We start from the raw sequence: 134014 nt of genomic DNA, 5'->3' as shown, positions 1-134014 counted from the left end.
TTTTTTTTGAGACGGAGTCTCGCTCTGCTGCCCAGGCTGGAGTGCAACGGCGTTATCTCAGCTCACTGCAACGTCTGCTTCCCGGGTTCAAGCGATTTTCCTGCCTCAGCCTCCCGAGTAGCTGGAATTACAGGTGCCCGCCACCACGCCGGGCTAATTTTTGTATTTGTAGTAGAGATGGGGTTTCACCATATTGGTCAGGCTGGTCTCAAACTTGTGACCTCCAGTGCTCCTCCCACCTCGGCCTCCTAAAGAGCTGAGATGACAGGTGTGAGCCGCCACACGCAGCCAGCTAAGCATTTTTCTGTGTGCCTGGACCATGTTACCCACTTTGAGCCTCCTTTTCTTCAACCATAAAGTGAGACATAATGATATTAGCACCTCAAGGCAATTGGAAAGGGTCTCACAAAAACACCTAACCTCGGTTCCTCCCATTCTTTTAGAGGGCATTTCCCTTTGACCCATCTTTCCAGTAAGACCTCCAGTAACTTGCCAGTTTATCCCACTGTCTGGTCTAAACATGTGTATCCATGTCAGAGTTCTTTATTCCTAGCTTGTGAAAGCTGCGTTCTTGTGAGGATTACATGGAAATGTCTGCCGTACACTAAGGGCTCAGGGAAAAAAATGACACCACCATGGTGGAAGAAAGAGGTCAGGGCTTACATGTCAGAAGACCTGGGTTTGGACCTCAGCTCTGAGATTCAGCAGCTCTGCGGCTGTTATCAAGTGACCTCTCTGAACTTCATTTCACTTGACTAAACAGGGATGGCAATATCTATGTCACAGGGCTTGTTGGAAGGGTTATAATAAAATCATATGATGAAAACATGCTGGGTGCAGTGGCTCACGCCTGTAATTCCAGCACTTTGGGAGGCCAAGGCAGGCAGATCACTTGAGGTCAGGAGTTCAAGACCAGCCTGGCCAATATGGTGAAATCCCCGTCTCTATCAAAAATACAAAAATTAGCCTAGTATGTTGGTGCGCACCTGTAATCCCAACTTTTTGTGAGGCTGAGGCAGGAGAATCACTTGAACCCAGCAGGTAGAGGTTACAGTGAGTAGAGATCCCACCACTGCACTCCAACCTGGGCAACAGAGCAAGACTCTGTCTCAAAAAAGAAAAAACTGTATGAGTCAAAACATGACTCTGCTCTTGCTTCCCGTCAATCTTCGCATACTCAGAAAAGCAACTGAGCAGTTTACCTGCACCTGCTGGCCCTGGCCTTACACAGTCCTATGAGATGTGTGTTCCTACCACTGTTCTTGAGATCAGGGAGCACAGGGAGGATAACTCGCTTGCCCTAGGTCTCACAGTGACAAGGGGGTCAAATTAGGAAGCATGGCCAAGCAGCCCGACTTCAATGTACTTACCCTGACAGTTCTACACAGCTCCAACGCACAATGGGTGTTTGCTGGATTTTTACTGAATGAAGTAATGGGTGGATGTGCCCGTGCGTGGATGGGTCCTGAGAGGACCAGTCCTGGGTCTTGGGGTGGTGTCATTGCATTCTTATATAACAGCAAGGGCAAGCTCTTTCATCCAGGTCCCAGCTGCACCCAAAGGACAGTTAGATAGTGAGGTAAAGGTTTCTTAAAAAACAAATGGAGGCTGGGCACGGCGGCTCACACCTGTCATCTCAGCACTTTGGGAGGCTGAGGCTGGTGGATCACTTGAGGTCAGAAGTCAGACCAGCCTGGGCAACATGGCGAGAGTTTGCCTCAAAAAAATAAAAAAGAAAAAAAAGAAAAATTAGCAGGTCTTGGTGGTGGTAGCACACACCTGTGGTCCCAGCTACTTGGGAGGCTGAAGTGGGAGGATCACCTGAGCCTGAGGAATTTGAGGCTACAGTGAGCCATGATTGCAACACTGCACTCCAGCCTGGACAACAGAGACTCTATCTCAAAAACAAGTAAACAAACAAAAACCTAATGGTGGTAATAAATTAAGCATAAGAATAGATATATGTATAAGTTTGCTAGGGCTGCCATAACAAACGCCACAGACTACAACAACAGAGATTGTTTTTTCTCACAGTTCTAAGGGCTAGAAGTCTAAGATCAAGGTAGCAGGTTTTGGGTGGGCACAGTGGCTCACACCTGTAATCCCAGCACTTTGGGAGGCCTAGATGAGCAGATTGCCTGAGGTCAGGAGTTCAAGACTAGCCTGGTCAACATTGTGAAACCCTGTCTTTACTAAAAATACAAAATTAGCTTGGCAAGTTGGCACATGCCAGTAATCTCAGCTACTAGGGAGGCTGAGGTAGGAGAACTGCTTGAAGCGGGGAGGCAGAGGCTGCAGTGAGCTAAGATCCCACCACTCCAGCCTGGTGTGTTCGAGACTGCAGTGAGCTATGATTGTAACACTGCACTCCAGCCTGGACAACAGAGTAAGACTTCATCTCAAAAGAACAAAAACAAACAACAGACAAACAAAACAAGGTATCAGGTTGTTTGGAAGATCAAGGTAGCAGGTTTGATTTCTTCTATTTTTTCTTTTGAGATGGAGTTTCGCTCTTGTTGCCCAGTCTGGAGTGCAATGGTGTGATCTTGGATCACTACAGCCTCCACCTCCCGGGTTCAAGTGATTCTTCTGCCTCAGTCTCCCTAGTAGCTGGGATTACAGGCATGTGCCACCACGCCTGGCTAATTTTATATTTTTAGTAGAGATGGGGTTTCTCCATGTTGGTCAGGGTGGTCTTGAACTCCCGACCTCAGGTGATCCACCCACCTGGGCTTCCCAAAGTGTTGGGATTACAGGCATGAGCCACTGTGCCCGGCCCTGATTTCTTCTTGCTGTGTCTTCATACAGTCTTTCTCTGTGTGCTCACATCCTTGGTGTCTCTTGGTGTGTCTAAATTTCCTCTTTTTTTATTTTTAAATTTTATTTATTTATTTAAGAGACAAGGTCTCACTCTGTTGCCCAGGCTGGAGTGCAGTGGTGCAATCATAGCTCACTGCAGTCTCAAACGCCTGGCTCAAGTGATCTTCCTGCCTCAGCCTTCTGAGTAGCTAGGACTACAGGCAAAAGCCACTGTGCCCGGTCAAATTTCCTCTTCTTACAAGACACCAGTTATACTGGATCAGGAACCAACCTAATGGCCTCATTTTATTTTAATCACCTTTTTTAATGACCCTATCTCCAAATACAGTCACATTCTGCTGTATAGGGGTTTAAGGCTTCAATGCATGAATTTTACAGAACAGGCCAGGCGTGGTGGCTCACGCCTGTAATCCCAGCACTTTTGGAGGCCGAGTGGGGTGGATCACTTGAGGTCAGGAGTTCGAGACCAGCCTGACCACTACGGTGAATCCCTGACTCTAAAAAAATAAATAAAAAATAAAATTAAAAAAAAAAAGAATTTTACAGAACACAAATCAGCCCGTAACAATATCATTAAGTCACAATGAGCTAAGTGAAGACACTTTGGCTGCAGGTAACAGAATATCTGCACCTCCAAAGATGTGCGTTTATCACAGACATTAAGCCATCAGGAGGTGGCGTACTGGGTGACTCGGAAGCTGGTTTGGTGAGGGCTTCCACACTTCCAGACTCAGAAGCTCGGGTTCTAATCCTCGGTTTGTTCAGTTCTGGTTATGAATGATTGACATGGCCCCAGAAATTATGTCCTCACATAGAGAAGTGCAAAAGCAGGAAGACAAGACAGGGACAGAGGAGGAGTTTTCCTTGTACACCTTTCATTTTAATTATTTTTGTGTTTGTTTTTGAGACAGAGACTCTTTCTGTTGCCAGGCTGGAGCGCAATGGCGCACTCTCTGTTCACTGCAACCTCTGCCTCCCAGGTTCAAGCGAGTCTCCTGCCTCCACCTCCTGAGTAGCTGGGATAAGGTGTGCACTACCATGCCTGGCTAATTTCTTTTTTTTTTTTTTTTTTGTATTTTTACTAGAGATGGGGTTTCATCATGCTGGCCAGGATGGTCTTGATCTCTTGACCTTGTGATCCACCCATCTCGACCTCCCAAAGTGCTGGGATTACAAGTGTGGACCACCGTGCCTGGCCTTGTACACCTTTCATTTTATGATGGAGGGAAATCTTTGCCGGCATTCTCTGAACAGATTTTTCTCTCGTGCCTCGTTGGCTGAATCGAACCGTGTCACATGACCACCCCATCCCAATCCCCAGCAAAGAGGAACAGGAGAGCTTTAATTTCCTCAGATCAACCTGGAGTCTCCCCTGAGGTGGCATCAATGCCACCTGGATCTTGTCAGAGTTCTATTAGCAAGGAAAAATGAGGGAATGGCCTGGGATAGGCAACTGACAGTGTCCAGTGCAGGCAATGAATTCAACACTTCTCACTGTCACCAAGGCTGGAGTGCAATGGTGCAGTCTCAGCTCACTGCAGCCTCAACCTCTTAGGCTCTGGTGATCCTCCCACCTCAGCCTCCTGAGTAGCTGGGACCATAGGCCTGTGCCACCACTCTGGGCTCATTTTTTTTTGTATTTTGTAGAGATGGTGTTTTGCCATATTGCCCAGGCAATTGGGCAGTTGGTTTCAAACTCCTGAGCTCAAGCGATCCACCCGCCTGTGGCCTCCCAAAGTGTTGAGATTACAGGCATGAGCTGCTGCACCCAACTCATTCAACACTTATTGACTGAGCACCTACTATGTGCTGGAAATGTAGCAGTGAACAAAACAAATCTGTGCCTTTTTGGAACTGACACCTACTACATGCCAAGTTCTGAGGGACTAGAGGTGATTAATGAGACCCAGTCCCTGCCTTTATTGGCTCCCATGATGTTCTTGTTGTTTGGAGGCTGAGTCTGGACATGTATTTCCCAAAGGGGAAGGGGTCTCATGGTGTTTTGCAGGGCTGCCTTCATGTTGAAAACGCATAGACACGAAGCAGCAGCTGCTCTTCCCCTCAAAAGCTCCGGCATTGCTCTGAACCCAGGGATGCCTGACCCTTGTGTTCTGTTGCCTTCCCCAGTACAGGGAGAACGGGATGAGGGGCTGGTTCCAGTAGTTGCTGTCTCCTGGCCTGCTCTCCTCCAGCCTCTGATCTGTGCTCTTCACTGGATGCTTGGATGTGCTGGGTACTGTGCTAAGTGTTCGAGCAGCAGTCTTTCTTTTAATCCCTGCACATCCCTACAAGGACATCACTAGCAATCTTATTTTTACAGCATCAGAGATGTGAAGTAACTTGATGTAGGTCAACAGCCGATCAGTACATGTTCTTCCCCACGATACTGTAATGCTTCCCATCTTTCAGAGCTACTAGCTAGGGAAGAGCTAGGAGAGCAAAGGTGAGTGTTTCATAGACAATTTCTATAATGCTTTCACTGCCTTAAAATGGGACTGACAGCTGACCAGTGCATGCGAGAATAGGGGCAATGGCAATGGCAATGTGAGGGAAAAGGCACATCTTGTGAGAGTTTTGGTTATTTATTTATTTAGAGACAGAGTCTCACTCTGTCGCCAGGCTGGAGTGCAGTGGCACGATCTCGGCTCACTGCAACCTCCTCCTCCTGGGTTCAAGCGATTCTCCTGCCTCAGCCTCCCAGGTGGCTGGGATTACAGGCGCACATCACCACACCCAGCTAATTTTTATATTTTTGGTAGAGATGGTGTTTCACCACGTTGGCCAAGATGGTCTCGATCTCTTGACCTCGTGATCCACCTACCTCAGCCTCCCAAAGTGCTGGGATTACAGGTGTGAGCTACTGCACCTGGCAAGTTTTGGTTATTTATTGCTGTGTAACAACCCACTCCAAAATGTAGTGGCTTAAAACAACAATCATTCATACGATCTTTCAGTTCTGCAGGTTGAATGAACTCAGTTGGGTGGTTCTTCTGCTTTCATTGATCAGGGTGCCTTACATGGTTGCTGGAAGTTGACTAGGATGTTATGGGGGCTGGGCCTTGGCCTCTGTTTCCCTCTGTGAGATCTTCCCAGCACAGTAGCCAAACTTTTTATAACACATAGCATTAAAGGCCTCCCAAAGGTGAGTGACCTAAGAGAGAGGAAGCAGAAGTTGCCAATACCTTTTAAGGCTGCACCAGAACTGGCATAGTTTAGTTTCCACTGCCTTCTGTTGGTTAGAGCCAATCATAGGGCCGGCAAAAGTTCAGTGAGGAGGAACCACTCAAGGCTGTGAATATAGGGTCTGGGCTATATGGTCCCTTTTAGGTCTTATTTCGAAACTAGCTACCCCTGCAGACTTATTTGTATTTGGGCTTCAGTTCTTCCACTTATAAACTAAATGTCTGAACCACATAATCTCAGACCCTCAGTTTTCTAATCTCTAAAATGGAAATTATAATATCTGCCTCATTGGGTGGCTACAAAGTTTAAACAATGTAAAACTGTGTATGTCACAGTGCTTTAAATACAGTAGGCACTCAGAGCATTTATCCCCCTTTCTTTTCTTGGGAAAGACAGAAAAACTGGAACAGCCAGCCAGTATAATTTTAAGCAGTTACAGCCAGGCGTGGTGGCTCACGCCTGTAATCCTAGCACTTTGGGAGGCCTAGGTGCGTGGATCACCTGAGGTCAGGAATTCAAGACCAGCCTGGCCATCATGGTGAAACCCCATCTTAAAAAAAAAAATTTAAGCAGTTACTTGTGTGCAGTTGAAAAATAGACACCAATGGCATAGGAACGTCGGGGTTTAAGTTTCCTTCGGCCTGGCTGTGAAGCCATGTACACACAAAGTAATAACTGGCTGCCTAGAATAACTGCTGTACAAGAGGCACAGATAGGAAGTATCATAGGAGTTCTGAGGAAGGAAAGCTTGGTGAGGCTGGGCAAGATTAGGAAAAAAGGCTTCCTGGAGGAGGGTGTGCACAGCTGAGCCCTTGAGAGTGGGAAGTATTTGGATGGGGAAGCAGGACGGGGTGGCTTCTCCAGGCAGAAGGACCATGGTCATTTATTGAGAGCTTTGTATATGCTAGACCCTCTTCTAAGCCTTTTCCCATATGAATCCATGTCCTCCTCACAACAATCCTGAGTTTAGATGTTTTTGCCCCATTTTACACATTAGGAAAGTGAGGCACACAGAAGTGAAGGAACTTGCTCAGGATCCCAGATCTGGGCTTTGAATCACGGTAGCCTGGCTCTAGAATCTGTACTTGAAGCTCTTTTCATTTCTACTACCTGGAGCTGGTAAGTGGTTTAGAGATTGCATTGTGCAGTGTTTGCAAGAATTTGGCTGTCATACTGCAGGCAATAGCATCCTAAGAGGAGATGCTCAATGAAGCTATTCATGTGACAGCTTAGCTGCGCTGTTCAACACAGTAGCCGCTAAGCACACTCAGCCATTGAACTACACGCTAATTGCAATGAAGTTAAATTTAAAAGTGAGTTCCTCATTCACAGTAGCAGCAATTCAAGGGCTCTGTGTTCCTGTGTGGTTGGTAGTTCTTACACTGGACAGTGCAGTCGCAGAACGTTTCCATGATGACAGAAAGTTCCATTGACACTGCTGAGTTAGCAGAACTGCTAAGTTGGCATTTATCAGTGACCAAGGGAGGTTGAGGCAGTTTTATGACTGCATGGAAAGCCAGTTGAGAGGGTGCAATGTCAGGGAAGCTCATGGCTGACAACGGTAAAAATGTAAATTAGTCCATGGTTCCATTCATTCATCTGTTCCATAAATATGGAACACAGCATCCTTGGCAACAGAGGAAAGCATGAGAAATCGCATGAGGCTGGAGGAGCGTGGTGGAGAGGGGACATCACAGAAATACCAATGCTTGCTTCAGGACCTGAAGGATTGCTAGGCATTGGCCACGTGGTGAAAATGAGAAGAGCGTTCCTACTAGCGGAATCGCTTGTGCACAGACTCAAGACATTACATGGGGTGGCCGCCACATAAATTGCTCTGGATTGTGGGAGGAAGAGGTGTGCACTGTTTATGGTTGTGGCAGGAGAGAAGCAAGAAAGGTGAGCAGAAGAGAGAGGGAGGGAGGGAGCAGGTAAACTGCAAACAGACTTGGGGGAGTGGAGGTGAGAGTTGCTGACAGGAAACCTGGAAGAAAACTAGAGCATAGAGGGACAAGGTCTGTATTGCATGGAGGCCTTGGGAAGAAAAACAGAACAAGGAGGTCTGCACTGCATGGAGGCCTTTACCTACAGGCCTCTCCTGGCATGGGTGTTGGGTTGGAGATCTCCTGGCTTCCTTACGAGGCACACATGTTTGCACAAGTTGACAGTGCTGCCTTCAGTAGCAATCCAGAGATGGCAGAATTGGGTTTCCACTGGGAAGGTGAAAGGCTGGGTATAGAATCACACAGTCAGCCCTTGGGAGGCTCTAAGATACTCTCAGAGGAAGTAGAATGCCTTTACCTCCTTTTGGGGACAGGAAGAACATGTACTTCAGGGCTTGAGAAGGAAGACAGTTCTCACAGAGTGTGCCCCTTCTCTTCACTTTGTACACAGCGAATCTTCGAATCCTTGCACAGGTACTGTTTGGCAGGAACTATTATTATCCCCACCTTATGGGTGAAGCAGCTGAGGCTTGGTGAGGTCAGAGATCATGCAATGTGTAGTGGGTGTGGGAGATTTGAGCATGGGGTCCTCTTCCTTCAGTGATTTTGGGAAGGGGCAGTGAAGAGGTGTCTCTCCTTCCCTAAGGCCACTTGTCCCGCAGGACGGTGGAGTCTATAGAACAGTCATCAGGTTAAGAAATATTTGAGTTCACAAAGTTTTCATGCTATTAAAAACACAACAGCCTTATTTTGCAATTCTCTATCTCCAATTACAAAGTGATTACCTAAAACTAGTTAATATTTCCCTTTTGGAGATAATGTTATCATATTTAAATTACTTTGCAATTTTCCAATTAAGTTCACTTTTAAATGGTGCCTCTAATTAGCCAGGGTGATACATTGACCGGATAACACTGAGATCTTTGAAATCTTAGATAGCAGAGTCCGTGATGACAGCCAAAGTCCCCACAAAGGTGGCAGCTGCTGTACCCACAAAGGGAGAACAGCATGGGGAGCCAGACAGCCTCCCTCAGGCTCCTAGAGGAAAAAATCTGCTGGGTATGGTGGCTCATGCCTGTAATCCCAGCACTCTGGGAGGCCGAGGCGGGCAGATCACCTGAGGTCAGGAGTTTGAGACCAGCCTGGACATGGTAAAACCCTGTATCTACTAAAAATACAAAAATTAGCTGGGTGTGGTGGTGGGGGCCTGTAATCCCAGCTACTGGGGAGGCTGAGGTAGGAGAATTGCTTGAACCCAGGAGGCGGAGGTTGCAGTGAGCCGAGATCATGTCATTGCACTCCAGCCTGGGCCACAATAGCGAAACTCCGTCTCAAAAAACAAAAACAAAAACTTCGCCACTAAACAAAAGACCATAAATTATGCCATCAACATTTAAGAAGTTTCATTAATTACATTCTACGGAGCAGATGAGACTAGAGTAATGTGGCGTATTAGAGACAGAAAACTGGGCTGGGCACGGTGGTGCGTGCCTGTAGTCCCAGCTACTCGGGAGGCTGAGGCTGGAGGATCACTTAAGTCCAGGAGTTCTGGGCTGTAATGTGCTATGCCGATCGGGAGTCTGCACTAAGTTTGGCATCAATATGGTGGCCTCCTGAGAGTGAGGGACCACCAGGTTGCTTAAGGAGGGGTGAACTGGCCCAGGTTGGAAACAGAGCAGGTCAAAACTCCCGCGCTGATAAGTAGTGGGATGGTATCTGTGAATAGCCACTGCACTCCAGCCTGGGCAACATAGCAAGACCCCTTCTCTTAAAAAGAAAAGAAAAGAAAAGAGGCCAGGTGCGGTCGGTGGCTCACGCTTATAATCCCAGCACTTTGGGAGGCCGAGGTGGGTGGATCACGAGGTCAAGAGATCGAGACCATCCTGGTCAACATGGTGAAACCCCTTCTCTACTAAAAATACAAAAATTAGCTGGGCATGGTGGTGCACACCTGTAGTCCCAGCTACTTGGGAGGCTGAGGCAGGAGAATTGCTTGAACCTAGGAGGCGGAGGTTGCGGTGAGCCAAGATCACGCCACTGCACTCCAGCCTAGGTAACAAGAGCAAAACTCTGTCTCAAAAAAAAGAAAGAAAGAAAGAAAATGAGACAGAAAACTGGAGAATCATATCTCCTGACCTCAATGAGTTCAAAGTCTAACAAGGGAGATAAGAAGGCAGAAAACAATTATAAGTGCTACAATTTATATAACACTAACATGCCACGTGTAGGAGGAAGAACTGATAAGATTGAAACACAGAGGGCATTGCTGATAAATACATAAAGACATCAAAATAAGTTATCCTGATGCCTGAGCTGGAAAACCAAATTTCCACCATGTATGTAATTAGGGTCCAATCAAGGATGCCTGACAAAAATTCAATTTAAAAAATAACTATCAAGACTGGGTGAGTGACTCAGACCTTTAATCCCAGCACTCTGTGAGGCTGATGCAAGAGGATAGCTTGAGCCCAGGAGTTCAAGACCAGCCTGGGCAATATAGCGAGACTCCCATCTCTACAAAAATTATGTGGGGCCGGGCACGGTGGCTCAGGCCTGTAATCCCAGCACTTTGGGAGGCTGAGGCAGGCGGATCACAAGGTCAAGAGATCGAGACCATCCTGGTCAACATGGTGAAACCCCGTCTCTACTAAAAATACAAAAAATCAGCTGGGCACGGTGGCACGCACCTGTAGTCCCAGCTGCTTGGGAGGCTGAGGCAAGAAAATCGCTTGAACGTGGGAGGCAGAGGTTGCAGTGAGCCAAGATCGTGCCACTGCACTCCAGCCTGGCAACAGAATAAGACTTCGTCTCAAAAAAAAAAAAAAAAAAAAAAAAAAAAACCTGAGTCCAGGTGTGGTGGCTGACGCCTGTAATCCCAACAGTTTGGGAGGTGAAAGTAGATGGATCACCTGAGGCCAGGTGTTTGACATCATCCTGGCCAACATGGTGAAACCTCGCCTCCATAAAAAATACAAAAATTAGTCAAGCGTGGTGGTGTGCACCTATAGTCCCAGCTACTTAGAAGTTTGAGTCAGAGAATTATTTGAACCTGGTAGTCAGAGGTCGCAGTGAGCCAAGATTGTGCCACTACACTCCAGCCTGGGCGACAGAGTGAGACTGTCTCAAAAAAAAAAAAATTAGCTGGGCATGGTGACACACGCCCGTAGTCCCTGCTACTTGGGAGGAGGAGGTGAGAGGATTGCTTGAGCCCAGGAGTTTGAGGCTGCAGTGAGCTGTGATTGTACCACTGCACTCCATGTTTGCCCTTGGCAACAGAGCAAAACCCTATCTCAAAACAAAACAGAACAGAAAACAGAACTATCAGGTTAGAGTGTGACCTATAGTTTTGATATTTCTACCACCTAAATAATCTTTCAGATTGGTCTACTCTCCTGCAGTCCCCAGCCACTGTGATTATTTTATTTTATGTTATTTTATTTTTTGAGATGGAGTCTTCCTCTGTCACCCAGGCTGGACTGCAGTAGCGTGATCTCGGCTTACCGCAAACTTTGCTTCCTGGATTCAAGCGATTCTCTTGCCTCAGCCTCCCAAGAAGCTGAAACTACAGGCGCCTGCCACCACTGGGACTGGCTAATTTTTGTGTTTTTAGTAGAGATGGGGTTTCACCATATTGGCCAGGCTGGTCTCGAACTCCTGACCTCATGATCCACCTGTCTCGGCCTCCCAAAGTGCTGAGATTACAGGCGTGAGCCACCGAGCCTGGCCTATTTTTATTTTTTTTCAGATGGAGTCTCATACTGTCACCCAGGCTGGAGTACAGTGGCATGATCTTGGCTCACTGAAGCTTCTGCCATCCAGATTCAAGCGATTCTCCTTCCTCAGCCTCCTGAGTAGCTGGGATTACAGGCACCTGCCACCATGTCCAGCTAATTTTTATATTTTTAGGAAAGAAGGGGTTTCACCATCTTGGTTAGGCTGGTCTTGAACTCCTGACCTCATTCATGATCCACCTGCCTTGGCCTCCCAAAGTGCTGAGATTATAGGCGTGAACCACTGCACATGGCCCTTTTTTTTTAAATTAAATTTAATTTTTTATTATTTTGCTTTGTTTTATTTCTTTTTTCTTTTTTTATTATATCTATCCATCTGTTTGTGTATCTGTCTATGTATCTATCTATCTGTCTGTGTCTATCGATCTGTCTCCTATTGATTCTATTTCTCTAGAGAAGCCTAAGACAGATTTGAACCTAGGAAATAACAGCAGAGGAATTGGGACGTAAGCTAAGGGAGGAGAGAAGACGTTAGCAATACATTCTCAAGCCTATTGCCATCATAAGCCACTGAAACGCTGGCTGGGGATATTTGGGAGCTGGTGGGAACACACTGCAGAGTTATCTTCATGAGTTACGGTATTGATTCACCAATTCTGCTCAACCAAGGTTGAGAGTTTCTCCTGAGAGATGCTAACTTCCAGGCACTTCCGTCCTGTCCCACATATGCAGAGGAAGGCAGAGCCACAGGTGCCTGCATGGCAGGGGTGAGGGTTTGGGTGAGCGCTCACAGTGTCTGCTACAATCCTCAAAAGGTTACTCAGCCCAGGCTAAAGCATGCATCCAAGAAGGTGTTGATAGTTGTGTTGACTAGAATAGCAAAGTGAAACAAATGAGAAACATGACTAAACTCCACATGACGTGTCTAGCAAGATGGGAATAATTTAGCAAGTGTCCATTCAATAAAAGGAGGCTCTGCCACCATCATGTCAATTTCAAAGCCCATGAGCAACATGGAAAAGCCTTCCTATCTAATGCTAAGTAAGTAATGCTTATGAACCAATCACAGACACTACAATTGTGCTTGGTTGAACACCTGTCTTCAAGGGAACAAGGTGTATAAAGGAACCCTGAAGAAATGAAAACGTGTTAGGGTAATGGGACCATGAGAATTCTTTTGCTATATCCTCTTTATGATCTAAAGGAGGACCAAAATTAAATATGATTGCTAAGGACACCAATTCCCAGAGAGAAACACACTCCCCCTTCCCCTGCCAGGGCTTCCGGGATTCACTCCCAAATAGACTCCTTGAGGCTGGGCATGAAGGCTGACACCTGTAATCCCAGGACTTTGAGAGACCAAGGCGGGCACATCACTTGAGGCCAGGAGTTCGACACCAGCCTGGCTAACATGGTGAAACGCCATCTTTATTAAAAATACAAAAATTAGCCACATGTGGGGGCACGCACCTATAATCCCAGCTACTCAGGAGGCTGAGGCAGGAAAATTGCTTGTACCTGGGAGGCAGAGGCTGTAATGAGCCAAGATGGCTACACTGCAATCCAGCCTGGCCACAGAGTGAGACTCTCTCTAAAAAAAAAAAAAAAAAAAAAAAAAACCCAAAACAAAACCCAAATAGACTCCTTGCTTTTAATCTTGCTCTCAGTTGGCTTCTGGGGGCCCCAAAGCAAGATGGGAATATTCTCCGGACTGGAATGTCTGGGCCACAGTGTGTAATGATCTTTATGGTTCTCTTTACGGGTTCAATGCCTTGTTGAAACCAAACCTGCTTTCTTTCTGTTTTCATGTTGCTGATTCCACTTGGAGGCTCAGACAGCTAGCTGGATCAGACCCTTGGAAATATTCTCACAGTGTCCAGCCATGTCCTGACTACTTTGTTTTCTTTTTCTTTTCTTTTTTTTGTGACACAGTCTTGCTCTGTCACCAGGCTGGAGTGCAGTGGCGTGATCTTGGCTTACTGCAACCTCCTCCTCCCAGGTTCAAGTGATTCTCCTGCCTCAGCCTCCTGAGTAGCTGAGACTACAGGTGCGCACCACCAAGCTCAGCTAATTTTTGTATTTTTAGTAGATACGCCCAGCTAATTTTTGTATTTTTAGGGTTTCACCATGTTGGCCAGGATGGTCTTGATCTCGTGACCTTGTGATCTGCCTGCCTCTGTCTCCCAAAGTGCTGAGATTACGCGTGTGAGCCCCGCGGCCGGCCATCCTGACTACTTTCAGTGGCGCTTCATGCACACAGAGGTTAAGGGACACTGGAAGCTGACATCACCAAGAAGAACTCTGTGCCCAGAAGTCTGCAGTTTATCAGAATGTAAAGAATGTGAACATGGAATTTAGCCTGCAGATTTGCATTTGTTATCAAATGTCCTCAAGCAAGTTCCATTAAGGACATAAATTAAGCCTTTACCCTTTACATTATCACTGTTGTGACTTTCCACATAGTTTTCTAAGGAAAGTTATTAGAAGGTTGACCTCTAGAGATAACAGGCCTGTTCTGTCCAGCCTGTATTCCAGCCTGAGTCAGCAGTGACCCTGCATCCCATCCTGGGCCCTAGCCCTTCCCCATTCTCTGTCTGGCAGGGTCACTCCAGAAGGATTGCAATCATTTCTAGGAAAAAGAGGCAACAGGGTAATCCAGGGACCTGGGAGATGGGGCCAGGCTGCCAAATGTTCCTTGAGTCTTATTATGAGCCAGACATAGGATAGACAGAAATTAAGGGATGCCCGTTCCCTAAGAAATTCACAGAGTAAATTGTCTATCAACTGATGATAAACTATCAAATGTCTATCAACTGATGATAAACTGTGGTTTATTCATAGGACGGATATAATTCAGCCATAAAAAGGAATGAAGTACATGCTACAATGTGGATGAACCTTGAAAACATTATGCTAAGTGAAAGCCCAACACAAAAGGCGACATATTATGTAACTCCATTTAGCTGAAACGTTCAGAATAGGCAAATCCATAGAGAAAGAAAATAGATTAGGGATACAAAAATTAGCTGGGCGTGGTGGCATGTGCCTGTAATCCCCAGCTACTCAGGAGGCTGAGGCTTGAGATTCACTTGAACTGAGGAGGTGGAGGTTGCAGTCGGCCGAGATCAAGCCACCGCACTCCAGCCTGGGTGACAGAGCAAGACTCCATCTCAAAAAAAAAAAAAGAGTAAAAGATGCCAGGGGATAGAGGAGGAGCAATGGGGAGAAAGAAAGGTGACTTATGTCAGAGAAAGTTAACAACTTAAATATCAGACAACTGCATTCTCTAACATCTCTGGCTGGAGGAATTACATACCTGACTGCTTTTCTGAACACTCCAGCGTCTCACCATATTGCAAGGCTCCCTCTGTAATCTCAGATTACTAATTTCTTTCTTTCTTTCTTTCTTTCCTTCTTTTTGAGACGTAGTCTCCCTCTGTCGCCCAGGCTGGAGTGCAGTGGCTCGATCTTGACTCACTGCAACCTCCCCTCCCAGGTTCAAGCGATTCTCGTGCCTCAGCCTCCCGAGAAGCTGGGATTACAGGCACCTGCCACCATGCCCAGGGAATTTTTTGTATTTTTAGTAGAGACAGGTGGCCTCTAAATTCACCAATTTAGCCAGGTGGTCTTGATTTCCTGACCTCGTGATCCACCCGCCTCGGCCTCCCAAAGTGCTGGAATTGCAGGTGTGAGCCATTGCGCCTCCTGACCTCGTGATCCGCCCGCCTCGGCCTCCCAAAGTGCTGGAATTGCAGGTGTGAGCCATTGCGCCTCCTGACCTCGTGATCCGCCCGCCTCGGCCTCCCAAAGTGCTGGAATTGCAGGTGTGAGCCATTGCGCCTCCTGACCTCGTGATCCGCCCGCCTCGGCCTCCCAAAGTGCTGGAATTGCAGGTGTGAGCCATTGCGCCTGACACTGATTACTAATTTCTTATACAGACCACATCATCCAGCTCTGGGCTTTGATTTTTTTTGTTTTTCTTTTGAGACAGAGTCTCGTTCTCTTGCCCAGGCTGGAGTGAAGTGGCATGATCTCGGCTCACTGCCACCTTCGCTTCCTGGGTTCAAGTGATTCTCCAGCCTCAGCCTCCCGAGTAGCTGGGATCACAAGTGCATGCCATCACATCCAACTAATTTTTTGTATTTTTAGTAGAGACGGGGTTTCACCATGCTGGTCAGGCTGGTCTCAAACTTCTGACCCCAAGTGATCCGCCTGCCTTGGCCTCCCAAAGTTCTGGGATTACAGGCATGAGCCACCTTACCTGGCCCGGGCTTTGATTGAATAAAAGCCCTGATTTTATAAATCAGGCCCTGTGTTTCCTCAGTCCTAACCCAGATGACCTATATTTTCCTAAAGAAGGAGTTCTCGTCTCAAGAGGAACTCTGGTGCTAGCATTTAAAGTAATTTTTCTCATCATTAAAGTAACAATAATTTGGTCAAATTTAACTAATTTTTAAAGTTACCATGAACAATACACATTATTCAGTCAAGCAAAGAGCTAAAGTGAGACTATATTAGTCTAATAAAATCCTTTATTCAACATTTACTCAATAAAGTTTTACTGAGTGCCTCCTATAAAACAAAGAATAGGCTGGGCGTGGTGGCTCACACCTGTAATCTCAGCACTTCGGGAAGCTGAGGTAGGCAGATCCTTTGAGGACAGAGGTTCAAGCCCAGCCTGGTCAACAAGGTGAAATGCCATCTCTACTAAAAATAAAAAAATTCACTAGGTGTGGTGGCAGATGACTGTAAGCTCAGCTACTTGGGAGGCTGAGGCAGGAGAATCGCTTGAACCTGGGAGGCAGAGGCTGCAGTGAGCCAAGATCTCACCACTGCACTCCAGCCTGGGCAACAGAGTGAGACTCGGTCTCAAAGAAACAAAAACAAAAACAAGGAAAAAAGATCAGCCTCGGCAACACAGTGAGATGTCGTCTCTAAAAAAAAACAAACATTATTTTTGACTTTAGTTTTGAATAGTCAATGCATTCACATGGTACAAAATAGAAAAGTTGGCCGGGTGTGGTGGCTCATGCTTGTAATCGCAGGACTTTGGGAGGTTGAGGGGTAGATTGCTAGAGCCCAGGAGTTTGAGATCAGCCTTGGCAACATGAAAGCCCCATCTCTACTAAAAATACAAAAAGCAGCTGGGTGTGGTGGCACCCATGCCCATAGTCCCAGCTACTTGGGAGACTGAGGCAGGAGGATTACTTGAGCCCAGGAGCTGGAGCTTGCAGTGAGCCATGATCAGGCCACTGCACACCAGCCTGGACAGCAGAGCAAGACCCCATCTTGAAACAAACAAACAAATGAATAAAAAAATAGAAAAGCTACAGCAAAATAAAACTCTCTCTCTCTTCCCTGTCTCCTAGTTACCCAATCTCTGTCCCAGAAGAGATCTCTATTGCTGGTTTCTTGTATTTTTTTCTTTTTTTTGACGAAGTCTCACTCTGTTGCCCAGACTGGAGTGCAGTGGTGCAATCTCAGCTCACAGCAACCTCCGTCCCCTGGGTTCAAGTGATTCTCTTGCCTCAGCCTCCTGAGTAGCTGGGATTACAACCGCCCACCACCACGCCCAGCTAATTTTAGTAGTCTTGTTGTTGCCTTGAGACAGGGTCTCACTCTGTTGCTCAGGCTGGAGTGCTGTGGTGGGATTTCAGCTCATTACAACCTCTGCCTCCCGGGTTCAAGCAATTCTCCTGCCTCAGCCCCCCAAGTAGCTGGGATTACAGGCACTCACCACCATGCCTGGAAAATTTTGTATTTTTAATAGAGACGGGGTTTCACCATGTTGGTCAGGCTGGTCTCAAACTCCTAACCTTGTGATCAGCCCGCCTCGGCCTCCCAAAGTGCTGGGATTACAGGTGTGAGCCACCGCGCCTGGCCTAATTGTAGTATTTTTAGTAGAGACAGGGTTTTGCCATGTTGGCCAGGCTGGTCTCGAACTCCTGACCTGCCAAGGCAGGTGGATTGCCTGAGCTCAGGAATTCAAGACCATCCTACGCAACATGGTGAAACCCTATCTCTACTAAAATACAAAAAATTAGCTGGGCGTGGTGGTTTACAGCTGTAGTTCCAGCTACCCAGGAGGCTGCATCAGGAGAATTGCTTGAACCCAGGAGGCGGAGGTGGCAGTGAGCTGAGATTGCACCATTCTACTCCAGCCTGGGCAACAAAGCAAGACTCTCTGTCTCAAAATAAACAAACAAGCGAAACCCAAAAATCTCAGAGATCCTTCCAAATTTGTAGAGGAAGAATTAGTTCATTTTGAAAGTGGTTATAGATGATATCCCATGTTTTGTGAGCCCGTTTCCTATCAATGGATATTTAAGTTGTTTCCAATTTTTCCTTCTTATCAAATTCTGCCAAGAATAATCTTATTATATTACATTTCACACACGTATGGATTTACCTGTTGGTATAATTCCGAGAAGTGCAATTACTACATTATAGAGTTTGTGCTTTTAAAATTTTGATCGATATTATCACATTGCCCAAAATAGAGGTTGTACCAATTTACCATCAGCAAGCGGGGAGAGAGCCTGTTTACCCACATTTGGGGGGATGTGTTTGGAAATACTTTTGGAGGCCAGACCATACAAAGCCTTGTATACAAAGCTGGGAAATTTGAACTTGACCCATGAACCATGGAAACCCATGGAAGGGTGTTCGTCGTGGATAAGGAAGATTGTTTCTGAGCTTTGAAAGAAAGCTTATTTTCATGATGACATCCAATAAATTGTTTAGGGGATTTTTATTCTCCGACAGGCATGAGTAATGAATAACGTGATGAATCAGAGAAGGAACCAAATATCCATTAGGATTTCAGCCATGCTGGGGAGAGGATGGGTATCATTTGCGCACAGCTGACACTTGAATCAATGGGCTGGGATATGAGAGCCGCTTGGTTTCTTTACCATCTTCCTGCCTTCCTGCCATATTCTAACCTTCCTGCCTTTTTTCTTTTATCATACCCTTCCCACATGCTGATGGCTTTGTAGGAAACATATAGTCCTCAGGGTAATGACATAAAACCAACAGCAAGGACTTTTTATCCGCTGCTAACGGTTGACTGAAAGATAAGCAGACAGGTAATAGAGCAACTTTATCTTTCCCTGGAAGACCATTTGACAAATTAATAAATAGGCTTTGGAGCAGGCATTGAACAAAGAGCTGGGTGACACAAAACACAGACACTGTCAAGCTGAGTCTTTGTTTCTTCAACAAAAGGTAGTTGCCATTATTTGATGGAAAGACGGAAGGGAAGATGGATGATGATGGGTGGACGTGAGGGCACCCACATATGAAAGTCCCAAGAGCGAGCTGCATCCAGAGGCCCCAGCAGTGGTTCAAGCATGAGTGCAGTGAGCTTGCTACTCCTGGTGCTTGCTCTGAGGTTTAGGGCCGCCGCTGCCGAGCCAGAGGAGGGCAGCTTCTGCTCTAAGAGCCAGGTGGCCTTCAGAGATGCTTGCTACGAATTTGTGCCACTCAGACGCACCTTCCACGATGCCCAGAGCTGGTGCGAGGGGCAAGGAGGCCATTTGGTCTTCATTCACGATGAAGGCACCCAGCAGTTTCTGCAGAAGCACATCTCCCAGGACAGGGAATGGTGGATCGGACTCACATGGAATTTGGCACGGAATGGAACCACGGAAGGTAGGCGCTGTGATCGCTGTGTTTTACGAGACATGTGTGCTTGCAATTCTTGCCATCACTTCTCACCCAAAGTAACATGGAACAAATGAGTATGTCTTAATTCTCACGGTATGGATACCCTTCCCTTTGGTTGTTTGTGGATTAAATAAAACAATTCGTGTCTAATGCCTAGCACAGAATCTGGCACATGACTGACACTCTAGAAATGTTCACTTCTTTGCATGTTGCTAATAATAATACTCTGACTGCTTCGATTCTTGCTAGAATAGTGCCAGGCACTATCCTGAGTGCTTCACGGTCATTCTCATGTTGAATTCTTACAATCACAAATGAGAAAAATTATTATATCCCCATTTTACAGTCTCAGAAAATAATGACTAAGTTTTGCTTTTTTTTTTTTTTTTTTTTTTTTTTTTGAGACAGAGTCTTACTCTGTTACCAGGCTGGAGTGCAGTGGCTTGATCTGGGCTCACTGCAACCTCCGCCTCCCGGGTTCAAGCGAGTCTCCTGCCTCAGCCTCCTGAATAGCTGGGACTATAGGCACATTCCACCACACCCAGCTGAGTTTTTTTGTAATTTTTTTTTAGTAGAGATGGGGTTTCACTGTGTTGGCCAGGCTGGGACTAAGCTGTTTTTCCTCAAAGTGTCCCACCTGTCTTTCCCCACTTGCTGTGAGATTAAAGCAGGCCAAGCGCTTAGCATAGCTCCATTCACGGTCTGATTTTAATGGTCCTGAAAGTCTTAGTTTTCCTCTATTCTCTGAGGGCTCTTTTCCCGAGCCCAGTGGAGTGAGGTGAGCCCTTCTCTATGAGCCGGCAGGGCTCTGTTCTCACTTCCAAGGCAGTGCTTTCAGTGTGGCTTAAATGGCTTACTTGTCTGTCTCCCTCTTAGACTACAAGCCCTTCAAGGAAACAACTGTACTCTGGCCATTTTTGTTTCCCAGTGCCTAGACACAGTTGAGAATGGACAAGGAGACTAGGCGCAGTGGTTCACGCCTGTAATCCCAGCACTTTGGGAGGCCAAGGTGGGCAGATCACTTGAGGTCAGAAGTTCGAGACCAGACAGACCAACATGGTGAAACCTCGTCTGTACTAAACACACAAAAAGTAGCTGGGCGTGGTGGCACACACCTGTAATCCCAGCAACTTAGGAGGCTGAGACAGGAGAATTGCTAGAACCCAGGAGACAGAGGTTGCAGTGAGCCAAGATCATGCCATTGCACTCCAGCCTGGGCAACAGAGAGAGATACTGTCTCAAAAAAAAAAAAAAAAAGAGAGAGAGAGAACAGACAAGAAAACATTGGCATTTAAGCCTCACACGGATCCCACTAGGTAAGCATGGCTACTCTCCTTTCACAGAGGAGGAAAATGAAGTCTAGAGAGAAACAACGTACTCAACATGACAGTGATGCCCAGCAGGGACTCCACCAGTCAGAGCGACACTAAGCCTGGCTTTGCTGGGCACCTTGGTACCCAGAGGTTCTCTTTGCCCATGCAGAAGCTACTGGGTTTGAGAAATAAGTCATGGTCTGAGCCGAACATCCACAGAAATATGCCAGAGTGGATGGAAATGTTTTCATAAGTGAGCCACTGGGAAGCTTATTTAAGAAAACCCACAGCCAAGGGGATTTGAATTCTTAAGATGCCACTGCAGGCAATGTCTCCTGAATGGTTTCTGGAGGTGTAGATGCAACAGCGGCTGATTTCTGTGTATTGATCATCTGCTCACATGCAGCTAGAGGAGCCGTGCCTGTGAAAAGCTCTCAAGGGCTACTGTGCTGCTGTTGCAGAAAATGAGGTGGTTCTAACTAGCTAATAGGTAACAACCTCCAATGTTTAATGTCGTTTAAGAAGCAAGGGCCAGACACTGTGTGCAATGAGATGGCATTTGTGTAAATAGATTTCAGGCAATCATAAATGCTGATGTGTGAATACAATTCAGCCTGTAACCATTTATGAGAAACGTAACACTGATGTCGGGAGAGGGAAGATACTTTCCTTTTACATTCTTTGTACCATTTGGAATTTTAAAAACCATTTTATTTGCAAGAATTTCTTTCAAAAAATTTATAATTCTATTTTTGAGTATCCATAATAGATTTTTGGTTTTTGAAACAGAGTCGCACTCTGTCTCCCAGGGTGGAGTGCAATGGCACGATATTGGCTCACTGCAACCTCCGCCTCCCGAGTTCAAGCAATTCCCCTGCCTCAACCTCCCCAGCAGCTGGAATTACAGACATGCACCACCAAGCCCAACCAATTTTTGTACTTTTAGTAGAGACGGGGTTTCACCACGTTGGCCAGGCTGGTGTTGAACTCCTGACCTCAAGTGATCCATCCACCTTGACCTCCCAAAGTGCTGGGATTACAGGCGTGAGCCACCGCACCCCACCCATAGTGAATTTTTAACTTTAGTGTTTCTAGCTCTCTGGTGTCCTCAACATGGTTCTGTTTTAAATACACACACACACACACACACACACACACACACACACCCCTCTTTGAAGTTACATCAGTGTTTTCAAGGGTCTGAAGGGACCCAAAGTAACAACTGCTTAAATTTTTTTTTTTTTTTTTTTTTTGAGATGGAGTTTCGCTCTTGTTACCCAGGCTGGAGTGCAATGGCGCGATCTCGGCTCACCGCAACCTCCGCCTCCTGGGTTCAGGCAATTCTCCTGCCTCAGCCTCCTGAGTAGCTGGGATTACAGGCACGCACCACCATGCCCAGCTAATTTTTTGTATTAGTAGAGATGGGGTTTCACCATGTTGACCAGGATGGTCTCGATCTCTTGACCTCGTGATCCACCTGTCTCAGCCTCCCAAAGTGCTGGGATTACAGGCTTGAGCCACCGCGCCCGGCCACAACTGCTTAAATTTTAACTCAGCACTGTCCAGATGAACTTGGCAAGGGACACAGCTTATGAAGCCAATGGCACCTTAAAATATACCATGGCCCACTTCTGGACTCTTTATTATTATTATTATTTTGAGACAGCATCTTGCTCTATCTCCTAGGCTGGAGTGTAGGGGCATAATCATGGCTCACTGCAGCCTTGACCTCCTTGACTTATCAACAATCCTCCCAACTCAGCCTCCCGAGTAGCTGGGACCACAGAAACCATGCCTCATCAATTGTTTTTCTTTTTTTGTAGAGACAAGGCCTCTCTGGCCTGCCCAGGCTGGTCTTAAACCCAAGTGATCCTCCTGCCTCCGGGATGTTGAGATTACAAGCATGAGCCACGGTGGCTGGCCCCTGGGCTCTTCCTTAGATTGTGGTTAGGGCTGGGTGTACTGGCTCATGTAATCCCAGAACTTTGGGAGGCCGAGGCAGGTGGAGTTCAAGCTGAGGAGTTGGAGGCCAGCCGGGCAACTTGGTAAAATCCCTATCTCTACCAGAAATACAAAAAAAACAGCCAGGCGTAGTGGCTTGCACTTGTGGTCTCGCCTACTCAGGAGGCTGAGGTGGGAGGATCACTTAAGCCTGAGAGGCAGAGGTTGCCGTGAGCTGAAATGACACCACCGCACTCCAACCTGGGTGACGGGGCAAGATCCTATGTCAAAATAAATAAATGACTGATTATGGTTAGACAGAGCTGGCAGCCTCATTTATTTAACCGAAGCACCTTTTGTGAGCTCTCCAATTTGGTGCTTTGGTTCTTACATTGAGTGTTTGAAGATGATGGTGAGGAAGAGAGCTTTACTGGCCCAGGGGAGAGAGGTCTCCAGCCCATCAACATTAATAGCTGACCTGCTGCGCACCAGCGGCAGAGCAGGGGTGAGCCCTGCATTTGTACAAATGGAGTCAGAAGACAGTTGCTGAGACCTGGCGGTCGTGTTGCCCTCCCAGGGCTGAGAACCTGGCTGGACACCTCTAATGTGACCTACAGCAACTGGCGCAGAGGGCAGGCCACCGCAGCCCCTGACACCTGCGGCCACATCGGGAAAGGCCCTTCCTCTGAGTGGGTGGCCTCAGACTGCACCCAGACCTTCGCCTTCGTGTGTGAGTTCGGTGAGTGAACCCTGCGCCGGGGTCCCCTCCTCCCGCCCCGTCTCCCTGCCTTCGCGAGGCCCCCTCTCCAGCCTCGCCTCTCCCTCCTGTTTCTGCCTCCCTCTCTCTGACCTTCTCTTTCTCTTGCCCCCGCCTCTGTTTCAGTTTTCTCTTGTTCTTTCTTCCTCTTCTCTTTTTCTCGAACTCTGTTTCTCTCCCTCAGTCTCTGACTCTCTCCCTGTCTCTGTGGTCTCTCTGTCTCCCTCTCACTCTGCAGGGCCTGCCTGTGTCCGTCTCTGTCTCCCTGTTGGAGCTGACCTGTGTGTGTGTTTTTCCGAGTTCGCCTCTGTTTGTGGCTGCTCTCGCTGTCTCTATGCCTCTCTCTCTACCCAAGTGATGCTCCGTCGCTCATCCCTGTCCTCTGCCCCTCCACCTGCCTGCCTTCCTGACTGCCCACCTGTCTCGTCTCTGTCTCTGTCTTTCCCTCTCTCTCTCTCTCTTTTTTTTTTTTTGAGATGGAGTCTCGCTCTGTCACCCAGGCTGGAGTACAGTGGCACAATCTCGGCTCACTGCAACCTCTGCCTTCCAGGTTCAAGCAATTCTCCTGCCTCAGCCTCCTGAGTAGCTGATATTACAGGTGTGAGCCACCATGCCTGGCTAATTTTTATATTTTTTTAGTAGAGACGGAGTTTCGCCACATTGGCCAGGCTGGTCTCAAACTCCTGACCTCAAGTGATCTGCCCATCTCGGCCTCCCAAAGTGCTGAGATTATAGGGGAGAGCCACCATGCTTGGCCTCCAGGAGGTTTAATATTACAGTGGGGGCACAGAGAAGCTAACTAATTTGTTGAAGGTCACACAGCAGTGTGTGGCTGGGCTGGATCTGATCCCTGGGACCTTGACTCAGTGCGATGCTGCCGACGACCACATTTTATTTCTCACCCCTGCCAAGCAGCTCCTATCAGGTTCTTGCCTCTCAGCCCAACCCCCCTGGGACCCTCCTCTTCCTGTGAACCTGCACTCAACCATCTGTAACCTTAACCCCCATTAATGTCTTGCCTTCCCTTTGCCACAGGGGTTGGCCAGAGCCTGGCCTGCGAGGGCCTCAATGCCACCATGCACTGCGGTTCGGGGCAGGTCATCCAGGTCCAGGATGCCGTCTATGGGCGCCAGAACCCCCATTTCTGCACCCAGGATGCTGGGCGTCCCTCAGATCTGGGGCAGGGATGCGGCTGGGCCAACGTCAAGGATGAGGTGGCAGGTATGGCTCAAGGGCTCTGCAGCTCTGGCTGCCAGCGGAGGGCGGTTGTTGGTATTCTGTGCTCAGCAAGGGTTCCTCAAAAGCCTCTGATAATCTTCATCTCTGATGCTGGGCTCCAACACGTGGGAAAACTGGCCAGTCCCGGCCCATGGCACCGAGCAGGGAAGCAGGTGCCTGTGGCCCACCCACCCCGACATCAAACCCAGCCACGGATCTAGCAGGCATGGTGTGCCTTGACCCCTGCTGGGTGAAAGAAACATCACTTTTTAAACTTAATTTTTAAAAAAGTTTGAAATACTCCAAACCTGTAGACAAGAATAGAAAATACTGTAATGAACTCCCACAAATCCACTGCCCACCGTCATCAGGTCTCAACACCATGCACACTTGCTTAAGAATCCCTCGTTAGGACAATGAACACAGCCGGGCACGGAGGCTCACGCCTATAGTCTCAGCACATTGAGAGGCCAAGGTGGGTGGATCACCTGAGGTCAGGAGTTCAAGACCAGTGTGTCCAACATGGTGAAACCCTGTCTGTCCTAAAAACACAAAATTACAGGTGTGCTGGTGGCCACCTGTAATCCTAGGTATTCGGGAGGCTGAAGCAGGAGAATCACTTGAGCCCTAGAGGCGGAAGTTGCAGTGAACCAAGATCACGCCACTGCACTCCAGCCTGGGGGACAGAGTGAGACTGTCTCAAAAAAAAAAAAAGAAAAAGAAAAATGAATACAACACTAGGATAGACTCCTGTGTATCCCTCTATAGTCCTGTTTCTGTCACGAATTCAGTGTTTCTTAATCACATGCATGCTTCATGCTTCTCTATTTTCTTTCTTTCTTTCTTTGACAGTCTCTCTCTGTTGCCCAGGCTGGAGTGCAGTGGCCCGATCTCTGCTCACTGTAAGCTCCGCCTCCTGGGTTCAAGAAATTCTCATGCCTCAGCCTCCTGAGTAGCTGGGATTACAGGCGCTCACCGCCACGCCTGGCTAATTTTTGTATTCTTAGTATAGAGGGGGTTTCACCATGTTGGCCAGGCTGGTCTTGAATTCCTGAGTTTAGATAACCTGCCGGTCTCTGCCTCCCTAAATGCTGGGATTATGGGCGTAAACAACCGCGCCTGCTTTATTTTCACCTTCTTTGCATGCATTCCTAAATGCTACAGAGTGTTTCTTTGCAGGGTTTTGTTTTGTTTTTGAGACACAGTCTCGCTCTGTCACCCAGGCTGGAATGCAGTGGCACAATTTTCATCCACTGCAACCTCTGCCTCCTGCGTTCAAGCAATTCTTGTGCCTCAGCGTCCCGAGTATAGCTGGGACTACAGGCATGCGCCACCACACCTGGCTAATTTTTTATATTTTTAGCAGAGATGGGGTTTCACCATGTTTGCCAGGCTGGTCTCGACCTCCTGACCTCAGATGATCTGCCTGCCTCAGCCTCCCAAAATGTTGGGATTACAGGCTTGAGCCACCGTGCCCTGCCACTTTGCAGGGTTTTAATGTTTATATAATGGTATCTTACCGTGTCATTCTACAGAGTGCGTTTTTCTTTTCGTTTTGGTTCTTGTGTTGTGCTCAACGTTATGTTTTTGAGATGCATTACCCATCTTGATACACGCTGTGCTAGTTTATTTCATCTGTTGTGTAACTGTGCTGTCACTTGTCTCTCCTGTTGGGAGAGGTGTGGGTTGGTTCTTAATCTTTGTGACTGTGGATGACGCTGAAGCTAAGCTCCTGATGGATGGTATCTCTTGTTCACATGGGAAAGTAACTTCAGGGCTTCGTTTTTCTAAATCAGATTAACTCTACTTCTGAGCTGCACTTGCCCAGTGACCAGGATTCAGTTTCTGGGTTTATGGGGGTTTCTGGCATCTGCTGGGAAGTGAAAACTCCTCAGAGACTTCCCTGGTCCAGGACATCGGGTAGCCCTCTCCTTTCTGCTGCTGTGACCACTGGCCCGCCTGCAGGGTCGAGGAAGGCAGGTGGTCTGCTGCTTCTTGGCTAAGTGAGGACACAGCCCCCTGTGACCAGGCTGTGAGCCCCGGTCCCAGGAACCAACCTTCCCGTTTATGCCTCTTGCAACTCTCCTCTGAACCTCTGCCTCCGCCCAAAGACCCTTTGAAGATTCAGGGAGGGATGCCCGATACTCCCAGAACCTCCTCCTGCCTTGGGAAACTGAGAATGGCTTCTCTGTCCTCACGCCTCTTGGAACCAACATGGGGAAAGGAAATGCTAAAAGCAGCCAGCTGGTTTTCACCGACTCTCCTTACTCCAGCGTTCCCGAGGCTGTGGCCCCTGCCAGGAGGAAGGGCCCCGGGTGGGAGGATGGATGTACCTCCCTCACCGGGGCACTGCTGGGCTGGCTGGGCTGTTTCCTCAAAGGCTCAGCTGCAAGTTCCTGAAATGTGGCACCCACAGCTCAGAGAGCATGTTAGAGGGGAGTCCTGAACCCTGCTGTGGGGGTCGGAGGAGGAGCACAGGGAGGATCCCAGGGGGTCTGTAGCTAAGTGCCCCCATCACTTGTTCAGTCAGTTAGCCAATAAACACTAGGTTTTTTTGTTTTTTGTTTTGAGACAAAGTCTTGCTCTGTTGCCCAGGCTGGAGAGTAGTGGTGCAATCGAGGCTCACTGCAACCTCCGCCTCCCAGGCTCAAGCCATTCTCCTGCCTCAGCCTCCCAAGTAGCTGGAATTACAGGAGAGCACTACCACACCTGGCTAATTTTTTATTTTTTGTAGAGACAGGGTTTCAACATGTTGGCCAGCCTGGTCTTGAACTCCTGACCTCAAGTGATCCACCCATCTTGGCCTCCCAAAGTGCTGGGATTATAGGCATGAGACACGGCACCCTGCCCAAACTCTGTATTTCAAAGAGCTGAAAGCATAGTGGGGAGATAGTGATACACAAGCAATGAACTAACGCTGTGATAAATGCCGCAACCCAGAAGAGCAAGTGATGCCACTTGGGATTCCAGGTGTCTGTGGATCGCATTCTGAGCCACAAGGCATCTTGGGACCTGAAGGAGTTTTAAAGTTTGTCTGCAAGGCGTGTTTAAATCCTGGAATTAGATTGGATTTAGTTTACTTTCTGTTTTTTTTTTTTAAGTAGATTATATGTGGCTACAAACAGTAATAGAAAAACACAGGTTCTGGCATTAGACCTCTCTTGGAGATTGTTTAATCTGAGAACAGAGACAAGGTGGTGGCTGGTGTTCCTGTTTGATCAGAGGGGCTCCCCTGATCATAGGGTAGAGGTGGGGCTCAGGAAAGCTTTACAGGGGGCAGCACCAGGAGGCTGGCTGTGAAGGAAGAGCAGGATCCAGCTGGGAGAAAGGCTGGGGGACGAGGTGGTGAGGACATGAGGTGGCAGGCTCAGGTGTGGACTGTAGTATGAACCATGATGGTGGAGAGAGAGCCCCGGATGGTCTTGCTGGGTAACCACAGTGTTAGAAAACACCTCAGCGGGGACGTGGCCTCCACACCTTGAGGCAGTTTATATATTCCAAGGGGATGTTAAATATTTTGCGTGGTTTAATTTGTGAGCTGGAAGGTGAGCCCTGCTGCTACCCCCAGCGCAGACTGCTTAGACCAAGTCCAAGGATGGGGCAGCACCCCTGGGATGTAGGCAGCAGACAAGAGGGTGGCAGGTTGGGGTTCATTCCCAGCTCAGCCCCTGCTGCTTGGGTGACCCAGGGAAGTAGCAGAATCTTTCTAAGTTTCGTGGGTCTCCTGTGAGGGTCAGAAGAACCTGGAGAAGAGTGTGGCACTTTGTAGACACTCTGCAAATGGAGCTGACATTCCTGCATGCTCTGTTCCAGCTGGCTCTGAGCCAGCAGTATCGGGGTCAGCATCCCCTGGGAGCTTGTTAGAAATGCACACTCTCTACCTGCACCCTATACCTGCTGAATCAGAATCCTGGGGGGCGGGGTCTGATCCTAGTTAATTGCTGACAGCTGCCTGTTACCTGGGGCTCCCACTGGGGGAACTGCAGGGTCAGCAGAGAAGAGGCTTAAAAAAAAACAAGAGTCGGGGCATGGTGGTTCATACCTGTAATCCCAGCACTTTGGGAGGCCAAGGTGGGCAGATAACTTGAGGTAAGGAGTTCGAGACCAGCCTGGCAAACATGGTGAAACCCCATCTCTATCAAAAATACAAAAATTAGCCAGTTTGGTGGCATGGGCTGGTAATTCCAGCTACTCAGGAGGCTGAGGCAGAAGAATCGCTTGAACTCAAAAGATGGAGGTTGCAGTGGGCTGAGATTGTGCCACTGCACTCCAGCCTGGGCAACAGAGTAAGACCCTGTCTTAAAAATAAAATAAAATAAAATAAACCCTCCCCCTCTTTTGGAGATTACAGTTTAGTGCTGTGGATACATATAATGGGAGTAACTCAGACTGAAGAGTGTATCCAATCAGGTCTTTCAATAGAAGAAATTTAATGTAGGGAATTGGTTTCCCAAGTCATGAAAGTGCTGAGAAGCCAAGTGAGGGGATGCCGCTGCAGCCCCATGATTAGCAGCCAGGGAAAGCTGCTACCACCCCTAAAGGCCGGAAGAATAACCGGAAGGGGTGTTTTTACCAAAACCAGAAGTCAGGTTCATCTGGCAGGTACTATAGCCATGGCAGAGCTTGCCAGGTGGGAGATAGGACCGTGTATAGAGGGCCTGTCCAGCAGGAGCTGGAGCTACAGGGGAGCTGCTGTGAGAGGCAAGATGAGACGTACCCTGGCTTCTGTCCTCTTTCTGTCTGGCATAGGCAGAATCATGGCCCTCAAGAATTCTCATCCGAATCCATGGAGCTGTGGGTATGATGAGACTCCATGCCTGTGGCTATGGTCCATGCCAAAAGGTACTTTGCAGATGTAATTAAGGTTGCTAATCAGTTGGTTTTAGGATAGAAAGATTATGCTGGAATATGCCATTGGGTACAGTCTAAACACGTGAGCCCTTAAAGGCACAGAACTTTCTCTCATTAGAAGCAGAAGACAGATGTGGGAAAAGGAGAAGTCAGAGAGATTCCAAGTGCGAGACAGGTTTGATGCACTGCTGCTGGCTGTGAGATGCACAGGTCACATGGAAGGACTGAAGAGGGGGCTATAGGAGCTGAGGGCAGAATTCTGCCAAAAGACTGAGATTGGAAGTAGATCCTTCCCTGGAGTCTCCAGAAAGAAACACAGCTGGCTGGGCACAGTGCCTCACACCTGTAATCCCAGCACTTTGGGAGGCCAAGGCAGGAGGATCACCTGAAGTCAGGAGTTGGAGACCAGCCTGGCCAACATGGTAAAACCCTGTCTCTACTAAAAATACAAAATTAGCTGGACGTGGTGGCACATGCCTCTAATCTCAGCTGCTTGGGAGGCTGAGGCAGGAGAATTGCTTGAACCCGGAAGGCGGAGGTTGTGGTGAGCCAAGATTGCACCACTGCACTCCAGCCAGGGCAACAAGAGTGAAACTGTCTCAAAAAAAAAAAAAAAAAAAAGAAAAGAAAAGAAAAGAAACACAGCCCTGCTGACACCTTAGTGTCAGCCCTGTGATATCCCTGGGCAGAGGCCAGCTGAGCCTACCCGGACTTCTGACCTCCATACAGAATTGTGAGATTTAAAAAATCTGTGTCGTTTTATTAATTTTTCATTTATTTTATTTTTGAAATGGAGTCTCGCTCTGTTACCCAGGCTGGAGTGCAATGCTGTGATCTCGGCTCACTGCAATCTCCACCTCCCAGGTTCAAGCAATTCTCCTGCCTCAGCCTCCTGAGTAGCTGGGACTACAGGCACCTGCCACCACACCTGGCTAATTTTTGTTTTCTTAGTAGACAAAGAGTTTCACTGTGTTGGCCAGGCTGGTCTTGAACTCCTGACCTCAAGCGATCCACCTGCCTCAGTCTCCCAAAGTGCTGGGATTATAGGCACAAGCCATCACACCTGGCAAAAAATCTGTTTTTGTTTTGTTTTGAGATGGAGTCTCATTCTATAGCCTAGGATGGAGTGCAATGGCACAAGCTCTGCTCACTGCAACCTCTGCCACCCAGGCTTAAACTATTCTCCTGCCTCAGCCTCCCAAGTAGCTGGGATTACAGGTATGTGCCACCATGTCCAGCTAATTTTTGTATTTTTAGTAGAGATGGAGTTTCACCGTGTTGGTCAGGATAGTCTTGATCTCTTGACCTCGTGATCCACCCACCTTGGCCTCCCAAAGTGCTGGAATTACAGGCGTGAGCCACCATGCCTGGCCAAATCTATGTTGTTGTAAGTCATTAAGCTAGTGGTAATTTGTTACAACAGTGATTAGAAATGAATATACCACCATCCAGTCCTCCACCAGTGCCGGCCATGGGCCAAGCCTACCTGGAAGCCAGTGGCCAAGGGAGTTTGGAAAATGTAGTTCCCTGAGATACAAAGCAGGGCGGGGTGAGGGTGGCTCTGTGGGCCCAGGACCAACTGCCCAGAAGAGGTGGGATCTATCAGGTAACCAGGAAAACACAGGTGGGTGTTCTGGGCCTGTTTCTTTCTCCCAGGCTTCTTTGCAGGCATCCCTTGGACAGGGGGAGAGGTGCTGGATGACCCTGAAGTTTCTGGAATGGGCTATCCCTATTCCTGCCTTCTGTGGGCATGAGGCATCCTGATAGATACAGGATTTTAATCTTGCCCCCTCTGCTGGTTCTCTGGGTATAGATTTCTATTTTGGGCCATCTGACTAGATGCTGCTGAACCGGTGGTTCTCAAAGTGGGGTCCCTGGGCCAGCAGCATCAGGATCAGCATCCCGTAGGAGCTGGTTAGAAATGCAAATTCTCCAGCTGCACTCTGTACCTACTGAATCAGAATCGCTGGGGGTGGGGTCAGAAATGTGGTATCTTCGTAAGCCCTGCAGGGGGATCTGGTGCAAGCTCAAGTCTGAGACCAGGATGCTAGAGCCTGAACTACTTGAGGGCAGAAACCCTCCTTCTCCATCCCCTGAGTACCTAGCCCAGTGCCTGGTCTTCAGGAAATATCAAAAGGCATTTGTTGGGCGGATGTTGGGTAAATGAATGGGTGGATGACAGGTCATTCATCTCTGTGCAGCTCTGTTTAATGTATCCTCTTTTGTCTTGCATACCACTCCTGCTTCCCCTGGGACGTGGGTGTTTCCCAGGCCAGTGCCAGGGGCTGCAGGCATGCCAGGTGGCAGCAGATGAGATCTACTTTGGAGACCTGTGTCCGACTCAGGGCAATTACCTGTGGGTGCAATACCAGTGTCGGGAAGGTGAGTCCCCAACTTGCTTGAGCATAGAAATTTCCCTCTTAGGCCAGGCACGGTGGCTCACATCTGTAATCCCAGCACTTTGGGAGGCTGAGGTGGGTGGATCACCTGAGGTCAGGAGTTGGAGACCAGCCTGACCAACACAGAGAAACCCTGTCTCTACTAAAAATATAAAATTAGCCTGGTGTAGTGGCACATGCCTGTAATCTTAGCTACACTGGAGGCTGAGGCAGAAGGATCACTTGAACCTGGGAGGCAGAGGCTGCTGTGAGCCAAGATTGTGCCATTGTACCCCAGCCTAGGCAACAAGAGCAAAACTCCATCTCAAAAAACAAAAAACAAACAGAAATTTCCCTCTTATTTCATGGCATGTCCATCTTCCCCTGAAAACAGAGGCAGCAGCCACCCACGTGGGCTGATCTCTGTGCGCTAAGAGACTTCCTTATTCAAAATTGTTCCCTTCGGCTGGGTACGGTTTCTCACATCTGTAATCCCAGCACTTTGGGAGGCCAAGGCAGGAGGATAGCTTGAGCCCAGGAGTTTGAGACCAGCCTGGGAAACATGGAGAAACCCAGCCTCTACAAAAAGTGTAAAAATTAGGCTGGGTGCATGGCTCATGCCTGTAATCCCAGCACTTTGGTAGGACGAGGAGGGGTGGATCACTCGAGGTCAAAAGTTTTAGACTAGCCAGCTAACATAGTGAAACCCTGTCTCTACCAAAAAAATACAAAAATTAGCCAGGCATAGTGGCATGCACCAGTAGTCCCAGGTACTTGGGTGGCTGAGGTGGGAGAATCACTTGAACCCGGGAGGCAGAGGTTGCAGTGAGCAAAGATCACACTACCTCCCTCCAGCCTAGGTGACAGAGTGAAATCCTGTCTCAAAAAATAAAAATAAAAATTTTCTGTGTGTGGTAGTACACACCTGTAATCCCAGCTCCTCAGTCTCTACTGAGGTGGGAGGATCACCTGAGCCTGGGGAGATGAAGGCTGCAGTGAGCGACGATTGTGCCACTGTAATATAGCCTGGGTGAAAGAACAAGACCCTGTCTTAAAAAGAAAGAAAGATCCACATCAAAATACTGGACGGGTAGCCAGGAGAGAGTAGGTTATAAACAGAAATGTGCAATTTTGTTTCACAAGGGCATGCAGCATCTCGTGTTTTGGTCCACAGGCCTGCAGCTGATGGTGTCCGGTGAGAGTTTCATCTTTGACGATGTCACCATCTCTCTGACATGGCTCCTCTCGCCCTACATAGGAAACCTGTCCTGTATAATTAGTACAGGAGACGGCCACACTTTTGATCCCTACTACCCCCCCAGGTAAGAGGAATCTCTGAGCCTTGATTCAGGTCGTATCACCAGTTTTTTTGCCACATAACAAACCAACCCAAAAGTTGGTGGCTTAAAACAAGTTACCATTTCTTATGGTTCTTTGGAGACCTGGTGGCTTTTCGTATCTGTGTGGAGTTGGCTGGGGTGGACTGTCTAGGAAGACCTTCCTCACTCACGTCTAGTGGTCAGCTGGATGTCAGCTAGAGGCCTGTGCTGTTCATCACCCAACAGGTTAGCCTACGCTCATTCATACGGTGGCATAATGTCCCTAGCTGCAGATGACAGCAGAGCCTGATGAGCAAACATTTTTTCAGATCTCTGCTCATGTTACATTTCTAAGACACCATTGGCCCAAGCAAGTTCCATGGCTTAGACCAGATTCAAGAGGTGGAGAAGTAGCTCCCACTTACTGACGGATGGAGCATGGAGCAACACTGCAAGGCGCTCCCATTCAGGAATGGGAGGAACTGTTGCTGCTATGTTTTTTTTGAGATGGAATCTCGCTCTGTCGCCCAGGCTGGAGTGCAGTGGTATGATCTTGGCTCATAGCAACCTCTGCCTCCTGGGTTCAAGCAATTCCCTGCCTCAGCCTCCCGAGTAGCTGGGATTACAGGTGCATGGTACCATGCCTGGCTAATTTTTTTGTATTTTTAGTAGAGACGGGGTTTCAGCATCTTGGCCAGGCTTGTCTTGAACTCCTGACCTCATGATCCACCCACCTCAGCCTCTCAAAGTGTTGGGATTACAGGCGTGAGCCACTACGCCCGGCCTGCTGCTACTTTTGCAAACACACTACCTCATAGATTTTTTGTTCTCTTTCTTTTCCTTTTTTTTTTTTTTGAGACAGGGTCTCACTCTGTCGCCCAGGCTGGAGTGCAGTGGTGAGATCTCAGCTCACTGCAACCTCCACCTCCCAGGTTCGAGTGATTCTCCTGCCTCGGCATCCTGAGTAGCTGGGACTATAAGTGTGCTCCACCATGCCCAGCTAATTTTTGTATTTTTAGTAGAGATGGGGTTTCACCGTGTTGGCCAGGCTGGTCTTGAACTTCTGACCTCAGGTGATCCGCCCACCTCAGCCTCTCAAAGTGCTGGGCTTACAGGTGTGAGCCACTGTGCCTAGTCACCACTTACCTTTAAAAAATCATTTTTATAAACAGTGGGAAGTGCCTTTCTGATGACTTCTTATCATACCAGCAGCCACAGTACTCAATTTACAATATGAAAAATCGCACGAATTTTGATTTTTGAGTATACGGAAGCCACATATTTTGTGTAAATATCACTGTGCTTTTCTTTTATGTGTTGGTACAGCCTCCTACTTTTTCTTAACTCCTCATTAGTCTAAGAGGTGAGATTTTTAAATCAAACCCTTCGTGTCCATTGTAGTTAAATAACGAGCTGATGGGGGGAATTACATTGCATAGAAGTCAGAAGACGTCTCTTTTAGAAGCTGCTTTTCACCTTGCCTCATGTTCATTTGCATGGAGGGTCTTTTTGTTTCCCTGTCATGGAAACTTTTCTACATTTCTGAAATTGTATTATTGGCCTTACAGAACAATTTGCATGTGGTGACATCTGTGAGCATCCAGGGTTGGTTAGCTAAGTGCCACCTACTGGTAGATCTAGGAATTGACATTGTTCTTCCATTATTAATCAGAGCAGCTTCTGCAAACACTGATGGGAGTGCAGAGATTTGTCTGGACACCAATAATCCACAAAACAATACAAGCCCTAGCATGACCTAGAGCTAAAGCCCTCTCTGGGGGAACCTGAATTATAAGGTAGGAGCAATGGATCTAGAGAAAAGAGAGCAGCATGACCCTGAAAGGGTGTGGCATATTCAAATAACTGCAAGCCCCTCCCCATGCCTGGAGTTCAGGCTTCTGTGGAAAAATGACAGATGCTGGGAAATTCAGCAGGAGACTGTTCCTGAAGAGCCTTTGATGCCAGCCAGTCTAACGTAGGCGGGGTCTGTCAACTAAAGCAAAATCAAGCTTTTTACATAATTATGGTTAGTTTTATTTAGAAGTCTTACTGCAAACTGTGGACTGATGACCACAGCCCAGGAGGAGACTTTCTTTCTTTCTTTCTTTTTTATTTTTTTTTTGGTAGGAATCTTTCAAAGACGTTCTGCCGGACTGCTCCAAACAGCGTTTCAGCTCGTAGCTTATATATGAGTTGCGGAGGTTCAGTCCACATAAAATCACATCAAAGTGTGGGTGCAAGAGTACATCTGGCTCGAGACAGCTAAAGTTTATCTTGTTGGCTGGCTTCGGTAGCTCATGCCTGTAATCCCAGCACTTTGGGAGGCCAAGGTGGATGGATCACTTGGGGTCAGGAGTTCAAGACCAGCCCGGCCAACATGGTGAAACCCCATCTCTACTAAAACAAACAAACGAACAAACAAAAACACATAAAAATTAGCCGGATGTGGTGGTACATGAGAGGCTGATGGAGGAGAATCGCTTGAACCTGAGAGGCGGAGGTTGCAGTGAGTCGAGATCGTGCCACTGCGCTCCAGCCTGGGAGACAGAGAGAAACTCTGTCTCAAAAAAAAAATCTTGTTACAGATTGCAGAAGCATAATCACTAGCCGTCTCAGACATTATCTTATATGTAAGAAAAGGACCAGAGTCATATATCTTTTTAGGAATATAGTGACTCGGGCTAGAGACGTGGAAGCCGAGTGCTCTATTCTGTTTCATCTTCAGTGTTCTTCTGGAGGGCTGCCTGTCACTGCAGAGTTGGGGGCTTCCCAAGATATGCTGGCAAACAGAAATGAGCACAGCTGTCTCCTTGAGTTTGCTGCTCTGTCTCACAGGGTCCAGGAAATAGACTCCGATGTGGCGCACGGGGAGGGAGTACTAAAATGAGGCAAGAGGAGAGTTGAACTGGAAGGCAGGGGCCACTGAGGCCTTGCCAATCCTGCAGAAACCTCTCAGTGGGGATGGCCTTCAGAATTGTTTTCAATTGAGGCCAGAGAGCCAGACCATTATACCCTGGCATTGAGCACTCAGTGGTGCAGGATGCCCACGGCAGGGGAGGTAGGCTTAAGCAAGGCAGCTCCCTTTGGCTAAAAGGGACTCCTGGACATGGATTCAGCTGTGAGCCCGCAGTCACAGCTCACAGGTGTACTGGGGGAATGCACGCCTCAGGCTTGAAGGGTGGAATCTGGGGGACGCCCTACAGCACCCACAACAGAGGATAACAGCAGGGTTTTTAGGCCAGGAACTACACGGTCTAAGCTGTTAACATTATTGCTAATGTTACTAGTACTCACTTGATAATTTTTTTGTGTGTGACAAAGTCTTACTCTGTCACCCGGGCTGGAGTGCAGTGGTGCGATCTCAGCTCACTGCAACCTCCGCCTTCTGGGTTCAAGCAATCCTCCTGCCTCAGCCTCCTTAGTACCTGGGTTACAGGTGTGCACCACGACACCTGACTAATTTTTGTATTTTTAGTAGAGATGGTGTTTCACCATGTTGGCCAGTCTAGTCTCAAACTCCTGACCTCAAGTGATCCGCCCACCTCAGCCCCCCAAAGTGCTGGGGTTACAGGCGTGAGCCACCACACCTGGCCAGCCAAGGATTTTTAAACAACCAGATCTTGTGAGAACCCACTCACTGTCAAGAGAACAGTACCAAGGGGATGCTGCCAAGCCATTCACAAGAAACCGCCCCCATGAGCCAATCACCTTCCACCAGGTCCCACCTCCAACACTGGGGAAGTTAGATGGAGTGAACTCTGAGTTTCTCTTCAAAGAATCAGTATGTCAGTATGTTCAGTTCTTTGTCTTCCATTTTAAGTTTAACTTCCTTGTAGTTTCAGTAAACAACCTTTTCCACCAGTTCTAATCAGTAGTTCACATCTATTCTCCTGGTCCCCTGCTCTGTCCTGACTCATCCTGGTCACCTGCTCCAGTCACCTGCTCCAGTCACCTGCTTTGACCTAGTCCCTGACTACCTGCTGTGACCTGTCCTGTAACCGTCCTTCCTGCCAAACTACCCACTCTGCCACTCCGGCTCAAACCCCTGTTCCCCTCAAAAGAGCCAATCGGAATTAGACTAGACTGTGTTGTCCAACCCTAGCCAATAGGGGAACAACACAGCAGTAGGGGCTACCTACGTCAGGAATAAGAACCCCTTTCCCTTCCTTGTCCAGGTGTGTGCTCACCATTGTTCCATCTGTGAGCTGCACCCTTCTATAGAAGTAAATTGCCTTGCTGAGCAAATTTATATTTGAGTGCTGCTTCTTTTGTGGCACCATTTAATATAACATGTTGATTACAATTCAGCATGAGATTTGGGCAGGAGCACAGATCCAAACCCTGTCAGTGCGTGTGTAAATGCATGTCTTTGTGTTTTCCCAACACTGGTAATGTCCCTGACTGTGGCCGGCAGTGTGTCCAGCAATGTGACCCACCAGTTCACATCTCCTGGGGAATTCACCGTGTTTGCTGAGTGCACAACCAGCGAGTGGCATGTGACAGCTCAGAAGCAAGTGACCATGCGGGACAAGATGGAGAGGCTCAGTGTGACCGCGTGCCCTGGCCTGTCCAAGTCAGATGCCGGCCCCCTCTGCCAGGCTGTCTTTGGGGATCCTCTGTGGATTCAGGTGGAGCTTGATGGAGGTGAGTCTGCAGAATTGAGCACATCAAGGCAAGCTATAAAATCACTGATTTCCTCCAAACCTATCCAACTCCCAAGCCTTAATAAATAGTGGGCTGGACACTGTGGCTCATGTCTGTAATTCCGTCAATTTGGGAGGCTGAGGCAGGTGCATCACTTGAGCCCAGCCTTGAGGCAACATGGTGAGACCCCATTTCTACAGAAAGTACAAAAATTAGTCAGGTATGCTTGCACATGCCTACAGTCCCAGCTACTTGGGTGGCTGAGGTGGGAGGATGACTTGAACCCGAGAAGTTGAGGCTGCAGTGAGCTGAGATTGTGCCACTACATTCCAGCCAGGACAACACAGTGAGACCCTGTTTAAAAAAAAAACATTAAATAGTAACAAGGATCACCTTCTGAGTTTGTTTTTGTTTTTGTTTTTGCCCAAGTGCAGTGTAATGGTACAATCTCGGCTCACTGCAACCTTCACCTCCTGGGTTCAAGTGATTCTCCTGCTTCAGCCTCCTAAGTAGCTGGGATTACAGGCATAAGCCACCATGTCTCATTAATTTTTTGCATTTAGTAGAGATGGGGTTTCACCATGTTGGTCAGGCTGGTCTCAAACTCTTGACCTCAGATGATCCACCACCTCAGCCTCCCAAAGTGCTGGGATTATAGGCGTGAGCCACTATGCCCAGATGAATTCATTTTTAAACTATCATTTATTCATTTTTTTAGCACCAAGTGTGTGCCAGGCACTGTTCTAAGTGCTTTGCATAAACTTTCCTACTCAGTACATACTAGTATTATCTTCATTTCACAGATAAGGAAATGAAGACACAGAAAGGTTAAAACATTTGCCCAGAGTCAGAAGGCTGGAAAGCTAGTGAGTGCTCCCAGCCTTCCAAAGGCCCTTCTTTGCATCCCTGTAGAACTGAACTTCCAAGTCACTTCCTGTTGGGAATTTGAATAGGATGAGGTGGTACTGAGACTGCTACCAATGGGCCTGAGCCCATCTCACTGCAGCCAGCATTGACTAGCTTGGCACAATCATGCTGCCCCTCACCAGGGCCAGTATTCAGCTGCACCCACTGGTATACATGCCAGCTGTTCTGGCTGGGGTCCACTCTGATTGGTCACAGTGTGTTTTCTGATTGGTCACAGATACTGCTCTGATTGGTTGTCATGTCCATTCTGATTGGTTACAGTGTCTATTCTTTTTTTTTTTTTTTTTTTTTTGAGACACAGTCTTGCTCTGTTGCCCAGGCTGGAGTGCAGTGGTGCGATCTCGGCTCACTGCAGCCTCCACCACCAGGGTTCAAATGATTCTCGTGACTCAGCCTCCCAAGTAGCTAGGACTACAGGTGCATGCCACCATGCCTGGTTAATTTTTTTTGTATTTTTAGTAGAGATGGGGTTTTGCTATGTTGGCAAGGCTGGTCTCTAGCTCTTGACCTCAGGTGATCTGCCTGTCTCGGCCTCCCAAAGTGCTGGGATGACAGGCATGAGCCACTGCACCTGGCCATGGTATGTTTTCTGATTGGTCACAGAGACTGCTCTGATGGGTTGTCATGTCTATTTTGATTGGTTACAGTGTCCATTCTGATTGGTCACAGTGTCTATTCTGATTGGTAGCAGTGTCTATTCTGATTCATCAGAGCATCCATTCTAATTGGTTGGTGCCCATGCAGTGTTGGTTGTTAAATATTTTAATTATCATCCCTTCTCTAAATAGAGACCCTTCTGGCTAAGATCCATCCTCACCCAGGGCAGCATCTTTCCTGAAGCCCAGGCCCAGTTGGAGATCAGAATAGAGGCCCGTTGATGTAAATAGGGCAGCACAGAGCTAGAGCAATGAGCATGTGGCTTGGTTTGACCTCACATCCCACCTGGAGCCCTCTCATTGCAATAACTCTGGAAGCCATATGGGACTTTAACACAGTGCTTAGGAAACCCCCTATGTTCTTGTGTGCTTGTTGGATGAACAGAGCTCATGTGTGCACCTAAGGAAGCAAAATAATCCTTCATTTATTGACTCATCCTACTAATGTAATTGAGTGCCAGGTGTGGGGGAAGCAGCAGTAAATATGAAAGTCAGGTTTCCATTCTCATGGGGCTTACATCATAGTCATCAAAATCATCATCATCATCGTCATCACCATTATTCAAACAAGAACTATACTAGCTTGGTTTTTATTGGAAAGAATCCTGCCAGGGGCGGTGGCTCATGCCTGTAATCCCAACACTTTGGGAGGCCGAAGCAGGTGGATCACGAGGCCAGGAGTTCGAGACCAGTCTGGCCAATATGGTGAAACCCCATTTCTACTAAAAATACACAAATTAGCTAGGCATGGCGGTGGGCACCTGTAGTCCCAGCTACTCAGGAGGCTGAGGCAGAAGAATCGCTTGAACCCGGGAGGCAGAGGTTGCAGTGAGCCAAGGTCGTGCCACTACACTCTAGTCTGGGCAAAAAAGCGAGACTCCATCTCAAAAAAAAAAAAGAATCCTAATTTGTTGATTTAAGTCAGATTTTAAGAGTCAACCACAATATTTAGCATCCAGTCAGAACACCCATCAGCAAGCTGCAAGGGAGCCCCATCTTACCATGAACGGGCTGAGTTCTCAGGTTGGTTTGCAGGGTTCCAGCAGTCAGCAGCGCAGGTTGAAGGAACGGCTTCACTTGGTCCTGCTTAAAACAAGACCTGAAGATCATTCTCATGCATAAAAATCAGCCCACACCCTTAAAAGATGCTCCCTTTTAGTCCTCCTCCTGCCCCGACCATGATGTCCCTGGCAACTAAATGTGGTAATTTTTCAATTACAAATACTTAGGTTCTCAGGTAACACATGCACAGTATGAATAAGTTAGAATATGCACATGAACGGAGAGGACCCCAAAAAGACGAAATCACTCATTAACCTAATACTCAGGGATAATCACCATGAATATTTGAAGAAGGGGGCACATCCTTACATACTTCTTTCTATCTGTATCTGTATCCCTGTCTATATCCAGAATCAGGCTTCAGAGACTGAGTCTAAACTGACATAGTGTTACCAACCGCATGGCTGGTACCAACATTCTTCAATTTTTCTTACCCCACCTAGGAGCAGGAGTCACTTACACTGTGCTTTCGGGTGACGTAACCCTGGCTGAGTCCACCACCCAAAGGGGCTCACTACCGTACAATGTGACCCTGGACAGAGAAACCCAGAAACTGATGGGCCCTGGGAAGCACCGCCTGGAGATCCAAGCCACCAGCAACACCGCCACCTCCGCACTCTCCAGGAACGTCACAGTCTACTTGGTGGAGCTGCTTTCGGGGTTGCAGGCCTCCTGGACTTCTGACCACGTGGAGCTTGGACAGGACCTATCGATCAACGTCTCAGTGGCTCAGGGCACCCCAGAGGAGACGACCTTTGAGCTGGCAGGACTCAATGCAACCTTCTCCCACAAGCGAGTGAGCCCTGGGGAGCCATTTGGGATTTACCAGCTGGCTGTTCCCGTTGAAGGTACGTGGGGGTTGGTGGCTCCGCTTCCGATGCCCCTCCTCTTCCTTTTCTGACTTGGTGCCCAGGGTCCTGCCAGCCAGTTTTCCAGTGTGTCCTGGACATAGATGTGGTTTACAGATGCAAGTGATACCGTGCAGGTGTGGGGTTACCATGCCCTCTGCCTGGGTCACAAGAGAAGGAACAGCCAGATGTTATCTGCCGTCATGGAGTTTCCAGTTGCAGAGGTTCTCAGCGTTGCCACTTCTGACCTTTGGGGCTGGATCATTCCTGGCTACAGTTGGGGCCTGGTACTAAAGGAGTTTTAGCAGCATCCCTGGCTGTTATTCACTAGATGCTAGGAGCACCAGCACCCCAAGTCATGATGATAAAAACGTCAGATATTGCCAAATCACCCCCACTTAGGTCCCCTGTAAGATAGCAGGCATATTCAGATTTCTTCAAACATCCCTAGAGAAGAGTGTGGCTTGGGAAGCTGCAGGTGATGCCCTAGGGGCAAAGATAGGTGAAAACCAAGGATGGCAGAGACGGCGACGAAGCGAGGAAGCCTTGCCCGCCACGGGGTCTTAGGCTCTCACATACTCACACTTCCCCGGACGACGCTTTTATTAGAGGCTTATGTTCAAACATAAACAAGGCAGCACTGGAGTGGAAGTTCAGGGGCTGACTCTCTGAAGAGAGCTGCGAGGGCGTTTTTTTGCTGTTTGTTTGTTTTTGAGATTGAGTCTTGCTCTGTCGCCCAGGCTGGAGTGCAGTGGCACGATCTCAGCTTGCTGCAACCTCTGCCTCCTGGGTTCAAGCAATTCTTGTGCCTCAGTCTCCCAAACAGCTGGGATTACAGACGTGTGCTACCACGCCTGACATTTTTTTTTTTTTTTTTTAGTAGGGATGGGGTTTCACCATTTTAGCCCGGCTGGTCTCGAACTCCAGACCTCAGGTGATCCACCCGCCTTGGCCTTCCAAAATGCTGGAATTACAGGCGTGAGCCATTGCGCCCGGCCTGCCTTTTTATTTTATTTTATTTTTTTGAGACAGAGTCTCACTCTGTCGCCCAGGCTGGAGTGTAGTGGCATGATCTTGGCTCACTGCAACCTCCACCTCTGGGGTTCAAGTGATTCTCTTGCCTCAGCCTCTTAAGTAGCTGAGACTACAGGCATGCACCACCACGCCCGACAAATTTTTGTGTTTTTAGTGGAGATGGGTTTTCACTATGTTGGTCAGGCTGGACTTGAACTCCTGACCTCACATGATCTACCCGCCTAGACCTCCCAAAGTGCTGGGATTATGCCAGGCATGAGCCACTGTGCCTGGCATTCTTAGAGGAGGTAGGGCAGGAAAAGGGTGATGTTTAAGGTTGTGGGGGTGGGTAATTTTCAGCATCTGTGCAGTCTGGTCACATGCTTCTTGATGTGTGGTATGTCTCATTAGCATGTTAAATCTCCACGCTCGGGTATGATTTTTAGTATTACAATGAGGCAAAGGGTAAAGATTGGTGATTTTTCTGGTCTTCTGTGCATGCAGGCCACAGGGTTAACTCCCTTGAGTAAGATTTAAGGTGGGAGCTGTTTGTTTCAGTTTCTTCAAGGGCTGCAATCAGTGGGTGAGGTATCTTGAGCAACATTTATGGTGCAAGGTCTGGATGATCTGACTGGGGTCCGTGCCTGCCATGGGCCACCCTCCCCCCGCCAGCTTGTAGCAAAGTCCTCGATGAGGCAGGGCAGGGATCCAAGTCCCATCTCTAGCCTATCTCAGAAGTATTTGCCATGATGCTGACCGGAGGACAGACTGGCAGGCACCAGCCGGGGGGGTGAGGGGGTGGAGGCGGCCACAGTGCCCATCTGCATTTAATCTGGAAGGAACAGAGAGTCCTTGAGGGCCCTGTGATGAGATCAGCAGGCAGAAACGTGATGAGAATGGCAGAGTCTCCAGCCCATCCAGGACCTGCCCGTAGCTCCCCCTGGATCTCAGAGGTGCGATAGAAAACGGGTGACATTGTGCAGGTGTGGGGTTACCATGCCCTCTGCGAGCAACTCCACGAACCAGGTAGCAGAAGGCACGGTAGGATCGAGAAGAAAACCGCCGGGTCTTTGCCAGATGCCAAGGGTCCGGCTTGGAAGAGGGAAAGTCTAGAGGCTGCTGCAGCTGGAAAAATCACACCAGATGCAGATTTTGCTTTGTCACCTATAAAAATTACTCCTCCCGTAAAAGTCACTGCTATAAAGGTCACTCCACAGGGGAAGCTGATCCCTCTCTGATAAAATCTCCGCATGCCTTGTGACCTTCCTGCTCTCTATTAGATGATTAACAGACTTCTGCCCCTAAGGCCAACAGATTTGGACGACTCCAGAGGTGGAGGGGGTGGCAGGATGAAAAGAGAACGGGACAGGACAGGGACATTTGCACTTGGTGGTGCTGGCCTAGTCCTGGCTGGCCGGGTTCTTAGGACCTAGCAAATTTTTGAAGCTGCTTCTTTCTTTCCTTTCTTCTTTCTTACTTTCTCTTTTTCTCCCTCCCTCCTTCCCTCCCTTCCTTCCTTCTCTCTCTCTCTTTTTCTTTCTTTCTTTCTTGATGGAGTTTTGCTGTTGTTGCCCAGGCTAGAGTGCATTGGATCGGTGCAATCTCAGATCACCACAACGTCCGCCTCCTGGGTTCAAGCGATTCTCCTGCCTCAGCCTCCGGAGTAGCTGGGACTACAGGCATTCGCCACCACACCCGGCTAATTTTGTATTTTTAGTGGAGACGGGATTTCTCCATGTTAGTCAGGCTGGTTTTGAACTCCTGACCTTAGGTGATCTGCCTGCCTCGGCCTCCCAAAGTGCTGGGATTACAGGCGTGAGCCACTGCACCTGGCCAAGGCTGTCTCTTCCTTGCAGGAGCTTTTCTGGGTTGTTGGGAACCCCAGCTGGGCCTTATAGACCTTTGCTCCTGGGATTGTGGGGGATGCCTCCCTTTTAGCTGGCCACACGCCGTGGCTGCTTCTCCCTGGCCACCCCCCCTCTCTCTTTGAACTCTCCTCATTCCCTCTGCCCTCATCAGCACCCCTCTCCCCAAGACACACATCTGGTCAACAGAAAACTCTGACCATTTCTTGGCCAACTCCCAGCCAAATGCAGTTATTTCCCAGATGCAGAAATGCAGCCCCTTCCTCCCGCCCCCTCCCCACCTGCACGTCTTCCCATCACAGACTGTTCCTTCAAGGGCATGAGTACGGAGCCTGTCCACGCAGACCCCAAACAAACACAAACCAGTCTTTCCAAGGAAGGCTCCGCTCTGAAGCACTTCTCTCTGGGCTTGAGAAGACAGAACGTAGCCCCTCCCCACCACCCCTTCCCCATTAGCGAGAAGGGATGGGACACACATGCGTCTAAATAAACCTTCTTATAAATCCTCCTCCAGGCCTGGCCGACATGGCGAAACCCCATCTCTACTAAAAATACCAAAATTAGCTGGGCGTGGTGGTATGTGCCTGTAATTCCAGCTACTCGGGAAACTGAGGCAGGAGAATCACTTGAGCCTGGGAGGCGGAGGTTGTGGTGAGCTGAAACTGTGCCACTGCATTCTAGTCCAGATGATAAAGTGAGACCCTGTTGAAAAAAGGAAAAAATCCTTCTCCACTCTCTCCACCCTTCTCACAATCCCGCCATGTCTCTCCCTCCTGGAAATCCCGTCTTATCTATCGAGCACCTACTTCGCCATTGGAATTTAGCTCCAGCCCTAGCTCCATCCTGTGAACCATTTCTTTCTCTCCTGAGGTTGAAGTGGCCCCACCCAACGCCCACAATGCCCCTATGCCAATTCCTCCCATGGTTTGGCATTCACTGTTCTACGTGTCTACTACATGATAAGGCCCTTGAGGACAAGAAGCAAATCCCTTCATCTCTGTGTCCCCAGAGCCTTGCACTGTGCCTGGCATACAGCAGGGATTCCTTAAATGCTCAGAGGTGAAACATTTCGTTGGAGGCATCAGTGGACTAGAGAAGCAAGCTGGGTTCAAGCGGTCAAATTAATGACAGCTGTGACTCTGAGTCCTTTGTATTGCAGGCACCTTTCTGGTCACCATCCTGGTGAGGAATGCCTTTTCCACCCTGACTCTGGACATCGGGAACGTCACTATCACAGGCAAGGTGTTTCTGCAAGGGGGCGGAAAACCTTTTACCAGGAGTCCAGGCCATTGCACCTGCTTGGGCTCTAGTGAGGGGCCTTTCCAATCAGGGCTCTGAATATGTATCTTGCTCTACAGATGGTTAGAATCCTCCAGTTATTCTAAGGAGGCAATGATGTTTACAGTAAAACATTTAACCACTGATACAGAATCCTAAAACAAGAGTTTGCATTCACTATGATGCTTTAAGCTGCAAGTAACAGAAAGTCCAACCTAAGTGGCTTCAGATTTAGGGCTTTCTTGTCTCACATAAGAAGTAGGAGGTAAGCAGTTCCAGGGTTGGCTAGGTAGCTCAGTGATGCCAGCAAGAAACCAGCCTCAGTCCATCTTTCTGCTCTGCCATCCTTAGTGCCATGGGGCTGCCTTAGGGTTGTTGCTCAAGCAGTCAAAGTGACTGCTGCAATTCCAGACATTGCATGTCAACCCAGGTTATCCAGCAGTGGAGGAAGGGGGGTTTCCTCCTGTGCACCTCTTTTTATTAGGGTAAAAGTCTTTCCCACTCACTCTAAGCAATCATCATCTGAGGTATCATGACCAAAGTAGGGTCCTGTTTCCAGCTATAAAGTGCACTGGAAAAGCAGATATCCAGCATTTTCAGGTTCTGTGGGAGAAGCTGGATTCTAGCTGCCAGGAGGAAAGCTGGGATGACGGCTGGCGGGGAGCTAGGTGACAGTAGCCATCACCGAGTTAGAGTTCACTAGAATATGTTTGCTAGGACAATTCAAGTAGCAATGGACAGAAAAGAAGCTCAAACTAGCTTGGGTCAAAAGGAAATTTTATCAGCTCAGAAAATGAAAAGCCAGCTGGGCACATGGCTCATGCCTGCAATCCCAGCACTTTGAGAGGCTGAGGCAGTGCATCACTTGAAGTCAGGAGTTCGAGACCAACCTGGCCAACATGGCAAAACTCCGTCTCTACTAAAAATACAAAAATTAGCTGGGTGTGGTGGTGCGTACCTATAATCCCAGCCACTCAGCACAGGAGAATCGCTTGAACCTGGGAGGTGCAAGTTGCAGTGAGCCGAGATTGTGCCACTGCACTACAGCCTGGATGACAAAGCTAGACTCCATCTCAAAAATATATATATATATACATATATATTTATATTTCAGAAACATCAATTGAGTGAACCTTTTTCCATTATTTAAAGTTGACACACTAACATTCTTCCTAGATGTAGTTTACAAAGCAATTCTATAAACAGCACTGCATTCAGTCTTCCCAGAGCCCTAAGAAATAGGGATGGCCTCCACGCATTTTTACAGATGAGGAAACCAAGACTCAGAGAGGGTAAGTCACCCGCCCAGTTCACGTAGCCAATAGGAGGCCAGTAAGAGAATCCGAAAACACAGCATAGTGTGAGGTGCCGACTCCACCCACTTGCCAGAGGTGAACATGCTCATTTCTCCTCACTCTATATTTGGTAGCATCAGGTTTATAGCTTGGTGTGAATATTTATACCATGGAAAGTGACAAACGCTACAAATCAGGGCTCCTCACTCCCATCTCCTTTACTGGTAGTTAAACATTAGCAGTGCAGGCCAGGCATGGTGGCTCACACCTGTAATCCCAGCACTTTGGGAGGCCGAGATGGGTGGATCACCTGAGGTCAGGAGTTCAAGGCTAGCCTGGCCAACATGGTGAAACCCCATTTCTGCTAAAAATAAAAAGAATTAGCTGGGTGTGTTGGGGGGTGCATGTAATCCCTGCTACCCGGGAGGCGGAGGCAGGAGAATCGCTTGAACTTCAGAGGCGGAGGTTGCAGTGAGCCGAGATTGTGCCACTGGGTGGAAAAGAAAATGGCAGTGCACAGCTGCATCTGTCTGAATCTAAATCTTGTGTTTTATCTGCACTGGCAGCTGCCTGTTTCTCAACTACCTAAGAGAGGTCTTTAGTCCAGAGGTGGACATGATGGCTCACTTTTAATCCATTTCCCTATGACCTGAATGTTTGCTATGCTCCCTGAAACCATTTTCAGACAGGCTGATGCCCCTGGGGGCATTTTCTGTATGACTCTCTGACTCTACTTTTTGACAACATTTTATAAGGTTTCCAACCAAAGCTTGATACCCATTCCTGCTGTATTCACAGCCCCTTCCAATCTCCGAGAACCATCTGGGACAAATGCTGAAGGAAAGAATGTGAGTTTTTTTTTTTTTTTTTTAAACATATAACCTCACAAGGAAAAGATGTTCAAGCTCTCGGTTTTAGTTTTGAGTTTTGGTTTGTCAGTACCAATAGCCAGAGCACTAAGAATCCCTGAGGCGTCTTCCATTTGAAAAGAGTCCCAAAATGACTGAATTCAAACAAAACATGTTGTCTAATCACAACAGAGTTACGCTGTAAATTGATAATAAGCTGTGTAGGATATGCAGATATCTGTTAGATATCTTGGCAATTAAAAAGCACACTTCTAAAAAAATCAACAGATCAAGAAGAAATCACAAGGGAAATTACAGACTATTTCTAACTGGATGATAATGACAGTACAACCTATGCAAATTTGTGGAATGCAGCTAAAGCAGTGCTCAGAGGGAAATGTATCGCTTTTAATGCTTATATTAGAAAGCAGAGGCCCGGCGTGGTGGCTCACACTGTAATCCCAGCAGTTTGGGAGGCCGACGCGGGCAGATCATGAGGTCAGGAGTTCAAGACCAGCCTGGCCAATATGGTGAAACTCCATCTCTACTAAAAATACAAAACTTAGTCCGGTGTGGTGGCACGCACTTTTAGTCCCAGCTACTCAGGAGGCTGGAAGAATCGCTTGAACTCAGGAGGCAGACATTGCAGTGAGCTGAAATTATGCCACTGCACTCCAGTCTGGGTGACAGAGTGAGACTTCATCTCAAAAAAAAAAAAAAAAAAAAGAGAAAAAGTAGGAAAAAAGAAAACAGGCCCACGCTCTTTAGTTTTTTATAACATCACTAAGTTCATCTCTTTGCTGTTGACGTTGTCATGTATGCAGTTATTCTATAACAAAGACTTATTATGCATCTACAATGTTCAAGGCTTAGTATTAGGGGCTGGGAATGCCATGGTGAATAAGCACATATAGTCCCTGCCTTCATGAAGCTTGCTGAGTGTTACTAATGAACATATTGGCCAGGTACGGTGGCCCATGGCTATAATCCCAGCACTTTGGGAAGTCGAGGTGGGAGAATCACTTCAATCCAGGAGTTTGAGACCAACCTGAGCAACAAAGTGAGACCCCCATCTCTACCAAAAAAATGAAAAATAAAAATAAAAATTAGCCAGGCATCAAGGTGCATGGCTGTGGTCCCAGCTACTTGGGAGGCTGAGGTGGGAGGATAGCTTGAGCCTGAGAGGCTGAGGCTGTAATGAGCCATGGCTGTGCCACTGCACTCCAGCCTGGAGGACAGAGTAAGACCCTGTTTCAAAAACAAAAAGAACACCAAAAACTCTGACAAACAAATTATCATAGAATTAGGAATTGTGATAAGTGTCTAATAAGAACCGGTAGGCGCAGTGATAGTAATGAACAGGGTGGTCTGGCTGATGTGATTGGACATGGCCTCTCCAGAGGTGATGTGTAAGTGGACGCATGAAGACAAGCCAGACAGCCATGCTGGAAAGCAGAACAGGAGCTTTCTGAGTGGGCAGAGATCAGAGGCAGGCAATGGCCTGAGGCCAGTCTGGCTGGAGCCTGGTGGAGAAGAGGGATGGAGGAGATTACAGAGACATGGACAGAGGCCAGATCACGCGGGGTCTTAGGGGCCAAGGCAAGAAGTTTAGATTTTATTCTCAGACCACGGGAGGCTCCTGAGGGTTCAGTTCCACCGTAGCCCCGTGTTATTTCAGGTCAGGACTTTGGGGCTTGAGCAAGAGGCTCCACAGCCTGAGCTGTTTAACGAGTCCCAGCAAAACTTACTCCGGGAACACCCGTGTGCCCCCAGCCCACACTCAGAATAACGTGACTTACCCAGGGATCCTGAGCCACCGACTCCACGCCCCATGAGGGGAAGAAAGCCAGGGGGATTGGCTAGGGTCTGTCTCCACTCCACACCTTACACTGTGGCTACTCTTGGTGCAGACTGCTCTGGGGTGAAAGGGGGTGCCAACAGCACCCCACAGTGAGGCTGAGCTACCCTAGCTGGAGTCTCACCAGCCGGCTGCTTTTTCTGCAGAAAGAAGGTGGCGACATGAAGGTGTATATCCAACCTGGTCCATACGTGGATCCTTTCACAGCAGTGACCCTGGACTGGCCGGACAATGACAAGGATTTACGCTTCCAATGGTCATGTGGTGGGTGACGATACAGTTCTTGAATTGTCCTGTTTCACCAACAAGTGGTGAGCAGCAGTCAGATTTTGCTGTTCTTTTTCTTAATCTTCACACCAGCTTTCCCTATGCCTGACATTTTTGTGTAACTTGTACTTCCCAGAGCTTGCAAATTCCACGGAAATAGGAGGTGAGGCCGGGCGTGGTGGCTCGTGCCTGTAATCCCAGCGATTTGGGAGGCCAAGGCAGGTAGATCGCTGGAGGTCAGGAGATTGAGACCAGCCTGATCAACGTGGCGAAATCCTGTCTCTACTAAAAATACAAAAATTAGCCAGGCATGGTGGTGCGCACTGCAATTCCAGCTACTCAAGGCGGCTGAGGCAGGAGAATTGTTTGAATCTGGAAGGTGGAGATTGCAGTGAGTCAAGATCGCATCACTGCACTCCAGCCTGTGAGACAGAGCAAGACTCCATCTCTAAATAAAGAAAGAAAGAAAGAAAAAAGAAAGAAAGAAAGAAAGAAAAGAAATAGGAGGTGGGAGAAAGCAGTGACCGAACACTGGCACTGAATGCAGGCAGTGAGGGGATCTAAAGGATTTTAAAACAACAATAAAACCTGAACAGCTGGTCCACAAGCTGGCATTTCCAAACAGCAGGGATGCAATGCTCCTCCCCTCTCATGTGAACTCCTCCCCTTACCCCAGCCCCTTGGTATATCCCTAGGGAGAGAATCTAGAAGGAGGAAGTGAGTCAGGAATTTTCCAGCAAACCAAAATGGCAGCACTAGCACTCACATTGTAGCAATGGTATCCTCGTTTTTTACAGGCATATATCTTAGCTACATCACATTCTTTTACCTTTTAGAAATAAAATAAATGGGCCAGGTGCGGTGGCTCATGCCTGTAATCCCACCACTTTGGGAGGCCGAGGAGGGTGGATCACCTGAGGTCGGGAGTTTGAGAACAGCCTGGTCAACATGGTGAAACCCCATCTCCACTAAAAATACAAAAATTGGCTGGGCATAGTGGTGCGTGCCTGTAATCCTAGCTACTCTGGAGGCTGAGGCAGGAGAATCATTTGAACCCAGGAGGCGGAGGTTTCAGTGAGCCGAGATCACGTCATTGCACTCCAGCTTCAGCAACAAAAGTGAAACTCCATCTCAATTAATCAATCAATCAATCAATAATAAAAGTGATATTACAAAAAAATTTAAAATCTCCATTTGGAGCTGATGTTATTATTCATAACCCCCTTCTTCTAAAAACCTGAAACCAGAAGGTAGCAGTGTCTGCCAAGTTCAGGGTTCCTGGTGGATAACAATGTCTGTCCCTTTCTCTCAGGGCATTGCTGGGTTCAGTGGAGCCGCTGTGCTGAGAGGCAGCTGCTTCGCACAGACCAGAGGGAGCTGGTCGTTCCAGCATCCTGCCTGCCGCCACCTGATTCTGCTGTCACCCTGCGCCTGGCTGTTCTGAGAGGCCAGGAGCTGGAGAACAGGGCGGAGCAGTGCCTCTACGTGTCTGCACCCCGGGATCTCAGGCCTCGAGTCAGGTGGGGCACGTGGGCGGTTCCTCCAGGGTCCTGATTCATGCAATCAGCCAACACTTACTGAGGACCCACTCAGCTTGTGGCTGCCTTTGGGTAGGGCTTGGTGGTCTCTGTTGTCATAGGGGTTAGTTACCACTTGGTGATCAGCACTGCTGGGCATGAAGGAAGGAAGGGAGAGAGGGCACTTCTAGGAAAACTGCCCTGACTGGGGGTCAGAGAGGCTTCTCTCAGAAACTGCAGCTCAGCAGAGATTTTCAGGAGGAGGAATTCACAGAGCAGGGAAGGGGCAGCTGGAGGGGGAACAGAGCAGGCAAAGGGAGGGAGCAGAGAATCATCAGGGAGTGAAAGAGGCTAGTGTCCTGAGGATGGAGAAGACAGAGGCGGAAGGAGCTGGTAGTGTAGGCAGGGCCTGGCTCAGGTGGGGCCTTGCAGGTCATGTCAAGATTTTAGCCTTTTTCCTAAGAGTGATACAGAGAAACCACCTGAGAGTTCTTTTTTTAAGATGGAGTCTCGCTCAGTCTCCCAGGCTGGAGTGCAATGGCACCATCTCAGCTCACTGCAGCCTCTGCCTCCCAGGTTCAAGCAATTCTCGTGGCTCAGACTCCTGAGTAGCCGGGATTACAGGCACGTGTGTCTGGGATCACACCACACCCAGCTAATTTTTGTATTTTTTGTAGAGGTGGGGCTTCACGATGTTGGATAGGCTGGTCTTGAACTCCTGACCTCAGGTGATCCACCTGCCTCAGCCTCCCAAATTGCTGGGATAACAGGCCTGAGCCACCACATCCAGCCAAGCATCCAAGAGTTCTAAGCATGTTGCTTCAAAATGCTCTGGTGGCTCCGTGCAGAATGACTTGGAAGAGGGCAAGGGAAGACACAGGGAGATTGCTCAGGCTCTGGCAGGAGTCAAGGTAAGGAGCTCAAGGTAGCTTGGCCTATCCGCCAGTCCCTGCAGGAAGCAGAGGCCTCAACCAAACCAGGAATGAATGGAATAGAGCTGAGGGAAGGGACTGTTTACAGGAAAGGGCAGGAATAAGGGAACGAAGTAGGGGCGAGAAGGCAGGACTACAACCAGGGGAAGCCATTGTCGGCCCCAGGACTGCAGGGGTAAGACAGTGGGATGGCATTACTAGAAACCCCTGGAAGCTGTCGCTGTGGGAAAGGGACCTCCCAGAGGGAGCTGTGGCCTTGGTTGGAGGAGCACAGCCTCTCCCACCTGCAGCCCATCGGGAAAATGAGCCAGGAAAGCAGTGACTAAACGCCCCAGTGTCTCTCCTCTCACCCTCCAATCCTCTATCAATGCTTCCCATTGGCTGGACCCAATCAGAAGCTGGAAGGTACGGCAGCTCGGGTGACGCAGTCTCTGGAGCTCAGTCTCCCAGGTCAGAGCCGCAAGTTGGTGGAGACTGGAATGGAGAGGCAGATAGAGAATCTCCAGCACACGCGGACTAGGACAGACATGAGGAGAGAAGTAGGAAGATTCAAGAGCTATTGTCAAGTTCAGGTCAAATGGGTACCTGGGGGACCGTCCTGTGGAGGACAGGTCTATGCAAACCTACCCCCAAAGTCCGAGGAAGCAGAGAGGCCAAAGAAGGAAGCTGCCACATTTAGTTTCCGAGAAGGAAACATTTCATAGAGACCTGTGAACAGAAACCACAATATCCAGGGTAGCTGCAAGACAAGACGCTGAATGCCAGCCCCCTTACCCCAGAACCAGGGCTTAGATACCATGGGGAAGGAATGTGTGGGACAATGGTAGGGAAAGGCGAGAACACTATGTGAATCTCTTTAAGGGCAGGACGCACAGTAAGTACTTGCTCTTACACAAAGAACTGGAGAGAGAAGAGGAATCTTAGAGGCATTCCTGAAATTGGGGTTAATCAATAGTCAACATGGCAGATTAGCATCCAAGATAGAGTCACTTTGGCTTTTGTAGAGACATTATAGAGAAGGCCGAGAGTTTGGATCCAGACATACTGGCTCACATTCTATCTGCCCACTTAGAAGTTCCATCACTTAGGACAAATCACATAAGCTCTTGGGGCCTGGTTTGCTCATCTGTGATGTGGGGATTCTAATATGTCACTCTAATACTGTGAGCATTGGACAGGCACTGTGATACAAGGCAAGTAATGTGTGTATGGCAGGCACGCTGTTAAACCACAGCATTAGTTTACTACTATCTGAACTAAAAAGAATCACAGAAATTACCTAGGCTATCCCCTCATTTTGCAGGTGAGGAAATGGTAAACTGAGGCTTAGAGAGTTTAAGTGACGTGGCCGGGCACAATGGTTCATGCCTCTAATCCCAGCACTTTGGGAGGTCAAAGCAAGTGGATCACATGGTCAGGAGTTTGAGACCAGCCTGACCAACATGGTGAAACCCCATCTCTACTAAAAATACAAAAATTAGCCAGGTGTGGTGGCAGGCGCCTGTAATCACAGCTACTCGGGAGGCTGAGGCAGGAGAATTGCTTGAAACCAGAAGGCAGAGGTGCATTGCACTCCAGCCTGGGAGACAGAGTGAGACTCCATCTGAAAAAGAAAGAAAAAGAAAAGAAAAACGGTCATTTCCTACCCTCTCAAAGGACTTGAGAACAGGGCAAAAGACCAGCCAGTGGTCACAATGCCTGTCTGAGTGCATTTTGCATTGTTACAAAGGAATATCTGAAGCTAGATAATTTATAAAGAAAAAATGTTGACCGGGCACAGTGGCTCGTGCCTGTAAATCCCAGCACTGTGGGAGGCTCAGGGGTAGATCACTTAAGGCCAAGAGTTCGAGACCAGCCAGGCCAACATAGCAAAACACTGTCTCTACTGAAAATACAAACAAATTAGCTGGGCATGGTGGTACACGCCTGTAATCCCAGCTATTTAGGAGGATGAGGCAGGAGAATTGCTTGAATCTAGGAGGCAGAGGTTTCAGTGAGCTAAGATCATGCCACTGTACTCCAGCCTGGTCGACAGAACCAGACTCTGTCTCCAAAAAAAAAAAAAAAAGAAGAAGAAGAAAGATTATTTGGCTCATGATTCTTATGGTTGGGAAATTCAAGACTGCAACCTTCACCTCCCAGGTTCAAGCAATTCTCCTGCATCCATCTCCGGAGTAGCTGGGATTATAGGCACTCGCCACCATGCCCGGCTAATTTTTTTATTTTTAGTAGAAATGGAATTTCACCATGTTGGCCACGCTGGTCTCAAACTCCTGACCTCAGATGATCTGCCCTCCTTGGCCTCCCAAAGTACTGGGATTACAGACATGAACCACTGCGACTGGCCATCTTTTTAACAACCAGCTCTGGGGTCACTAGTAGAGCAGGAACTCACTCCTGAGGGAGGGCATTCATCCATTCCTGAGGAATCTGCCCCCATGACCCAAACACCTCCCATTAAGCCCCGCCTCCAACATTGGGACTCATATTTCAAGGTGAGGTTTCAGGGGACAAACGTCCAGATGATAGCAATGCCTGGGGGAGCTTCCTCACTCTGTCCTCTGTCTGCCTTTCAGCTGTGAGAGGAACTGCAGGCCAGTTAATGCCAGTGAAGACATTCTGCTCAGGGTCACCATGGGAGAGGACTCCCCAGTGACTGTGTTCAGCTGGTATTTAGACAACACCCCAGCAGAGAAGGTGAGCACTGCAACAGCCACTCAAGAATGGAGGCCGGGCGCGGTGCCTCACGCCTATAATCCCAGCACTTTGGAAAGCCGAGGCGGGTGGATCACGAGATCAGGAGTTCAAGACCAGCCTGGCCAAGATGGTGAAACCTCGTCTCTACTAAAATACAAAAACTAGTCGGGCATGGTGGCAGGCGCCTGTAATTCCAGGTGGGAGGCTGAGGCAGAGAATTGCTTGAACCTGGGAGGTGGAGGTTGCAGTGAGCCGAGAGCGCCCCACTGCACTCCAGCCTGGGTGAAGAAGCAAGATTCCGTCTCAAAAAAAAAAAAAAAATAGAATGGAAATCTCCCTTGCACTTTCAGCACACCCATGTCTCATGCCCAGTACAGGGCGAGGATTGGATCCGCTCCATGCAGAGCCTGTGGTGTGGGAATCGGGGTATTGGGCTGGGGAGAAAATCAGGGAATTGACAGCAGGGCGAACAGGCACAAGGGAGCAAGAGCTCTGGAGAAACTGTGCAGCGGGTGCTGCTGGCATCCCAGCCAAGTCCCACTTCCCAGGTGGACAGTCCCAACTCCGGCTTTCATAGACTGGCCACTGGCCAACAACTGACGGGTGGAGGGTCTAACAGCCCAGCCTCCCTGTCCCCAAGTAGGGTGATTTCAGTGAGGCAACTTACACTGCAGAGCTCCCGTGCAACCAGGCTGAGGCTGGGTGCCTCCCGTAACTGTTTCTTGCCTCATTTTGTTCTCTGCTGTTTCTCTCTCCACTACTTTTTCTCTTTCTCCACTGCTTTTCCCTGAGAGCCCTCCTTCAATAAATAACCCACATACAAGGCCAGGTGCAGTGGCTCATGCCTGGAACCCCGGCACTTTGGGAGGCAGAGGCAGGCAGATCAGCTGAGGTCAGGGGTTCGAGAACAGCCTGGCCAACATGGTGAAACCCTGTCTCTATTAAAAATACAAAAACATTAGTGGGGCATGGTGGAGGTTACCTGTAATCCTAGCTACTCAGGAGGCTGAGGCACGAGAATTGCTTGAAACTGGGAGACGGAGGTTGCAATGAGCCAAGATCATGCCACTGCACTCTAGCCTGGGCAGCAGAGTGAGTGAGACCCTGTCTCAAAAATATTTTCTTTTCTTTTCTTTTTTTTTTTTTTTTGAGACGGAGCCTTGCTCTGTTGCCAGGCTGGAATCCAGTGGTGCAATCTCAGCTCACTGTAACCACTGCCTCCTGGGTTCAAGTGACTCTCCTGCCTCAGCCTCCCTAGTCACTGGGATTACAGGTGTGTACCACCATGCCTGGCTTATTTTTTGTATTTTTAGTAGAGACGGCATTTCACAATGTTGGCCAGGCTGGTCTCGAACTCCTGACCTCAGGTGATCTGCCCACCTTGGCCTCCCAAAGTGCTGGGATTACAAGTGTAAGCCACTGTGCCCGGTTCAAAAATAAATAATAACCTACACACAAATCCTCATCTCAGGCTCTGCTTCTGGGGAATCCAACCCAAGACAAGCACCCCAATGAGGCTGGAAAGTGTATCTTCCAGGTGACTCCTCGGGGAGCTGGAGCTGCCTGTCTTCCGTTCATCAGCAATAAATCTGAAAGGCTGCCTAGCACTCAGAAGCTACTGCCCTGCTGCAGTCCAGTGGCCTGGCTGTGGCATCAGGAGCCCTGGGCGATGCTCTCTTTCAGGCTGAGACCCTCCCAGATGCCTGCAGACTCAGAGGATTTTGGCCAAGTTCCTTAACCCTCCTCCAGAGCAACACCTCCACACTGAGGCTGAACAGCTCCTTTCTGCAGACCCGGGGAGAGGTCATCCGAATCAGAGCCACAGGTGCGAAGCCTCCTTTTCATCTCTTCTCAGGGAACCCAGATACACCCAGAAACACTCAGATATTGGGCATCAGTTTATTTTTCTTTTTTTCTTTTAAATATTCAAATAGAGAGATGGAGCCTCACTATATTGCCCAGGTTGGTCTTGAACTCCTGGACCCAAGCCATCCTCCTGCCTCAGCCTCCTAAAGTGCTGGGATTGCAGGTGTGTGTCACCACGCCCAGCCAGGGCATCAGCTTAGTGCAGAGGCCACGGCGCAGGCTCTGGTGTGAATTGCACCACTGCCACTTTCTACCAGGGAGACTTTAGGCAGAGGATTTCGCCTCTCTGTGCCTCAGTTTCCTCACATGTAAACTGGAATAATCAAAATGCCTGCCTCAGAATGGTTATTTTGCAGGATGAATGAGATCACCCCAGTGTCACAAGCAGGTCATTCTGGGGTCGTGCAACCTGCATGCTCTGCCAGGATTCTTCAGGGCTTCTCATTTAAAAGAAGCCCAGTGTGGGAAACACAGCTTCCCCCAAAAAACAAACAACGGAGTTGATGATTCTTTTTAGGAAAGATGACTTTGCTTCCATGTTTCCCGAAGTGGCCCACAGACCGTGCACATCAGGATAAACTAGAGTGTTAGTTAAAAATGCACACTCTCGGGTCCACCCCAACTTTCTGAATTAGGTCTAGGCCAAAGAATGAGTTTTTATGGGTTAAAATTCTCTTCATGCCCAACTCTTCCAGGCATGCGCTCTCTGAAAGCCTAGGGGGCTACTCCAGGTGATGTGGGATGTGACTATACGACTACTGGTGGCTCTTTACAGTGACCTGGGAGCCTGGGAAGACTGTGCTTCAGAGTAGGCTCAGCCTGTTTCCACATACTGGCTCTGGTCCATCCTGGTTCCACGATTTTGAGCATGTAAACTCCCACCTCACGAGATCTCCGTAGGGAAGCTGTTATCATCAGCCCCATTCCACAGATGAGGAGCTCACTCTTGAAAAGGTCAAGTTCTCAGCCCAGGTGCAGTGGCTCATACCTGTAATCCCAGTACTTTGGAAGGCTGAGGTGGGAGAATCCCTTGAGGCCAGAAGTTTAAGACCAGCCCTGGCAACAGAGCAAGACCCTGTCTCTACAAAAATTAGAAAATTAAAGGCGGGGCACAGTGGCTCACGCCTATAATCCCAGCACTTTGGGAGGCCAAGGCAGACAGATCACAAGCTCAGGAGTTCGAGGCCAGACTGACCAACATAGTGAAACCCCGTCTCTACTAAAAATACAAAAATTAGCTGGGCATGGTGGCGCCCACCTGTAGTCCCAGCTACTCAGGAGGCTGAGGCAGAATGGCTTGAACCTGGGAGGCGAAGGTTGCAGTGAGCCAAGATCACGCCACTGCACTCCAGCCTGGGTGAAAGAGTGAGACTCCCTCTCAAAGAAGAAAATTAGCCAGCCATGATGGTGCACTCCTGTGTTCCCACTTATTCAAGAGGCCAAGGCAGTAGAATCACTTAAGCCTGCGAGTTCAAGCCTACAGTAGGCTATGTTTGCAGAACTGTACTCCAGCCTAGGCGACAGAGCAAGACCCTATCTCTAAAAGGAAAAAATGATAAGAAAAAAAATTGGAAAAGAAAAGGTCAAGTCCAAGGTCACTTGGTTAGCAAATGTCAGAACTAAAATTCAAGCTCAGGTCCATCTGATTCTCTTCCTCTATCTTGCCCAGTTTCTCAGAGCGAGGCCCTGGGATCCCTTGCATCAGGGAGAGTTGTTTGGGGTTTAGTTGTTTAGTTGTTTATTTGTTAGATATGTGAATTTCCGGGCTCTCCCCGGAATCTCCAGAGACATCTGAGGCTTTGGGTTTGAAGTAGGGCCCAGGAATCTTTGTGTTTAATGAGCTCCTGGGGCGATTTAACAGCGGGATGGAGTCTGTGGGCCCCTATGGCTCCCTGAGCATGATCTGCCTTCACTCCCAGCATTGACCAGCCATGCCTATGGGGAGGACACCTATGTGATCAGCACCCTGCCTCCCCCCGAGGTGCCTGCCTGCACTATTGCCCCAGAGGAGGGTACCGTTCTGACGAGCTTTGCCATCTTCTGCAACACCTCCACAGCCCTGGGACCCTTGGAGTTCTGCTTCTGTCTGGAATCAGGTACTGGCTGAGGACTCTGCTCTTCCCTCAGCTCCTGGGCTCATCTTCTTGCAGAACAGGGGCCTGTTCTCTCTGGGAGCTGCAAAGAATGTGTTCTGTGTGTGAGATGTTGGCAGGATGAGGGCTCCCCCAAATCTCAACCCCTAGCCCCAAGACACTGACCCAGCCATCGATCCACAGAGACATGAGAAGTTGGACTCATCAGTAGCTCTTCCACAACAGAAAGCCAAAATCCATTGTCCTAGCACGGGGGACATTGATGGAGTGAAATGAATAAGGATACCCAAAAGTATGACCATGTGGGGTCGTCACCAAGACACCATCCTCCCCCCACCCCCTCCCCTACACACTCGGAGTAGTTGGGACTTCCGGAAGCCTAGAGCTATTCAGGAAGACAGAGATGGGTCTGGTTAACAGAATCTTCAACAATTTCATTGACACTGCTTTGCAGGTGGCCCCAGGGAATGGGTGATATTGCAGGACGAACTGAGCTGAAAGAACATTTTTGCAGAGGTGTACAGGTGACAAACATGGAAGGCCCCATCCACAATGTGGAAAACTCTGCACAGTCTCCCTGCTGTCACCCTAACCACCCACACCCTGGGACAGCCAAAGGCATTAATTAGCAGGAGAGATGGGGGAGCTGCTCACATTGCATTTATTCTTCCATTTGGGGAGTGATTGGCCCTTGGAGGGCTCAAAGGCTCATCTGAGTTCTTATCTCCTCCCAGTGGGCTTTGTTTTTTTGTTTTGTTTTGTTTTGTTTTTGAGACAATCTCACTCTTGTTGCTCAGGCTGGAGTGCAGTGGTGTGATGTCGCTCACTGCCATCTCTGCCTCCTAGCTTCAAGCGATTCTCCTGCCTCAGCCTCCTGAGCAGCTGGGATTACAGACACCCACCACCTCACCAGGCTAATTTTTGTATTTTTAGTGGAGATGAGGTTTCACCACGTTGGCCAGGCTAGTCTCAAACTCCTGACCTCAGGTGATCCACCTACTTTGGCCTCCCAAAGTGCTGGGATTCCAGGCGTGAGTCACTGCACCCGGCAGGGCTTTGGCACTTTGTGGTCTGAAAATGCTCTAGTCAGACTGTAATTTTCCTCCAAAGTCAGGCACCAAGAGTGTTGCCAGGATGCTCCCCCAAAACCCAGCATAAAACATCACAGTGACATAAACACTGCACCTTGAATGGGGAAAAGTGCACATCAGCTATTATAAGACCCAAGGGAGTGTGGTTTTCACAGGTGCCCTAATAGATGTGAAAACACCCAGCTCTTAAGAGGATTGTGAATGGGGCTGGGCCTGGAAGGAGAAAGATCAAGCAAGGTAAATGGGTTTATTTCAAACCTGCATGCCCCCAGAGGGAAAGGCCAGAACAGCTGCTCTAATGCCAACAGGCTATTCTGCTTTAGTACCTCTCCTGCCTCATCCAAGCGAGCAGGGAGGCAGGAAAGTGTGGCTCTAGAAAAAGGAGTTCCAGGCTAGGCGCGGTGGCTCATGCCTGTAATCCCAGCACTTTGGGAGGCCAAGATGGATGGATCACCTGAGGTCAGGAGTTCGAGATCTAATTTTTACATGTTTTGTAGAAACAAGGTCTTCCTAAGTTGCCCAGGCTGGTCTTGAACTCCTGGCCCCTGAGCTAATTTTCAAGTTGTCATTGTTGCTCCTCCTCCCCCTCCTTCTTCTTTTTCTTCCTCGGGCGGATCACAAGGTCAAGAAATCGAGACCATCCTGGCCAACATGGTGAAACCCCATCTCTAAAAAACAACAACAACAACAAAAAAAAACAACAGGCCGGGCATGGTGGTTCATGCCTGTAATCCCAGCACTTTGGGAGGTCAAGGTGGACAGATCACGAGATCAAGAGATTGAGACCATCCTGGCCAACATGGTGAAACCCCATCTCTACTGAAAATACAACAATTAGCCGAGTGTGGTGGCACGCACCTGTAATCCCAGCTACTCGGGAGGCTAAGGCAGGAGAATTGCTTGAACCCAGGAGGCAGAGGTTGCAGTGAGCCGAGATGGTGCCACTGCACTCCAGCCTGGCAACACAGCAAGACTCCGTCTTAATAAATAAATAAAGTAAAAACTTTTTAAAAACCTGTAAATGGGTTATTTTTCCTGCAATTTTTTATGGATTTTAATAAAATTATTCCAAAGTTACAGCAACCTGCAGATGCCTAGAGAAGACAGTGAATCAGCATACATGGCTGTCTACTCCATAAAAGTGTGGAATCTCAAGAGCCAACCAGCACTTCAAGAGCTGTGGCTTTTGTGTCCCTGTGACTGGGCTCTACCTGAGTGGGCTGCAGATAGAGATGCCCCCTTATCAGTCAATTTCTGGTTTTGCCAGGTTCCTGCTTACATTGTGGCCCTGAACCTGTCCTGCCATCAGTGTATCTGCCACTTGGAAAGGAGAACAATGACTCTGTGCTGACAGTAGTTATTTCTGCCACCAATCGTGCAGGGGACACAAAGCAGACCCAGGCCGTGGTTAAGGTGGGTAGTGGCAGTGGCCTCTGTTTCTTTACTGAGAAAAATTCTCCACTCACATGAACCTCACCAAAGGGGTGGTTGGATGGAAGACAGTCAGGGGCATTACCACATCAGTCAATGATTCATCCATTCATTCCACAAATATGTACAGGGCATTTACCGTGTGCCACATCCTGGCGGTATAGCAAGGGACCCAACAGACATGGTCTCTACCTTTGTAGATCTTATGACTTCGTGGCCAGAATAGGGGGAGGGTCTTGGGAATTGGTAGGTAGAGGGGGGTTGAAGAATGACTCTGGCATGAGTTAGGCCAGCACCTGCAGAGAGCTCAGAGGAAGTAGGGCCAAGATTGGCCAACAAAGACACAACAAAGGGTCTGGATAAGATCCCAAGAAGAGGCCGGGCATGGTGGCTCACGCCTGTAATCCCAGTACTTTGGGAGGCCGAGGCGGGCGGATCACCTGAGGTCGGGAGTTCAAGACCGGCCTGACCAACACGGAGAAACCCCGTCTCTACTAAAAATACAAAATTAGCCGGGCGTGGTGGCGCATGCCTGTAATCCAGGCTACTTGGGAGGCTGAGGCAGGAGAATCACTTGAACCCAGAGACGAGATTTGCAGTGAGCTTAGATTGCCATGTTGCCCTCCAGCCTGGGCAACAAAAGTGAAACTCTGTCTCAAAAAAAAAAAAAAAATCCCAAGATTATAAGGGTCAGAAGGCAGATGGAGGTGGAAGAGGTTGAGAACAAGAGGATGAGGGCAGCCAGTAGCAGAGCAGTGACTTGCTCAAGGCTGGAGCAGACCAAGGCTTGGTCTGGCTGCCCTTCAGAAAGTGCCCGAGAGACCCCAGGCCAGGCCAAAGTCATCCAGTCCTGCTCTCACCCCACATGAAGAACCCTGACTTCAGATGCCAGGTCAATCCTAGCAGGTTCTGAGCACATTTCTGATTTCCCAACAGGTGGCACTCGGAAACACGTGTGTTGAGGATGTAGCATTCCAGGCTGCTGTGTCAGAGAAGATCCCCACAGCTCTGCAAGGCGAGGGTGGCCCTGAGCAGCTCTTCCAGCTGGCCAAGGCCTTGTCCTCTGTGCTGAACCAAGAACACGAAAGCCAGGGCTCAGGACAGTCGCTGAGCACGGACACCAGACGGAAGGTGCCTGCGGTGGGGGCTCCTTTCATTCCCTTCCTCTGGGGCCCCAGGGTCTGCGTGCGGCCAGCTGGGCTGTGGATCAGGGTTCATGGATCAGGGGAGAAGCATGTGGTGTCTCCCAAGGGGCTGACACCACCTGCCTCTCCAGTCTTTCTGGTGAGTGACCTAAAGTGAAGAAAATGCCTTCTTCCTTGGTAACCTGCTTTCTTGGCTAGCCCTCATGGAGGCACAGGCCTCTGGGACAGGGGACTTTAGAGCCCATCACTCCCTCCCCTTCACGTTGCAGATGACAAGGCAGAGGTGCAGAGGAGAAAGGAGACTGCCCTCGGTCACATGGGTAGCGATTTGGAGTTGGACCAGAGATGGTGTCCCAGCTTTTGTCACTTACCACCATTTACACTGTCACAGGTCAGGGACCAAACCTCTCTAAGCCTCAGTTTCCCCACGTGGAAAAGAGGAACAGGAATACTGTTTTCCTCATACTATTGTGGTAAGAGTTAAATAAGAATTACAATCACTGCAACTAAAAAACTAGGTAAGACTGCCAACATTCAACCAGTATTAATCTACAAAAATGGCTATTCGATGTGTTACAACCTCATATTATAAACAATTGCAAAACGTACGATTGCGCCCACTCCCAGTGTCTGCCACGTGAGTTGTGTGTGTGCGTTTCTGAATTTCATGCCATTCTGGTCACAGGTGCTACCCTGAGACACGATTTATTTTCAAAAAGTGCCAAATTCTACAGATTTAACTTGAAGATTTGGAGAAAGCTCGAGACATCCTATAAACATTTGCTAGGACTGCTGTTACAAATGACCACAAAGACAGTGGCTTAACACAGCAGACATTTATTCACTTTATAGTTCTGGAGGCTGGAAGTTTAAAATGGGGTTCAATGGGCAAAACCAAGGTGTCAGCAGAGGGGCAAACCTGGAGGCTCCAGGGCAGAAGCTGTTCCTTGCCTTTCCCGGGTTCTCGAGGCACCTGCACTCCTCGCCTCCTTTCCTCAAAGCCAGCCACACAGCACCTCCAAAGCCCTCTCCTCTCCCTCTCTCTCCACCCTTCCCTCATCCTCTTTCCCTTTTTTCTCTTCCCCTCCCCTCCGCCTCCATCACCCATCTCCTTTTCTGACTAATGCCCCTGCCTCGGCTGTAGAAGGATCATGTGATGACATTGGTCCCACCCGTTCATCTGGGATCATCTCTCAGTCTCAGAATCCTTAACTTGATTGCATCTCCAAAATGACTTAGCCAAAGTGCCTTTTGCCACATGTGGTAACATATTCACAGGTTTCAGGGATGTGACTGTGGGCATCTTCAGGGGGCTGTTATCTACCTATCACACATCCTATGAGGCAAACAGAGGTCTGCAGGGCTTAAGAAACCCCCAATGAGTCCAGGTGCAGTGGCTCATGCCTGTAATTCCAGCACTCTGGGAGGCTGAGGCAGGTAAATCACTTGAGGTCAGAAATTTAAGACCAGCCTGGTCAACATGGTGAAACCCTGTCTCTACTAAAAATACAAAAAATAGCCAGGTGTGGTGGTGCACACCTGTAATCCCAGCTACTCAGGAGGCTGAAGCCTGAAAATTGCTTGAACCCAGGAGACAGAGGTTGCAGTGAGCTGAGATCGCACCACCACACCCCAACCTGGGTAATAGAGTGAGAATCCATCTCAGAAAAAAGAAGAAAAAAGAAAAAGAACGCCTCAATGAGCCTATTCACTCCTGACCCTGCACCTGCATCTTCCTAACACTACTTCATGGAGCCAAGAAATTACATTTATTCTCCTGCCTTCTCCCCACTCCCAAGGTCAGAGAGCACGTGCTGGGGTCGCTGTCTGCGGTCACCACCAGCCTGGAAGACTTGCGGAGGGTGCAGGAGCTGGCCGAGGTGCTGAGAGAGGTGACCCGCCGGAGTGAGGAACTCACACCCTCGGCCCAGGTGAGTAGCTCCCATCCACTGAGGCTGCCATGGGATACGCTCCTCCATGGCAGGTGGGTGACAACCCAGATCAGCATAGGTTGAAGGGGTCCCTTGGTCACAGGGCTCCTGTGGGGCTGCCAAGACCCCTGCCATCTTCTTTCTAGGGATACTGCATGGGTGATTCATGGGAAGGTGCCCCTCCTGCAGCCTCTGTACCTCACACTGGGTGAGAGGGCCTGTTTGCCCAGACTCTCACTCGCCCATCTGCTGGTGAGCAACTTGATGGAGTAACTGAATCTCATTAATATTTGGGTGGCCAAGTGTGAGTCCAGACACTGCTACTGACTGCCCATGCTCCCAACTTCCGTGAATGCCAGCCTGACATCTGGCTGCCAGCTCCTGCCCTTCTTATCCTTCTGGGGGTCTTCTCTGACCCCCAGAGCCTACTCTACCTGCCCCTTTGGCTGGGAATTCATGCAGTGAATTCAGTGACTAATGTGGCTGGTGTATAAATACCCCAGCTCCCTCACCCCTCTTGATGGATAATCCCAAGCAGGATTGAATCCCAGGTAATGGGCTTGATCACTCTCCTATACTGGCTTCCACCCTTCCCTATCACCCCCGCCCCCACTCCCCACAACTGTTTCTTAAGATCATCTCCAAATAAATGACTTCCTCTCAAATCCTTGCTCCACAATCTGCTTCTTGGAGAACTCAAATTAAAACACCATGTTCCCAGGGTTCTGATAGCCAAGGGTTAAAAAAGAAACCATAAGCCAGGCAAGGTGGCTGATGCCTGTAATCCCAGCACTTTGGGAGGCAGAGGCAGGAGGACCGCTTGAGGCCAGGAGTTTGAGACCAGCCTGGACAACACAGTGAGACCTCATCCCTTCAAAAACAAAACAAAGGTGGGACACAGTGGCTCACACCTGTAATCCCAGCACTTTGCGAGAGTGAGGCAGGGTGGATTGTCTGAGGTAAGGAGTTTGAGGCCAACCTGGCCAACATGGTGAACCCCCGCCTCTACTAAAAATAAAATGATTAGCCGGGCGTGGTGGCATATGCCTGTAGTCCCAGCTACTCGGGAGGCTGAGGTGGAGGCTGCAGCAAGCCGAGACCGTGCCACTGCACTCCACCATGGGTGATAGAGTGAGACTCCATCTCAAGAACAAACAAACAAAAACAGCAAAACAAAATTGGTTGGACATCATGGTGCGTACCTGTAATCCTAGCTACTTGGGAGACTGAGGTGGGAGGATCACTTGAGCCCAGAAGGTCAAGGCTGCAGTGGGCTGTGGTTGTGCCAATGCACTCCAGCATGGGTGACAGAGCAAGAGCCTATGAAAAAATAACAATAAAAAGAAGCCCTAAAAACAGGAAAAGGGGGCCAGCACAGTGGCTCATGCCTGTAATCCCAGCACTTTGGGAGCCTGAAGCAGTAGGATAGCTTGATCCCTAGAGTTCAAGTCCAGTCTGTGCAACACAGAGAAACCACGTTTACCAAAAAAAAAAAAAAAAAAAAACCACACACACACAAACAAACAAAAAAAACCAAGTCTAATATAGTGGCTCATACCTGTAGTCACAGCTACTTAGGAGGCTGAGGCATAATGATCACTTGAGCCCAGCAGTTCGAGGTTACAGCGAGCCATGCTTGCACTATTGCACTCCAGCCTGGGCAATAGAGCAAGACTGTCTCAAAAACAAACAAAGAAAAAGCAAACAGAAGAGGAGAGAAGTGTCCTGGCTTTGCCCCACCCACTCTGGTAGGAGGTTGTGCCCCTAAAATCTTCCAGCCTGAAGCCAGCAACGCTGGTCTTTACTCTGGGGCTCATTATTGATGTAACACTTCCCATTTACACACCCATTTGCTAATCCATCTGTTTATATGCATATACACTGTATATACGTGAACCGGTACACATCCTCCCCTCTATCCTATGCGTTCATGCACGCATTAATTTCATCATCCATTTAACAAATGCTTCCTGAATGTCAAGTATGTGCCAGGTAGTGTGCAATTCATTGAGAATTCAGCAGCAAATTAGATAGACGTGGCATCTGCCATTATGACCCTTTCGGACTACTGAGACAGCCAGACATTAGACAAATAATTTCACAAATACATATAAAACTACCAAATTTGAACACATACTATGTCCATCCACCCACCCACACAACCGTCCACCTATTCATTCATCTACCATCCACCCATCTATCATCCATCATTCATCCATCCTCCATCCATTTATCTTCCACCCATTCATCCATTCACCTATCATCCATCCATCTACCCACTTATCCATCCCTCATTCTCTATTCACCCACCCACCACTCATCCACCCACCCATCCATCCATCCATTCATTCTCCACTCATTTTTCCACCCATCTACCTATCATCCATAAATCCATTTATCCAACCACCTATCCATCCTTCATCCATCCATCCATCCCCTCGTTATTGAATGTTCCCGAAGACCTACTATGTGCTGGGCACTGTGCAGGGCACTCTGGGAAGCATTCAGAGGCAGACTAGGGTACGCTCCTGAAGGATCTCAGGGGACTGTAAGGTGGGAGGACCTGGTCTCAAGTCAGAGACACAGGGAGCTTGCGTGCCAGGTCTGGCCCAGCTCTTTCCTGGCTTGTTCCCCTCTCCTTGCTTCCCTTGTCCTTCGAATGACACAGGGACTGGTCTAGCTTAAGCAGGGGCTCACACTGCTTTTTCTTATTTCGGTGAACCCAGTGGGAGGCCAGCTGGGCTCTGCAGCGTGCCAGTGAGGCCCTGTTGACAGCAAGTGCCAAGGCCCGCCCTGAGGACCACAGGTGCCAGGCAGCCACCAGGGACCTGTTTCAGGCTGTGGGCAGTGTACTGGAAGCTTCCCTGACCAACAGACCAGAAGAGCCTGCGGAGGCCAGCGGCAGCCAGGTGGGTGTCCAGGCCAGATGCAGACCTCACACATACTGAATGTCCAGCTCACGCCAGCTTTTCTAGGGGGAGCTTTTCCCCTGATCTTACAGATGACGAAACTGAGGCACAAGGTTAAGGTGTTGCCCTGGGAGCTAGAAGAAAATTTCCATAGAACAGGGCTTCTGGGAGGCAGCGTGGTGTGGTGGGCAGACCACAGGCTCTGGAAGGAGGCAGCTGAGTTTGAATTCTGCCTCTGTTGCTTAGGAGGCTTGTGACTTGGGCAAGTTACAGAGTTTCCTGAAGCCTCATTTCCTGATGGGTAATCAAGGCACTCTGCCTCATCCCATGTAAGCCGCCAGCTGGAGAGATCACATGGACCCCACGGCAGGTCTGGGTAAACTTGTGGCTCATTTTACCCAGAACGCAGAAGAGAGGCAGCTTCCCAGAGTAAAAACAGGTGTAGCACTGTCTCATGTGGTCCCAGTATCCTGGACATGACCTCTTGGATGGCATCATGACAGAGCCACAAAACCCATTTCTTCCTATTGCACAGTTCTTTATCACATGGGGCCATCACCTCTATTCAGGAAGAAAGACACGCAGTACACAAAGATGCTTGGATGCACACACTTACAAGCTCAGACACACTCCAACACTTACACTCATGCACACAATCTCACAAACACACTCACACGCAAAAACACATGGTCATGCTCACACATACTGAGAGACCCTCATACTCTCACACTGCCTCAAGCACACACTTTTGCACACAGATGCACATTTACACATCCACATCTTCACACAGGGCCATGCACTCACACGTATTCATGCACATACTCACAGACTCTCATATATGGTTGCACACTCCATAATCATGCAATCATCTATGCACACTCACCCACACTTAAACACTTGTATGCACACACACTCAGGACCACACTCACATTCACTCATACATATACACGCTCAAACACTGACATTCACATGCAGTGACATCACCCTCACACATGCGTGTTCATGTGCGTGCACACATGCACGCACACACGCACACACACACACACACACACAATCTGTGCCCCAATAGGAATTCTATGCAAACACCCGGCCCTTCCTGGGTCCCCACACCAGCCGTGGCGTCAGGACGCATCTCATCTGGGGCTTGGGATGGGCAGGGAGCAGAGTCAAAGCCCAGGTGACCTGGTGAAATGGCCTCGCTCTTGGCTGTTCATTTCCCCTGGAACAAGCTGTAGACTCGTCGCGGATTTCAGGAGCTCACAGAGCCACATTTCCTGATGGTTTAGCACACAGGCTCTGGAGTCCCTTGCTTTGCCTTGAGTCCTGGCTCTTCCCCTTATCAGCCTGTGACCTCCCACAGTCTCCTACCCTCTCTCTGCCTCCACTGCCATCTGTCCAATGGGGCCAGTAAAGCTCCTGTCACACCAAGTTACCATGAGGATGGAATGGGCTCGCAGACGCCAGTCTGGAAGCTTTATGAGTGCTGCTCTTAGGGCCACCTCCGAAGCAGTCTTTCTCCCTCCTCTCTGTCCTCTCCTGAACCTGCTGAAGGTCCCACACTGGCCTGGGGACAGTGACCAAAGGTGGTTTATGGCGGGAAAGGTGGTGTATGGCGGCAAAGGTGGTGTATGGCAGCAGGTCCAGAGCGACATTCTCCTAACATTCTCCTGCCTCCTTTTCTAGACTGCCACAGTACCGCGGCTGCTTGGTGTCGTGGAGCATGTGCAGACCTCCCTCCTGCTGGGAAAACTGCCGGGGGGCCTTCCAGCTGTGCTGGCCACCCGCTCCATCTCTGTGTACACAAATAGGTACAAACCAGCTGCCCTATCGGTCCGCAAGAAAGCCTAGAGCTGGAAAGGGCTTTCCACTGAGAGAAGGTCCCCCTGCCACCGTGTTGAGTGTTTGCACAGCACAGGAAGGGAGGCATGGAGTGCCAAGCCCAGTGTTGGAGCCACCTGAGGGTGTCCTGAGAGACGGTCACATGGTAGCCATGCAGGCAAGGGGGCTGAATGAATAGGACCAGCCTGCTGTCAACCACGCCCTGCGTGTTTCTGGCCAGCCACTGCTCCTTGGGCTTGCAGGGACTCAAGATCCACTAACCTTGGGAGCACGCGTGTGCGCGTGTGCGCGTGCACGCACACACACACACAGAGGGCTCATCTCTCAGTGGGCACTGACTCCATACCTGGGATGCTCCGTACCTTCCGTTCCTCCACCTGACAAGCAGGATCTGGATAGTGCTGCTGGCAACACTGGGACCCCCCTGCCCCAGGCCTCTGTTCCTCCTGCCAGGGTTGCCCTCTTAGATCCCAGAGGCAGTTTCCCAAAGCAGTATCCCAATTAGAGGAATGATCTGAAATGGGGTCCCCAAGACCATCAGATGGGACAAAGTCAAAGACCCAAAAAGATGGGGCTGGGTCAATTGCATCAAAGGTCAAGGCAGGAAGGGGAGATCACCCTGGAGAAAAACATGCATCCCAGCTCATTTATTCATTCCATGAAAATATTTATGGACCACCTGTTATATGCCAGGCACTGTTATAGACATTGGGGGGTACAGCGGCAAACAAGGCTGGTAAAGCCCGACCCTCACAGAGCCTCCAGTCTAGCTGCCTCTTGTGCTGCTTCTGCTGAAACCAACATGCTGAACCACTTACAGGGATCAAAACACACCCTCCGCCGCCGCCCACTCGGACGGAGAAGCTGGGCTCCCAGTAGTGCAGGAGGCTCCCAAAGTCATCTTCCTCAAACACTGACTTTCTCCTCCCTCCCCTGCCACCGCTGCTCTCACCTTGTGGCCAGAATACACCCCTGGAGTTGGCAAGGCTTCTCCCTGCACACTGCTGCCGCAGACTCTGCAACCTTCACTCTTCCTGCAGCCTCCCACCTCGGCTCTCTGGAGGACGGCCAGGAACCTGTGGACATAAAGGTAACAATAGCAGTAGCGTCCTTGGGGACAGCCTTTACCATCTGCAGAGCACTTTCACATGCATTTGCTGATGTGTGTTTAGTAAGATAATGCCCACTATGCAGGTGAGGTTCAGACACTTTCCCAAAGCCACAAGTAAAGTGGCTCTGCTGGGCTTCAGACCCAGACCTCGGGGCTCCCAGATATTCACCCTCTTTCCACTGTGTTGCAGAATTTCTCCAACAGCCTTGATTCAAGAAGTCATTTGAAATAAAGCTCTTGCAGCTTAGCATCCTAACTTGGAAACAGCCAACCCAGGCTCGTTTCCATTCCCAAATTAAAGCACATCAACTATGTCCTCCCTGAGTCCTAATGAAAGCAGACTAACATCTTCCTCTTAACAACTTACTGGCTTTCGGGGAAAAAAGACGTGGATGGGGAGTCCAAAATGGGCAGATCACCTGAGGGCAGGAGTTCGAGACCAGCCTGGCCAACATGGTGAAACCCCGTCTCTACTAAAAAACACAAAATTAGCTGGGCGTAGTGGTGTACACTTGTAATCCCAGCTATTCGGGAGACTGAGGCAGGAGAAATTGGAGGTTGTAGTGAGCCGAGATGGTGCCATTACATTCCAGCCTGGGTGACATAGCAAAACTCCACGTCAAAACAAACAAACAAAAAGACTTGGATGGTTTTAAATTCCAGTCACTGCTCAGCCAAAGCAAGTCTGATTTGGGTCCTCGAGGGCCAGCTCTCTGAGGCCACAGCCCTGAGGCTGGGAACATGCCAGGGGAACCAGCAGCAGCGGAAGGCAGGCCCCACCAGTCCCCGCCCCATGGGCAAGGGCTACTGCTTCTTGGGTCTTAGGACCTTGTCTTTCATCCTCCAGCCCCTCAGGGGACTTGCCCAACACTCCTTGCTCTTTGTTTCAGATGATGAGTTTCCCAAAGAGCCCCTTCCCAGCCCGAAGCCACTTTGATGTCAGCGGGACTGTTGGTGGCCTCCGTGTGACCAGCCCTAGTGGACAGCTCATACCTGTGAAGAATCTGTCAGAGAATATCGAGGTAGAAGTTTGGGGTGTTGTCAAAAGTGAAGTGGGGCCAGGTGTGGTGGCTCAGGCCTGCAATCCCAGCACTTTGGGAGACTGAGGTGGGCGGATCACTTGAGGTCAGGAGTTTGAGACCAGCCTGGCCAACATGGTGAAACCCCATCTCTACTAAAAATACAAAAATTAGCCAGGCATGGTGGCTCAGGCCTGTAATCCCACCTACTTGCAAGGGTGAGGCAGGAGAATCGCTTGAACTGGGAGGCGGAGATTGCAGTGAGCTAAGATTGTACCACTGCACCCCAGCCTGGGCAACAGAGAGGGACAAAAAAGAAGTCAGGTGGCATTTCTTTTTTTTTTTACCACTGTACTAATGAGGATTCTTTTTTTTTTTTTTTTGAGACAGGGTCTCACTCTGTCGCCCAGGCTGGAGTACAGTGGTGTGATCTTGGCTCACTGCAACCTCTGCCTCCAGGGCTCAGGTGATCCTCACACCTCAACCTTGCGAGTAGCTGGGACGACAAGAGGCTCAAGCCACCATACCCAGCTACTACTTTTTTTAAGTTTTGGTACCAACAAGGTCTCACTATATAGAGCTCGTCTGAAACTCTTGGGCTCAAGTGTTTCTCCCACCTCAGCCTCCCAAAGTGCCAAGATTACAGGTGTGAGCCACTGTGCCTGGCCTCATTTCTGTCTTTTTTTTTTTAGACAGAGTTTTGCTTTTGTTGCCTAAGTTGAGGTGCAATGGTGCAATCTTGGCTCACTGCAACCTCCACCTCCTGGTTTCAAGCAATTCTCCCGCCTCATCCCTGCAAGTAGCCGGGATTGTAGGCACCTGCCACCACGCCTGATTAATTTTTTCTATTTTTAGTAGAGACTGGGTTTCACCATGTTGGTCAGGCTGGTCTTGAACTCCTGACCTCAGGTGATCCACCTGTCTCAGCCTCCCAAAGTGCTGGGATTATAGGCATGAGCCACCGCGCCTGGGCTCTGCCTTTTTTCAACTTGGTTGAAATTGAAGGTTGGCCAATTATTTTTTTAAAAAATGGTTAAAGAAGAGAATCATTCAAAATGATCCTTACCCACTAGGCCTGGTAGTTCATGCCTGTTATCCCAGCACTTTGAGAGGTCACGGTGGGAGGATCACTAGAGTCCAGGAGTGTAAGACCAGCCTGGGCAACAATGTGAGACCACATCTGTACAAAAAAATACAAAAATTAGTGAGGCGTGGTGGCATGCACCTGTGGTCCCAGGTACTCAGGAGGCTGAGGCAGAGGGGAGCGCTTAAGCCCAATCTTGGCTGCAGGGAGCCAAGATTGGTTTAAAAAATAACAACAAAAGGTCCTTACCCTAATCATTGTACTGTACTTAAAATATAAATACATGTTCATTCAGCAATCCTTAGATATATAACCAGAGTTTTCCTGGTTATATAAATCTGTTGTTTGGAATTTTAGTTATCTTCATTACATAAACCATTCCCATTACATAGCCTCTAAGATGTCCAGTTAGGCCAGGGGTGAGGGCTAACAGCTGCAATCCCAGCACCTTGGGAAGCCTAGGCGGGTGGATCCCCTGAGATCGGGAGTTTGAGACCAGCCTGGCCAACAGTAAAACAGTTTGCAGAGCACTTTCACATGCATTTCCTCATTTGTATTTAGTAAAACTTTGTCTCTATTAAAAATTAAAAAATTAGCTAAGCACGGTAGCATGCACCTGTAGTCCCAGCTACTCAGGAGGTTGAGGCAGGAGAATCGCTTGAACCCAGGAGACAGAGGTTGCAGTGAGCCAAGATCGTGCCACTGCACTCCAGCCTGGGCAATAGAGCCAGACTCCATCTCAAAATAAATAAATAATAAAATGTCCACTTAGATTTTCTTTAAACAAAAACAAACACATCATGGTGCAATATAAGTTCAGTTTTTCACATTTTTAATGATTTTATTCCAGTCTCCTATAATTTTCTCATGCCTAATTCAATAGCAATTTTTAGTGATGTCTATATTCTCATCCCTGGAGCCTGTGAATATATCACCTTAAATGCAAAAGGGAAGTCAGGTGTGGTAGTTCACACTTGTAATCCCAGCCCTTTGGGAGGCTAAAGTGGGAGGGTCACTTGAGCCCAGTTCAAGGATATGGCGAGCTGTGGTCATTGCCACCACACTCCAGCCTGGGCAACAGAGCCAGGCCCTGTCTAAAAACAAAGACAAAACAAAACTACTAAAGGGATTTTGCAGATGTGCTTAAGAATCCTGAGATGTGGAGATTATCCTGGATTATCTGGTGGGCTCAGGGTCATCCCAAGGGTCCTTACAAAAGGGAGGTGACTCTAGAAGACAAAAGGTGACTTGATGACAGAAGCTAGAGGCTGGAGTGATGTGAGGAAGGGGGCATGAGCCACGGAATGCAGGTGGCCACCAGAAGCCAAAAATGCCAGGGAAGCAGGTTCTCCCCTAGCCCTGGGAAACAGATTTTGCACTTCCAGCCTTTAGAACTGTAAGATAGAAGGCTGGGAATGGTGGCTCACATCTGTAATCCCAGCCCTTTGGGAGGCTGAGGTGGGCGGTCAGGAGTTCAAGATTAGCCCAGTCAATATGGTGACACCCCGTCTCTACTAAATATACAAAACTTAGCCAGGCATGGTGGTGCACATCTGTAGTCCCAGCTACTTGGGAGGCTGAGGGAGAAGAATCGCTCGAAACCAGGAGGGAGAGGTTGCATTGAGCCAAGATCACGCTACTGCACTCCAGCCTGGGTGAGAGACTCCATCTGTCTGTCTCTTCCATGTGTGCTCTCTCTCCCTCTCTCTCTCTCTCTCTCTCACACACACACACACACACACACTCACAGAACTATAAAATAACAGCTATGTACTGTCTTAAGCTTTCCACAGTGGTCATTTCTGATAGAAGCCACAGGAAACTATTACAATGAGCAAAGCCCAGTGTGGATTGCAGTTCCCAGGTACTCAGGCCACCTAGCTCTGCCCAGCAGCCCTGATGCCCATGGGCTGACATTTCCTTCCTGGCACACCTTCAATAGGATTGTTTCTGATCACAGATCCTGCTGCCCCGGCATCCACAAGGACACAATAAGCCAACGGTGTTGAACCTGACCAGTCCTGAAGCATTGTGGGTGAACATGACTTCAGGGGAGGCAGCCTTGGGGATCCAGCTGCACTGGAGACCAGACATCACACTCACGCTCAGCCTGGGCTATGGCTACCACCCCAACAAGAGCAGCTACGATGCCCAAACTCACCTCATACCGACAGGGGCTCCAGGTAGGCCTGTGGCCATTTCTGAGCCACTGCCTGGGGTGTGATCAGCTTCACCTGAGAAGCCATAGGAAGAAGCCGTAGGAAGAAAAGCAAAGAAAAGAACCACCCACACATTCAGTGGCTTATTTTTGTTGGTGTTATTAGTTGCTGACATTAGATGAACACTTACTATATGCCCTGTACGAGCTGACAGCTCTATAGGACTGACCTTATTGCAATCCTCATGACAACCCTTGGCACGGCTAACTGTTGAAATCTCCACTTTGAGCCAGGTGCGGTGGCTCATGCCTGGAATCCTAGCACTTTGGGTGGCCAAGCCAGATGGATCACTTCCGGTCAGGAGTTCAATACTAGCCTGGCCAACATGGCAAAACCCTGTGTCTACCAAAAATACAAAAATTAACCGAGCATGGTGGTGCACACTTGCAATCCCAGGTACTCTGGAGGCTGAGGCACAAGAATAGCTTGAATCTGGGAGACAGAGGTTGCAGTGAGCTGAGATTGTGCCACTGAACTCCAGTCTAGATGACAAAGTAAGACTCCGCCTTAAAAAAAAAAAGTCTACATTTCAGATAAGAGCAAAGAGGTTAAGGAAAAGGAACTGGTCTGAGATTACACAGCCAGTAAGGAGCAGAATTGTGTTTAAGCCTTTGTCTGTCTGACTCAGCTGTGCCCGCTGACTGGGGAGTGCCCCTTCTATGTTCCTGGTCTCAGGAGGAGGGAGTGCTCCTAGGACGTCAAGGGTGGGGGAAAACCAGCAGGGTCTGCTTCCCTGCCAAGTGGCCTCAGTCACCCTCTCCCATGATCCTAACGCCCATTTGAAGGAGGCTTCAGGCTGACCTGGACCCCTCTTTCCTACAGATGAGCTGCCCACGTGGATCCTGAACCCACAGGACCTGCGTTTCAGAGAAGGGGTCTACTATTTGACTGTGTTCCCAGAGTCTGACCTGGAGGCAGCCCCCAGCAGGAACCTCACCGTTGGCATCACCACCTTCCTGTCTCACTGTGTGTTCTGGGATGAGGTCCAGGAGACTTGGGACAACTCAGGGTGCCATGTAAGGAGAGAGAAGTGAACAAGATGAGGCAGCTTGGTGGGCTGTGCCCAGCTCATGCAGGGTCCCCTTTTGGTGCCTCTGCCGCAGCATCTTGCGTCTCTTCATGAGGCCTTTGCTGTTTCTGGTGCCTGGAATACCTGCCTCATTCTCGAGTCTAAGCATTGCTTCCTCAAGAAAGCTGTTCTTAACTCCCTAAGTCAGATACCCTATCATAAACTACTGAGACCAGCTCAGCCGCAGAGACCCCTGCCCAGGCAGCTCTGAATGCATTGAGAAGCAGACACCCACATAGAACAGCAAAGTGGGACTATGGGGCGCGGAGGGGGGAGGGGGGCAACAGCCTTCCAAGCTGAGCGCCTCAGGGGCTGACAGCATTCTGAGCCGGGGGCCTCAAGCAGACACTGATCCATGTAGTTATTCTCTCTGAACAGGTGATTCTTATTAACAAACAGGTGTTCCGTGTTTTCTCATAGCACCAAGATAAACTAGGTAGGCAGCTGGTGCCTGCTTACCACTGATCACAGACAAACTGAAAAGTATTCTCCACGAGGGAGCCCCGGGGGCAGAGCCAATTACCCCATTCTTAAAGAATTGTTTTACCTTGTGTGTAATATGCATCTACTCTTTTGCTACTTTAAAATGCCCCAAGTAGTTTTCCACTTGCGGCGGTGGAGGGCAGGGGGCAGCTAGGTTTTCCTTGCCGCTGTTCTTAGCAAACTATATATTTTATTATACACTCAGCATTTCTCAGCAGTAAACCCCAGAGCACACACATGCATAGCACCAACCCCAGTGCTCCTCTTCCATAGCACTAAGCAGGGAGGTCGTTTCACCTCTACGAATGAGATCATTTAAATGACGTCTATCTCCCTCCCTGCACTGGGAGCCCCAGTGAGACAGGAACAATGTGCTTTGTTCACCACTGAGAACAAATGGTCATTGACCCAGGCAACAAATGACTCAGGAATCCCTGCTGCCTCTGGGTTGTGAAGAAAGGCCAGGGTGTTATTTCCGAGGGAATGAACTCATAGCTTAGCCCTTAGTTCTGTGCCAGCTGAAGGGCTCCAGGCTTTGCTCACATCAGCTCATCAAATCTGCACAATCTTCTCCAAGATTACTGTGACTCCCATTTTACAGGGGACAAAACAAAGGCTCAGGAAACTCAACTGACTTGCCCCAAATCTTACATCTAAGGCCAGGAACAGTGGCTCATGCCTGTAATCCCAGCATTTTGGGAGGCCAAGGCGATTGGATCACTTGAGGTCAGGAGTTCAAGACCAGCTTGGCCAACATGATGAAACCGCATCTCTACTAAAAATACCAAAATTAACCGAGTGTGGTGGTGCAAGCCTGCAATGCTGGCTTCTTGGGAAGCTGAGGCATGAGAATTGCTTGAACCCAGGAGGTGGAGGTTGCAGTGAGTTGAGATTGTGTCACTGCACTCCAGCCTGGGTGACAGAGTGAGATCCTGTCTCAGAAAAAAAAAAAGGCAAAGCAGCCTGGCAACATATATACATTTGTCTTCTGAGAATGATGGATACAAAGATGTTTGTTACGAATACTCTTGCTGGGCGTGGTGGCTCACGCCTGTAATCCTAGCACTTTGGGAGGCCAAGTCAGGTGGATTGCCTGAGCACAGGAGTTGAAGACCAGCCTGGGCAACATGGTGAAACCCCGTCTCTACTAAAATACAAAAAAATTAGCTGGATGTGGCGGTATGTGCCTGTAGTTCCAGCTACTCAGGAGACTGAGGCAGGAGAATTGCTTGAACCCTGGAGGTGGAGGTTGCAGTGAGCCGGGATCGCACCACTGCTCTCCAGCCTAGGCAACAGAGCGAGACTCTGTCTCAAAATAATAATAATAATAAAATAAATACTATTCTCTGCATATGTTAATTAAATAAAAAAGTTCAAACGGGGCTTCCGAAGCTGGTCTCCCAGCGGTCTTCCCAGCCCCGCACCCCAGTATAGTGTACACCCTTCAAAGCAAACACTGTTCCTCTCCCATGGGCTCGAGCGAGCCGGAGTTGAACTTCCCAAGCCTCTCCACTGATGGCCCCTCTGTGGGTTGCAGGTGGGGCCTCGGACCAGCCCTTACCAGACACACTGCCTCTGCAACCACCTCACCTTCTTCGGAAGCACATTCCTCGTGATGCCCAATGCCATCGACATCCACCAGACTGCTGAGCTCTTTGCCACCTTCGAGGACAATCCTGTAGTCGTGACCACCGTGGGCTGCCTGTGCGTGGTCTACGTGCTAGTTATAATCTGGGCAAGGAGGAAGGACGCTCAGGATCAGGCCAAGGTGAGGCTGGAAACCACTGTGCTGTGTACACTGTCATGGGGAAAACTCCATTGTTTTCAAATGATATTAGGCTTCATGGGAAGAGGGTGCGGTGGCTCACCCTCTTAGGATCACGCTTGTAATCCTAGCACTTTGGGAGGCCAAGGCAGGCAGATCACCTGAGGTCAGGAGTTTGAGACCAGCTTGGCCAACATGGTGAAACCCCATCACTACTAAAAATACAAAAATTAGTTGGGCATGGTGGCGGCACCTGTAATCCCAGCTGCTCAGGATGCTGAGGCTGGAGAATCGCTTGAACCCAAGAGGCAAAGGTTGCAGTGAGCCGAGATCGTGTCACTGCACTCCAGCCTGGGTGACAGAATAAGACTCTCTGTCTAAAAAAAAAAAAAAAAAAAAAAAATTCCAATATATGCAGTATGCCTGACACATAGTAGGCCTTCAGTCAATATTTACGGCTATCTGAAGAAGAGGTAATGAATGAACGCAAGGTTGTGTTGTCACAGAGCTCTGAAACTCTCTCCATTCCTATTCCTCCCTCCGAAGCAACATCACTCAGGATTTCATCTGGGATAAATGTAATAAGATAATATTGATACTGCTGTCTTTGATTCACCCAAAGGATCAAGCAGTAATACTTGAAATGCCTCTGCTGTAGGTTGGTTCCCGGGAAGCAGACTCCGAGGCCGAGTTGAGCATGCAGGGTGTGCAGGGGGTTCATCAAGGGAGCCTGGGACCTGCACCTGGGAAGGGAGGGAAGGCGGCAGCATGGGCAGAGAGAGAAGCTGAGCTGTGACGCAGCACAGTGACAGCCCAGCCCGGCCCCTGGGGAGCTCCAGAGCCGTCCCGAGTCAGGTTGAGATGCCCAGGGCTTCACCAGTTGGTCATTGGATGCTGGCTGCCCCAAGGAGGCACAACCTCAGCAGAGTTGGCTGTTGCACTTCTGACCCCAGCAACTGAGGCGAGGAGCCCCCAGTGGGAGGGAGACGTGGGCGGCACATCTTGGAGTTGACTGTAGCCTCTGGCCAACTCTGGCTAATGTCTTTTTATTTTCTTTTTGCCAAACTGTCTTTAAGAACATGTATTGTTTAATTCTTGTGGGCACCTAGTAGGTATATATATGTATGAGTATATGGGATATTTTGATACAGGCATGCAGCATGTAATAATCACATCATGGTAAATGGGGTATCCATCTCCTCAAGCATTTGTCCTTTGTTACAAACAATCCAAATATCCTCTTTTAGTTATTTTTAAATATATAATTATTATTGACTGTAGTTACCCTGTTGTGCTTCAAATGCTAGATCTTTTCTTTTTCTTTTTTTATTTTTATTTTTGAGAGGGAGTCTTTCTGTGTCTTTCAGTCTGGAATACAGTGATATGATCTCAGCTCACTGCAACCTCCGCCTCCTGGGTTCAAGCAATTCTCCTGCTTCAGCCTCTTGAGTAGCTGGGATTACAGGTGACAGCCACCATGCCTAGCTAATTCTTGTGTTTTTAGTAGAGACAAGTTTTCACCATGTTGGTCAGGCTGGTCTCTAACTTCTAACCTCAAGTGATCCACCCACCTCGGCCTCCCAAAGTGCTGGGATTACAGCCATGAGCCACCACGCCCAGCCTACATCTTATTCATTCTTTCTAATTTTTGTGCCCATTAACCATCTCGTCTCCCCTGCCACCATTTCAGCCCCACTACCCTTCCCAGCCTCTGGTGACCATCATTCTACTCTCTATCTTCATGAGTTCATTGGTTGCTAAACTATCTTAATGTTTTATTTCTTTTAAATTCCTTCAGGAACACCACCTTGTTACCAATGTTATGAGAAATTATATATGTACAGAGTTTGTATCATTTGCCTGGTCAAATACTCAATGTTCTCAGCTTATCAAGTTCATTTCCAATTTAACTACCTGGGGGTCATATCTCATAAAGAATGTACTTTAGGGCCAGGCATGGTGACTCATGCCTGTAATCCCAGCATTTTGGGAGACCGAAGCAGGCGGATCACTTGAGGTTGGGAGTTTGAGACCAGCCTGGTCAACATGGTGAAACCCTGTCTCTACTAAAAATACAAAAATTAGCCAGGCATGGTGGCACACGCCTGTAGTCCCAGCTACTCCGGAGGCTGAGACAGGAGAATCAGTCAAACCCAGGAGGCAGAGGTTGTAGTGAGCTAAGATCATGCCACTGTACTCCAGCCTGGGCACTTGAAACCCTGCTTTTATAAAAAACAGTCCTCACCCAAAGGGATGAATCAATAGCATATGTAATTTTTGCTTTGCCCAATTCATGACTGTTATGAGTCGTCAGCTCCTTCTTGGCTGGTGAGCGGTGCGGGAACCCACGGAGCGAGGCCTTCCTAATGCCATCCTTCTCTCCAGGTGAAGGTCACGGTGCTGGAAGACAATGATCCCCTTGCCCAGTACCACTACCTGGTGACAGTCTACACGGGACACCGGCGAGGGGCAGCCACGTCCTCAAAGGTACCCGCCCGTGCAAGATCCACTGATTGATCAGCGTGTCCCACCCAGCCCTGCTATGCCATTGTGGAGTTGACCACTCCTGGTCTCTGGATTTCAGGTGACTGTCACCCTGTATGGCCTGGATGGAGACAGTGAGCCCCACCACCTGTCTGATCCCGACACTCCGGTTTTTGAGCGAGGAGCAGTGGATGCCTTCCTCCTCTCCACGCTGTTCCCCTTGGGGGAACTGCAGAGCCTCCGGCTATGGCATGACAACTCCGGGGACCGGCCATCCTGGTGAGTTGGGGGCAGACAAACCACGAGAACCTACAAAGTGTGAGGCCAGGTCTGGGCACTGTACATTTGCCTCCTTCCTGATCTTCACAAGCCTCTGCAAGACACAGAATGATCTCCGTTTCACAGATGAGGAAACTGAGGGTCAGAGAGGCCCACTGGTTCATGGTCCACACAAACTGTATCAGTAGCTAGGAGAAGGGCTGGAAGCTGCAGCTCTCAGGCTCAGTGCTAACCCCACCCTTGGCCCTTTTGCAGCATCAACCTGAGACTTGTCCAAGGTCACACAGCTGGCAAGTTAGGAGCAAGTTTCTCCCCATTCTGAGTGGTGTCTAGTCTGACCACCCATCAGTACCTGGCAGCTTTAGAAAAACATAACACTTATGCTGTTGCCTTGAGTTCACCCACGGAATTAAGCATTAATATTTTAAGTGCATCTGCTGTAAGTTGCTCCCGGGAAGCAGACTCTGAGATGGAGTTGCGCATGGAGGGTATTTATTTCGGGGTCCTGGGACCAGCACCTGGGAAGGGAGGGTAGGAGGCAGAGTGGCAGAAAAGTCGAGCTGTGATGCAGTCCAGCAACAGCGTGGCCCTCCGCTGGGGAGCTCTGGAGCTGTCCCAAGTTGGGTTGAGATGCCCAGGTCTTGATCACTGTAGGCACTGCATCATTGAATGTCAGCTGCCCCAGAAGAGCTTGTGACCTTGACAGAGGGGGCTTCTGCGTTGCTACAGGACTGTCCTTCCTGAAATGAGAAAACGCATGTCAAGAGCATCTTAGCATAGACCCCACTACGTAGTAAATGCTCAGTGAATGGTGCCTATTTCTATCATTACTGTTCATTTTTTCTTTTTGAGACAGAGTCTCACTGTGTCACCCAGGCTGGAGTGCAGTGGCACAATCTCAGCTCACTGCAACCTCCACTTCCTGGGTTCAAGTGATTCTCCTGCCTCAGCCTCCCGAGTAGCTGGAATTACAGGCACACGCCACCATGTCCAGCTAATTTTTTTTTTTTTGTATTTTTAGTTTTACCATATTGGCCAGGCTGCTCTCAAACTCCTGACGTCAAGTGATCTGCCCTCCTTGGCCTCCCAAAGTGCTGGGATTACAGATGTGAACCACTATGCCCAGCCATCATTACCATTCTCGTTGGCTAGATAGCAACAGGGAAAACTGCTGCTGGGTCTGACATCCCAGGATAAGCAAGAGAATTAAACCTGACCTAAATCAGGTTAGATGATACCGACGAAGTCCTCAGCCCAAGAGAGACAGTGGTTCTTTGGTTAGAAACCCAAGAGAGGGCCTGTTCTGTCTACTACAGCCTGCACCTGCCTGAGCACGCACACCGTGGACAATCTGGCTTTGCTTGCTCATGCCTGGATGCTGGCCCTGGGCTTGGTGCCATGTGTACAGGTTAATGGCCTCACAATGCACCGTTTTGCCGCATCTTTGTGAAAACATGGCAGCTTCCCAGAGCTGGCTCCCTACAGTAGCTGAACTCCCTATGTGAGGTCAATTTTGATTAAGGCACCAAGAATCAAGAAAAATATGGTTTCTTTTTTTTGAGGAGCTCTTGTTCTTTGGGTTCGTGTTTGCAAAGGTGTCACCGTGGTGGTATCCAAGGAAGTCTCCTCCCCTGCCCCACCTTATCCTCAAAACCGTGGGTCCCTTCTCCAGGTATGTGAGCCGCGTGCTGGTCTATGACCTGGCGATGGACCGGAAGTGGTATTTCCTCTGCAACTCCTGGCTGTCCATCAATGTTGGAGATTGTGTCCTTGATAAGGTATTTCCTGTGGCCACAGAGCAGGACAGAAAACAATTCAGGTACTATCATTTTTATTTATTTTTATTTTTAAGCTAAGGTCTTGTTCTGCAGTGGCACAATCACAGTTCACTGCAACCGCGACCCCCCTGGGTCAAGCAATCCTCTCACCTCAGCCTCTCAAGCAGCTGGGACTACAGGCATGCACCACGATGCCTTACTATTTTGTTTTGTTTTGCTTTGTTTAAGTAGAGACATGGCCTCACTATGTTGCCTAAGCTGGTCTCAACCTCCTGGGCTCAAGAGAGCCTCCCACCTCAGCTTCCTGAGTAGCTGGAACTACAGACACATGCCACCATGCCCAACTGTGTTTGTAGAGATGGGATTTCACCATATTGCCCAGGCTGGTCTCAAACTCCTGGGCTCAAGGGATCCTCCCGCATCAGCCTCCCAAAGTTTTGGGGTTACAGGCATGAGCCACTGTGCTTGGCTCTACCTGAGATTTTTAATTTTTTTGACAGACTCTCATCTGTCACCCAGGCTGGAGTACAGTGGCATAACATTGGCTCACTGCGACCTCCACCTCCTGGATTCAAGCGATTCTCCTGCTTCAGTCACTCTATCTGAGATTACAGGTGTGTGCCACCACGCCTAGCTAATTTTTGTATTTTTATTAGAGACAGTGTTTCACCACATTGACCAAACTCCTGACCACAAGCAGCCCTCTCTCCTTGGCCTCCTAAAGTCCTGGGATTACAGGCATGAGCCACTGCGCTCTGCCACGCCTGGGATTTTTAACCACTACACTCCAGTGATCTAATTGTAACAAAACTAACAATATTTCAGTTACATTATTATATTAAAATTATACCAAAAATAACAATGCTGACGCTGATTGAACATTGACCTACATGCCAGCTACTGCCCCGAATGCCTTACAGAATTATCACTTTTAATGCTTTCAACAACCCAGTAAGGTAGGTTCTGTTATTATTACGTGCCCCAATTTACAGACAAGTCATCTAAGGTACAAAGAACAAAGTAACTTCCCCGAGGTCACTTAGCTGTGAAAGGGCGGTGTAGGATGCTAAGATTCTAATCTAGCCGTTTCCAGAGTCTCCATCATTAACTGTAAGTGATGCTGCTATGATGCTGTGTTTCTTCTATTAAAAAAAAAAAAAAATGGCCGGCGCGGTAACTCACGCCTGTAATCCCAGCACTTTGGGAGGCCAAGGTGGGCAGATCACTTGAGATCAGGAGTTTGAGACCAGCCTGACCAATATGGAGAAACCCTGTCTCTACTAAAAATATTAAAAATGAGCCAGGTGTGGTGGTGGGCACCTGTAATCCCAGCTCCCTGGGAAGCTGAGGCAGGAGAATCACTTGAACCTGGGAGGCAGAAGTTGCAGTGAGCCAAGATTGTGCCATTGCACTCCAGCCTGGGTGACAGAGCAAGACGCCATCTCAAAAAAAAAAAAAAAAAAAATGCGTTGTGCAAACAACCTTAGTAACAAATCTCTGTCTCTCTTCCTCCTCCTCATCCCAAGAACGATCCACACAGACCACTTTCCCCTACTCCTGTCTTCCTAAACGCCTGTCCCTCTCTCCCTGCCTGCTTGCAGCCACCTGTTTTTCATGAAGACGTCTGCAGGCTTCCAGGATGGACACATCTGGTATTCCATCTTCAGCCGCTGCGCTCGGAGCAGCTTCACCCGTGTCCAGAGGGTGTCCTGCTGCTTCTCCCTGCTGCTGTGCACCATGCTGACCAGCATCATGTTCTGGGGAGTCCCCAAGGACCCGGCTGAGCAAAAGATGGACTTGGGTAATTCCCAGTGTCATGGAGGTCAGGGCTAGCGGCTGGTGGACCTGAGCCTTCACTGTTCCAGCAATGCCACTGCGATTCCAGAGTCCCCAAGACCACCCTTTCCCAGTTCAGTGATCCACTAGCAGGACTCAGAGAACCCATTGTACGCATTGTTATGGTTTACTGCAGTGAAAGGATACAGCTGGGTGCAGTGGCTGACACCTGTAATCCCAGCACTCTGGGAGACCAAGGCAGGTGGATCACCTGAGGTCAGGAGTTCGAGACCAGCCTGGCCAACATGGTGAAACCCTGTCTCTACTAGAAATACAAAATTATCCAGGTATGGTGGTGCACACCTGTAGTTCCAGCTACTCAGGAGGCTGAGGCAGGAGAACCACTTGAAACCACGAGGCAGAGGTTGCAGTGAGCTGAGATCTCGCCAGCCTGGGCAAAAAAAATGCAAAAAAAAAAAGGAAAGAAAAGAGAGGAGAGGAGAGAGGAGGGGAGGGGGAGGAAAAGGGAAGGAAGGAGGGAAGGAGGGAAGGAGAGAAGGAGGGAGGGAGGAAGGAAACAGATTAAATCCAGCAAAAGGAAGAGACACATGGGGCAGGGGCTAGGAGGGGAGCAGGCACAGAGCTTCCAGCATCCTCTACCAGTGAAGTCATGGATGGTGCTGGCTTCTCCTGACAATGATGTGTGGCAGTTCACATGGCCTATTGCCAAACGGGGGCACCCACTCCAGCCTTGTGATTCAGATTTTTTTTTTGGACAGAGTTTTGCTCTTGTCACCCAAGCTGGGGTGCAGTGGCATGATCTCAGTTCACTGCAACCTCTGCCTCCTGGGTTCAAGCTATTCTCCTGCCTCAGCCTCCCGAGTAGTTGGGATTACAGGCGTCCGCCACCATGTCAGGCTAATTATTATATTTTTAGTAGAGACGAGGTTTCACCATATTGGCCAGGCTGGTCTCGAACTCCTGATCTCAGGTGATCTACCCACCTCGGCCTCCCAAAGTTCTTGGATTACAAGCATGAGCTGCCATGCCCGGCTGCTATTTGGAATTTTTACTGGGGCTCCGACAGATAGGCATGGCTGACACCCTCATAGCTGGCCTTTGCCTCCAGCCCCTCTAGAGGTCACGCTGACCCCATATGGTCTAGGCCTCTACCATAAATCTCATCGTTAGCACAGACCATCTGGTGTGACCCAAGACCCCAGGTAAACAAAGACTTTTTTTTTTTTTTAAGACAGAGTCTTGCTCTGTCACCAGGCGCCAGGCTGGAGTGCAGTGGTGCAATCTAGGCTCACTGCAACCTCCGCCTCCCAGGTTCAAGCAATTCTGCCTCAGCCTCCTTAGTAGCTGGGACTACAGGCGCGCACCACCACACCCAGCTGATTTTTGTATTTTTTTTAGTAGAGAAGGGGTTTCACCCGTCGGCCAGGATGGTCTCGATCTCTTGACCTCGTGATCCACCTATCTTGGCCTCCCAAAGTGCTGGGATTACAGGCGTGAGCCACCGCACCTGGCCAACAAAGACATTCTTAGCAGGCAGGGCCTTCCAAGGTCTGAACAGTGACCTCCCAGGCATTGGGCAGGGTTAACCCTTCACTGAGCAGCCACCTTCCACAAGGGACAGACGGGACTGGTCTCTGGACGGTAGCCTCTCCTTTGACCCCTTCCTTCCCTTTCCCCAGGTAAGATTGAATTCACTTGGCAGGAGGTGATGATTGGCCTGGAGAGCTCTATCCTTATGTTCCCCATCAACCTCCTGATCGTTCAGATATTTCAGAACACCCATCCCCGGGTCGCTAAGGAGCACAGCACTGAGAAACGGGACCGGGGGTCCCCCAACCTGACTCCCTCACCACAGCCCATGGAAGATGGCCTTCTGACACCTGAGACAGTGACCAAGGCAGGTCCTCAACCTCAGCTTGCTAGCATGGGGGGTGCTCTGGCCTCAGCAGAAGTGGGGGTGAGGCCCGGGGCTTGAGACTCAGCAGCCCTGTGTTGCCTGGCAGCATGAGTTGCCAAAATTCATCAACTGAACACACACATACACATGGAACATGCATGCACACATGCATGTATACACACATGCACAAACCACACACAGGTGCACATATGCATACATGCACACACATAAACGCAGAGACACAGACGCATACATACACATGTGCACACATGCATACACACACATACTTTTTGAGTACCTACTATGTGCAAAGTATTCTGCCTTCATTGTAGACTCCCAGGCTGGAAGTCCATGGAAGAGACGCCCTGCTCTGCATTCATGCATTCAGTAAGCTTTCAGTGAGCACCTACTGTGTGCCGCACTTTTAGGAGTACAGCCTGGAATGAGTTCAAAGCCTAGAAGAGGGATTTAGGAGCTGAAAAATGGAAGCTCAAAGAGGTCAATATCGCATCTCAGTGGGCAGAGCAGGGGTCCCTACGCAGTTGCCGGGGCCAGGGCGTGTGCTCCTAACCCCTGTGCTGCCCCTCGCCTGTGGCTCATGGCCCCTTTCCCCACCAGGATGTGTCAAGGATTGTCAGCTCCCTCTTCAAAGCCCTCAAGGTGCCATCTGCTGCCTCGGGCTGGGACTCAGTGAACTTGAGGGACATCAACAGTCTCCTGGCCTTGGTGGAAGATGTCATTTGTCCACAGAACACATCAGGGCAGGTGTTCTGGGAGGAAGCCCAAAAGAGAGAGGACCTCGTAACACTCACGTTGGGGTCATCACAAATGAAAGGTAAGCCCTGGACATGTCTGTGCCAAGAGAAGCTGCATTTTGGAGCCAGGTGGAGACACAGCAAAGGGCTACGTCAGCATCACTAGAGGACCAGGAAGTCGTCCCCAGGTCTCCCTTGCCAGCCTCTGCTTCAACTACTGGCTGTCCCCTCCCTCTGTATACCGCAGACACCTACTGTCCCTACAACGCCAAGCTGCCTTCTTACTAACGGCCTTCACACAGGCTGGTCCTTTAGTCTAGAATGTTCTTTCTCCTCTCTTCGCCAGGCCAATACCTAGTTTTGGCTTAAGCATTTCTTCCTCAGGGGAGCAACTCGAGCCTCTAAGCTACACTAGGGCCTCCGGCCACGTGCTCTTTAGCCCCCTAAGCTTCTTGCATTCATCCCGTTTGTGGCCAAATAATGAATCGAGTGAAAATTGTTTGAAGTCTGCACCATCCTTCCTGGAATGTGAGCTCCGTGAGGTGGGGGCCGTCCGTCTGTCTCATCTCCACACGTCTGGGTCCTGGCTCTGCCACTAGCCTGCTCTGTGTCTGTGGACAGGTGACCTCAGTTCTTGATGCCTCAGTGCCTTCTTCTGTACAGTGCTGGGGTGCAAAGCTGAACCATATCCGCGCCTGAATGTGTGGGGCAGGACGCAAGAGCACAGTCACGGCGGCAGAACCATGAAAGAACACTGAATCGCAGAGTGGAAAAGTTACTCCTTTCTCTATCTGTTTTCAGTCCTCCTAATTAAGTCAAGGGCTGGAAGCACTGGCTCAGGCCTCTAATCCCAGCACTTTAGGAGGCTGAGGCGGGAGGATTGCTTGAGGCCTGGAGTTTGAGACCAACCTGGGTAACATAGGGAGACCCTGTCTCTAAAAAGTAATTAAAAATTAACTGGGTGTTAGCCAAGCACAGTGGCTCACACCTGTAATCCCAGCACTTTGGGAGACCACGGTGGGCAGATCACTTGAGGTCAGGAGTTTGAGACCAGCCTGCCCAACATGGTAAACCTCATCTCTACCAAAAATACAAAAATTAGCTGGGCGTGGTGGTGCACTCCTGTAATCCCAGCAACTTGGGAGGCTGAGCCTGGGAGGCAGAGGTTGCACTGAGCCAAGGTTGCACCACTGCATTCCAGTCTGGGAGACACAGTGAGACCGTGTCTCAAAATAAAATAAAATAGGGGTATTGATCCACCTAGCTCCTTGGCTTACTGTGAGGGCTGAATAAGATCATAAGATATGGAAACTACTTAGATCCCAGCCTGACACAAAGCAGGTATTCAGTAAGTGGTGTTATGATTGGCAGTGATGGTATCTTCCAGAAACGTTAGCAGAAGCCTTGCAAAATAAAGTGTGTTGACTTGGAATCTTCAGCTGAGGCTTCAGTGATGGAGCCCTAGGTGAGGACGGCGAGGGAGGAGGCTCTGAGCCAGAAGAAGGTAGGAGTTGACCTCACCGTAGCCATTTACCCAACATCCCAGCCTCGCCCAAGTTGGTGCTGGAGATGCGTACACCAGGCTGTAACCAAAATGCAGGTTTAGTTGCTGGCCACTTGCAGAGTCCAGTTAAAAAGGTGACTTTTTTTGGGGTGAAGGCACAACACTGAAGGTGTAAATGAGAAAAAAAAAAAAAAGAAAAAAAGTGACTTTTTTGGCTGGGCATGGTGGCCTGCGCCTGCAGTCCCAGCTACTTGGGAAGCTGAGGTGGGAAGATCACTTGAGCCCAGGAGGCAGAGGTGGCAGTGAGCCAAGACCACACCACTGCACTCTAGCCTGGGGGACAGAGTTAGACCCTGTCTCAAAAAAAAAAGAGAGAGAAAAGTGACTTTGTATTCCAAAGCTAGCTTAGGGGAAGAAGTACAGGCTTCCTGACTTAAGGGTATTACTTCACCTCTGAGGCAGAAAGCAGGGACTTTAAAAGGAGATTAGGCATAAATGGCAGGCAGGGGTGGAAGCAACCTGGTGGGGGTCCATGTAACGCACTTCAGTGAATTAGAATTATCTACCAGGCGGTTCAGCTGGCACCTTCCTGGACAGAGCTAGGTTGTAAAAGTGGCTGAAACTCTCAAGATGGGAGAGAGTTTGGTTGGGGGCATACTTTGGGTTGCAGATGGACTGTTGTCTTTCTAGGCAACCTCCAGGTGGGAGCGTGGCTGCTCTGGAGGTGCTAAGCACAGTTAGATAAGCTTATACTGTAGGTGAAGGGAAGATACAAGATTATAACCGCTTTTTTTGTTGTTTTGAGATGGAGTCTCGCTCCATCATTTTGATCATTTTGAAGCTGTGTGGCTTCATCTTGTCATTGACTCCACTTTTATACATTTGAGATGTTTAATAATTTTTTTTTTTTTTTGAGACGGAGTTTCACTCTTGTTACCCAGGCTGGAGTGCAATGGCACGATCTCGGCTCACTGCAACCTCCGCCTCCTGGGTTCAGGCAATTCTCCTGCCTCAGCCTCCTGAGTAGCTGGGATTACAGGCACGCACCACCATGCCCAGCTAATTTTTTGTATTTTTAGTAGAGACGGGGTTTCACCATGTTGACCAGGATGGTCTCGATCTCTTAACCTCGTGATCCACCCGCCTCCGCCTCCCAAAGTGTTGGGATTACAGGCGTGAGCCACTGCACCCGGCTAATAATTTTTTTAAAAGCTAAAAACACAAGATTAAGGATTGCACTATATTGGCTGGGCATGGTGGCTTATGCCTGTGATCCCAGCACTTAGGGAGGCTGAGGCAGGCGGATCCCCTGATGTCAGGAGTTCAAGACCAGCCTGGCCAACATGGTGAAAACTGGTCTCTACTAAAAATACAAATGAAAAAAAAAGTAGCCGGGCATGGTGGCAGGTGCCTGTAATCCCAGTTACTTGGGAGGCTGAGGCAGGAGAATCACTTGAACCTGGGAGGCAGAGGTTGCAGTGAGCCGAGATCCGCCACTCCACTCCAGCCTGGGTGACAAGAGCGAAACTCGGTCTTGAGAAAAGAAAAAGGATTACACTGTATTTGGCACTAGACAAAACAGGGTTTAAATTCAAATCTTACCATATTATTTACTTTAAAATACTCTGGGCCAGCATTATGCAGAGGGAGTGGGCACGGTGGCTCACTCCTGTAATCCCAGTACTTTGGGTGGCCAAGGCAGGTGGATCACCTGAGGTTAAGAGTTCAGAACCAACCTGGCTAACATAGTGAAACCCCATCTCTACTAAAAGTACAAAAATTAGCCGGGTATGGTGGTATGCAGTTGTATTCCCAGCTACTGGAAAGGCTGAGGCAAGAGAATTGCTTGAACCCAGGCAGTGGAGGTTGTAGTGAGCTAACACCAGTGCACTCCAGCCTGGGGGACAGAGCAAGACTCCATTGCAAAAAAAAAAAAAAAAAAACCTCCAGGGGAAGAAAATAGATGAGACCAGATTGGCCAAATGTTGGTAATTATTGTAGCTGGGGTAGCAAGTATGGGATTCTCCTGTTTTCTTGATGTGTAAGGAAATGTTAAGTGTCCCTGAGAAAAATCTAAAAGAGAAACAACAAATCCTAACTGGCTGTGTGACCCTAAAACCTTACGCCATCTTTTGGGCTTGGCACATAGCAAGTATTTGATACTCGAAAGCTGCCTCTATTACTGTTGTGTTTTGTCGGGGAGGTTTTGTTTGTTTTGTTTTAGAGACTGGGTCTTGCTTTGTCATCCAGGCTGAAGTGAAGTGGCACCATCATAGCTCACTGCAGCCTCCACCTCCTGGGCTCCAGCGATCCTCCTGCCTCAGCCTCCCCAGAAGCTGAGACCACAAGGCACATGTTGCCACACCTGGGTGTGTTTGTATTGCAGCTGGTTTGCTCTGTGATTTAGCATCAGCTGATCACTTTCTCTCTTGTCCTCCAGAGAACATGCAGTGCCCCAAGCCCAAGGTGGCTCTGAGTGGCTCCTGGAAGGACAGCGCCTACAGGCAGTGCCTGTACCTTCAGCTGGAACACGTGGAGCAAGAGCTGCGGATGGTGGGGCCCCGAGGCTTCCCCCAGCACCACAGCCATGCCCTGGCTCTCAGGCAGCTGCAGACCCTGAAGGGTTGCCTGGGCGTACAGCCGGGCACCTGGGCCCCTGCACATGCCAGGTAATCCACTTCGCTGGGTGCCGAGTGGGCTCCTGCCTGCCCCCGCCTGGGGCCCTCTGGAAACTGCATTCTGAACAACCTTGGAAGGATATTCACCCAGACCTCCCTGGGCAGAAATCATGCAGGATTCCTGCACACATTCAGGGAGGCCGGGTTTGAACAGGGCGGGAAGGCGCTCAGGGCCTTTGTGCTGCGTTTTACAGTCACTACAGTGTTCATGTGGGCGGTCTCTCATCTGTGCACTGCACTGTTGAACCGGCTCCTCAACTTCTCAGGCTTAGTTTCCTCATCTGTAAAAGGGGAATGATAACACCTGTCTCTTGATTCAAACTTAAAACAAAATGCAGTTTTTAAGATAACAAGCAAACTTTGAATACAGACTACCAAGACCAGCTGTACCGTAGAGACCTGCACCCAGGGAAAGCATTAAGAAGCAGACACCCAGCCTTCAGCCTGGAAAGCTGTCGGCCCCTGCCTGAGGCTCTCAGCTCCATAGCCTGCTGGCCCAGAAAAAAAAAAAAAAAAGAAGCAGACACCCAGATAGAACAACAAAGTGGGACTATCCGGGAATCAGCAGCTTTCCCAGCTGAGAGCCCGAGGGGCCTGATGGCATTCCGGCTGAGAGCCTTAAGCAGATGCTGACCCACCTAGTTATTCTCCCTGAACAAGTGTTTATTATTAACAAACAGGTGTTGTGTGTTCTCTCGTAGAACCAAGATAAACTAGGTAGGCAGCTGGTGCCTGCTTACCACTGATTAAGGACAAACCAGAAAGTATTCTCCACAAGGGAGCCACGGGGGCAGGGCCACGTAGCCCGTGTTGAAAGAATTGTTTTAACCGGTGTGTGATAGACATATACTGTTTTGCTACTTTAGAATGCCCCAAGCAGTTTCCCACTTTGGGGTCAGCTATGTTTTCCTTGCCATCGTTCTTCTTAGCAAACAACATAATTTTATCATACACTCAGCGTTTCTCAGCAACAGACAGGTTCCGAGACGACATTAAAAAATTAGTGTTAATTTTGTTGTGTAAAAACAACATCGTAACTCAGTAAGAAAATAGATTTTTTTAGCTGGGCGCGGTGGCTTGTGCCTGTAATCCCAGCACTTTGGGAGGCTGAGGCGGGTGGATCACAAGGTCAAGAGATCGAGACCATCCTGGTCAACATGGTGAAACCCCGTCTCTACTAAAAATACAAAAAATTAGCTGGGCATGGTGGTGCGTGCCTGTAATCCCAGCTACTCAGGAGGCTGAGGTAGGAGAATTGCCTGAACCCAGGAGGCGGAGGTTGTGGTGAGCTGAGATCGTGCCATTGCACTCCAGCCTGGGTAGCAAGAGTGAAACTCCGTCTCAAAAAAAAAAAAAAAAAAAAAAACAAACTGGATTTTTTTTTTTTTTTTTTTTTTAAGACAGTTTTGCTCTGTCACCTAGGCTGGAGTGCAAGGGTGTGATCTCGGCTCACTGCAACCTCTGCCTCCCGGGTTCAAGCCATTCTCCTGCCTCTGCGTCCTGAGTAGCTCGGATTATAGACGCACACCACGATGCCCAGCTGTTGTATTTTTAGCAGAGATGGGGTTTTACCACATTGGAGAAGCTGGTCTGGAACCCCTGACCTCAAGTGATCTGTCCGAGTCAGCCTCCCAACATGCTGGGATTACAGGCAACAGCCACTGCACCCGGCTGAGAAATTATCTTTACAAAAAACTTAAGGCTAGGTTAAAAATACAAAAATTAACTGGGTGTAGTGGTGGGCACCTGTTATCCCAACGACTCGGGAGGCTGAGGCAGGAGAATCACTTGAACTTGGGAGGTGGGGGTTGCAGTGAGCCAAGATCGAGCCATTGCACTGGGTGACAGAGCAAGACTCTGTCTCAAATAAATAAGTACATAAATAATAAAAACTTAAAACATGGGCATGGAGGTCATGACAAATCAAAATCAAATGAAAAAAAAAACTTCAAACAAAGTTACATGGTATCTACTCAGGCTTGCCCTAAGCAGTAACAGAGCAAATTGGTGTATAGTGGTTAAAGCAGAGACTTGCCTCTGCTCTGCACCGAGTAAATGTAACTGCTTTCACTCCATAGACTATAACATAGTCCTTTGAGATAGGTATAGATTACAGAGAAGGAAACAGAGGGTCTGAGAGGTCCAGGAGCTTTGCCAAGGTCATGCAGATGGTGGGGTAGAGTGGGCTTTGACCTTGAGCTGGTTTGGGGGAGCGGTCACCCTAACTATGTCCGTCCACCTCCTTTGCAGCGCTTTTCGGGCGAGCAAGCCCCCTCAAGGCCTTCCCTGGTGGTGCATCCTGGTGGGATGGCTCCTGGTGGCGGCCACCAGTGGCGTGGCGGCCTTCTTCACCATGCTCTACGGCCTGCAGTACGGGCGGGCCAGCTCCATCAGGTGGCTCATCTCCATGGCCGTCTCCTTCATGGAGAGCGTGTTCGTCACCCAGCCTCTGAAGGTCAGGACTCTGCCCCAGGCGCCCGCCGTCCTCCCCTCCACCCATCCCTTCCCTCCCGCCAGCAGCTTGTTCCTGGGCTTCCATTCCTTTATTTATATATTCAACAAATGAACCTGGAGCATCCCTCTCTGTGGGCCAAGGGATGGGAAAAATAATGAAGAGAATTCCTATCATGGCCCAAGTAAGTGCACACTCACTCTGCAGCAGGTGTGGTGTTTTACTGGGAAGCTAGTGTTCCATAATCAGGACTGCCCTTAGGATTCTCATCTCCCTTTCACAGGTGAGAAAACTTGAGGTTAAGCAATTACAGGCCGGATGAGGTGGCTCACGCCTGTAATCCCAGCACTTTGGGAGTCTGAGGCAAGTGGATCATTTGAGGTCAGGGGTTCAAGACCAGCCTGGCAAAAATGGTGAAGCCCCATCTCTATTAAAAATACAAAAAAGCCAGGTGCAGTGGCTCATGCCTGTAATCCCAGTACTTTGGGAGGCCAAGGCGGGTAGATCACTAGGTCAGGAGTTCAAGACCAGCCTGGCCCAGATGTTGAAACCTCATCTCTACTAAAAGTACAAAAATTAGCCAGGCATAGTGACACGTGCCTATAATCCCAGCTACTGGAGAGGCTGAGGCAGGAGAATTGCTTGAACCTGGGGGGTGGAGGTTGCAGTGAGCTAAGATTGCGCCAATGCACTCCAGCCTGGTCAGTGCAGCAAGACTCCATCTCAAAAAAAAAAAAAAATACTTAGCCAGGCATGGTGGCAGGTGCCTGTAGTCCCAGGTACTCAGGAAGCGGAGGCAGAAGAATCGCTTACACCCAGCAGATGGAGGTTGCACTGAGCTGAGATCTCACCACTGCACACTAGTCTGGACAACACAGTGAGACAGACTCTGTCTCAAAAAAATAAAAAAGAAAGAAATTAAGGTGGGGCTGGGCATGGTGGCTTACACCTGTAATCCAGGACTTTGGGAGGCCGAGGCAGGTATATTGCTTGGGCTAAGGAGTTCTAGACCAGCCTGGGCAACAGGGCAACACCCTGTCTCTACAAAAAACACAAACATTAGCCAGGCAAGGTAGCGGGTGTTGTGCACCTATAGTTCCAGCTAGGTAGGCTGAAGTAGGAGGATCACTTGAACCCAGAAGACGGAGGTTGCAGTGACCTGAGACCAAGCCACTGCATTCCAGCCTGGGCAACAGAGCAAGACCCTGTCAGAAAAAAAGAAAGAAACTAAGATTGCATGCTAGATGTGGTGGCATATACCGGTAGTCCCATCTACTTAGGAGGCTGCGGCAAGAGGATCTCGTGATCCTAGAAGTTCAAGGCTGTAGTGTGCCGTTGTCAAACCTGTGAATAGCCACTACACTCCAGCCTGGGAAACAGAACAACACCCTGTCCCTAAAATACAGAAGTTAAGGCCCGGGTGCAGTAGCTCACTCCTGTAATCCCAACACATTGGGAGGCTGAGGCGGGCAGATCACCTGAGGTCAGGAGTTCGAGACCAGCCTGACCACTATGGTGAAATCCTGTCTCTACTAAAAATACAAAAATTAGCTGAGCGTGGTGATGGACGCTTGTAGTCCCAGCTACTTGGGAGGTTGAGGCAAAAGAATTGCTTGAACCTAGGAGGTGGAGGTAGCAGTGAGCAGAGATCCTGCCGTTGCACTCCAGCTTTGGAGACAGAGTGAGATTCCATCTCAAAACCAACCAAACAAAGAAAAAAAGCTAATCTTTACGCCTATGAGACGTCGCCAATTCCCCTCTGGTCCCCCATTCTTCCCTGAACGGCCTTTATCATAAGAGTCAAAAAACATCTGACACCTCCCCTCAACACTAGGCTCCCAGGATACTAAGAACAGGCATGCCCGCTAAGCCTTTCTGTTCCCCAACTGAACCACGGGATTCTCTCATGGTTCTGCAGAACAGGCACAGAGATCACATGGCTGAGGCCTTGCAGCTGAAACCATGCAGCTGAGCGCATCGCTTAATACAGCAGGAGCCAGGCGCGGTGATGCCTGCCAATAGTCCCAGCTACTCAGGAGCCTGAGGTGGGAGGATCGCTTGAGCCCAGGAGTTCTGGGCTGTAGTGTGCTATGCTGATTGGGTGTCTGCACTAAGTTCGGCATCAATATGGTGACCTCCTGGGAGCAGGGAACTACCAGGTTGCCTAAGGAGGGGTGAACAGGCCCAGATCAGAAACGGAGCAGGTCAAAACTCCCGTGCTGATCAGTAGTGGGATCGCACCTGTGAATAGCCACTGCACTCCAGCCTTGGCAACATAGTGACACCCCGTCTCTAAAAAAAAAAAAAAAGAAAGAAAAAAATACAGCAGGAAAGGGAAGGAGCAAGGTGGGGCAGGACTCCTGTGCTAGAAGCCCAGGGGGAGAGCAATTCTCCTTGCAGAGAGATCAGACATTCCTCAGTCAGGTGAGCAGCAGTAGGTGCGAAGGCTCAGGGGAGTGCTAGGACTGGCCAGTCCTCCGTCTGGTCTGCGAGCAAAGGCCTTGCTCTCCGTCTTCATAACCAGCTCCCATCTCTGCAGAAGGGAGCTGCATTCCCTCAAAGCACAGGGCCCTACGCAGCACACGATCCTGGCCCCAAGCCCTGCGCCCTCGTAGATGAGGGGTTGAGAGTTACCAGCGTGGGCTTGAGGCTCTCCCTGGGTATTTTTCAGGTGCTGGGATTTGCTGCTTTCTTTGCACTGGTCTTGAAGAGAGTGGAGGAGGAGGAGGTTACAGTGGCTCCACTGCCAAGACATCTGTTGGGCCCAGGTAATGTGCCTTGGTGGCTGGAGGCAGGTCTGGCCAGCTGTGGCCCTCATGAGGTTCAGTGAGCCCTGCAGAGTGACAGAGTGCAGCCTGTGGCAGGGTGCTGGTTCTTGGGCCAGCTCCCCAAATCTTTGTTCCCCACCAGCCTTTCACCCCCAGTTTGTGAGCCATCCCCAAATGAGCTGGGAAAAAAGTAACTTCTTGTCTCCTGAGTATCTTTGTTTCTTCTTTCCCTGGCATTTTTCCATAACACTCAAGTATGACCTACCAGCCAGAAGAGGTACCTCGGGGACGAAGCTGTCTGCATGGGCCGTCCTTCTCTGTGCAATTCCAAGCAAGCAGCTTTCTTCTCTGAGACTCAGGGCGCTGGGTTTTAGAACAAAAACTAAAACAAGAATTGGTTTACAGATGGGCTGCAAAAAGTGGCCTTATCTGAAAATTCAGAATTTTAGGACAAAGCTGGGCACGATGGCTGATGCCTGTAATCCTAGCACTTTAGAAGACCAAGGTGGGTGGATCATGAGGTCAGGAGTTCGAGACCAGCCTGGCCAACATGGTGAAACCCTGTATCTCCTAAAAATACAAAAATTAAGCCGGGTGTGGTAGCGGGCACCTGTAATCCCAGCTATTCAGGAGGCGGAGGCAGGAGAATTGCTTGAACCTGGGAGATGGAGGTTGCAGTGAGCTAAGATCATGCCATTGCACTCCAGCCTGGGTGCCAGAATGTGACTCTGTCTCAAAAAAAAAACAAAAAAAAAAAAGAATTTTAGGACAGAGTTCTGCAAACTGCAGCTGGGGGCCACATCTCGCCTGCTGCCGGCTTTTATAAACACATGTTGGTTGGAACACAGCCACACTGACCCCTGCTCTAGGAGGCCACTGGCTAGTCCCCATCCTCCCAGCCTGACTTCTCAGTTCCCAACCGGAGTTCCCAAGGGTGCTGACAACAATGACAAAACAAACATGCAAATAAAACTGAATCAGCGTGGAATCATCAAGGCAATGGTTTTGACTTCCAGGGAAAACCAAATAGAAACCAACCAACCACATCCCGTGCACCTGCCTCACAGTGCAGCGTGGCCACCTCTTCAGGGTGTGTACTCTTCCATTCCAGGGCAGCAATTGGGGATCCAAGGGGTCCATTAAAATCTTCTCAAGACAAGAGAGTAATGTTTCTCCACAGAGATGCTCCATCAAGTCTGGAGCAAGTCCTCTGGCACGTCCTCAGGGAGCCCTGGCTGCAGGCCAGGCCTGGTGATGGCTTGGGAATGTAATTGACATAAAATTCACCTGTTGTAACTGTGCCAACTTTTGATTTCGGTAAATCTATAGGGTTATGTAACCATCACTGCAATTCAGATTTAGAACAGATTTGTCACCCCAAAAGGTTCTTTCTTGCCCATTTAAAGTGAATCCCTACTCCTACCCCAGCCCCTGCCGACACTGCACTGATTATAAGGGACAGGTTGCTACCCTTGGAATGAACAGCCCATTTGGGGAGATGGCATTAACCAAATAAATGCACAAGTAGACATATAAGTGTGAATTTTAGTGAGAAATAGGATTGGGGAAGAACAAGAGAGGGCAGTCCTCCCTGCTGCGGTGGTGACTAAGCTCTCTCCTGAGGATGGGGGAAGAGAAGGACCACACATTGAGCACATGCAAAGGCCCTGAGGTGGGACAGTGGTGTTATTTTATTGCAACCATTTTATAGCAACCATTGGCAGTGTGTCTGGAGCATGGTAAGTTGGGGTTGGGGGACAGTGGTTAGAGATGAGAGTGGAGGGGGTGGGCAGCAGGTTGCCAGCGGCTTATAGAACCTGGGCCAAGGCTGGGATGTGGGAGGGCTTTACATAGCAGAGTGATGATCTGTTTTATGATTTTTTTTTTTTTGAGACAGTTTCTCATTCTGTTGCCCAGGCTGGATTGCAGTGGTATGATCTCAGCTCACTGCAACCTCCACCTCTCAGGTTGAAGCGATTCTCCTGCCTCAGCCTCCTGAGTAGCTGGGAGTACAGGTGCCTGATACCACACCTGGCTACTTTTTTGTATTTTTAGTAAAGATAGGGTTTCGCCATGTTGGCCAGGTTGGTCTCGAACTTCTGACCTCAAGTGATCCGCCCACCTTGGCCTCCCAAAGTGCTAAGATTACAGGCATGAGCCACTGTGCCCAGCCTGTTTCATAATTTTTAAGAAAGGAGGCCAGGCGAGGTTGGCTCACACCTGTAATCCCAGCACTTTGGAAGGCTGAAGTGGGTAGATTGCTCAAATTTAGGAGTTTGAAACCAGCCCGGGCAACATGGGGAAACGCCATCTCTACCAAAAATACAAAAAAATAGCCAGGCATGGTGGTGCATGCATGCAGTCTCAGCTACTCGAGAGGCTGATGTGGGAGGATTGTCTGAGCCCAGGGAGGTTGAGGCTTCAGTGAGCCGTGATTGCACCACTGTACTCCAGCCTGGGCAACACAGCAAGACCCCATCCCTACAAAAAAATCAAAATGAAATTTTTTTTTTTTTTTCTTTTTTTGAGACAGAGTCTCACTCTGTTACCCAGGCTAGAGTACAATGGTGCAGTCTTGGCTCACTGCAACCTCCACCTCCTGGGTTCAAGCGATTCTCCTGTCTCGGCCTCCCGAGTAGCTGGGATTACAGGCGCACACCACCATGCCTGGCTAATTTTTAGGAGAGATGGTGTTTCACAGTGTTGGCCAGGATGGCTGCCCTGTTGTCCTTCCCTCCACAGACCCCTATGCCTTGTTCCGAGCACGAAGAAACAGCAGCAGGGATGTCTACCAGCCACCTCTCACCGCTGCCATTGAGAAGATGAAAACCACTCACCTCAAGGAACAGAAAGCATTTGCCCTCATCAGAGAGATCCTGGGTAGGCAATCTTCCCGCTCACTGGCTCTCAGCACAATGTGAAATAGACACACTTACTGTGCTATCTTTAATAAGTCCCGCTCCGCTTCTGGGCCTCAGTTTCCCTGGATATCAGCACACTCTAGCTTCTCCACTACACTTAAAATCCTTCAGTGGCCCCTCATGACCCTTAAGACAAAACCCAAACCCCCTCCTGTGGCTCCACCCACCCCAAGTCCCCACTCCTGGCTCCTGTGCCCCACTTTGTCCTCTCATTGGCTTCTTCTGCAGCACCTGGGACCTACGCCCTGTCCTCACCCCAGGCGTCTGCCCAGACGGTTCATCTCATCGGCCTGGAGTGTGCTTGCTCCTCCCCAGCTTTTCTTCTGGCTAATTCCTCTTATTCTTCTTTTTTATTTTAATTTTTTTTGGAGACATAGTTACACTGTGTCACCCAGGCTAGAGAGCAATGGCAAAATCTCAGCTCACTGCAACCTCTGCCTCTGGGGTTCAAGCCATTCTCACACATCAGCCTCCTGAGTAGCTGGGATTATAAGCATGCGCCATCACACAGGGCTAATTTTTGTATTTTTAGTAGAGACAGGGTTTTATCATGTTGGCCAGGCTGGTCTCGAACTCCTGACCTCAGGTGACCTGCCCACCTCGGCCTCCCAAAGTGCTGGGATTACAGGCATGAGCCACCATGCCCAGCCTTTTTACAGATTTTTAAATTTTTTATTTTTTTGTTTTTGTTTTTTTTTTTGTTTGTTTGTTTATTTTTCAACTAGCATGGTATATTGGGAGGCCTGGATTTAAATTTTTTATTTTACTTTTTGAGACACAGTTTTACTCTGTCATTCAGATAGGAGTGCAGTGACACAATCTCGGCTCACTGCTACCTCCATTTCCCAGGTTCAGGTGATTCTCCAGCCTCAGCCTCCTGAGTAGCTGGGACGGCAAACGCACACCACCACGCCCAGAAATTTTTTATTTTTTCAGTAGAGACGGGGTTTTGCCATGATGATCAGGCTGGTGTCGAACTTCTGACATCAAGTGATCCGCCCTCCTTGGCCACCCAGTGTTGGGATTACAGGCATGAGCCACCGCACCCAGCCAGTGCTTTCTAATAACTGACCCCCTCATGACAACTCTAGGTTGTAGAATTGTTATTTCCATTTCACAGATGGGGAGAGTGAGGCATAGAGGAGCAGAGTCACTTGTGAAGGGCACCTGGATGGGATGTGGCAGAGCTGGAATTTGGACCCAGGCAGGGTATCCCATGGTCTGTGACTTTACTCCTCTCTGCTGTCTCTATAAAGACTGGTGACAAAGGGCAAGCAGCTGGTCTAGGAGGCCTTTCCACTTCCTGACCTGGACTGGGTGGGAGTCAGATATCCGGCCTGACCAGGGCTGTGCCTCCCTCCCCAGCATACCTGGGCTTCCTGTGGATGCTGCTGCTGGTGGCCTATGGGCAGAGGGACCCCAGCGCCTACCACCTCAACAGACACCTCGAGCACAGCTTCACCAGGGGCTTCTCAGGTGTGCTGGGCTTCCGAGAGTTCTTTGAGTGGGCCAACACCACGCTCCTGAGCAACCTGTATGGTCACCCCCCAGGTAAGTCCTGCAGCCCTGGGGCTGTGTCAGCCTCCTACTGCCTGCTCCTGGCTAGGAACAGGTACAAGGCACCCTCAGCATCAGCCTCACAAGAAAACCAGGCTGGGCGTGGTAGCTCTCACCTGTAATCCCAGCGCTTTGGGAGGCTGAGGCAAGAGGATTGCTTGAGGCCAGGAATTTGAGATCAGCCTGGCAACATGGCAAGGCCCTCCTCTACAAAAAATACAAAAATTAGCCGGGTGTGATGGCTCATGCCTGTAGTCCCAGCAACTCAGGAAGCTGAGGTGGGAGGACTGCTTGAGCCCAGGAGGTGGAGCCTGCAGTAAGCCAAAATTGTGCCACTGCACTCCAGCCTGGGAGACAGAGCAAGACCTTGTTTTAAAAAGAAAAGAAAGAGGCCAGGTGTGGTGGCTTATGCCTGTAATCCCAGAACTTTGGGAGGCTGAGGTGGGTGGGTCACTTGAGATCAGGAGTTCTAGACCAACCTGAGCAACATGGTCAAACTCCATCTTTACTAAAAGTTCAAAATTAGCCAGGCATGTTGACCCATGCCTGTAGTCCCAGTTACTCGGGAGGCTTAGGCAGGAGAATCGCTTGAACCTGGGAGTCGGAGGTTGTAGTGAGCCCAGACTGCACCACTGCACTCTAGCCTGGGTGAAAAAGCAAGACTTAGTCTAGGAAAAAAAGGAGAAAAAGAAAAGCAACGAATAACCACAGGACCAGATGCTGTGAAGGAGCGACTCAGAAGGCTGGGTGTCCACGAGAGAGGACTCTCCTTCCCTTCCCCTGATGCAGAGTGGAGAACCTCCTAAATGAGCAGTAACGGAGCATGAACCAGCTAGGCAAAAACAGTGTGCCAGGCAGAACGAACAACACGAGAAAAGCCCAGCCTCTCACCTCATGGCATGCATGTTCTTGGAACCGCAGAGTGTGGAGTGTGACTCCCGTGTAGGATGTGAGTTAGGGATCACTGAGAAGCAAAGCAGGAGAGATAAACGGGCCAAATCATGAAGGATCTCAGGAATGCGTATCTCATCCTCGAGGAAATGATGCGCCATTGAAAGTGTCTACATGAGGCTGTGGCATAAATCTGTGGTATAGAATGATCACTCTGGAAGCATGTGGAAGTTAGAGTAAAGGGTGGGTAAGTTGGTTGGGCATGGTGGCTCGCACCTGTAATCCCAGCACTTTGGGAGGCCAAGGCGGGTGGATCACCTGAGGTCAGGAATTTGAGAACAGCCTGGCCAACATGGAGAAACGTTGTCTCTGCTAAAAATACAAAAAATTAGCCGGGCATGGTGCCAATCACCTGTAATCCCAGCTACTCAGGAGGCAGAGGCAGGAAAAGCACTTGAACCCGGGAGGCGAGAGTCACAGTGAGCCAAGATCACGCCATTGCACTCTAGCCTGGGCAACAAGAGTAAAAGTCTCTCTCTCTCAAAAAAAAGGGGGGCGGCGGGGAAGTTAGGATTCTGGGGACACAGGATGAGGGCTGGTGCAGGGACAAGGGACAGTGGTGATGGAGAGAAGGGGATGGGGACATAAGACATGGAAGAAGTAGGATGGATGGGATGTGGTAACCAGTGGGATGGAGGATTGAGGAGAAAGGGCACAGGCATGTCCAGGGTGATGACGGGGAGATGGGGTTCCACTCCCTAAGAGAGGTTGTGCAGGAAGCACAGCGGTTTCCAGGTGGAGAGACGGCAAGGTCATTTGGATAAATGTAGCTTATAGTTGGCCATATACTTCTCTGCGCTGTCTCTATAATCGGTATGCTGAAGTTGACATTAGCATTGGCTGGGGAGCTTGGAATGTGTTAAGATGATTTTTACTGCTAGATTTACCCACCTGATTTTTCTCTTTAGGCTTTATCACTGATGGAAACTCCAAGCTGGTTGGCAGTGCCCAGATTCGCCAAGTGAGGGTCCGGGAAAGCTCTTGCCCGCTTGCCCAGCAGTTTCAGGCATCTCTCAACGGATGCCGTGCACCATATTCCCTGGATGCCGAAGACCTGGCTGACTACGGGGAAGGCTGGAATGCCTCGACCCTCAGTAACGGCAGTAGCTATCCCCAGGCTTGGCAGTACCAGAGCCAGAGCCAACGTCGAGGGTATCCTATCTGGGGCAAACTTACTGTGTACCGGGGAGGAGGCTACGTGGTCCCTTTTGGGGCCGATCGCCAAAGCACATCAAGGTGAGGCTGACTTGATTCTTTTGCAGCTGAGTGAGGCCTTTTGCTAGAGTCCACATCTGATTGGGGAATGTAGTCTTTTTTTTTTCATCTGGGTGCAGGTGGGCTAAGGCCGAAAAGGGCGTTAGCCGTAATGTAGTCTTCAAAACAGGGCAGAGCCAACTTTATTCAGGTCATTGTGGGAGAGCCTGGAGGATTCAGAATCATGCAGGTTGTATTTTCAGGCCCCTGGGAACCGAGCCATCTCAGAATTGGAAGAAAAGTCTCTTTCTGGCATTCACAGCCTAGTTGCCTTTCCTAGAGCCAGTCCAGGGGTGGGGAGCTCACTACTACTCAGAACAGTCCACCATTAGACAAGAAGGAAGTAGTTAAGTTGAGACAGCGTCTCGCTCTGTTGCCCAGGCTGGAGTGCAAGCAATTCTCCTGCCCCAGCCTCCTGAGTAGCTGAGATTGCAGGTTAGAGACAGGGTTTTACCATGTTGGCCAGGCTGGTCTCAAAACTCCTGGCCTCAGGTGATCTGCCCGCCTCAGCCTTCCAAAGTGCTGGGATTATAGGCATGAGCCACTGCACCCAGCCTTTTTTTCTTTTTTTGAGACACAATCTCACACTGTCCACCAAGCTGGACTGGCATAATCTTCGCACACTGCAACCTCTGCCTCCTGGGTTCAAGTGATTCTCCTGTCTCAGCCTCAAGCAATTTTCATGCCTCAGCCTCACGCATAGCTGGGATTACAGACGTGTACCACTATGCCTGGCGAATTTTTTTTTTCTGTCACCAAGGTTGAGGTGCAGTGATGGGGTCTCGGCTCACTGCAACCTCTGCCTCCCTGGTTTAAGAGATTCCCCTGTCTCAGACTCCTGAGTAGCTAGGATTACAGGCATGTGCCACCCTACCAGCTAATTTTTGTATTTTTAATAGAGACGAGGTTTCACCATGTTGGCCATGCTGGTCTCGAACTCCTGACCTCAGGTGATCACCCGCCTAGGCCTCCCAAAGTTCTGGGATTACAGGTATGAGCCACCGCACCAGGCCTCTATGATTCTTTTAACACCATGGCTCTCAAATTGTAAAAAGCATCTGAATGCCCTGGTGGGCTCATCAAAACACACATTCTGGGCTCCCGAGAGTTTCTGACTCAGCAGGTCTAGGGCAGGCCTGAGAATCTGTTTCCAACAAGTTCCCAGGTGATGCTGATGCTGCTGGTGTGGGACCACACTTTAAGAATCTCTGCTCTAACAGCCAGGAGATGAGGGGTGCCACCCTACCACAGCGTGGGCTACAAAACGTGACCACTCCCAGGAGCAGCTCTGGTGGCCTGGTGGCCCAGGGAACAGAGCAGAAGCACAAGGAGAAGTTGAGACAGGAAGCTCTGGCTCGGTCGAAGGGCTGCGGGGACATGGAGCCCCTGCAGCGTGGAAATGCCCCAGCGTCACTCTTTCCCACAGAATTCTCCGCTATCTCTTTGACAACACCTGGCTGGACGCCCTGACCAGAGCTGTGTTTGTGGAGTTCACTGTCTACAATGCCAATGTCAACCTGTTCTGCATCGTCACGCTGACGCTAGAGACCAGCGCCCTGGGTGGGCAGCCTCGCCTGAGAACCTCTGCAGGGCCCCAGTAGACAGACACGCCTTCCCCTGGGCTGGGGCTCCTGACCTACCTGGGCGCAGCAACCCCAGGGCCAGAGCTCCAGAGCAAATGTTTGTTTAGTGAATCTGGGTGTGGGTCTTGGTTATCCTTGCAGCTGTGCATTCCTGGGTCTCCAAAGGCAAAACATTAGGACCCTCCACCCTAATTTCCCCCATCTTTCTGGCCTTGTCTCCCAAGTGATCCTAAAGAAACCCACTGAGGGTCCAAAGGCTTCCCAGTCTGCGGGGGTTGGGGGTGGCAAGCTGGCAGTGAAAGGTGAGGGAGAATGTGACCTGGTAACAGATCACATCACCTAATGTAATATTTCACCAAACATCAGTGCATACCGTGAAGTACATTTTACATCATAATCCAGCACACATGCAACCAAGATGAAATGTTCACAAATAACATGTACTTTAACTCCATGAGGCCGGGCATGGTGGCTTGTGCCCATGATCCCAGCACTTTGGGAGGTCAAGGTGGGAGGACTGCTTGAGCCCAGGAGCTCAAGACCAGCCTGGGCAACACGGTGAGACCCGGTCTCTACAAAATTTAAAAAACTACATGTGATAGGCTCTCATATTTTGTGTTCTATTTCTTCCTCCTCATGCCTCCTTCCCCCCTTAAAATGCTGGTCACAGTCTACTAAAAACCAATCTATAGTCTGTTCAGCTAATGATCAATTTGCCTAAAAGCCAACCTCATCTCCATTAAATATCAAATTTTTAGAAAATATTAGATTACATTTTTTATTATAAAGTAATATATGTTTTTACAGCTACAATGACTTATAAGATGGAATAAAAAAAGAAAAAGTAACATGTTTGTGCTTTAAAAAAAATTCAGAACTGTGTAAAGTGAAAAATGAAAGGCTTTCAATTTCCATTGTTATTCCCCATTGCTAATAGTTTCTTCCAAATCCTTTTTGGGTTTGTGTATTTTTTGGGGGGAGGGGGAGACAGAGTTTTACTCTTATTGCCCAGGCTGGAATGCAATGGCATGATCTCAGCTCACTGCAACCTCTGCCTCCCAGATCCAAGTGATTCTCCTGTCTCAGCTTCCCGAGTAGCTGGGGTTACAGGCATGTGTGCCGCCACAGCCAGCTAATTTTTGTATTTTTAGTAAAGATGGAGTTACAACATGTTGGCCAGGCTGGTCTCGAACTCCTGACCTCAGGTGATCCACCCACCTCGGCCTCCCAAAGTGCTGGGATTATAGGCATGAACCACTGTACCTGGTGTCTGTCTGTCTGTCTGTCTGTCTGTCTCTCTCTCTCTCTCTCTCTGAGGCAGGGTCTCTCTCTGTCACCTAGGCTGGAGTGCAGTTGTGCCATGAAAGCTCACTGCAGCCTCAGTCTCCTAGGCTAAAGCAATAGTCCTCCCTCAGCCTCCTGAGCAGCTGAGACTACAGGCACGTGACACTATGCCTAACTAATGGTTTTTACTTTCGTAGAGATGATGTCTTGCTATGTTGACTAGCCTGGTCTTGAACTCCTGAGCTCAACCAATTGTCCTCACTTGGCCTCACAAAGTGCTGGGATTACAGGCATAAGCAATCACACCTGGCCCTGGATTACGTTTCTCTACACATAAAGTATGGGTAGATTTCAGATCTGGTCGATTCCGAAGATCACTGAGTCAAGTGATCACAATCTGAGTCGTCAAAGACTCAGATTGTTTCTGTTTCTCTCTTCATTCTGTCATCCTTGGGGCTGGCTTCATCTCCATAGGCAGAGCCTTACTAGTCAAACTGGTTTAAACATCATTACTGAAAAATTTTTACAATGAAAAAAAAAAGGCACTCAAATGGATGAAAAACTATTCAAACGAGGTTGACTTTTTAGTCATATTGGATTTTAGATGGACTTATCTTCAGTGAAGTGTCTTTAGATGAAATGGCTTTTTATTTATGTATTTATTTTTGAGACAGAGTCTTGCTCTGTCGCCCACGCTAGAGTGTAGTGGCACACTCTCAGCTCAATGCATACTCCATCTCCCAGGTTCAAGCGATTCTCCCACCTCAGCCTCTTGCGTGCCTGAGACTCCAGAGGTGCACCACCAGGCCCAGCTGATTTTTGTATTTTTAGTAGAGATGAGGTTTACTATGTTGGCCAGGCTAGTCTCAAACTATTTTTTTTTTCTTTTTGTTGAGGTGATGTTTCGCTCTTTTTGCCCAGGCTAGAATGCCATGTCGCCATCTCAGCTCACTGCAACCTCTGCCTCCCGGGTTCAAATGATTGTCTTGCCTCAGCCTCCTGAGTGGTTGGGATTACAGGCACCTGCCACCAAGCCCGGCTAATTTTGTATTTTTAGTGGAGACAGAGTTTCACTGTGTTGGCCAGGCTGGTCTCAATTCCTGACTTCAGGTGATCCGACCGCCTCACCTCCCAAAGTGCTGGGATTATAGGCTTGAGCCACCACGCCCGGCCAGTTCAAACTCAACCTCAGGTGATTCACCCACCTCAGCCTCCCACAGTATTGGGATTACTACAGGCGTGAGCCACTGCACCTGGCCCAAAATGGCTTTAAATGAGCCATCTGGGCATGAATTGTCATTATATGGGTGGATGTGCTTTATCTGGAGGTGTCTGTGCCCAAAAGGCCAACACCAAATGCAGAGGGAAGGGGAGGACCTTCCCCTGCAGCTCCTCCGCACCTTCTGGTGCATCCGCTGCCTTCAGTGTCTGCCACGTGTCCATGTTCAGTCCTTTGGGTGTAAAGGAACTTTGGCTTTTCCTTGGCCCCAGTCAGACCTCCAGGGCTTGCTTGAGCTTGAGACATCTGACCTGATGGTTCCCGGTCAGAAGCCATGGCTCTGAGCGAGCAGGTGGTCTGGAGTGAGCAGAGCTCACTCTGTTCCCCAGGCACCTTCTTTGCGCATGCGGCCTTCCAGAGCCTCCGCCTGTACCCCTTCACTGACGGCTGGCACCCCTTCGTGGTGGCGGCAGAGATCATCTACTTCCTCTTCCTCCTCTACTACATGGTGGTGCAGGTAAGAGGTATGCTCGTAGCTCATGAGCAGGGGTTGGGATGCAGGGGTGCCTGACGCCTACCCGACCCCTCTCCTCTTCCTCGCAAGTGGGGTGGGAACGGGCTTTTTTTGTTGTTGTTGAGATGGAGACTCGCTCTGTTGCCAGGCTGGAGTGCAGTGGTGCAAGTCTTGGCTCACTGTAACCTCTGCCTTCTGGGTTCCAGCAATTCTACTGCCTCAGCCTCCCGAGTAGCTAAGGTTACAGACAGGCACCACCACATCCAGCTGATGTTTGCATTTTTAGTAGAGACAAGGTTTCACCATGGCCAGGTTGGTCTGGATCTCTTGACCTTGTGATCTACCTGCCTCGGCCTCCCAAAGTGCTGGGATTATAGGCGTGAGCCACCGTACTTAGCCTAAATTATTTATTTTTAACTGTGGAAAAGATACATAACATAAAATTGACCATTTTAACCACTTTTAAGTATTTGATGGTGTTAGGTCCACTCACATCATTGTACAACTGTCATTACTGTCCATCTCCACATGGATGAACCCTTTTCATGTTGCAAAACTGCAGCCAGCCAGATGCGATGGCTCAAGCCTGTAATCCCAGCTACTTGGGAGGCTGAAGCAGGAGAATCACTAGAACCTGGGAGGCAGAGGTTGCGGTGAGCCGAAATGACGCCACTGCATTCCAGCGACCAGGCAACAGAGTGAGCCTCCATCTCAAAAAAAAAAAAAAAAAAAAAAAAGAATTTTCTGGGGTTTAAATACCCTCTAGAGGTTTCCATTGGTTACTTGGTGTACTCCCTATGTAAATGAAGAGGCTAAAGTGAAGGTACAGAGTCATTTACTTGGTGTACACCTTATGCAAATGAGAGGGTCTTTCCTGTCATAGCTGAAGTGTTTCCATTTGACTTGTTAGGTTCCCTGCATTCAGCTCCTTTCATCCTGCTTCAGTGGGTCTTGGGGAGAGGCCCATTTACTCTGTACATGGGGGCAAGGGCTGGGGGAGCCTCCTGCCAGAGGGCCCTCCGGGTGGGGAGGGAGCAGCCCTAGGGGGCGGGGGCAGTCATGGCCACAGCCTCAGGCTCCTTTTCCAGGGCAAGCGCATGAGGAAGCAGACATGGGCCTATTTCCGCAGCAAGTGGAACCTTTTGGAGCTAGCCATCATCCTGGCCAGCTGGAGTGCCCTGGCGGTGTTTGTGAAGAGGGCTGTCCTGGCTGAAAGGGACCTCCAGCGCTGCCGGAACCGTAGGGAGGAGTAAGTGGCTATCTTCAGCCCTCCAGCCCCCAACGGGCCCCCCATTCCTCCAGCTCCCTTTCAGGCCCGGGGGTCAGGAGGCTTTGGATGCTGCGGACCCTCAGTAGGTAGAGGCACACTCCTAATAGACATAACTCTAGCTGCCACCTAGATTCAGGTGTGGGGCCGGCCGCAAGTGTGTATGATTGGAAAGGACTCAGACAAAATAGAACAGTAACTTGTGCAAATCTTCCCACAACGTAGGATTGTGTGGTGTCCTGCTTAGGCTCTTCTTGGCCTTTTTGGGAGGCCCTTTGCAAGTATTAGGGCCCCAGTAAGCTCACCTCTGCTACCATACACTCAGTGTCCACTGTGTGGTAGGCAGGATGTATTCACCTAGGGACTCATCATCAGAATTGATGAAGGTGGGTGTTATCATCACCCCATTTAACAAAGACATTGAGGGCAGGGTGTGGTGGCTTATGACTGTAATTCTAGCAATTTGGGAGGCCAAGGTGGGTGGATCACTTGAGATCAGGAGTTCGAGACCAGCCTGGCCAATGTGGTGAAACCCCGTCTCTAATAAAAATATAAAAATTAGCTGAGCATGGTGGCACACGCCTGTAGTCCCAACTACTTGGGAGGCTGAGGCAGGAGAATGACTTGAACCCAAAAAGCGGAGTTTGCAGTGAGCCGAGATTGCTCCGCTGCACTCCAGCCTGGATAACAGAGGGAGACTGAGTCTCAAAAAAAAAAAAAAAACAAAGGACAAAGACATTCAGGCTCGGAGAGGTCATGTGACTTCCCCAAGGCCACGCAGCTAAAATGCAGCAGAGAAGTGATTTAAGCCTGGATTGTGTAGCTCCAGAGTCCCCTCCCTTGCTTGAAGTCATTGGGTTTCTTGCCTCACTCATTTATTTTATAGATATAGCTAACATGTATAGAGTTATTGCTGAATGTCATACATTTTCATAAAAACACCTCATTACAAGCACTATCTCAACTACTTGAATCCTCCTGAGACCTCTAAGAGATGATTTTATCATCATACTTTTTTTTTTTTTTTTGAAACGGAGTCTTGCTCTGTCACCCACACTGGAGTACAGTCTACCTCCTGGGTTCAGGCCCCTCTTCTGCCTCAGCCTCCCAAGTAGCTGGGATTACAGGCGCTCACCACCACGCCCAGCTAAATTTTGTATTTTTAGTAGAGATGGCATTTCACCATGTTAGTCAGGCTGGTCTCGAACTCCTCACCTCAGGCGATCCACCCGCCTTGGCCTCCCAAAGTGCTGGGATTACAGGAGTGAGCCATCTTGCCCAGGCTATTATTTTTTTTATATATAGAGACAGGAGTCTCACATTGTTGCCCAGGCTGATCTCGGACAACTGGGGTCAAGTAATCTTCCTGCCTCAGCCTCCCAATGTGCTGAGATTGCAGGCATGAGCCACTGCACCTGGCCTCAAATTTTATTTAGTGGGTACATGTACAGGCTTGTTACATGGATATGTTGCGTGATGCTGAGGTTTGGGGTGCGAATGACCTCGATACCCAGGTAGTAAGCACAGTACCCAGTGGTTAGTTTTTCAGCCCTTGCCTGCCTCCCTCCCTGCCAGTCTTGTAGTCCCAGTGTCTATTGTTACCATCTTTATGTCCGTGAGTCCCCAGTGTTTAGCTCCCACTTATAAGTGAGAACATGTAGTATTTGATTTTCTGTTCCTGTGTTAGTTCGCTTAGGATAGTGGCCTCTAGCTGCATCCATGCAGCTGCAAAGGACGTGGTTTTGTTCTTTTTTGTGGCTGCAAAGTTTTTCACTTAACAAAAAATACCATATGGCTTCATAAAACTTTTAAAAACAAATTGTAAAAAAAAATGTCTTGAGTCCAACATCCCAGAGAAAACCACATGTTGGTTGGTCGGCTGCCATCTTGCTGATGATGGTCACAGCTCACTATAGCTTCAAACTCCTGAACTCAAGTGATCCTCCTGCCTCAGCCTCTTGAGTAGCTACGACTACCAGTGCACACCATGAACCTCAACCACCATTATCATCTTTGTCACCATCACCATCATCTTCACCATCATCACAGTCATCATCATCACTGTCACACCACAGTTACCAGCAGCATCATCATCACCATCATCATCATCACCACCACCTACCTGGGGGAACTGGGACAGCCCTCTCTCCCAGACCTATTTCTGGACCTGATGGCCGATGAGATGATGATAAAACTAATCCCACATCCTGAAATGCTGATAAGGCTAATCTTGCATCCAGATGAGTTCTGTCTAAACTGCTCAGGGTCTCTGAGACCCAGCCTTCCCGTTTTGGTCCCACAGAGGCATCAGCTTCAGTGAGACAGCAGCAGCTGACGCTGCCCTCGGCTATATCATTGCCTTCCTGGTACTCCTGTCCACGGTGAAGCTTTGGCATCTGCTCAGGTTGAATCCCAAAATGAACATGATCACAGCAGCCCTACGCCGTGCCTGGGGTGACATTTCGGGCTTTATTATTGTCATCCTTACCATGCTTCTGGCTTACTCCATCGCGGTAAGTGTCTGCTTTGGGAAAAGCTCTGGGCTGATTCTGTGGTAGCCAAGGCTAATTGGTAGTGGGAAGTGGACAGTTAGGGTTAGGGAAACCCCGGGAACCCAAGGAAGGTGGTGGCTTTTCTGAGTACAGGGTCTCTTAGCTGTGAGCTCATGCACCAGTCAACTCAAATGGCAAAGGCTGGAGAGCTCAGGTGGATAGGGTGAGGAAGCTCTAGTGCTGAAAGGGTCCAGGTTCAGGAAGAATTCCTTTCTGCATCTAGAGGCCTCCTGGATGTGTCAGTTCTCCTGGCTTCCCAACTGGTCAGAAGGCACAGGGCTAACACCCAGACATACACAGAGCACTTGGGAGGCCAAGGCAGGTGGATCACCTTAGGTCAGGAGTTCAAGGCCAGCCTGACCAACATCACGAAACCCTGTCTCTACTAAAAATATGAAAATTAGCAGGACATGGTGGTGCATACCTGTAATCCCAGCTACTTGTGAGGCTGAGACAGGAGAATCGCTTGAACCTGTGAGGCAGAGTTTGCAGTGAGCCGAGATCATGCTGTTGCACTCTAGCCTGGGTGACAGAGTGAGACTCTGTCTCAAAAAAAAACAAGGTGGGGGCTGGGTGCAGTGGCTCACACCTGTAATCCCAGCAGTCTGGGAGGCCAAGGTGGGCAGATTACCTAAGATCAGAAGTTTGAGACCAGCCTGATAAACATGGAGAAACCTCATCTCTACTAAAAACACAAAATTAGCTGGGCGTGGTTGCGCATGCCTGTAATCCCAGTTACTTGGGAGACTGAGGCAAGAGAATTGCTGGAACCCGGGAGGCAAAGGTTGAGGTGAGCTGAAATCATGCCATTGCACTCCAGCCTGGGCAACAAGAGCAAAACTCCATCTCAAACAAACAAACAAAACAAGTTGTGTACACACATCCACTTGCACACCGCTGTAGGTACAGTAACTTGATCAACGCAGCCACAACAGTGGCTGACACAGACCACCCACTCGACTGTAAAGCAGCAGGCTTTGTGGGTCTTGGTGGCCTCCTTCCCTGTTCATGAAGATTCTTTTCATGACAGTCGAACTTAATATTTGGTTGGAAACTCCGTTCCTACAAAACCCTCTTTGATGCGGCAGAGACGATGATCAGCCTTCAAATGGGAATCTTCAACTACGAAGAGGTAACGGGATGAGGGTACGGAGGCTGCCATCTACACTGAGCCTCTGTGAAGATTAGAAAAAGCACTCCCTGTCCTCCCCACCCTGTGCCATCCCTTGGGCCGATGGCCTGGCAAGCACCGGGCAAGTTTAGACAGACAGAAATGTCCCCCTCCCCTAGGTGGACACCCCTGCTAGAGCCCATAGCTTGCCCTCGGGACCCCAGCTCACAGAGGAACATCAGGTGCTGGGTACTCAGGGGAGGGTTGTGCAGGGGTCTCCCAAACGAAACTCCCCCTGCCCTGGGCAGAAATAGCAGCCGTCTTTGGAGGTGGCAGCCATGGAAAGTAAGGGGCTGCCCGTTCCCTCCCTTGCCTAGCCTCAGCCCCAGGCAGAAGGAACCTTCCTGGCTTCAAGCTCTGCCTAGCTCTGAGGACTGTTTTCCTTCTGAGGGTTCCCAGTGGGAGAGGTGGCTGCTGGGAGCCAGGATACTGGATGACCCTGGCTGGCTTGCCTTCCTTCCTTCCCTCCCTTCCCTCCCTTCCCCCCACCTTCTTTCTTTCTTGATGGAGTCTCATTCTTGTCACCCAGGCTGGAGTGCAAAGGCATGATCTCGGCTCACTGCAACCTCTGCCTCCTGGGTTCAAGTGATTCTCCTGCCTTAGCCTCCTGAGTAGCTGAGATTACAGGTGCCCGCCAGCACAATCTGCTAATTTTGTATTTTTAGTAGAGATGGGATTTTATCATGTTGGCCAGGCTGGTCTCCAACTCCTGACCTCAGGTGATCCGCCCACCTCAGCCTCCCAAAGTGCTGGGATCACAGGCATGAGCCACCACGCCCGGCTGACCCTGCTTTTCTTTCTGACAGGTCCTGGACTATAGCCCAGTGCTTGGCTCCTTCCTCATTGGGTCCTGCATCGTTTTTATGACATTCATGGTGCTGAACCTGTTCATCTCTGTCATCCTGGTGGCCTTCAGTGAGGAGCAAAAATGCTATCAGGTGAGTGGCTTTGGTCTATTCATCATCAGTCATTGACCCTGAACTATGAAGAAGCTGGAGGAGCGTTAGACTTTAGGGGGACTGGAGAGATCACTGTAGCTCAGAGCCCTCATTTCACAGGAGGGGAACCTGAGGCACAGGTAAAGGACATTAATTCTCCAAAATCACAAGCTAGTGAGAGGTAGAGCTGGGACCAGAGCCAGGTCTCCTGATTCCCAATTTGGACTCTGTTCACAATATCAGTGACGTCCACCCTGAGTATACCTTAGAATCACCTGGGGCCTTTTAGAAACAACTACTGCCTCACCAGAGACCAATACCAGCAGAGACCAATACCACCAGAGACCAATACCAGCAGAGACCAATACCACCAGAGACCAATACCAGCAGAGACCAATACCACCAGAGACCAAGACCAGCAGAGACCAATACCAGCAGAGACCAATACCACCAGAGACCAATACCAGCAGAGACCAATACCAGCAGAGACCAATACCACCAGAGACCAATACCAGCAGAGACCAATACCACCAGAGACCAATACCAGCAGAGACCAATACCAGCAGAGACCAATACCAGCAGAGACCAATACCACCAGAGACCAATACCAACAGAGACCAATACCACCAGAGACCAATACCACCAGAGACCAATACCAGCAGAGACCAATACCAGCTGACACCAGCACCAACAGAGAACAATACCAATAAACACCAACACCACCTGAGACCGACACCACCAGAGACCGACATCACCGCTGACCAATACCTCCAGACACCAATACTATCAGAGACTAATTCCAACAGAATCTCTGGGGGAATGACTCAGGCTTTGGTATATTTGAAATCTCTTTGAGTAATTTTTTTTTTGAGATGGAGTTTTCGTTCTTGTTGCCTAAGCTGGAGCACAATGGCACCATCTCAGCTCACTACAACCTCCATCTCCCAGGTTCAAGTGATTCTTCTGCCTCAGCCTCCCAAATAGCTGGGATTACAGGTGCCTACCACCACACTCAGCTAATTTTTTTATTTAGGACAGACAGGGTTTCACCATGTTGGTCAGGCTGGTCTTGAACTCCTGACCTCAGTTGATCTACCCATCTCGGTCTCCCAAAGTGCTGGGATTACAGGCATGAGCCACCATGCCCAGCCCTCTCTTTGGGTAATTTTAATGTTAATGAATGAACAGCCAAGGTTGAGAACCCATTCTACACTCCAAAACCTCAGCCCATGTCATCATGGCTCCAAGGACAATGAGCTGGGTACTCACGATCAATCTCCCCACCGTGGAAGAGTGGATCGACCTCTCACCCCCTGCAGGAAGAGGGATATGAACACACAGACAGCAGGTTAATAACGGCCACCAGCCCCATCTACAGAGCGCTCCCTTCACAATGGAAGCTGTGCTGAAGACTTCACACATTGTATTTAGTCCTCAAAACAACTCTGTGAAGTAGACGTAATTATTCACATCTTACAGAGAAGGAAACCAAGGCTCACAGAGTTGAAATCATTTACCTAAGGATCACAGAGCTAGACTGTAGGAAAGGTGGGATTTCAACCTGGGTCTGTCTGACTTGGATGAATGGTTTCGTTTTGTTTTTTTCCTGCCCTTCTAGAGGTGTGGCTGTATGAAGGGTGACATATTATGCAGCTCACCCTTCCTGTCCCAGTTGAAAAGATTCTTTCAATCTATATGCCCCTGCCGGGTGTGGTGGCATACACCTGTACACCTAGCTACACAGGAGGCTGAGGTGGGAGGGTCACCTGAACCCAGGAGGTAGAGGCTGCAGTGAGCTGGGATCATGCCACCGCACTCCAGCTTGGGTGACAGAGCAAGATCCTGTCTCAAAAGGAAAAAAAGAAAAATCTGCATGCCTAACAAACCCTTATGACACTCTTTTTGATTTTTTTCCATTTCAATTTAAAAGTGACACTTTGGTATTGTTGTTTTTCTCAGTAGCAAAAGATTTCATAAAGGTGACATACTCCATCATGTTAAATAATCATTATTTAAGAGTTGTTTTTCCTGGAAACCAGGAAATTATTGCCCACAGGATTAAAGAATGTGAAGAATGCTGCCCCTCCTCTGTTGCTACATGGTCTCTGATACACTTGTAACTTGTGTCCAGGATCCGTGTCTGGAAAGGAAAACACAAATTTTTATTTCTACGAAACTCTCACGTGACACAGAACACTTTTGTGACCACACATCAAGCAATTGTCCAGCAGACACCAGCTGGGTATCTTACACCAATTGGGCATCCCTAATCCGAAAATCAGGAGTTCAGAATGCTCTGAAATCCAAAATTGTTTGCATGCTGACATGAGGTCACACATGGAAAATTCCACACATAACTACTTAATACAAAGTTTGCTTCATGCACAAAATTGTTGAAAATACTGAGCCAGTGTTCACTTCAGCAGCACATATGCTAAAGATGGAATGATACAGAGAAGATTAGCATGCCCCCTGTGCAAGGAGGATAGGCAAATTCATGAAATGTTTCATATTTTTAATATAATTTTAAAATTAAAAAAAAATACTGGGCCAGGTGCAGTGGCTCATGTCTGTAATCCCAGCACTTTGGGACACCAAGGTGGGCCGATCATGAGGTCAGGAGTTCGAGACCAGCCTCGCCAACATAGTGAAACCCCGTCCCTACTAAAAAATACAAAACTTAGCCAGGCGTGGTGGCACGCATCTGTAGTCCCAGCTACTCGGGAGGCTGAGGCAGGAGAATCGCTTGAATCCGGGAGGCAGAGGTTGTGGTGAGCCAAGATCTCGCTACTGCACTCCAGCCTGGATGACAGAGTGAGACTCTGTCTCAAAAAAAAAATTATTTGTAGAGATGGGATCTTACTATGTTGCCCAGGATTAACCCACACTCCTAGGATCAAGCAGCACTCTCACCTTGGCCTCCCCAAATCCCGGGATTACAGGTATGAACCCTGTGCTCAGCCTGTACTTAAATTCTTAACAGCCTCTGTTGGGGTGGTAGAGGGCATTTTCGCACCAGTTTACTGAACGTGCCTGTTTGGCATCTACATCCCTTATGTGAAATCTGCCATTCCTGTTTCCTAGAAGTTCTTGGTTTGCTTTAAGTCACTCTTAAATATGTATGTACGGTTGAGAAGCGTGGGAAAGCCGGAGAGAAACACCTATTTAGTTTTTCATTCCCAGTACTTCCTCCCATACCAGGCTAGGCCAGGAGGTAAACAGAGCAAGCAGAAGGAATAATAGTAAAGAACTAAAGGGCCTGGTGCGGTGACTCGCCCTTGTAATCCCAGCACTTGGGGAGGCTGAGGAGGGTGAATCACCTGAACTCAGGAGTTTGAGACCAGCCTGGCCAACATGGTAAAACCTCGTTTCTACCACAAATAGAAAAATTAGCTGGCATGGCATGGTAATGGTTGCCTGTAATCCCGTCTTCTCCGGAGGCTGAGGCAGGAGAATCTCTGGAATCTGTGAGGCAGAGGCTGCAGTGAACCTAGATTGAGCCACTGCACTCCAGCCTGGACGACAGAGCTAGACTCTGTCTCATTTAAAAAAAAAAAAAAAGATGAAAGAAGGAACCACCACCAACACTCTGACCTAGAGGAAAAGGGGAGACCCTCATCTCAGAAGGGGGCCCACGTGCTGCCAGTGCTGCTTAACTGCAGGGTCAGCTGCCCAGCTGAGGCTTACTCTGCACTGGCTTGGGAAGTTGAAATGTTGCAGTGAAAACCCAGTCATCCTCAACAGACAGGAGGAGGGAGCTCGCTGAGGATCAAGGATGGAGCACACATCCCTAGGATTCCCAGAGGGAGGCCTTCCCATCCTAAAACAGCTCCGCACAGTGAAGTGACCTAGGCTGGGAGCAGACTGGACAATAAAACTGTGTTTTCGGCTGGGCGTGATGCAGTGGCTCACGCCTGTAATCTCACCACTTTGGGAGGCTGAGGCAGGTAGATTACTTGATGCCAGGAGTTTGAGACCAGCCTGGCCAACATGGTGAAACCCCATCTCTACTAAAAATACAAAAATTAGCCAGGTGTGGTGGCACACACCTGTAATCCCAGCTACTCAGGAGGCTGAGGCAGGAGAATCACTTGAACCCAGGAGGTGGAGGTTGCAGTGAGCCGAGATTACGAGACTGCACTCCAGCCTGGGCAACAGAGGGAGACCTAAAATAAAATTAAAGTAAGTGAAATTAAATTAAATTTAAAAGAATGTTTTCCTCTTAGGAAAAAAAGCCCCCAAAGAGGATGGTTCTATGTACATTGCTTGGTTCTTTCTCTCTTGCAGCTGTCGGAGGAAGGAGAGATTGTAGATTTACTGCTGATGAAAATACTGAGTTTCCTGGGCATTAAATGTAAGACAGAGGAGCCTGGAAGCAGCAGGGAGCAGCCAGGATCACTGTCCCAGACTCGCAGCTCTCAACCAGCACAAGCTTTGCCCAAGGTCTAAGCTGTTCATCTACACAGCATCGTCTATGAGTGGGGACGCCAAGGGCCTTGGGCCTGCGCTTATCAGCAACTCTATAGTCTCTCTAGGTCATAGCTTCTGTGTCCATTGAAGAGTTACCAAGCCCAGCAAGTAAAAATATTAGAATTACAGAGACATATATAAAACTGCCAGTGCTATGAGAGCTTCTTTGTTCAAATGTATTTCCTCTTACTAGAAATAAAACAAATGCTACATGGAATTTGAAAAAAACTGTTGGTGGGAGTGTAAATTAGTTCAACCATTGTGGAAAACAGTGTGGCGATTCCTCAAGGATCTAGAAATAGAAATTCCATTTGACCCAGCAATCCCATTACTGGGCATATATCCAAAGGATTATAAATCGTTCTACTATAAGGACACATGCACACGAATGTTCATTGCAGCACAGTTTACAATAGCAAAGACCTGGAACCAACCCAAATGCCCATCGATGATAGACTGGACAGGAAAAATGTGGCACATATACACCATGGAATATTATGCAGCCATTAAAAACGAGGAGTTCACGTCCTTTGTAGGGACATGGATGAACCTGGAAACCATCATTCTCAGCAAACTGACACAAGAACACAAAACCAAACACCACATGTTCTCACTCATAGGAGGGTGTTGAACAAGGAGAACACATGGACACAGGGAGGGGAGCACTATACACGGGGGTCTGTTGTGGGGGAGTGGGGGGACAGCGGGGGGTGGGGAGTTGGGGAGGGATAGCATGGGGAGAAATGCCAGATATGGGTGAGGGGGAGGGAGGCAGCAAATCACACTGCCATGAATGCACCTATGCAACAACCTTGCATGTTTTTCACATGTACCCCAAAACCTAAAATGCAATAAAAAAAAAAAAAAGACTACCAGTGCTTATACTAAATGTGCAATGAGATGACCTTTAAAATCTCAAACTAGAAGCTTACAAAGATTACCAGGTTGAAAAAGAAGAAAGAAATTTTGACTGTCTTCAATGCTTGTTACAAAAAAAAAAAACCATACCTCATATTTTTTGGTAGAAGGGCCTGTTTGTAGCTCATAGGTTGATGCGTAATCTTTTTCTTGCCAACATATGAGTTAGCAGAGTTGAGAATAAATACGTTAGGGCCTAAGTGGCGTGATGCTGGCCTGGCTTGTAATGACACAACGATAGAAAACAAAATCTTGACATTAAAGAAGTTAGCCAAGATGTAGTTCAGGGTAGGCCAGTGTGATCCAGTCAGCATCCCAAACAAAGGCAGGTGGAGCAGAGCTTAAGAGCAGTTGTTGGCCAGGCACAGGGACTCATGCCTGGAATCCCAGTGCTTTGGGAGGCCAAGGGGGCAGATCGCTTGAGTACAGGAGTTCAAGCCAGACTGGGCGACAAGCAAGACCCCATCTCTACAAAATTTTTTTTTTAATTAGCTGAGCATGGTGTTGCATGCCTATAGTCTCAGCTACTCAGGAGACTGATGTGGGAGTATCACCTGAGCCTATGAGGTGGAGGCTGCACTGAGCCATCGCTGCCTCACTGCACTCTAGCCTGGGCAACAGAACAAGGCCTCATCTCAAAAAAAAAAGAGAGAGAAAAAGGCCGGGCTCATGCCTGTAGTCCCAACACTTAGGGAGGCTGAGGCAGGCATATCACAAGGTCAGGAGTTTGAGAACAGACCAGCCTGGCCAACGTAGTGAAACCCCTACTGAAAATACAAAAATTAGCCGGGCATGGTGGTGTACGCCTGTAGTTCCAGCTACTTGGGAGGCTGAGGCAGGAGAATCGCTTGAACCAAGGAGGCGGAGGTTGCAGTGAGCTGAGATCGCGCCACTGCACTCCGACCTGGGTGACAGAATGAGACTTCGTCACAAAAAAAAAAAGGAAAACAGTTGCTTTCCAGTCAGCCTTGAGACCAAGGTCTACTACTCCCATCTAGGAGCTACTTAAGCCACTAAATGACTCCCCGATTCCACTCCTAGCCTTAACCTCTGAACCTCATTTATGAAATGAGTGTTAACACCTACCAGAAAGAGGTTGGAGAGGAATAAAAAGATGTTTACATGGTACCAGGCACCCAGGAAAGGCTGAATAGATGAGAATGATTTACTCAAAGAAAAGTGAGTATGACGGCCCTTGCAGGCCACTGCGCAGATGTGGTGGCAACCCTAAGTTCATAGCAGGGCGGAAGCTCAGTGCAGCGACCTATGGGCTCCCCAAACACACACACACTCCACAGTGTGCACCCTGTGGTACTGTCGAGGTATTTGAACAAGAGCAACTCCATCTTGAATATGGGCTGGGTAAAATGAGGCTGAGACCAGGTGGGCTGCATTCCCAGGAGGTTAGGCATTCTTTTTTTTTTTTCTTTTTTTTCCTGAGGCAGAGTCTTGCTCTGTCACCCAGGCTGGAATGCAGTGCAGTGGTGCGATCTTGGCTCCCTGCAACCTCCACCTCCTAGGCTCAAGTGATTCTTGTGCCTCGGCCTCCCGAGTAGCTGGGATTACAGGCATCTGCTCCCACGCCTGGCTAAATTTTGGATTTGTAGTAGAGATGAGGTTTTTCCATGTTGCCCAGGCTGGTCTTGAACTCCTGACCTCAAGCAATTCACCTGCCTTTTTTAGTCACAGGATAAGATAGGATTGTCACAAGATACAGGTCACAAAGACCCTGCTGATAAAACAGGATGAGATAAAGAAGCCAGCCAAAACTCAGCAAAACCAAGATGGCGACCTCCAGTAGTGCTCACTGCTCATTATAGGATGATTATAGTGCATCAGCATGTTAAAAAACACTCCTACCAGCGTCAGGACAGTTTACAAATGTCACTACTGTAAGGCCGGTCACCTCGCCGGGAGCTCGGACACGCCCACCCCCCCTCCAGGAGCTTGGACACGCCCACCCCGCTCCAGGCCTAGAAACTACACCACTCCACTGGCACCAAGCTGTGCACTCAGCACCTAGTCCGCCGTTGGAAAACCCCGCCAAAATTCAAAAGAAGCCCCGCCAGAACCTGCCCAATAGCATTTTGTCCCGTCCAGGTCCCACTCCCCCTGGGCGGCCCGCTCACCGGAAATCCCGCCTACCTGCCAATAGCAGCTTGTCACGTCCACGTCTTGCTCTCCCACAATCAAGCAAATGCCTCCACTCCCTATAAAACCCCACGTCTGAGAGGAGTCCGTGTGACTTCTCTGGCCCCTCCTGTCGGACTGCAGAACCTCGCCCAGGAGCCTATTAAATTTCTTTATTCCAATAACTGGCCTCAGTTGCCTCATTCCAACCTTGCTTGCTTCATTCAAACCTTATGACGACCACATCCAGAAGTTACCCAATAGTTTAAAAAGGGGAGGAACCCTTAGTTCTAGGAAATTCCTGAACCTTTCCTGGAAAACTCTTGAATAACCCATCCCTTGTTTAGCAAATAATCAAGAAATAATTATAAGTATACTCAGTTGAGCAGCCCATACGCTGCTCGTCTACGGAGAAGCCATCATTTTTTCTTCACTTCTCTAATAAACTTGCTTTCCCTTTATAGACTGGCCCCAAATTCTTTCTTGCACGAGGTCCAAGAACCCTCTCTTGGGTCTGGATTGGGAGCCCTCTCTCGTAACGGTACTGAAGGTGTGTGTGGAGCTCAAGGTGTTGTTCTATTTTTTTTTTTTTTTTTTTTTTTTGAGACCAAGTCTCACTCTGCCACCAGGCTGGAGTGCAATGGCACAATCTCAGCTCACTGCAACCTCCAACTACCTGGTTCAAGCGATTCTCCTGCCTCAGCCTCCTGAGTAGCTGGGATTGCAGGCACAAGCCACCACGTCCAGCTAATTTTTTTATTTTTAGTAGAGACGGGGTTTCAACATATCACCCAGGATGATCTCAATCTGACCTTGTCATTCCCCTGCCTCGGCCTCCCAAAGTGCTTGGATTACAGGCATGAGCCACCACGACCGGCCCAGTTTAAGGTGTTTTTCACAACAGTATTTCTTTGCTGACTCATGGCCACTCCATAAAATCTGTGTTGGAGGTGAGGTCTTTCCCAGAACCTAATTTTTTTCTGACTTCTTGGATTGGGATGATGACTTCAGCTTTTCTGGGAAGGCTTGGTCACTGGGCTGGCTGATAAAGCAACGAATTGCGCACCCTGGGTCTCAGCTCTCGGCGTTTTGAATATTCTTGCATTAGTGACTGGCTTGGGTCCAGTCTCCACCAAGAAGCCACTTCTGACCCTTGGACAAGTCTTTATTCCTCTTTAGGTAAGCTTCTGGATTCTGCCATCCTGTTTGGGGTCCCTGAGCCTCTTTGAGACTGGAATGATACAGAGCGGTGGCAGAAGAATAGAAATTTCCAGGCTGCAGTTGTACCTAACTAGCAAAAGAAACTGTTGAAATAGCTGCATAAGCTATTGGCTGATAAGACCCTGACAAATCAGGGTGTGGGCCAAGCCGGCTAAAACCAACTGGACCCAACCTAGGACCTCATTATACACTCATTAACATACTAAGTTACACACCCACCGGCATCACGACAATTCTGGGAACACTCATATTTGGTGTAAAAATGGGTGCCACCACAGTTCTGAGAAGTCTCCACCTTTTTCCAGAAACCTCCATGCATATTCCATTTCTTAAAGAAATCCACACAGATAGAAATCCCAAGCCCCATTGCGAAGTCCACCCATGATCCCCTTTCTCGAGTGTGTATGTCGCAGTAAATCTCCATACGTTCACTATTTTCCAACATTTTCTTGAATTCATTCATGAGGTGGTGACACCAGCTTTGCAAAATTATGACTGAGACAGTGAAAGAGATCCAACTGAAACAACTGCCTTTTGCCTCTAACCTTCAAGCTGTCCTTGTTCATTCCTGGGCGTAGGCTGAACTAACGTTGGGAGGAACTTAGTTTATAGTTTAAAACAAAGACAAGAACAGCCCTTTCCCAAAACAAACTTCCTTCTTGCCTGGGGAGTAGACTACCAAGATTAGAAATTATGGTTTGGGAGTCGTGCAGCTGGAGGCTGCAAGATTCTGACCCTCCCTAAACTGCTCCTAAGACCAGCGTTTGAGATGCTGTGCAGACCCTGCACTTGATGGATCAACCGGCACCACCAGACTCAGTGCAAGACAGTGACGCCCCATGATTTCATCTCCAACCCAACCAATCAGCACTCCCAGACTCACTGCCCCTCTCCTCCCACCAAATTGTCTCTGATCCTCGGCCAGTCACTGTGGCTCACACCTATAATCCCAGCACTTTGGAAGGCTGAGACAGGCAGATCACCTGAGGTCGGGAGTTCAAGACCAGCCTGATCAACATAGAGAAACCCCGTCTCTATTAAAAATACAAAATTAGCCAGAGGTGGTGGTGCATGCCTGTAATCGTAGCTACTGGGGAGGCTGAAGCAAGAGAATCACTTGAAAGTCGGGGGTGGGGGGAGCGCAGAGGTTGCAGTGAGCCAAGATTATGCCATTGACCCGGGCAACAAGAGGGAAACTCCGAAACTCCCGCTCAAAAACAAACAAGTGAAAAAAACCTCTGATTCCCTGAATGCCCCCTGGGACCACTGATTTAAGTAGTAATAAAACTCCCCTCTCCTGCACAGCAGACTCTGCATGCATTACTCTCTCTAGGCAATTCCCCTGTCTTGAGAAATCAGCTCTAGGCAGTCATTGGGTATTACAATTGTGACAAGAGCCTGCACACAGGCAGGGGACCAAGGTCCCATGGGTGTTTGGGGACCTCCCCTAGCCAAGTGGTATCGCTTTGGGATCTGTAAAGTAATAAATAAAGTGGGCTCCTGGACTGTTTTTAGCTGTTGACAAGGAGTCAAACTCTGCAAAATACTTGAGATTTATTTTGAGCCATGACCAATGACACAGGCCATGAGATCCTGAGAACATGTGCCCAGGGTGGTTGGGCTACAGCCTGGTTTTACGTGTTTTAGGGAGGCAAAAGCTTTGCTTGAGCCCAGGATGTCACGGCTGCAGTGAGCTGTGGTTCACACCAATGGATATGCTTTGGTTTGTTCTGGTAAGATCAAACAACCCGAAGAGAGGGGCTTATAGATCGTAGGTGGATTCTGTGAAAGGAAAATCAATCTTGGGAGCCCCAAGTCCCTAAGCCAAAGGGAAAAGTCAAGCTGGAAATAAATGTGTACCTGATTGTTGGAAAGGCTAATCAGAAACTCAAAAGGAGGCAACCATTTGTCTCTTGTCTACCTGTGACATGGAATCCCCCTCCCTGAGAGTTGTCTCATCTTTTTTTTTTTTTGAGACGGAGTCTTGCTCTGTCACCCAGATGGGAATGCAGTGGCGTGATCTCGGCTCGCTGCAACCTCTGCCTCCAGGGTTCAAGCAATTCTCCTGCCTCAGCCCCTTGAGTAGCTAGGATTACAGGTGATTGCCACCATGCCTGGCTAATTTTTGTATTTTTAGTAGATATGGTGTTTCACCATGTTGATCAGACTGGTATCAAACTCCTGACCTCGTGATCCGCCTGCCTCAGCCTCCCAAAGTGCTGCGATTACAGGCGTGAGGCACTGTGCCCGGCTAAGTTGTCTCATTTTTTTTTTTTTAAGATGGAAAAAAACTCACCTGGGCAACTCACTCTGTTGCCCAGGCTGGAGTGCAGTGGCACAATCTGGGCTCACTGCAACCTCCACCTGCCAGGTTCAAGCGATTCTCCGGCCTCAGTCTCCTAAGTAGCTGGGATTATAGGCGCAGTCACCACACCTGGCTAATTTTTTTTTGTATTTTTAGTAGACATGGGGTTTCACCATGTTGGTCAGGCTGGTCTTGAATTCCTGACCTCATGATCCGCTCTCCTTGACCTCCCACAGTGCTGGGATTACAGGCGTGAGCCACTGTGCCCGGTGAGTTCTCTCATCTTAACCAAACCAATGTACATCTTACATATATTGATTGATGTCACATGTCTCCCTTAAATGTACAAAACCAAACTATGCCCCAACAACTTTGGGCTCATGTCATCAGGACCTCCTGGGGCTGTTTCACAGGTGTGTCCTTAACTTTGGCAAAACACACATCCTAAATTGACTGAGTCTTGTTTCAGATATTTGGGGTTCCCATTTTAAAGATTTTTCTGGGCCATATGTGGTGGCTCACACTTATAATCCCAGCACTTTGGGAGGCTGAGGCAGAAGGATCACTTGAGTCTAAGAAGTTAGGCCAACCTGGACATCATAGTGAGACCTCATCTCTACAAAAAACAAACAGAATTATCCAGGCATGGTGGTGTGCCTGTAGTCCCAGCTACCCAGGAGGCTAAGGTGGGAGGATTGCTTGAGCCCCGGGAGGTGAAGGTTGCAGTAAGCCAACGTCTGGCCATCGCATTCCAACCTGGTGACAAAGTGAGATCCTGTCTGTTTTTTTTAAAAAAAATCTGATTGGCAATTGATTCCACAGGCCTGGAATCAATACAAAGGTATGGGTTAAGCTAAGGACTTGTAGAGACCAGGCTTCCCATTATACCTGAAGTCTCATAGGCCACCCTGAGAGGCAACAGATGGGAACTGTTTCCCTTTTAGACATTTAAAAGGTGCTAGATTCTCAGTTAGCGTAGTTAATAGACATTCTTAATTCAGTTGCAATTTTTCCCCACAAGAACGGCTTTGCGGGCGGTTTTTTGCAAAGAAACACATTTGGGGGGTAAAGTATTTTTATTTACTTCTTTATCTGTCGTGTGATGTTATGCTAGAGTCAGGGTGGAAAGTAAGCCAAGTTACAGTGTTAAATAAAACCCCTCGAAGATCTTTTTGTTTGTACAGTCCCTTAGATAGGAATTTGGGCAAGAGAAGAATAAGGTCAGAGGTTAGTCCTCATAGCATTGCAAAAAGTCAGGACTGCACGTGTGTCAGCTAGACTTTGGCCAATGTCCAACGACCACTTTCAGCTGGAGTGATTCTGGCTGGACCTTGCTGTGAATCCCGCTCTGGGTGACCTTGATCTTCTAAAAGAACTGGACCGTATCCTTGAACAGGACTGGGGGTGCCTTGCCTTCCCCAGGACGCCAGGGCTCAATTGTGTGAGAATGTGCTGGCCCAGCAAGCCATCCCTCCCTGAAGCCCTTCTCCCGGGGACCGCGGTGAGGCAGCGCTGAGCATCCCCCAAGGACCGGAGACACCCGAGAGCTGCTGACCCAACTCTCACTCTCCACGGACCCACGCCTGCGGCTAGGCCCCGCCCCCGCCAGGCACCGCCTCCTCCCCCGGGCAGTCCAATCAGACCCGGGCCCGTCATGCTACTCCCCGCCCCTCGTTGCCGCCTCATCCGGGCCTCAGGTTCTTCACCATGACCACGCCCCTCTTGCGCGTCACCCTATCCGAGGTCACGCCAGGCCCTGGAGTCTTCGTCTTCCTCGCGCTACCCACTCAGGCCCTGCCCCACCCCCTCGACCGGGAGTCTCCTCCCTCCACACTCGGCCCAAACAGGCTCTGTCCCGCCCCCGCGGCCCCGCCTCCGAGCTTGGGTCCAGCCGGCTGGTTCCTGCTGGGAGCTGCCCCGCCCCGCCCCGCTCCGCCCCGCCCCGCCCCGCCCCGCCCCACTCCACCTCCCCTTGCGGGTGGCCGAGGCGTGGCGCCGCGACCCCGCTACCCCTGTGAACATGGCGCTGCGAGCGGCGCGGAGCGTGCGGGCTGTGCTCTGCACCATGCGCGCGGTCCCGTCACCCGCCGCGTCCTGCCCGCCGAGGCCCTGGCAGCTGGGGGCGGGCGCCATCCGGAAGCTGCGCACGGGACCCGCTCTGCTTTCGGGTAAGTGCAGCGGGCACGTGGGCGGCCGCTGCCTCCCCTTCTGGGCTGCTTGTCCTGGGTCCAGCTGGACTCAGTGGACACCGGGGTCCCGCTCCTGAGCCACCAGGGCGGAGCGAGCGCAGACCCTGCCCCCTTCTTCCTTCTGTTGGTATCCCTGGTTCTGCGACCGCTTTTCCCTCTTAAGTAGGTGGAGGACCCGCGAGCAGCCTTTGCCCTGGAGGTTGCAGGCAGCCAGGAGGTGGGACCTACGGGACGCTGAGGCGGGAGTGGCCCGGCAGGTCCCGTGGGTAGGTCGGCCGCTCGCTGCAGAAGCTAGGGCGCGTCGCCTAAGTGTCTCAGTGGCCTTAGTTTATCTCCTTTCTGCGTGCATCGAGACCCCAAATGGGCAGGCCTTTGGTTTACTAAATGGACCGGTACTGAAAACTCCGAAATAAAATGAAAATTAAAGCACCAGATCTAGACTTTTTTAGATAAAACAATCATAACTTTTAAGTTTCAGCTATTTCCCCAAAGCAAGTAAGATAAAATCTTCTGGACTCTTTACAGAAGTGCTGCTGAAGTCTGTATTGGATCATTCATGTTTTCTTGATGAAATGAGGCCTAACTCAAAGACTTGAAATAACCGGGAGACCTGCCCATAAATGTCTCGGCCATTTGTGCTAGTTTAGCACAATTAATCTCAGAGGAAAAACAATTTTCTTTTTTCTTTTCTTTCTTTCTTTTTCTTTTTTTTTTTTTTTGAGACAGAGCCTTGCTCTGTTGCCCAGGCAGAAGGGCAGCAGTGCGATCTCAGCTCTCTGCAGCCTCCGCCTCCCGGATTTAAGCGTTTCTCCTACTTCAGCCTCCTGAGTAGCTGGGATCACAGGCACCCGTCGCCATGTCCAGCTGATTTTTGTATTTTTAGTAGAGACAGGGTTTTGTCACGTTGTCCAGGCTAGTCTCAAACTCTTGACTTCAAGGGATCCACCCACCTCGGCCTCCCAAAGTGCTGGGATTACAGGCTTGAGCCATGGTGCCCTGTCAACAATTTTCTTTATGTCCAAATGCTTGAGACACTAACTGCTCCTTTTTAAGAATTAGGGCTTGGATGGGCATGGTGGCTCACACCTGTAATCCCGGCACTTTGAGAGAGGCGGGCGGATCACGAGGTCAGAAGTTTGAGAGCAACCTGACCAACATGGTGAAACCTTGTCTCTACTAAAAATACAAAATTAGTCGGGCATGGTGACGCGCGCCTGTTATCCCAGCTACTCAGGAGGCTGAGGCAGGAGAATCGCTTGACCCAGGAGGCGGAGTTTGCAATGATCTAAGATGGCGCCATTGCACTGCAGCCTGGGCAACAGAGCAAGACTCTGTTTCAAAAAAAATTAGAACTCTGGCCTCTTCGATTGTGTAGATCAGTGATGGCTCTTGTCTCATTAAATTCATTGTTTTAGATTCCTGTTTGGAGCTGGAATGGTTGATAAATTTATTCCAAAATTTGCTGCACAAAGATTTACTTAGGCTCTCTTGCTAATATTCTGTCTGGTCTATTTGTGACAGGGATCCTTACATCACCAATTTGATTACAAAGATAAAGCATTTCTCAGATGAGAATTTAATTTCAAGTCTGGTTTTATTCAGTGTTGCACTATCCCTAGCTGTTTGCTTTCTCTAGTTATCTAGTTAAATATTGCCCAAAATATCAATGCCCATGATCTGGTTAAGCAACTAGATTTTTTTATTTTTATTTTTTTGAGACACAGTCTTGCTCTGTCGCCCATTCTGGAGTAGTGGCACGAACTCAGCTTACTGCAACCTTCACCTCCCAGGTTCAAGCAATTCTTCTGCCTCAGCCTTCCAAGTAGCTGGGATTATAGGCATGCGCCACCACGCCTGGGTAATTTTTTTAGTAGAGACAGGGTTTTGCCATATTGGCCAGGCTGGTCTCGAACTCCAGACCTCGTGATCTACCTGCCTCGTGATCCACCTGCCTCGGCCTCCTAGAGTGCTGGGATACAGGCACGAGCCACTAGCGAGGCCCCTTTAAAAAGAGTATTTGAGTTAACCATTTTCCTATTAACTTATGTTGCATTGTTTTGGAAAAACCCTTGGCATCAGAATATAAAACATATTTAACATAGCATATGCTTTTTAAAAAATATTAGTCTCTAAGGCAAGTACTTTTAACTTTTATCCTAAATAACTGTTTTTACATCTCTTGAACACTGGGAGGTCTTTCTTTCTGGATTCCCTGAATCGTTTGACCATGTCTTTAGAGAAGTGCTCAGTAAGTCAAGGGCTGAACTTGTCCAGTGAATGATGAGCAGAGCTTGCCTTTCCACCAACCCATGGCTTAGGTCTGAGAAGACTGTTGATTTCTGATCTTAGTTTTCTTCTTTAAGTGATGGTAGTACTGTCTTCAGGGAGAGGCTTGGATTTGATTAAAGTAGAATTTTAAGAACTTAGTCAAATTATAGTTGTTCCAGGAGGTGAGTTTCATTCCTGTAAAACTTTATAACTAAGCTGCAGTGAAGCCCTCTTAGGTCAACTCTGCCTAAAGAGGCACGTTGTTTGTTCCTTTACTTATTTATGATGGAGTCTCACTCTGTCACCGGGCTGGAGTGCAGTGGCATCACTTTGGCTCGCTGCAGCCTACAAGAGGCACCTTATTATTATTATTATTTGTTGTTGTTGTTGTTAAATTGTTTCTTATATGAGCCATCTTTATGCTGCCTCCCTAAACCTCATCACTCTAAATCTGTCTTAAGAGGGACAGATTTTTTATTTTTTATTTTATTTATTTATTTTTTTCAAGACAGACCAGTATTAGTTAAGTATTCATTTGACATATGCTCCAAAATTTTCTTTTGTGATTTACACTAAGTAATGTTAAAGCAAACAGTCCAGTCTCCAAAAGATGCACAAGGTTTAAGATCAAGCCATCTTGGCTTAAATGGCACTGCTGTTTAAATGCGTCATCTCTGTACGTGATCTTCATTCTTTCCTGGACCATGTACTATTTAAAGGTAGTGTCAACAGGTCAAACACAAATACTGGGAAAGTCTTTTGACAGCAGTGATAATGAAAAGTGCTTTTTAAGAAGTAATGCTACTGCTTTTCTGAAATATTGGTCTTCTGTTTTAGTGCGTAAATTCACAGAGAAACATGAATGGATAACAACAGAAAATGGTATTGGAACAGTGGGAATCAGCAATTTTGCACAGGTATTGGATTATATTGAAATATTTGTGACAGTGTGCTCTTGCATAATTTGCTTTATCTCTATCTTTTAAAAAGTGTTTAGGCTGTGTGAGGTGGCTCATGTCTGTAATCCCAACACTTTGGGAGGCCGAGGCAGGAGAATTACTTGAGGCCAGGAGTTCAAGACCAGCCTAGTCAACATAGTGAGACCCCATCTCTACCAAAAGTTAAAAAAAAAAAAAATTAGCCTGGCCATGGTGGTTCATGCCTGGAGTCCCAGCTACTCAGAAGGCTAAGGCAGGAGAACTGATGGAGCCCAGGAGGTTGAGGCTGCAGTGAGTCATGACGGTGTCACTGCAAAATACAAAAATTAGCTGGGCCTGGTGTTGCACACCTGTAATCCCAGCTACTCAGAGGCTGAGACAGGAGAATCACTTGAACCTGTGAGGCAGAAGTTGCAGTGAGCCGAGATCGCACCACTGCACTCTAGCCTAGGTCATAGAGTGAGACTCCATCTCAAGAAAAGAAAAACAAAGAAAAACAATCAGAGGTGAATTAAGTAAAAGATAATTTAGTTGGGGCATTATGTGGTATTTTAAGAGATGTTGCAAGCTTAACACTGAAAGTAGCAAACATCTTATTCAAGAAGGAAATGTGTGTGTTTTATACTGGGCAGTTAGGAAAGAGGAAGAAGGAAGAGCAAGCAGAAGGGCAGGGGTGTTACCAGCACTTTATGGGGCCAGTGATACACACGTGAGCAGGACAGGAAGAAGGAAAACCTCAATAGGCACAGGATACACACAGGGAAGGCTTGCATTTAGCCCATCTTTTCTGTTTAAGAGAAAATGAGAAGTGAAATACCAGCATGGTGAGTGGTTTTCGACTGGGTGTATGTATTGGGTGAGGCGGGGAGGGGGGAATGTTAACTGATAGGAATACAGTTGTGTGTCATTTAATGACGGAGCTATGTTCTGAGGAATGCCTCCTAGGGAATTCTGTCCTTGTGTGAGTCTCCTAGAGTGCCCTTACATACACCCAGATGGTATAACCCTTACACATATACCTCGGCCATATGGTAGAGGCTTTGCTTCTGGGCTACAAACCTGTATAGCATGTTACTATACTGAATACTGTAGACAATTATAACACAATTGTCTATTAAAACATAGAAAAGGTACAGTAAAAATATGGTACAGGTTGAGCATCTCCAATTCCTGAAATACTCCAAAAATCTGCAACTTTTTGAGCACCAACATGATCTTAAAGAAAATGCTCATTGGAGCATTTTGGATTCCAGAATCTTGGATTTGGAGTGCTTATCTGTTAAGTGTAATGCAAGTATTCCAAAATCTGAAATCCAAAGCACTTCTGCTGCCAAGCATTTTGGATAACTGATACTCACTATATTATCATTTCATGGGACCACTATCGTGTATGTGGTTTGTTCTTGACCAAAATGCCGTGAGGCGGCACATGACTGTACAAAATTCCTCAGACATGTTAGATTCTTGTGTGTTGAGAATCAATGGCAATTATACCTTCCTTGGCATCTCTCTGTACCTACTGTGAGGCGCAGTATTGAGTATTTATGAGGTATTGTGTAAGATGTCATCCTAACCTCCTAGAGTTTATTTGTCAGGGGAATCACCTGCCGGGGAATCACTTGCAAATGTTAGCCAATGGCATCAGAACAGTGGGGTTGTAATTCACTTACCTTATGGAGAGACCACTTCTTTCTGGAGTCAAGGTCTTTAGGGAGTACAAGGCATGAGGACTATGATTTGTAGACTCAGTGAGCAGGATTTTAGCAAATGCATTGGGCTTAATGGTGTACATAAAACTGCAGAGGTGGAAGAGCACCAAGTATGTTCCTGGTCATAAGCGCTATCAGTGTTGGCCGGGCGTGGTAGCTCACGCCTGTAATCCCAGGCTGAGGCCAGTTGATCACTTGAGCTCAGAAGTTCGAGGCCAGCCTGGCCAACACAGTGAAACTCTGTCTCTACCAAAAAATAAGAAACAATAGCCAGGCATGGTGGTGGGCACCTGTAATCCCAGCTACTTGGGAGGCTGAGGCAGGAGAATGACTTGAACCTGAGAGGTGGAGGTTGCAGTGAGCCAAGATCACACCACTGCACTCCAGCCTGGGCAACAGGAGCGAAACTCTGTCTCAAAAACAAACAAAACAAAGAACAAGCAATGTTGTCTGGGGCGTGTGGCTTGTGTTGGGTTGCTACAGCCGATGAGCCAAATCTGGCTGGTGGCTGGTTTCTTGCAGCTCCTGAGTTGAGAATAGATTTTAAATAATTTTATTTTATTGTTTATTTTTGGAGAACGGGTCTTGCTATATTGCCCAGGCGGGTCTTGAACTCTTGGGCTCAAGCTGTCCTCCCACCTCTACCTCCCTAAGAGCTGGGATTACAGGCATGAGTCACCATGCCCAGGCATTTATTTTTATTTTTGAGATGGAGTCTCGCTCTGTTGCCAAGGCTGGAGCGCAGAGGCGCAATCTCAGCTAACTGCAATCTCTGCCTCCCAGGTTCAAGGAGTTCTCCTGCCTCAGCCTCCTGTCTCCTCCTGGGATTACAAGTGCCTGCCACCATGCCTGGCTAATTTTTATATTTTTAGTAGAGACCAAGTTTCACCATGTCAACCAGGCTGGTCTTGAACTTCTGACCTCAAGTGTTACCCTTACCTTGGGCCTCTCAAAGTGCTGGGATTACAGGCATGAACTACTGTGCATGGCCAAGAGTAGTTTTTATATGTCTAAAGGGTTTTAAGGAAAATCCAAGAATGTAGCTCCTCAAGTATAAAATATGTACTAAATCATAAATTACAGGGGATTCCGTGTTTGGCTTGTTCTGTTTACTGGAGGGTTTAGTTTTAGTTTCTTAGAGATTTTTTGGTTTTGCCTTGTTTTATTTAGGAAGCGTTGGGAGATGTTGTTTACTGTAGTCTGCCTGAAGTTGGGACAAAATTGAATAAACAAGGTGAGTGTTCTTAGGATCTTAGAATGATGCATGACATGAATTTTCTTTACCTGATCTTTACATTAAATAGTAACTTGTTTGTACCCTGGATTCATTAGAGTGCTTTTTAAAATTTATATATTTTTTGAGACAGTCTCGCTTTGGCACCCAGGCTGAAGTGCAGTAGTGCCATCTTGGCTCACTGCAACCTCCGCCTCCCGGGTTTAAGCGATTCCTGTGCATTTGGGCGTGTGACACCACACCCAGCTAATTTTTGTATTTTTAGCAGAGACGGAGTTTCCCCATGTTGGCCAGGCTGGTCTAGAACTCCTGACCTCAAGTGATCCACCCGCCTCATGCTCCCAAAGTGCTGGGATTATAAGCGTGAGCCACTGCACCCAGCCAATTAGAGTGCTTTTGACTCAAGTATTAGGTTGGTGCAAAAGTAATTGCTATTTGGGAGGCTGAGGTAGGAGAATTGCTGGAACCTGGGAGGCAGAGGGAGGTTGCAGTGAGCTGAGATCCCATCACTGCACTCCAGCCTGGGTGATAGAGTGAGCCTCCGTCTCAAAAGAAAGAAAAAGTCTATTAATATCAATATGTTAGATAATATCCTTAAACTAATGAATACCCTTTTAAGAGATTCTGCTAAAGGTAGTTTTTCAACTTGATGTAAAATCTACATACAGTGAAATGCATGGACCAGAAGTATACAATTCAATGAGTTTTAACAAATGTATACACCTGCGTAAGCCTTCCCGATCAAATAGGTGACCTCTTATTTCTACACCAAAGGTTAATTTGGCCTATTCTTTAATTTCATTTGAAAGGAATCACACAGTGTGTGTTATGTTTGGCTGCTTTTGGGGTTTACCAAGCTTCTTGAATCTATAGATTGAATTTTTTTTTTCATTAAATTTGGAGACTTCTTTTTTTAATCATGATTTCTTTCTCTTCCCACTTCATTCCTTTTTTCTTCTGTGATTTGACGTGTTCATCAGATCACTTGATACTGTCCCATAGGTCCCTGAGGCTCTTAACTTTTCAGGCTTTTTTTAAACTGTTCTTTTTTTTTTTCTTTTTTTGAGATGGTGTCTTGCTGTGTTGCCCAGGCTGGAGTGCAGTGGTGCGATCTCAGCTCATGGCAACTTCCACCTCCCAGGTT

General features: G+C 48.9%; 2 protein-coding genes and 1 non-coding gene across 5 annotated transcripts in view; all 3 read left to right on the top strand.

Moving 5' to 3' along the window:
* Positions 1-19005: 19005 nt before the first annotated feature.
* Positions 19006-118184, top strand: LOC105726514 (polycystin-1-like protein 2). 3 transcript variants are annotated; one of them, XM_064382956.1, is made up of 43 exons: positions 19006-19330; positions 23177-23338; positions 24392-24577; positions 31697-31807; positions 32978-33125; positions 37546-37766; positions 40855-41259; positions 45298-45375; positions 47510-47559; positions 49564-49681; positions 50997-51204; positions 54710-54830; positions 56514-56655; positions 58616-58792; positions 61148-61293; positions 62248-62442; positions 64256-64387; positions 67114-67296; positions 68980-69104; positions 70099-70225; positions 71137-71268; positions 74310-74532; positions 75391-75584; positions 77658-77888; positions 80271-80372; positions 80470-80648; positions 82321-82467; positions 84028-84227; positions 85903-86120; positions 86739-86955; positions 90820-91048; positions 93308-93512; positions 96181-96277; positions 99020-99157; positions 100564-100749; positions 102615-102942; positions 104387-104520; positions 107436-107563; positions 108649-108809; positions 111130-111340; positions 112410-112511; positions 113357-113488; positions 117776-118184. In XM_064382956.1, exons 1-43 carry the CDS (start codon positions 19030-19032, stop codon positions 117935-117937), a joined length of 7392 nt encoding a protein of 2463 aa, XP_064239026.1. In that variant the 5' UTR covers positions 19006-19029; the 3' UTR covers positions 117938-118184. The 3 variants fall into 3 exon arrangements, with proteins under 3 accessions (XP_064239026.1, XP_064239028.1, XP_064239027.1); XM_064382957.1 differs by having other exon boundaries at positions 19030-19330; positions 37537-37766; XM_064382958.1 differs by lacking the exons at positions 67114-67296; positions 68980-69104; positions 70099-70225; ... (21 more) ...; positions 113357-113488; positions 117776-118184 and adding an exon at positions 64534-65052.
* LOC135277351 (U6 spliceosomal RNA) lies at positions 115899-116005 on the top strand. The gene has a single exon (XR_010344965.1). It is a non-coding gene; the product is annotated as a U6 spliceosomal RNA (small nuclear RNA).
* Positions 118185-126552: 8368 nt separating the features above from the next.
* Positions 126553-134014, top strand: part of GCSH (glycine cleavage system protein H) — a 12041-nt gene continuing 4579 nt past the window's right edge. Inside the window, exons 1-3 of the mRNA XM_021671052.2 lie at positions 126553-126700; positions 129827-129906; positions 132807-132870. Of these exons, the coding sequence (XP_021526727.2) occupies positions 126553-126700; positions 129827-129906; positions 132807-132870 (292 nt within the window). The remainder of the gene's footprint in view (positions 126701-129826; positions 129907-132806; positions 132871-134014) is intronic.

The sequence above is a fragment of the Aotus nancymaae genome, unplaced genomic scaffold, assembly GCF_030222135.1.
Source record: "Aotus nancymaae isolate 86718 unplaced genomic scaffold, 86718_ANA_hifiasm-v0.15.2.pri h1tg000030l, whole genome shotgun sequence".
NCBI lineage: Eukaryota > Metazoa > Chordata > Mammalia > Primates > Aotidae > Aotus > Aotus nancymaae.
This window is presented reverse-complemented; position numbering and strand designations above follow the sequence as displayed.

What these genes read in the sequence shown, in the direction of transcription:
- LOC105726514 (XM_064382957.1), top strand. Translation starts at nt 19,030, where the DNA reads ATGAGTGCAGTGAGCTTGCTACTCCTGGTGCTTGCTCTGAGGTTTAGG. An exon ending in CAAATGCTGAAGGAAAGAAT is followed by an intron (nt 47,560 to 49,563) that starts GTGAGTTTTTTT and finishes CTTTTTCTGCAG; the next exon opens with AAAGAAGGTGGCGACATGAA. An exon ending in TTCTGGCTTACTCCATCGCG is followed by an intron (nt 111,341 to 112,409) that starts GTAAGTGTCTGC and finishes TTTTCATGACAG; the next exon opens with TCGAACTTAATATTTGGTTG.